Source organism: Uranotaenia lowii, chromosome 1 (genome assembly GCF_029784155.1).
Source record: "Uranotaenia lowii strain MFRU-FL chromosome 1, ASM2978415v1, whole genome shotgun sequence".
Classification (NCBI taxonomy): Eukaryota; Metazoa; Arthropoda; class Insecta; order Diptera; family Culicidae; genus Uranotaenia; species Uranotaenia lowii.
The window spans coordinates 113,482,631-113,626,809 of NC_073691.1; the positions used below are offsets into that span (position 1 = coordinate 113,482,631).

At 38.5% G+C, this 144,179-nt stretch overlaps 6 protein-coding genes and 3 long non-coding RNA genes across 16 annotated transcripts; 7 read left to right on the plus strand and 2 right to left on the minus strand.

The window, feature by feature from the left end:
• Positions 1–8,587: 8,587 nt before the first annotated feature.
• On the minus strand, positions 8,588–9,805 carry LOC129738616 (putative OPA3-like protein CG13603). Of its 2 annotated transcripts, XM_055729851.1 has the most exons (4): positions 9,266–9,805; positions 9,058–9,200; positions 8,895–8,996; positions 8,588–8,836 (listed from the first exon to the last, which is right to left on the minus strand). In XM_055729851.1, the coding sequence occupies exons 1-4, from the start codon at positions 9,574–9,576 to the stop codon at positions 8,763–8,765; spliced, it is 630 nt and encodes a 209-aa protein (XP_055585826.1). In that variant the 5' UTR covers positions 9,577–9,805; the 3' UTR covers positions 8,588–8,762. The 2 variants fall into 2 exon arrangements, with proteins under 2 accessions (XP_055585826.1, XP_055585825.1); XM_055729850.1 differs by having other exon boundaries at positions 8,588–8,996.
• A 131-nt stretch (positions 9,806–9,936) lies between these two features.
• LOC129740658 (uncharacterized) lies at positions 9,937–10,748 on the plus strand. Its single transcript, XR_008736326.1, has 3 exons — positions 9,937–10,107; positions 10,248–10,445; positions 10,526–10,748. It is a non-coding gene; the product is annotated as an uncharacterized LOC129740658 (long non-coding RNA).
• A 6,174-nt stretch (positions 10,749–16,922) lies between these two features.
• Positions 16,923–17,372, plus strand: LOC129740645 (uncharacterized). The gene is made up of 2 exons (XR_008736312.1): positions 16,923–17,035; positions 17,105–17,372. It is a non-coding gene; the product is annotated as an uncharacterized LOC129740645 (long non-coding RNA).
• A 1,167-nt stretch (positions 17,373–18,539) lies between these two features.
• LOC129738945 (uncharacterized) lies at positions 18,540–50,536 on the minus strand. Of its 7 annotated transcripts, none has more exons than XR_008735694.1 (5): positions 48,343–50,536; positions 47,826–48,266; positions 19,411–19,617; positions 18,901–19,349; positions 18,540–18,842 (listed from the first exon to the last, which is right to left on the minus strand). XR_008735694.1 is itself a non-coding variant. In XM_055730276.1 (3 exons), the coding sequence occupies exons 1-3, from the start codon at positions 48,451–48,453 to the stop codon at positions 47,423–47,425; spliced, it is 717 nt and encodes a 238-aa protein (XP_055586251.1). In that variant the 5' UTR covers positions 48,454–50,536; the 3' UTR covers positions 47,072–47,422. The 7 variants fall into 7 exon arrangements, 1 of the variants encoding a protein (XP_055586251.1); XR_008735695.1 differs by having other exon boundaries at positions 47,826–48,294; XR_008735696.1 differs by having other exon boundaries at positions 18,540–18,837; positions 47,826–50,536.
• Positions 20,035–94,287, plus strand: LOC129738944 (WD repeat-containing protein 20). Its single transcript, XM_055730274.1, has 5 exons — positions 20,035–20,579; positions 90,974–91,156; positions 91,220–92,049; positions 92,122–93,061; positions 93,182–94,287. The coding sequence occupies exons 1-5, from the start codon at positions 20,163–20,165 to the stop codon at positions 93,239–93,241; spliced, it is 2,430 nt and encodes an 809-aa protein (XP_055586249.1). The 5' UTR covers positions 20,035–20,162; the 3' UTR covers positions 93,242–94,287.
• A 1,251-nt stretch (positions 94,288–95,538) lies between these two features.
• On the plus strand, positions 95,539–97,330 carry LOC129739403 (uncharacterized). Its single transcript, XR_008735851.1, has 2 exons — positions 95,539–96,819; positions 96,881–97,330. It is a non-coding gene; the product is annotated as an uncharacterized LOC129739403 (long non-coding RNA).
• Positions 97,331–127,515: 30,185 nt separating this feature from the next.
• Positions 127,516–130,041, plus strand: LOC129737831 (uncharacterized). The gene has a single exon (XM_055728988.1). It carries the CDS (start codon positions 127,516–127,518, stop codon positions 130,039–130,041), a length of 2,526 nt encoding a protein of 841 aa, XP_055584963.1.
• A 46-nt stretch (positions 130,042–130,087) lies between these two features.
• LOC129737832 (uncharacterized protein K02A2.6-like) lies at positions 130,088–131,435 on the plus strand. Its single transcript, XM_055728990.1, has 2 exons — positions 130,088–130,559; positions 130,645–131,435. Exons 1-2 carry the CDS (start codon positions 130,088–130,090, stop codon positions 131,433–131,435), a joined length of 1,263 nt encoding a protein of 420 aa, XP_055584965.1.
• Positions 131,436–142,441: 11,006 nt separating this feature from the next.
• On the plus strand, positions 142,442–143,473 carry LOC129737833 (uncharacterized). The gene has a single exon (XM_055728991.1). It carries the CDS (start codon positions 142,442–142,444, stop codon positions 143,471–143,473), a length of 1,032 nt encoding a protein of 343 aa, XP_055584966.1.
• The last annotated feature ends 706 nt before the right edge of the window (positions 143,474–144,179 follow it).

Below are 144,179 nucleotides of genomic sequence, written 5' to 3' on the forward strand. Positions count from 1 at the left end.
AAAAACAACTTGTTGCAGTTCGCTGCTGAGCGAATCGGTCGAGAACATGTTCACTTAAGTGCTTCGCGAACCAATAATCTAAATTATGTTTCGTCTCGATGGTCCAACGAATTGCGGTAGTGTTCGGCTGGGGAAGTATAAAATTGTTTTGGCTTATAAATGAGAAATATTAAAAGTAATTTATCATTGCTTACATTTTTTTTTCAAATCGGCTTTTTACAAAAATACAAGTTCTGCAGAAGTTCGAGAAAAAATCAATTAAATATGAACGTAAGTGTTGCCATTGATGAATGAGAACCGGATCGGATTTAAAAATGCAATCGGAGACATCGATCATATTTAATTGGTGCTTAAATGAGTTAATTATAAAAATAAAAAAAGGTCGAGATCTTATGTTATTTCTAATAGCAATTTTTGTGTAAAGATCGAATTTCTGGGAATATTTTTCGGATATCTGATTTATTTTTATATTGATATGGAGTATTTAAGAGTTGGATGATAAAGTAAATCAAAACTGATTTCAGTTCACATGGTACCTGGCTGTTGAAGCCAAAAAAGGTATTTTTTATTCTTAAATTCTAGTTTGTGTAGGAAAATTGCGACAAACTTTTCAGATTTTTTTACCTTTTTAGTATTAAACATGGTGTTGCTTTAACTTTAAATACATGTGTACTGTGATGCACTGGAAAAACATTAAAAAACTATAGATTTTTAATAAATTTATTTTTTGAGGCCTTGAAGATGGTCATAAATAATCTTAAAAGACTACTATATATTTTAAAAATCCCTTATCAAAATTTGCAAAAATTGAAGACTCAGCCTTAACACAAAAATAAATTTTACAAATGTTTACTCAATAAAAACTAAGAATTTGAAATCAAGATAATGACCAAGACAATTTAACAATGTTTTTTTTATCAAAGTTTTCAAATAATAGTTTTTGGCAATAATAAATCACTATCAATATCTAGAAACAGCAGCTCATATTAGGCTTCAGAATTAAAAATAGAATTAAAATTTCCAAATTAAAATACTTTCAAACACACAATTTAAAATCTGAAAATTTGATAAAAATTATCAAATGAACTTCAGTTCCTTTCAATCGATTAATAAATAATTCAAAAAAAAAAATGAACACAAACACATACAGGATCTCAATGAAACTTTATGTTTCCTCGAAGAGATTCCCTTCACTTAATTCTAAGCGTACATCTTTCGAGGATATGATGGCTAGCATCTTACAAATGCTAAAACCATCAACCCACAGAAAGTGTACTATGTATGCCGTGACCGGGATTTGATCTCATGACCGTTGGCTTAGAAGACTGGAAGGCTATCCTCTACGCCACGGGCTGCGGCGCTCCAACATAAAATAAAATAATAATCAACTCAATTCTGAACTGGTATAATCGTAATCAGATGATACCAAATGTTTAGGTTCTAACATTTGAATTGGCTGTAGAATTTGAGTCTGAAGTTTTTCGTGACATTTTGCCTAACTCTGATCGGTTACACCCACTTTTTTTGTTTAGAAATCATTCTGTACACTATATTACTTCAACAACATAAAAAAAAGAAAATTAAATAAAATCTTTACTTTCAATTTTCAAATGTTCTATTTCTATCCCCTTGTGAATAGAGGCAATTGTCAATCTGGATAAATGATTAATGATGAATGGTTAATGATGAAACGCAAAAAATCTGCTTATCAAAATGTGAAAAAAGCATTTTCAAAATATTGACTGTTTAAAACGTTAAACAGTGCATAAGACTACATTTTATTACGTTATTCCTCGAGCATATTTTTTTTTTTATTTTTACAATCCTCAATTAACACATTTTCCATTACCCACGCTTCAATTTTACATGAAATTTTTCGCTGCCTATTTCCGGTGCAATAGTTACATTATTATCTTGAAGCTTCAAGCAACGCCAGACAAAAGTTGTTGAAAAAACACGCGTTCCCGCAAAAACATGACATACCCGCAAGACTCGACATTTGTGATCTGCATATGAGCGAGTTAAAGAGAGCGTTCGCTCTCGAATGCTTCACTTTCAAATTTGACTTGAAGATATTCGCAAGCGAACGCAACAAGCCAACAATTTCCTCATTTCAGTTCTTTTAGCAACTGATACATCAAACGGAGATTTGGCCTGTGGGCAAACAATCAATTCGTGTGGATGGGATAGGATTTGTTTCGACTGTGAAACACGCAACGCAACGATTCCCTCTGATGATGCTAACATTAAATGTCGCGCAACATCCTCTCTTTTCACACAGCAAAGGAAGAGAATTGTAATACAATTTGAGGGGGCTTTGGAAGTATCGCCTATATTGGATCAATCATGAACAAGTATCGGAACCTTGCGTAGAATCCAATGGCGTATGATTTTTGACACCCTAGTTCACTATTCACTAACAGGTAGCGCTGATCAAATTGGTTCTTTTTGGTAAAACTTTGTATGGAAAAAAATCTACTTGCATTTTTCTTTTTTTTTCGGTGAGGGTGGCACACTTTTTGAAGAGTTCCAAAGATTTCCATTAATGTCCCGCATCATTTGCGCTCGGTGTTGATGCCGAATGAGGTGGTGAAAATGGTTTAAATCGCGAAAAACTTTTCGAATTTTTCCCGGTTTGTTTACTTTTTGGACGGTGGCAAAGTTGCCAGTTGCAGTATGTTTAATTTATTTTCGTAAAATTTTTGCCACAATTAATAATTCCTTAAACTATTATTTCTTTTATTCTAAAAATTATTATAACTGAATAGAAACTAACAAACGCTGGGAGCTGGAAAACCGGATTTTATCTATATTTAGCATCTACATTGAAAAAATGACAAAATTTTACAACCGAACTGTGTTAAACTTATTGAATTTTCATATAGAGATACGTCGATTTCTAATTTACTAGAAATACTTTCGAAAACAAAGTTTTTCTAATATTGTAAACTAAAATATCTCAGAAAGATTAAATATTAATCAATTCAAATTAACCCAAAATTTCAGCTTATAGACGAAATAATTATTATTATTATTATTATTATTATTTCATCTGACATTCTGAGTCTACATGAATTCTTAACAAACTAAGGTAATTTAAAACTATACAATAAGAAACATCAACAATTTACATGAGTATAGCTGCGTAATAGATGAGATTTTCTTATGTTTGATTTGAAAGTCTCTGTGGACGTGTGAAAATCGTTTAACTGGTAGAACCAATTGAACACCTTAAACATAGCGCGTAGTGGCTCTTGTTGTCCGTAGTTGGTCCGCTGAAAGTTGATTTTGGGCGTACATTGATATCGACCTGTCTAAGCAAGGCTGGACAGTCGATTTCTGCATTGATCAGCTTTTTCACAAAAACAGCACGTGCTATCACACGCCTTTCGTAGAGTGTTTCCATGTCTAAAAGGAGGCAGCGGTGTTTGTAGTCTGGAAGCTCGTTTGGGTTGTTCCATGGAAGAAATCGTAGGGCATACTTCAAAAATCTCGATTGAATTGCTTCGATTCTTTGAGACCAGTATGCTGTATGAGGGCACCACACAATTGAAGCTGTTTCAAGGTGGGAACGAACCAGCGAATAGTACAGCGAACGAAGGCAGTATGGGTCCTTGAACTCCTTCGATAGTCTTGTTATAAATCCCAAGTTCCTGTTGGCTTTCGATATAAGACCGTTCAAATGCTCACGAAATGTTATTTTTTCGTCGAGAATGACTCCAAGATCCTTAAACGAGGATACTCGTTCTAGCGCCACGTTAGAGATTCTGTATGTCCAATTAATTACATTAGTTTTGCGTGCGAATGAAATAACAGCACATTTTGACACACTAATTGTCAGCTTATTAATCGTGCACCAATGCTCAAATGTATCAATGATGGATTGTAGTATGGTGCAGTCGCTTTCGGATTTTATTTTGTGGAAAAGCTTCAGGTCATCTGCATAGCAAAGTCGGCATTCATTCGGTAGATTGAGCAGTATATCATTAAAAAAGAGCGAGAAAAGTAACGGGCCTAGATTGCTGCCTTGCGGCACGCCAGATGGATTGCAAAATTCAGTAGATTCATAAGATCCTAGTTTAACCGTCACTTGTCTGTTCTGGAGGTAGGACGCTAGCAAAGTGATGAAAGCTTGTGAAACACCGAGTTTATCAAGCTTTGCTAGTAGCAGTTGGTGGTTCACTCGATCAAATGCTGCCTTTAAATCTGTGTATATCGTATCAATTTGAAGTCCGTTCTCAATATTTTTTAGGCAAAATGATGTAAACTGGGTGAGGTTAGTACAAATTGATCTTCCGGGAAAAAAACCGTGCTCAAAAGAAATGTACGTTTTAATTTGACTCAGGATGCTTTGGGTAATGAATATCTCGAATAGCTTTGAGCCAGCGCACAAAGATGTAATCCCTCGGTAGTTCTGTATGTCCTGTTTATTCCCTTTTTTGAATACAGGAAACATCGTAGATTTTTTCCACAGAAGGGGAAACGTAGATGATGACAGTGAGCGATTGAAAAGAAGCGCTAATAATTGTGATTAATCATTGAAAAGATTTTATTATTTGAAATTTTTTCTTATCAATTTATTGTTTTAAATATAGTTTTTGTTTGGCTTTTAAATGACACTTCAACCCAGCTTACATGAAACCGTAGTAGAAATGGTTATCCAAACTTACTTTTAAGACTTATTTGATCACCATCGCAAACATGATAGTAGTGATATTTAGTTTTTGTTGGAAAATTATAGAAATTTTGTCTCTACTTTTGTAGCTATTTGTTAAGTATAGTTTTGTTGTTCCTACGCTAAACCTTGTGGGTAAATGATTGTGAAATCTTATAGAGTTTTTGGATATATTCAGGACAGTGACAAAATCCAAAATGTCACATGATTAACCTTTCCAGAACGTATCCAGGCCGCACAAACCTGGACATATTGACCAAAAATCTTTGCAAAATCCGCTCATTGGAACTCAAAATTTTCAAATTAAAAACCGGGCTAATCAGTCCAAATCCCAATATTTCAGGAATTGCGAAATTTAAACATGAAAAATTATATTTTCTCGAGACACCTGAGTGGCATTGATCTTATTTATAATTTTATAAAATGGTTATAAGTTCAATTTAATTAAGCAAAAATTGTTATTTGACGCAAAAATCATATATCGTTAGTTTTATAGGAGCTCGCCAAAATTGTGGATATATCCTGGGTAAAAATCGAGCTTTTTTCCTTCAAATACATACCACCCCCAAACCTCGCTTTCCTAATTTTTTTTCTTTGAAAATCCGCGTAAAACCAGCCTATCCGGTATCATTACACTAGATACCATTTCTTTAGAGGAATTATCCCAAAGTAATGTAAATCGAATTGTTGCCCAAGATTTTTAAGGAATAATGAAATTTTCATCAAATTGGCATCCCTGATAATGTTTTGAATTTCCGTCACCACGTGGTCGAAAATTGTTGTTTACATAAACACACGCTCCATTTTTCTCACTCATTTTGATTTATTAACTTGTTTTACATTTTACTCACATAATATGTTATTGTAGGAATTATTCATGTAATTTGTAATTTATTAACGCAGTTTGTCGGTTACAATTAACTATTAGTTCAGGTTAAGGAAATCAAAAAATAGTTGGCTAGATTTTGAATGGTTTGAATCCTGAAACTCAAATGAGTATTTTATCAGTTCAAATAATACAATCATTCAATCAATCATTCAATAGTTGTTTTTGAATACTGTTTATAACTTACACAGCAAACATCATTTTTGTTTCTTACGACTCAAAACAAATTTTCAGGTGTCTGGTATTCTGAATTCTAATATTTTGGCGCTTGAAAATGCTTAAATTCATTAGTTTCTAGTCAATTAATCATTAGTAACCAGTCTTCAAAGAGCAACCCATGTGCGTTGTGTAAAGAAGTTCATATACACACTTGTACAGTACCATCGAAGTAAGTGTTGAACTTTCTTATGGGTAAACATAGTTGAACTCAAGTGTAGTGTGCAAGTTGAAGTCCATGTTCAAAAATGTTCCAACAACTCAAGTAGGAAGACGGGTGGAAATTTGGTGCTGTTTTTTTATTGATAACGAAAAGTGTTTAAATCAATCAAAAGTTCACCCGGGAAGAGTTTAGATAAAGAATGGTGATTATATAAAATAAAATAAATACCTGAAATTTTATCATTAGCGATTGCTTCTATTTCTTCATCAGGGCCACGAAAATTTACAAGGGCACCTCTATAACCAAGGTAACATATCAAAAGCCTGCGTCCTAGGTTGCGGCGGCCTCAGTAATCTCCAGGCAAGAATCTGAAAGATGACGGACAAACGAAATGGCTGTCTTTTCACCGTCTCCGGTGATGAAACAACTATGCATTCGGACTGCTGGATTTGGAAATATTTGAAATTGACGAACGCGGTCAATGCAAACTCAAGCGGAGGAACAAATTGACATCGATATTCTGATTCGCTGCATTTAGAATGTTACCTCAAAGCGATTTTTATGTGTGTCATTTGAGTCTTAGGGATTTCAATGGCATGTAAATGGGAAAGGTTTCAAAAGCTTCGCGTTCGCGAATTTTCGCATTCACTATGTCATCGTCCTGCTGATAGCGCAGGCGAGTGCGCTATTTTAGGCGAGATCTGAGTAATCTATAGCTAGCGAGAAAAGTTATCTACTTTTTACACCGATTATTCCACACATAAATAGCGAATATATAGCTGTCAAACTGGAGTTAGATTTTTAATAACCATACAAATTCTAAATTATCAGAATTAGAGGATTAAGTAAAACGTGAGTGAAATCAAAATCATTGTGTTTGTTTTGTCTCCAACAGTCATCGATCCAAAGTTCGAACCATCCCCATCGTCGTCTCAAGTCATGAGAAAATCATGATAGGTATGCAGCGCACGTAACCATGACTCAAACTAACACTATTAGAATTTGATTAGATGCTATCATATTTTACCAAAGTTTCATTGTATTAAATAAATTTTACCTAAAAAACTAAGTGGAAGAATGTTGGCAAGTTGGAGAAATGGCTGCAACTGCACAACAAATCCAACCATGCAACGGACAATTTCTCAATTATTTGAATTTTTGAATGATTCAATTTATCTATTGACATCCGTGTTCTGATCCTCACACAGAACAATCTATGCCGAATATTCTGATCGAGAAGCTTGAAACTTAATGTTGGGGATGTCGAATACAATTCATTATTAACATTGCTTTTAATAAATGGTTACATTTGTAACTCAAAAATTAATCTGCAACGATCAGTTATTAAAAACTTATATTTCCATTCCATTCTAAATATTCGTTAACTGCATAATGTGTAAAGTTTTATAAATTTAAGTGTGTGTTTTAGATTAAGAAAAAAAGTCAGCGTGTATCGATTTGAGTATACTGAAGTGAGCGTGCACTGAGAGTGGCGACTCCAAGCGGTCGCTAGTTTAGGGCGCTTCCCGACAAGCCTCATTGACCTGATTGTGTTTTTTGTTTACTTTTGTCACCTCACGACTTTGTGGATTGAATAAGTGTGGAGTGAATGACCAAAGCAAAGCATGTATTCACTGTCTTTACACTGAAAATCGAAAATACCCAAACTTGAGAACTGCCACCCGCCAAACCTAAGTTCAAGATTGACAACTTAAGTTTGTGAAAAAATCACAGCTTGCCAATAAGCCAAACTTGTTCGTCAAGCGAAGAACTGTTTTTTGGGGGGTTTTTGTTGTAAGCGCATCTGATTCTGTTACCTCCATCGTGGCAGATTTAGGTTTGGGGGATAAGTTCAAAGCGAAGAACTGTTTTTTTTTGGGGGATAACTTTTATTCCCGCTTCATTCGCAGAAAGTCTCACATATACGATGATGTAGCTGCCTCTCTCAACAACTCTCCGGTGGTCGAGCGGTTAACATCCTGAGATGGTAATCGCAAAGCCATTGCAGGTATGAGTGTGATTCCTGTACCTGGCGATATTTTTTTTATTTTGATTTCCATGTTATTGTGGTATCAGATTTTGGGGGATGAGTTCTCCTTTAAGAGCTTAACTTTGTGCTATGCCACCAATAGCCAAACCTGTAGGGAGGGAGTTTCATTCGGGTTGGCGGGGAAAGTTCTCAAGTTTGGGTATTTTCGAGGTTCAGTGTATGAAGTTTGTCTAGGCCAGGGGACGGGGAACTTTTTGGACCCCAAAACATTTTTATTTGAGTTGATATTACCCCATGACGAAGAGTAAAAAAAAAGTATCCGTAAACACTAAGCGAGCTCTCTGAATGCCTCAGGGGAGGAAATGAAAATATACACTTTTCACTCACAAAATATTCACTGTTACCCCCAAGAATTTCACTTTTACCCCATTTGGGGTAATTTACCCCGGTTCCCCGACCGCTGGTCTAGGCAAACATGATTTAATTTCATCGTCTTTATAATTCGAAGCACGTGGGGGAGGAATTTATTTTCTCTCATTCATGCCCTACTTCGGTCAACGAATATGATTCCTTCGAGTTCTGAGCAGCAGTGTAGCTGGAATGAAGCGAATAGGAAAATCGATTGCGAATCACTCAAAAAGCATCAAAGAAGAAATGCCACTTTTGAACAAATGTTTATTGAAAGTTCACCTAGGAAAGCTGAATAATTAGCTATGTACAAAACATACATTATGTGTCTTTAATGCATAAAACAGCAACGTAGTATGAAAGCGCTACTATTACTTTATTCAATAGTTCTATCGGCCCCTTTCGTTGCCTTTGAGTAAATAGTTTAAAGCTTCCGAGACGATGCCAGCTTGTCTGTCAGATTCGGTCCTGCTGCTTTCCGATGGGTCCTCGTCTGGGCTATAAAACACTTCATTTTCAATAACATTCAACGCCTTTGTTACTAGACCACCATTACTTGTTGGATATGGTGAAACTGGAATATATAGCGGCTGCTCGGAACTGCTTTTTCTCCCGGTTAACTCCGAAATAATTTTTGGGGTCCACGAGTTCTTGGATTCTATTTAGGTCGAAGAAAAGGGTTAATGGATGGCACTTTTAAAGTTGAACATCCCACATACCTAGCTCGGCTACAACGCGCGCCATTTCTCTAATTTGAGTATCCTGCCGTTGAACCTGGAATATCAACTCGTTGATAGTAGATTGAAGTTCTAATTTTTCCTGGAGCACCATTTCTTCTTTCGAAGCTTCCTTACGAACTTGTCTGTAATTTAAAAAAAAGAATCCAATCATTTTCCATTGACTGAAAATATTTTATTAAACTAGTACCGTTGATATTCTAGAAGTAGCAACCCGGCACCAATGGTAAAAATAATAATCTCTCCTAGGAGATTGGCGCCTAGGTCGATAGCCATAGCTTCGTTTAGTACCGGAACCTGAGTCGGTTTGCCGAGATTCATAGCCCACATCTTGGTTTTGACTTCCATCCAGTTGTAGAATTGAGCCGGTGGCATGCAAACGTACTTTCGGAAGAATGGACTATTTTTGGCACGTTCCTTCAACAGATTCGCAATTGGTTTCGAGATTTGCTTCATAGCAAGCACGCCTAACTTGGCGGCTGGAAATGCACCCACAACCATGTTTACCGATAAAGGATTCTATCGTTCTTGGAGATCGAAGATTCTGAAATGCTTTATTGTGCGAAAATTTTCCAAACCGGAACCTATGGGAACCGTAATGATTACGCTATCCCCGCAAAAATATTAACTATATGTACTAAAAACTGATTCCACTCTGATAACTACCATGAATATTAAAAGATGAATAGAGAAGACTCGGCGATTCGTTTGTTTACGCAATATTTTGGTTCGCGAGCACGCTCATATTTTTTTAACCATTAATGACTTTTCTTGAACCATTTTATGAGATTTCCGATAGAACTGCGATTATTGTTGTTTTTTAAACATAGTGTACGGTTGAATTTCAAGCATTTTCGAAGTTCTGACGAAAGATGTTGAAAATGGTTGAATTTCAAACACAAATATGTGATAAAAACAGTTGCCATCTTTGGACGCGCAGAAAACTTGTTTGTTTTTAACTGCTGTGCGTCACATCGACTGATTGTTTTAGATATTTTTTCACTCCGGGGGAATTACTTGATCATAGAGCTGGTAAGTATCTGCTCGATTGAACAAAATCATCTTTGTATCATCCTCCAAATTTAACTATTTTTTTCTCAAACAACAATGAAAAAACTGTCCACCTTTGTACAAATGGAAACCGACTGCTACATATGGATCCGGATGAGGAGCTTCCAGTTGAAACCTGCAGACACAGGCAACAGCAAAACCAACGACAGCGATGCGGAAGGAGACAAATCTTCCGACAAGGGCGTTTCTAATTCCAATAGGAACTTCCATCCGGGATCATCTAAACACCGAAGGGGATATGAAAACGACGGTTGTTTTGCTTGAGACCAGTCTGGATAGGTTGGGGCATTTTCCACAAGGTAAGTTTTCATGTTATAATGGATTTCTCAAATTTTCGATAGAACTAACAGTTGTCAGTATTTTTTTTTTCATTACGCAGCAATGATGAGGTAAACACTTCCCTTCGCTCAGTGGGCCTATCTGGTTCGAAAAGCTGCAAGTTAAGTATCCAGCACGATGGGAGTAGCAGCCCCCCGAATCGGGTGCTCCTTAGTCACCGGAAAGCAGCAAGGCTTCATCCGTTCATGGCGGCAACAGAGGTAGACGAGGCAACCAGACCAAATTCTACAATGATTTTTGGATGGACGGTCATAATTGTATCACATTGGTAAACATGTAAATACTTAAATAAAGCTTCCATTTATTAAATTCATATTTGGCTCGTCGTTCTATATTCATTTAGATCAATTTCCCTGAATTTCTGCTCATTTTCACTTTTTTTATTATGCCTGAAAAATAACCATAATCCAAGTTCTTCTCGAAATCTCATTTTATGAGTTTTCCCTGAAAACTCATAAAACGACTTAACCCACAAAACTTCGATTATGGTTATTTTTCAAGCATTAATGGTTCAATATGGCCGAGCGTGAGTTAAAAGAAAAGTTACAGTGGGTTACAGTAAAACAAAATAAACACGGTAAACAAAGTTACACGCTAACTAAGTTGGAGCAAACGCACCAATACCCGGATCGGAAAGAATAATATTGTTCTTCAAATCTAGAGTTTGTTTTGATTAGGTCGTATAAGCCACTTGATCTGTTTCGAGAAATTCGCTGATGAAGTTTTCAAACACATTTTTAAATCTAGTATTTTAAATATCTTCAAATATTGTTTGAAATTTCGGAGTACGCAGCCGAAAAGCATTAAGAATATGCTAGTGCATTGGATATAGCCATCAGTTTAACTATTTTCACTGAAAATGTTCTTACGACCTTTCGCATCTTTTACTTGGCGCTAACGTCGTTTTGCAATCTCATAAATTTTATCATAAAAAAAGATTGTATTTACCTTAAACTCCAATAATTCCGTTCGAAATTGCATGTTGCACTGAAGTAAAACGCAATTGGAACCAGGGGTGATATGTAGAGGAACCTATTCAATGATGCTTGGAATAAGTGCTGCTGCGGACTTAATATTAGTAATGTTTTGACTAGGCTGGCTACTTGTAGTCACTTCGATGACCGTTCGATAACTGAAGAAACTTGTTTAAAGCCATTAGGTATTTTGGCTGTCTCTGTTGAGGAAAAAATAATGAACATGGTATTTTGCCCGCAGTCTTAGTAAAGGTTTTGAACTTACCTTATGCAAAAATTGAAGCACGCAGAAAAAGAACGGGGGTTGGTTTCGACAAAACGTTTTGTTGTTTAATTTTATACTATCAATGCAGATTTTTCGATAGTTTTCACAAAAAAGCTGAATTCAAATAAAAGAAAAATATAGTTATTCATACACTCAGATTTTTCATTACTTTCATTTGAAATCTGGTTGGTTTCAAAACGAAATAAAGTTTGTTTTATTACCGTGTGAATTTAAAACGTAAAGTTAAAAAAGAAAAAAAAAGTGCGCGGGAAAATTGTTTGTTTTTTTCAAATTCAAAGAGGAATGGTACTGGAGGTTTGGTCCGCATTCCTGAAGGAACCGTATACTTCGGTTACGGTAAGATGTTTGTAATTTTAACGTAAATAAAGATTTCAATTTTATATTACACATTCATTTTCAGAAAGATGAACGGCAGACGGGCCCTCAAATGTGGGATTATTGCATTCCCCATCTTTGCAGGAAGTTCCTACCATAGAGTATTTCCTGAGACAGATCGTGGTAGGGTAGCATTTTGTTTTTGTTTTGAAAAATGTTAACATCTACTGGTCGCCATTTTGAACTTGGGAGATTAGCACTGTTAAATTATTTCTTCAAAACATATAATTTATTCAAATTCAAAACGGCAGTGCAAATATTAAAAGCGAGTAGAGTAGAACGAGGACTTTCAGACGAGCGAAATGAAAACGCGTCCGCACGTGTTGGAGTACAAAATCAAAAGGGGACTTTATTACGTCAGAATATATAGTGGTATAATGTATTAGCTGTCAGAGTGGTATAACAAAACTAGGGGTGATCAGTTGGATGAATACTACACTTTAATACCCCCCTTCAAGCTGATAACCCTAGCAGACTTCTTAACTTCTCGAACTGTGGTTTCGGTATCGCCTTGGTCATGATATCTGCTTTCTGCTCCTCCGATGGTATGTACGACAGACAAACAACTCCTTTCTTGATTTCGTCTCGTACAAAATGCAATCTTACATCGACATGTTTAAGGCGTTTCGTTGGTTTCTCGTCTTCTGCAATACTGATGCACGCCTGATTATCTTCATAAATCACGATCGGTCCACCAAGATCAATGGCAAAGTCCACGAGCAGCATTCGCAACCAAATAGCTTCCTTAACAGCTAGACTCAAGGAAACGTATTCAGCCTCTGCTGAAGATAGGGCCACTGATTGCTGTTTTTGTGTCATCCAGGAAACAGTTGCGCCATACAGCCGAAAAATGTTTCCAGACATCGACTTCCGGTCTTTCTCGTCCGATGCCCAATCCGAATCGGCGTATCCCTCAATCACTTCATTCCCATTGCCTCCTTTGAACACCAACTTTAGATCAAGTGTTGCTTGGATATACCGCAGAATACGTTTGGCTTGATCAAAGTGTTCATCGCTGGCACAGTTCTGGAATGAGCTAAAATAGCTAACAGCTGCGCACAAATCTGGCCTGGATGTGACGGTGATGTATGTCAAACATCCGATTAGTTCTCGGAAAGGTTTGCGAGTTTGTTTATCAAGATCGTCACATTTTGACAACTTGGTACCTGGGGCAAGGGGAGTCGACTTTGGCTTACAATTGGCCATTCCAAAACGATCTAACAGTTTCGTCAAGTACTGCTTTTGACTTATCTTTAGGATACCTTCTTTAATCTGTCTTTCGATAGTCAAACCCAGGAATGTGGTGACGCCATTCATGTCAGTCATGTCAAACTCGTCTTTAAGTTTACCTTTCACATCTGAGATGACATCCAACGAACAACTAGCTAACAGTATGTCATCTACATAAATAATCAAATATATTGATTCTCCAGAAGCTTTCATAGTATAGAGGCAACTATCTACACTACTGCGCGCAAATCCCAAATTCGATACAAAATCATGGAATCTTGAATTCCAAGAGCGGGATGCTTGTTTCAAGCCATAAATGGATTTTTCGAGTTTAGCTACTTTCTGTCCTGATTCAAACTCTTCTGGCAAGCGCATATAAATTTCCTGTTCCAATAATCCATTCAAAAACGCGGTTTTAACATCAAGCTGGTGTAAAAACATTCTTTCTTGGTTCGCAATAGCTAATAAGACTCGAAGGGTGGTAAGTCTAGCAACAGGGGCATAAGTACTGTCATAATCAAAACCTTTTCGTTGTGAGAATCCCCTGGCTACAAGACGAGCCTTATAGCGCTTCGTACCATCGCCACTAGCTTTAATTTTAAATAACCATCTACTGTCAATCGCGTTTTTACCTGGAGGCAATGAAGTGAGAGTCCATGTCCTGTTCTTGATGAGCGAGTCCATCTCATCGGCGATAGCAGCTTCCCAGCAAGGCCAGTCGCCACGCTTGCGTAGCTCGTTTACGCTGCTCGGTATTCCGTCCACGAAACTCTCTGCACACAAGGCTATCTCGCAAGTCTCGTAGCAATCGAACCATACCGGCAGCCGACGTTGCCTTTCACTTCGCCGCAAATGCCGATCATCGATCGGGTCAGCATCCGAATCCGCATTCTCAGGAACATCTTCATCACTATTCACAGGAACCACTTTATTTTTATCACTTTCACTTATGTCCAGTTCAACTTGCTTCGGAACACTTATTTGCACCTCTGGTGCCACTTCACTCGAAGCTTTCTCATCGAAAACTATGTCTCTTCCAGTCACTATTTTATTGTTCACTTCGTCCCAAAGTCGGTAGCCATTCACTGTGTATCCCACATGGCGTAATTTCCGACATTTCGAGTCCAACTTCGACCGCAACTCTTTCGGAACGTGCAAGTAAGCAGCACTTCCGAACACACGTAGCTTTTCAACATTCGGTCGACGACCCATCCACAACTCGTAGGGAGTTTTACGCACATCCACAGCCGACGTAGGGCACCGATTGGTAAGATATGTGGCGGAATAAACGGCCTCTCCCCACATTTCTTTACCGAACGAACTATCCGCTAACAAAGCTCGCGCGCGTTCCATCAGCGTACGATTTAACCGTTCAGCCACACCATTGAGTTGAGGAGTGTAGGGCACTGTCAACTCCATACGTATACCTCTTTCGCGACACAACACACGCATCTCGGTATTCACGTATTCTTTTCCGTTGTCTGTACGAAGCCGAGCTATCTTCGTACCAAAGTGGGCAGTAACGAGTGCCTCATACTCACGGAAACGGGCAACAACTTCGTCTTTCGAAGCTAACAGGAAAACGAACGTAAAATGGGAGTAATCGTCAACGAACGAAACATAGTACTTGTTTCCATCCCATGTCTTCGGCGTTATTGGCCCACACACATCACTATGCACCAATTCTAGCGGTCGCGACGAACGTCTTTGTTCAACACACGGATATGGGAGTTTCGTTATTTTACCCGAGAGGCACGGTTCGCAAATCACCGTCTCTTTTTCTAATTCCGACAGCGATAATCCATCGACCATTTCGTGTCTCATCAGCTCACGAAGACCATCACAACTAACGTGCCCGAATCGTCGGTGCCATAAAATAGCATTGCGAGATACTTTACCGGTAAACATAGCTGTTCCCATCTCGCTCTTCTTGCAGAAAATGTCCAACTCGAACAATTTTCCTGTCAAACGGCCTTCAGCGACAACACTACCGTTCGCACTTATTTCGGCTTTCTCTCCCGAAAAGCACACACTGAAACCGGACTTCGTCACGCGTTTCACCGAGAACAAATTACAGTGCAGTTCTGGGATGAAGAGCACATTTTTCGCTTCACACTTTCTCACTTTTTCGCCGACAATCGTATACAGCATTACGTCACCAATGTATTTCGCACACACACGTTGCCCATTTGCAACGACGATTTCAACGGGTGGCTCAAGTGCACGCATACACGAAAAATAGCTCGAATCACACAGCATGTGATCTGTGGCGCCCGAGTCGATAAACCATCCGACTCGCACCAACTCTCCCTCAACCGACACGAAAGCAACTTCAGGCTTTTCTTCCTGCACGCCAACATTTGCTTTCTGGTTCTTCACAAAATTCTTCATGTTCGGGTTGTTGCGGAAATTCGATTTCTCCTTCGCACTTCGGGGACAATCGTTCTTCTTGTGGCCCACACAACCACACCCAAAGCACTTCAACTTTTTCTTCGTGTGTTTGCCCGCCATCGCAACCCCTTCACCCGAACTTCCTTCCGTCGCATCAGCGTTACGCTTCTTCAGATCGACATCCAAAAGGCGCTTTCGAACAAAATCCATAGTGACACCTCCTGGCAGGGTTTCAATGGCCGTCACAACCGAATCAAACGATGACGGTAATGTCAGTAGCAAATGACATACTGCATCCGACTCTTCCACGGTTGCACCACTACCCTTTAACTCGCGCACTAATTTGTCAAAACGCATCAGATGGTCCGACATCGATTCACCTGAGCCCTCCACATAACGCAATTTCAATAATTGCTTCCGCAGAAACAATTGTCCAGCGACGCCAGAACGTTCAAAAACGTTCTTCAGAGTGTCCCAAATCTCTTTAGGTGTTTGGCACTCTTTTACCAACTCCAACTGGCTGTCGTCAATCGCTTGCACGATCAAAGATTTACACTTCTTTTCGCGCACTTTCCGTTCACCGATCCGACGCTCTTTCGAAGCCCGCGCGGCGGCACTATCGTCTTCCGTCAATCGCAAATCAGGAATATCGACCACTTCTTGCTGGATACAATCTAACAAGTCGTGCATGTCCAAAAACGTTTCCACTCGAAATTTCCAATTGTGGAAACCACTTCCGTTAAACGCGGTAATCTTCGCTTTTTCCTCCATGCCTGGGCCCATAACCTCAAAACGGCAGTGCAAATATTAAAAGCGAGTAGAGTAGAACGAGGACTTTCAGACGAGCGAAATGAAAACGCGTCCGCACGTGTTGGAGTACAAAATCAAAAGGGGACTTTATTACGTCAGAATATATAGTGGTATAATGTATTAGCTGTCAGAGTGGTATAACAAAACTAGGGGTGATCAGTTGGATGAATACTACACTTTAATACAAATTAACATCACATAACATCAACATTACCTTCAAAGTATGTCATGCCTACAATTTTTTAATTTAGGCTAGTTTAAAAAATCAAGAATTTTGCATAACCATTAATATTGCACTGCCAATTTGGTTTCGTTACTATCGCACCATTGAACATGCGTAGTGTTGTTGTTATTTTTACCCTACCACCAGATGCCGAAAATTATAAACATGAGAAATCAGCTGTTCTGTTGACAAGTCGGGAAATACCTTATTACCACAAAGGGGTTTGTGGAATCTTTTTTCCAGAAGGCAGCAGAATTCCAGGTAAATTAAATCTAGTAGTTTTTGCTGTTCGTGAATTAAGTTAAAAAACAATTTACTTTTCGCCCCCAGGTTTGCCATCGCCGTTAATTCTCACCGGTAGAGAAGAACAAGGCGGCTGGAAGCGTACCATTGCTGGCCGGAGTCTGGCTTAAAAAGATGCGTTGGACAGCATTGGACTAGCCAGCTCGGAGATCGCACACTAGCCATTCCACTGCGCAGAACGGTTCTCTCCTGAAGCAGGCAATATGAGTGAGCTCATCTTTTTCATGCATGTACCTAGCAGTTCCAAGAAGAATAAATGCAAAACGACGAAATAAATAAAATTACAAAGTGTTAATTTCGATGTTTTTCATAAATTCCAAAAATCCCTTAAACTATTAAAATCAACTTGAAACCAAAATTTTCTGCTTTCATTTTAATTGCTTTTAAATCATCTATTTCGAACCTTGAAACTGTTGTTATTTTGAACTGGGTATTTATTCTCTTGATCCCAAAATGCATTATTCGTTTTATTCGTTACCCAAAAAAATATTTATTTCGATAGAAATTTTGATTCATTTTTAAAAAGGGTGTATTTCATTTCCAATCAAACGATAAGTTTAAATTAAATCGATATTTTCAGTCAAAGTTATCGAAAATATATTTGTGCATTTTCCCAACCAAAATTTTTATTATTTTCGACCGAAATCTTATTGTTTTTAAAATATATTTTTCTGCGTGTAGGGGAGAAGTTCGAATATGGTTATTTTTCAACCGAATGGAATTTCTGCGGAGAATATGGAAAATGGTTATTTTTCAACCTTATTTGGAAGAGCAGTTTGTTTTGATGGACGAATTTAATGGAAATGGCAGGCAATGTTAATAAATGTTTATAAGTATCAATAGTTTATTTTCTATTTTGTGGTGCACAATTTATCCGATACATATTCGGAGAACATGACAATATAATTTTTTTTAGGTTTTCAATATCTGTTCGCTAAACTATTTTTTCTTGCTGTGAACATGATATTATAATTATGATTATTACAATTATTGTAATGATTGATGCTACAAGTCAATTTTGATTCAGCATCAGATCTTCCGCCGGAGATTACCACCCCGAATAGACTTGAACCGTGAAAAAACCATGAAGTTCATGTTCACATTACCATCAAATGTATGGTTGGCACAATCATTTCTATGGTCCACGATACCGTGAATGCACATTGAAATTCATAGTTTACGACCATACATTTCATCGTTTTGACGAAAATAACCATGAAAAAGGGGTATTGTTATGCAGCGTGACCATGAAAAAAATGACGATTTTCCATACATTCAGATGCCCAAAAATATTAAGTTCATGGTAATTACAGCTTCCATTTTTTCATAGTAGAACCATGAAAATCTTTTTATTTTCATTGTTAACCCACTGAAATAAAAAAAAAAGCACGTGGTGGAATTTCATTTTATATTTTTTGGCTGTCATCATTTTTACAGAACGGTTTAATTAAAAATAGATTAATTTATTTACATTTATAATTTATTTTTAACACTGTTTCACATATCCCGGTTGATAATCCGGGTTTTTAGAAGAAGAAAAAATTAATACACTGGGATACACAAAATTGGCACTTATTTGATTGATTTTCATGATCTGCACTGCGCACCGGCTCACTACCTTTCGCGGAATTATTCTCGGGAAACGGCTCTGGAACCCATTCTAACCCCAGGCTCCGGATGTGCGAATAATAAGCACGGGTTGTGCCATGCATGCGCCCACGTCTTAAGCACTTAGCTCTGTGATACTCTGCTCTCTCCATCTGCCCTGGAAGAAAATAATTCACAAATAACTTTTAAGTCTTATGTAAAATACAAGTACTCACCGCGCTACCACCAGAATCCGTGCCGTCTCCTTCCGATTCCAATCTTTCAGCTATTTCCAGCTGAAATTGTCCGGAATAACCCGGTTCCGACCATAGAAAATATTAAATATGGCGCCCATTGGAATGGAAATTTTCCTCTATGCAACAAACCGTACACGCTCATCTTGAAGTCCCAGCTGTCTAGGTAATACATACAGTGAAATATTATGTATTAACCATATTTTTCATGGTTATCGCCATATTTATGGTAATTTCACAATAAAACCCAAATTTTACTTTTTAAAGGGATTGAGATTTTACATTGTTTTTCATTGTTAACACGAAAACCATTGTTATTACAATGTAGAACCATGGTCTTGGTCTATTCGGGACACGATGCATTCATTGATTGCAGGAAAAGCCTTTGAGGTGAAACTGAACGAAGTTTTGGATCCGCCCAATCAGTGGAGCTGAAAAGGATGCCAAAGGTCATAATTCATAATTCTATTCTAAAATACTAGAAAGACTTACTGGTAGATTGTGTAAATATCTCCGGATCTGGAAAATGCCGCTCGGCTCTAATCTTGTCCACTGGGATCCACTCGGGTGCAGTTCCATAAAGGTTGATTTCCCGGGTCGTCAAATATCTGTTGCTGGCTGGGTGGTTTCACCGGATGATTGATTAACTCCGAGCTACTTTCCGTGTTCTTCGCGTGATTGGCCACGATTTTCGTTAGGCTGTTAGAACAAACACTTTTTAGAAATTTTATTCTTGAATTCCGGAGTAATAACAAAATAATAAACGAGCTACCTGCTCCACACAAAAAACAAAATGTCGACTTTCAGAATTCAATAAAATTTTGGTTCGAGAGTTGAGGTTAAGTTTTCTACCATTTTATGGTTAACGCTTTTAAACTTCGAATATGGTTAAAAATTCAATCATAATCTTTCTTTAAAAATAACCATATTGGCAGTTTTACAGGGAAACCCAGAAAATAGTTATTTTGTAAATATAAATGGTTATATAAAATCGAGCGTGTGACAAAGTATGTAATTTCTGAAACTCACTTCTACGTAAAAGTTGTCGATCTTCACAGTATGTACTTTTTACATAAACAATATGTACAATTTTCTTAGCGTGTATAAAATTACCAAACTGTCAATTTTCTGCAAAAAATGGAATAAGTGATTTGAAGTGTGTGGTGATTTTAAAATACAATTTATATAATTGTAAAATTTTCTCATGTTTGAGCTTGAAGCCAGTTTTAAACTACTTGAAAGAAATGTCGATTCAGCTCGTCGATTCGAGTGGTAAAGATGATCTTAAAACACAGTTTGTGACTCGCGAGGGCGAGTATAGATTGATGACGCTGTCGGAATACTCTCGACCGAACCGAGTTGGATATCAAAATAATCAAAGCAACCCACAAGTGAGGGTATCGCTGGTGACCCTCCCTACGCAGTCTGGTGCGAGCAACACTAATCAAGAAATCAACAGTTCACAGCCTCCCGCGGCAGGTCTAGTCTGTTCCGTCTCTGGTGCTCTCCCTGCATCATCGGGAGCCACTAACATCAATTGTTTGGAACAAACCCATCAGAGTTGCAGTGGCTCATCAAATTCTACGCCTATAGGAGGAGATCGGATATGCTTCAACTATGGAAAGGAACTTTATGTTTACGCGTACAGAGGTGTTAAAAAGGTAAAAAAAATCTATTTGAAAAAGTGAAAGCAGCATTTAATACCTACAAAGGTCATTTTTATTTTATTGAGTTTACTTGATTTTCCTATATTTTTTTTAAGTTTTAAGTTTATTATTCGAAATTACGGTAGCCTCAAAGTTACATATAACTGTTGTACGAGGTCAAAGAGTAAACTTCAAGTGAGATTACATACGGTTTCTTGAGATTTCGCTCTTAAAATAGAATCACTGACGTAGCAACTTGTTGAAAACGGCCATAGATTCCGCCGATCTGGATTGAAGTGGAAGACTGTTCCAATGTGAAGTGCCGTAGACCAGGATAGTTTTCCTTGAAGTGGTGGTATGCCTAGGCACAATAAACGATCTGGAACTATATAAAACTTTCCTCATATTTTCCTTAACCTTATGTCTGTTCAATGAAGTCTGGTCGAAATAAGTAGAAATTGATTATTTTCAGGTACAAAGATGTAAATACCAAGAATTCATAACATTAGTATTGATTTCAGTAGAAATGGATTGACAGTTGATCACCTGCCTCATTCAAGTTGACTTCGATCTATCTTCGGAACGAATCCTGTCGAGTTGGATCGATTTTTACCAGGGATGGAAACGAAATGAATTTGAGCCGATCAACGTTCAGTCACAAAGTGCAAACTCAATCGTTGTCGACCCATAAATTGGGTTAGAACGATCATGGTTGAATACCGACAAAAAAATTGCTAGGTTTTTGTAGGTCGGAGATACCAGTTACTCGGTTTGCTATAGACTTGGATAAGTCGCAAGTACGCTTGGCTTAGATTGAGTATAACTCTTGCAGACGATCCAAAGAGATCGGAATTAGATCGAAGGCCTAAATCTTCCCATTCCAACTGTCAGCATGTCTTGTTGGTTGGGTAGGATTGATAGGACTTTTGTTTTGCTCTCGAAGGCCCCTGTTGGGACCAGGCTTGGCACATCGATCAATCGATTTGAAGAAATGCTATCTCAGTTAGGAAATGCCCAACTTAAAAAAAACAGGCAATTTCTACGATAAAATCGGGCTAAACAGGTACATTTTTCCTATAGGGCATTTTTTGTAAAATTTTTCAGGTTCGCCACCTGCCTGCGAACCTAAATACAAAATCTGACAAAAAAATTAGAAAGAAAATCAAGGAATATTTAAAGAAGGTAATGCCAAGGCAGCACTGCTCTAGTATTGGTACAGGCTGAGACGTCACACACAATCACGATAAATCTGTTAATTTACTAGGAAACTTATCTTTTTCGTTGATAATTCGAAGAATCTGCTGGAAATTTTCCACTTTGAAAACATGTAATTATAGAAGGATTCATGCCCTTCAAGATCGGTACAAAAAAAGTTGCACTTTCGAATAATTTTTCTATAAAATAGACCATCGAAAATGGTTTTAACGTTTTGCAAATTTCAGTGGGGGAAAATTTGCAAAACGTTAAAATTAATTCAAAGTCTTCCATGAAAATGTTTCTTCTTCATTTTTGCACGTTTTAGCTTTAAGGCGACATTGCATTCATTAATAAAATAAGCAGAAAAAACATAAAGCAATCTTCAAAGGACCAAAAAACTTCATAACATAGTGAAATAGTGGGCTTATAACATAAAGGAAATGAAATTGGAATTCATGTTCGTTGTAAAGGTTCCTCTTGCGTACGTGAAAATGGAAATACTTATATTTTTCAAAAACTCAACTATTCTGCATTTCATAGTTGCGAAATTAAGCCCGGTTTAAGGTGCATTTACAGTTCTTTCGAACGTGAAAATGAAAATACTTATATTCTTCAAAAATTCGACTATGCTGTATTTCATGGCTGCCAAACTAGTACACAGCAAGAAAAATTCGTGTAAATTAAGATCGAAAACGATGCACGAAAACGGAACATCGATTTTGGTGTAAAATTCTATCACGGTGTATTTTTTTCGAGGATGTAATTTTTGTGGCGTGTAAATTTAGATCGAAATCAATGCACGAGATTGGATCACAAAAGCCGTCGCGTAAAAATACACAGGGATGTAAATTTTAAAATTTATTATCGTAAATATTGATATTTTTTCTAAATATTAAGGTTTTTGCTTTTGTCTTGAATAAATACGCCGCATGTTTATTTTATTTTTTATTTATTTTATTTACATAGTATTCCGTCTCACGACATAACTTGACGAACATAATTCCTAAAATTCACTCGGTTCATAGCAACCGTTCTCCAATTTCTCGGGCACCCCACGTTCGCCAGATCACGCTCCACTTGGTCTAACCACCTCGCTCGTTGCGCCCCCGCTCGTCTTGTTCCTACCGGATTCGTAGCGAACACCTGTTTTGCAGGACAGTCGTCCGGCATTCTCGCAACATGTCCCGCCCAGCGTATCCGGCCAGCCTTCACCACCTTCTGGATACTGGGTTCGCCGTAGAGGCGCGCGAGCTCGTGGTTCATCCTTCGCCTCCACACTCCGTTCTCCTGTACGCCGCCAAAGATGGTTCTTAACACTCGTCGCTCGAATACTCCGCAAATACGCCGCATGTATCATTTTTAATTCACATTTATTTCCAAAACTGAACATAAAAAACCATTCGGAAAACGTCAGGCAGATATTGTTGTTGCATCCGATGATTCCCAGCACGGGGATGTTTTTCGAATCAGCATGATCAGCATCCTCGAATGGTTCCGGAAATCATAATTTTTCGGTCAGCATCCTGCACACTTAAATTTTTTTTTTGTAATTCGTTTATTTGAAACGGCTCATACCTTGAGGCTTTAAGGAGCCAAACTCGTTTTGTTTTTTACAATTGTTTGCTTAAGTCTAGATCACTTTTTTAACACTTTTTGAAGAGAATAGGAAATAGAAAGGGAAATATGAAAATAAAAGCAATCTAGACGGAGATCAATAGCTTTTAGGAAAAGGTATATTTCGAACATGTAGTCCAAGTCCATCACAGCTAACACATCCCTCACTGGAACGTCAGGTGGTTTTCCTCGGGCCCGAAGGGAGTCTATTAAATTCGTTCTAGCGACAAGATGGTCCTCACACGACCAAACAATATGCTCTATGTCATGGTAACCTAGGCCACAACCGCATAAATTGCTGCCAGCAATATTTATACGATAGAGTACCGCATTCAAGGAAGAATGATTGAACATGAGACGGGAAAATATACGAATAAAATCCCGACTCAGGTTCAATCTATTAAACCAGGGTTCAAGGCTTACCTTTGGGATAATCGAGTGAAGCCACCGACCCTTGTCATCCTCGTCCCATCTGCGCTGCCAGTTGATAAGAGAGTTTCTCCGTGCCAAGAAGTAGAATTCGTTGAATACAAAACACACACTTGAATTGTTATGACAAAAGTTTCCCCGGATAATCATTGGCCGGATATCAGCCGCTGCGAAAAATCTAACCTTGCTGTAATGGAGAGAAAACTAATCAGTTTCAACCATATTCTTCATTTCACCTCTCAAAAACTTACTCCTTTAAAGACTCTTAAAGTGCTCCTGTAGCTACGCCTTTGAATGACTCGTTTCCGAATAATTTTCCGACTTGTTTACTTTGTGCCCGACGCACAAACTAACTTGAAATATAAAAGGCACAATTTAAATATTTGCATTCAATTTTAAATCAAACAGATATAATTTTACACTGTTTCTGATATGAATTTCATTGACCGGTTGATTTTTGCATGATGCAGGGTAAGTTTTTTTTCTATTCAATTTTGGAAAATAGACTAATATTACATCGAAAGAAGTTTAAAATTACATCTATTTGTAATTACACTCAAGAAAAAATAGATCACTCGTGTTTTAGATTCCGTGTACTTTTAGAAATTTTTTGCTGTGTAGATGGAATAGATGCGGAATGGTTGAATGATTATTTTTGAACTCATTTCCTTGTTCAAAACCCTTTAACATAGGTCGATTCACGCACTGCCTGGCCTCACTGTTTATGACATTTCGCGATTCCTGTTTTGATTCCTTATTTTCCAATTCTACATGCTGAGGAAGCAAAGCAAACATTTGGGTCCTCATTTAATTCTCATTCACACGTTTTTAGCAAAAGTTCTTGGCTCAATTTCGGGATAAAGGAAGTTGAAAAGAAAATTAGATGTTTGAGGTATTAAATAATGAAAAATCATTCATTTTGTTTGTAAATCCAGCTGGATTAAATGGACTTAAACTTTAAAATTAAACCAGTTAAACCACTAACTGGACACTCGATTGCGATTTTTGGCGCTACTCGAAACTTAACGAGAATGTCGATACCAGTAAATTAAATTTGCATGCTCGAATTGCTGCCGCGCAATGTCGACGATAGGAGGCTTCTAGCCAAAAACAGAGAGGAATTTGATTTTAAGTCTCATGTCAATGTGATTAGTGGTTTAACTATCTGACGTTATTTTTATTCCTCGAAAATATCATATCGTATAAAAATGTATAATAGTTCGGCCTTTTCTTTCGGAATGTTCACCGGAGAATTTTCCTATATTGGATTCTTTTGTCCCTCTAGTGTCGTCGTACAAGTATATGCATTTGTTTACAGCTTCCGGTAAAAAAACACAAGAAATTTCCGGACAATCGATTCGGCACATTCGAATTCTATAGAAGTTTCCACATTTGGACATTCAATGGGATTTTTTGTTTCAAGAAGAGGCGCTTTCCCAGAATATTCAATGCAAATTGGGTTGGTCCAGAATAAATGTGTTGAAGAAGGATTTTAAAAACATGTTGAAACATTTTAATAAACAAACCTCCTTTTCGAAATTTTAAAGAATTTTCAAGTTTCTGTTCAATCCCGGAGAGATAACCATTAAAAACCAAAAAATGCGCTAAATTTAGTTCACAAAATGGGACTTGGTTTTTTGCTATCCTCAAACTGAGTTTTGAGTTAAATTTCTTGACCGTGCAGCTACACGAAAAATTTCGCCGCACCCCATTTCTCGTTCGTAAAATTTTGTAAACAGGACGTAGAGATGGGCAAAGCGGCTCATTTCAATAGTCCTATTTGCCGCTGGTAGTGTTCGTGATATTATGCGGGATGTTTCACAAACACTTCCCAGTTTTGGGACAATTAACCTCAAAAACGACCATGTGTGTCGACCGGCTGCCCGTTTTTTGTACGGAGAGTTTTTGAGGTTAATTGTCCCGTCTCATCTGTACACGCTCAGCAAGTGTGCGTAAGAAACGTCAAAAACAACTCTATGAGCGGCTCAGAGCCGTTCGCTCAATTCAATGAGCCGGTTCATTTGAGCGGCTCAAAATTGAACCGTGTCACGCAGCTCAACACTGGGGTCGTTAACATACCACGTGGTCAACCTAACAAGCAAGCGATAAATATGATTATTTATAAATTTCAACATTTTTCTCATTCTTTAATATAAAAAATGTTTATTCATCTTTCAAATATAAGATTTTCTTACTGTAAAAGGATTAGATTAAGGCAAAATAAAGATTTAGAATCTGTTCACGTGGACATCAGGACAGACAGGAGTTTGCCAAATGTTCACTCTTGTCCACGGAGGAGCTGGTCAAAAATCGCATTTTTCTGTCCACGTTGTATCAGAACGGCCTCATTAAATCAAAATTTAACTGCGGCTCGCAACTTCTAATTATAAAAAAATGACTGGCAGCTGAACACAAGCATTTTAAGCTGCAGTTCAATATTCGAATCAGTGTTGATCTGCGAGTCGCGGATCTTTTTAATAGAGCTACGGTTTTTTGGTTCAAAAAAGCAGCTTTTGGTTCTTAGCCTATCAAATTACAGGCAACATAGACTGAGGAGCGAAGAACGGCAGAAAGCCGTTCGATCGTTTTCTCGAACAAAAGGAACCGTGATGGGTGGTGGTTCAAAAAAGAGTCGAAAAACGGCTCGGAAAAGAACGGCTCGAAAAAGAACCGCTCAAAAAAGAACCGCGACTCGCTCAACTCTGGTTCACAATCTGAACAACAAGAGCGGAGTATGGAGAGCCGTTCAATTTGATCAAATGAACGGCTCGGCCCCCATGCTCTGTTCGGGTTTTTTTTTCGAGTCGTCCTGTGCCTGTAGCTCTTTTTTAACCACCCACCACCCACCTCGGTTCTTTTGGTTCGGGAGAGCGAACGAACGGATTTCTGCTGTTCTCCGCTCTTCAGTTTGTGTTGCTTGTTTAGTGATGGGAGAGCAACCAAGAGCTGTTTATTTGAACCGGCTCTTTTGGAAAGAACGGACGGCTCTCCACTCTTCGCTCTTGTAGATTGCAGCGGTTAAATATTTCAACGGGTGTTGAGCGGCGGGTCACGGTTCATTTTTGAGCCGCGGCTCTTTTTTCAAGAGCCACGGGTCGTTCGTTCTTTTTGACGAACCGGTTCAAATGAGCGGCTCTTGAGCGCTCGCGCATCACTAACAGGACGTGCGAATTGTCACCACAAAAGGGAACATACGTCATCGTGAATCGACCCATTGGTTTTATTTCATTTCTCCCGATTTTCACTGCGGAATATTTTTTCCGCATTCACTGACATTCCGCTCGAAGTGTAAACGCACTGAGCGAACGTGAAAACGGAAAACGAACAAGAGTGGTGAATATAAATTCCGCGTTCATTTTCACGTCCGAATGGCAATGTGCATTCTGAAAATAATTTCACCGATGGCGGAAAGATTTTTTGCTCCATAAACATTAGTTTTTAAATTGCAGGTACATTAGAAGGCAATGAAAGGCTTAAAAATACTACGGGTTTTAAATGAGTCGCATTAGATAATTTATTTTCATGTTGTACGTCTCGGTGGTCGAGTGGTTAGCGTGGTAAGACGTTAATCGCTAGACCACTGATGGCATGGGTTCGATTCCCATCTCGGTACTGGGTGTTAAATGTTAATTAAGTTGTCCATGTCATTTGTTTTGGCTAGTGATATAGCTCAGTTGGCAAGTCTGTTGTCTCCTGAGCCGATGTCCGCGAGTTCGAGCCCAAGAGTAAACATCGAACACAGTTGTACCGGATAAGTTTTTCAATAACGATCCGCCAACTGTAACGTTGATAAAGTCGCGAATGCCATAAAGATGGTAAAACGACTATAATCGAAAAAAAGTCATTTGTTCAGTCTGTAAAGCCTAAATCGGCTAAGAAGGTGTATGTCTTTTAAAAAACTCGCTTGGGCACCATTTAATTGTACCTGTTGGGAGAGTTTCTCAACAAATAAATGTAAACAAGAACCATGCGAATGGCCAGAGTCTATTGAAAAAAAAAAGTAGAATCAGCTCTGTTCAAATGTGTGCTTCAGAAAAGGTATGGAAATAATTGGAAAACTCTTGAAATTTTTCAAAAATAATGTTTTTAAAAAGAACTGAATAGCAGCGAAATCATGAGCAAAGGTAAATAGATGCATTTGAGTTTCATAAAAACTTTTCGATTGTTTCATTTTATTAAAAAGTAATTTTGATAACCTTTTATCAACATTACTTTTATTTATTTTTTATCAAGAACAAAAAAATTGGCTATTTTGCATAAGTTATTCATAACGTTTTCAAAAGAAACAAATCACTTAAGCTAGTTACTCTTTGATCGATAAATACTTTTTGAGAGCACTCAAAATTCATAATTCAAATTTTAATTCATTGTATTCACGGATAAAGACTTTTGGATTATTATTTTTAATCAATCGTTTTCAAAGATGAATATGGCTTGAAGAAGAATAGGTTTTATTTTTGGTTCTTTATATATTTCTTAAGAAATTTGAATTTAAATTTGAACACCGGTTCGACTAGTATCGATCAAAACATTGGTTGAATGATCTATCTGTTGCGATAACTGGCATCCCTGATTGCGCTAATCAATAAACGCAGACCACTACAATGTATTTTCGTACACACCTTCTGTGTGACGTATATTAATTGACTCGATACCAGTTGCGAGAAATCAGCAAATAAAATTCCACGCGTTTTTATTCGACCTCCCGGTTTTTTACAATTTCCACGCGAAAGATAATTCCCTGCGTTGGGTTCTCGGGTCGTGGGCACCAGTCTTCCGAAAATCACTCGGAAGAAACGCTCATGATAGGTTTCTAGTTGGAAACATTCAAAGCCGATTGCTGCTGCCTGTTGTTCCCTAGGGAATCGGCAGAGCGACAATGCGAAGTCAATGTAAACAAGATTCAAAAGCGAGAGCAGACTCGCATCTAAGTCGATCTCTCAAGCTCACTACCTGGTGTATCAGAAGTGATTGAGACACTGACTGATACAAGATCCAATTCGAAAATCCACTCACTCACTCACTCAAACTCAATCAATGCGGCCTTGCATCGGTTCATACTGCCTGCGTACTTTCTGGCAAAGCGGCAGAAACATATATTCATACGTACAGCCTGCGTGTTTGAATGACTATTTTAATCCTCCCCAACAACAGCAACAACAAAGCAAGATGTATCAGGCAGACAGCATTCGATCATCGATCAGTAAACGAGTGAGTGAGTGAGTGATTGAGCAAGAAAAGTTATTGACTGAAAAAAGAAACTGAAAATCAGGTAGCTCCTCACTCAGTTGAGAATTCCAACTGGAGAAGAAACGTCTCTCCTTCAAATTTTATTTCTTTGATTCTCGGAGCAGCGCTGTCGAACACAATCTTTGCCCCGCTGGGAGATAAACCAACCGACAATTTAGGTTTTGCTTTCGCTGTTGAAAACGTTTCAGTGTCTCTCATGAGAATTGAGTGATATTCGGAACACTGGTGGGCAGAGGTGTCAGGTGTCCTGATTTATCAGGATTTGTCCTGATTTTCGAGAGACCGTCCTGATTTTTCAAAAACTCTTGAGTTGTCCTGATTTTTGGAAATTGGTCCCTAAAATGTCCTGATTTGTCCTGATTTGCATAAAAACTTCTCAAATATAATAGAATGTCTAGTTTAACTATGAGAAAATCGAATAGACAGGAAATAAAATAGCTTACCCCATTCAACAGATGGTAATCTTCGGTTCAGATGATATTTAAATGGTGTTTTTCGATATGAACTACGCAGGCCACCAAAGAAGCTACAAACTGTTGTTGCATAAATCAAGGCGTTTACAGCCCCTGTATTGCGCCTTTATTTATGGAATCTAAGCAGAAATCCTTATTATTTTCATGAATCAAGAAGTGTCCTGAAAAATCCTGATTTTTAGCTTCACGTTGTCCTGATTTTTGATGAAACCACCTGGCACCCCTGCTGGTGGGCACCGACACTATCATTTACCGATCAAAATCAATTTCGGTCTGTCATTGAACAAACTTGTTGCCAATTTGGGAGATTTAACCGATTTGACATTTCACTGCGGAATATTTTTTCACTGTGGTGAGTTCACGTTCACGTTCGCGTCCGAGTTCACAAGCAAGCAATTCAGCTTAATCGCAGACACCATATACCCAGACTGATCAGTGGCGGTTGAGCCCATACAACTACAAATCGCCCAGAACCATACGCCATCTATCGGGGCATCGTGAAACCATTGTGCTTCATCAAGAAAAAAAAATGCACTTGATAATTAACAAGCCAAATGAAAACTTGTTTGATTGAATCACCTATGAGTATTTGAAATTCTTTTTAGAATATTTTCAATTTGGTTTTTGTCTTCAATGTTGAACTGTTTACTCTAATTTACTGTAGCATGATAAGAAATGAATGTTGTACACACCATGCCCGTTGATCGATTTAGATGAAAAAATACAAAACTTACGTTGTATCGGTCCTTAGTTTAGAGCCAATTATTTTGGTATTCAGCTTTGATTTCGAAATTTATCCGGCTGAGTGACAGTTTGAAATTTATAATGTCCGCATTAAATAATTCATTGAGTTCTGAATTGTTCATCTTATTCTTTTTATTTATAGTTTACTACGACAAAAAAAACAAACTTCATAATATGATTTATTATATCCTTGAAAAACTTGAATTCCAATCAATCTTAGCTGTTTTGGCTAATATCTAGATTGGTTTGAGGAGTGAAATACATTATCGTTGGAATGATTAGAACTTGTTTAGACAATTTGCAAAAAAAAATTAAGTAGAATAATAAATATGACGAATGTATTGGCCAGCGCTTTAATCATATTTACTTTTTGTTTTTGTTTCAATTATAGTCGTTTTACAATCTTTATAGCATTCGCGACTTTATCAACGTTGCAGTTGGCGGATTGTTATTGAAAAACTATCCGGTACAACTGTGTTCGATGTTTACTCTTGGGCTCGAACTCGCGGACATCGGCTCAGGAGGCAACAGACTTGCCAACTGAGCTATATCACAAGCCTCAACCATATTTACTGCTGGTAGTGTTCGTGATATAATGCTGGTTGTTTCAATAAAATTTATATTTCGATTTAGAAATATAACCTCAGAAACTTTTTTAGCCTTATTCTGGACTAGGGGAAAATTAGCCTAAAAAGCCTAATTTTTTAGACAATTTTTCCATCTTTTTCCGTTCAACTTTTTCTCTAAGAAATTTTTGGAAAACAAGGTCAAATATCCACTGAATTTGAGACATTTAAAAATGTCTGTTTCAAATCCATTTCTCCTTGTTTCTAAAAAACTTTCTAACTGAAATTTAACCAAATGTTTTAATTCAAAGTTATGTTTAAATCATAGTCTTTTAGTAATTAGTATACAAAATGAATCCATTCTTCAAAAAATTATAATTTTGAATGAAGTTTATTTCATGTGAATAAGCAATAATTTCACTGTATTATTTATCGAATTCAATACTTTTCCACACAGCCGAAACGAATTTTGAATGGTAAAAGAACATTACTCTCTTGATGCAAACGAAGATGATTTTTATTTTCTTGTCGTTGCATGAAATGTCAAATAGCGTATGCCTGTGTGAGTGAATTCGTTTTATGTTTTGATTTTGATGTGACGAGCTCACGTTTGTTTTTTTATACCCATTGATAGCATCGATTACACGTGCGATATTCAATAAATGGTTCGAAATTTGACCAACAAAAATAATGAAAACGGGTAAAACACTTTGTCAGTGTTGTTTATCTTCGAGAAGTATACCGGCCGGAAAACTCGATCGCTAAGATCCAACGATTGAAGGATAAGGCTGAGGCCAAGGCCGCTGGCAAGGAGGAACCTCCGGCAAAGAAAACCAACCGCCTGCGGCAGGGCGCCAACACCGTCGTCAAACTAGTCGAGCAGAAGAAGGCTCAGCTGGTGATGATCGTTCACGATGCTGACTCCATTGAGCTGGTCATCTACCTACCGGCTCTGTGCCGAAAGATGGGTATTCAGTTCTGCATCATCAAGGACAAGTTCAGACTGGGAACGTTGGTGTTCCATCAAGATCTGCACCTGTGTTGCTCTGACCCAAGTGGACAACTCCGACCGTGCCAATCTGTCCAATTAAACCATCTATACCAATTCAACGATCTCTACGAGGAGATCCGCAAGCACTGGGTAGGTGGTCTGCTCGGGCCGAAGAGTATGGCCTGCATCGCCAAGCGGATCAGATTATAAACACATGAAGATTATTGCACCTGTCGGTTGGTTGTCTGTACCTTTATCTAACAGCTTAGAATTTCGAAGCTTCCAATTCGATACCTTCCTTAGAATCAATTGTCGTTGAATAGTTAACCTCAAACAAATTTAAAACTTTAATAATTCATTAAGGATAAATTTAAAGAAAACTAACTAAAAAACCTTCACGATATTTAGAATTTCCCGCTTTAATTTTCTCCCTCGTTTTTGTTGTTTTTAATTAAATCAAAATTAAAGAATTGATTCATTAATTTTTGCACGAATCTGTTGTCTTTTGATTTCAAAAACAGTAAATGAATTCAATATTTTTAAACATCAACTTGAAATAATTTTCTTTCATTTTGATAGAAATAAATTTAAACCAGAAAATAAGGTTTAGATAAAAAAAAATACTAGAACATTGATTTAAAAAGGTATTTCTTTTGTTTCAATGACAATCGATTTCTCTGCGTGAAACAATAAAGTGTAAGCTTAATTAGTTTTATTGGTATCTTCAACTTATCAACAGAACATGAAAAGCTAAGCTATTATCACTAAACTCGGATGGGTGAGACTGTTTGTCAAGACTCATCATTTTGTCAACCAACTCACTTGATTAGAAATTGTTCTAAATTTGCGAGAAAAGGTTTACAAATGCATCATCTCGAGGTCCAAAATATTGTTTCGAAAACCGCTGGGCTGTAAAAGGGCTTGTTTCGTATCCAAGTTTAAATAGATATTTGGAAAAGCAGACATTTTTCGAGTGTAACACAATTTTTTCAGAGAAAGGAAAATTTTAGAATTTATTGGAGAAAAAAAGTGAATAAAAACCTGACATCGGTTTTTTGTTGTAGATGAAGACTTGATGGTATATTTCGTTGTTGCGATTTTCATTCATTTCATGTGAACAAAACATTGTTTTTCAAATTTTGTAAATATATCCCCTACTTTTGTTTTATTCAGTTTTTGCAAACATTTGCATATGCGACGTTTCGGCTAGGAGAAGGTTTTAAGAAACTTTAGATTAAACAGTTTATTCATCAAAACTTTGTAGTTTAAGTTTATTATTCGAAACTACGGTAGCCTCAAAGTTACATATAATCTCGTCCATTCTTCTGATTTAAGAGTTCTAAACCAGTAACATAATTTAAAGCCATATTCAATGTACTGAATTCACAGTGTGTGGTTTTCAACCTGGACCACAATGGAGTTGTCAGAAAATGGTTGTTTTTCAACCACAACGCAATAAGGCTTAATTCATTTTTTGATCTCATGGATTCTTCTTGTGAATTCACAGTGTGTGGTTTTCAACCAGGACCACAATGGAGTTGTCAGAAAATGGTTGTTTTTCAACCACAACGCAATAAGGCTTAATTCATTTTTTGATCTCATGGATTCTTCTTGTGAATTCACAGTGTGTGGTTTTCAACCAGGACCACACTGGAGTTGTCAGAAAATGTTTGTTTTTCAACCACAACTCAATAAGGAAGTGGAGCGAAAAATCTCAAGTTTTCATTCGCTCAAAAATAAAATTGGTTTGATTTAATCATCGACTAGTAAGTCAACCAGGGACTGAAAACAGCATGAACACAGTGTTGCAGGATATGTACTGTGGTGTGTTTGAGATATGAGTTTCTTCACACATCGTTCTAAGTGAGTTTCCTAATGTCAAACATACCACCAATGTAACATAAATTATGAAAGTAATTGTAACGTTGTAACGCTAAAGTAAATAAATGTCAAATTACAAATGCTGTTGAAGTCGATATATTTTTTATAAGCTTTATGGTTGAATTTTAACCACATTCGGTTAATGCGCTCTAATTCGAAAATGGTTTTTAGTGGTTTTTTAACCATACCGTGTTTTTTTTTTTAATCAAAAGTAGGTAATCAAAAACAACCGTGTTCATCTCTAGATTAAAAAAACAAATAGCACAATGCAAATGTGTGCGTGATATATTAATAGCGTTTCAATATATACACAATAATAGCACAGAGAACAGACATACAAGCTAGCCCACGAAACTTGTGAAAAATTTCCAACGATAGTTTTGAACAATTTTTCTGTTTCTTTTGGCTGGGCCTTTTCGAAAACTGGCCACCTGAAAATTTGATTTGTAACTTTCGAACGGCACAATAGATTGCACTATTTCAAGTCTATTTCTAACGTATTTTTTGAATGTCAGCATTTGGAATTTTACACACTTTTTGGAAGATTTTTTGTTCGAGCTTGTACGTCTGTTCTCTGTGATAATAGTTATGTTTGTGTAAAAAAAAAATCCTTTTGTGTAAGTGGCCGTTAGTTTCACGATAACCCGTAGATAGCGCTGCGGAAAACGCGCCAAAATCAGCCTTCAGTGGTCAGTCTGGGTATATGGTGTCTGCGGCTTAATCGTGCGTGGGAGGAACCTACACAGCAAAAAATATTTTCTGTAAAATTACAGAAAATATCGTGTAACAAAAAGGAGGACATTTACCGTAACATTACGGGTCACAAAAAAATCACAATTCATTTATTTTTACGTGAACAAATTATTTTACAGGCTGGTTTAAAATTACAGTACTGTAAAATTTTGGTTCATTGAATTGATTTGGCTCGATTTTTAGTTTTTTGTTTTTCGAAACAAAATCAATTTTTTCGGTGAAAATAAGGCTGGAACAAATATCAATTTCTTCTTTTGTCACCCCCCTTCGAAATTTCCAAAATCTCGAAGGGAGGAATAAATAAGGTTTGAAGTATTTCAAGTAAACTTCAAATAAAAATTCAAATATTCGAAAGATTACAAGACCAAAAACCAAATTTTGGAAGATGGAAGTTAATTCACATTTTGTTTTCTTGATTTTATTGAATTTTTCGATAAAAAAAATACTTGATTTATAGGTTTTATGCAATGATTTGGTTGCATACAATCTTTCGTGCAATTTATTCGAATTTATTTTTTTTCGCATTTTTTTTATTGTCCCCCCCTCGCGATGTTCCAACTCCGAGTGACAAAAGAAGAATTTGAAATTTGTTCCGGCCTAAATGCAACACATGTATAACGTTCAATTAGTTTATTTAATAAAAAAAATGGAAACGTTCAAATTTTCTAACGACCCTAATTTGATCACACAATCTCCAATCGCTTTTGTTGTTGGCGCTCCTGGGAACGGAAACGAAGAGGAGCCGTCTTTACCACCGGGCGACAGCTGGCAGAACTCGTGTATGCATCGGAAAGCAAACCATCTTCCTTCAAGTTTAATCAATACACCTGATGTCGTGACAAATTCGTTGTCCCCTGAATGCGCGCCACGGTTAAACACCTCTCTAGCCGCCACGACGTCGATCACCGGATATTTTTTCGATCACAAATCGGAGAACCATTCACGCGCTTCTTTCTGACGTTTCTTTTTTGATACCTAAATTGAATCCATGTTATTTTCAGCTGATTGGTTTAAAATAAAATAGAAAATCATTTTTAATTACAGTAAATATCCTGTAACAAAAAGGAGCAGGACATTTATCGTAGTTTTACATGTCGAAAAAACTTACGTGTCCCGAATTACGTGACTTTTTTTTCGACCTGTAAAACTACGGCAGATGTCAAGCTCCTTTTTGTTACAGGACGTTTGCTGTAATATTGAATGATTCTCTAGTTAATTTTAAAACAATCAATTGAGAATTGCGTGTTTTGCACATTACGGGTTGAATTTAGTTAAAGGCAACCATTTCAAGTACACGTAATAATCATTATTTTTTTCTGTGTAGTACTAGGCAAAATCGATCGAATATCCCGAATACACAAAATTTGATTCAACAAAACGAAGCAACTACTTTCGATTTCAGTCCGCAGATGGAAGGTAATAAGAACGAGATGAGCCAATTCATTCAGCAAACTTTAGCATCTCAAATGACCGAAATGATGGCTAAAATGCTACCATTATTTAAACATCAACGCGTAGAAACTCCGTCGCCGGTAGAAACGTTTTACAAAGTGTCCGTTAAGACCGCCACCGCAGTTGGCCAGATCACCCTCAACGATAACAACAATAAATAGACCCCCTCCGATTCCACCAAGACCTTTCCAGCCTCAGACTCCATTAAGAGAGAATGATTATTCAAGAAACTATCGCGTATCAATGGGTGAAACGAATCAATGGCAGGTTCCCATTTCAAAATGAAGAGTTCAGTTTAGTGGTGATTCTAAAAGTCCCACTGTAACTCAATTTATTAACAGAGTCGAAAAGGCGTTATTTTTCTTTAGAGAAGGATCACAGGCTGAAGAATGGTTCTATACTGTTGGGAGGACAACTCACCAACCGTCAAATTACGGCACAATTTACCAGTGGACCTCTACAGCTGATGGCTATCAGCCTGACAGATGCCGCCTGATCGTGTGTCGTCATCACCGTGATTCAGCAGATCTTCAGTTCCTTTTCAAAGTTTATGGCGATCAGCAGCTCGTGCTTAAAGTTTTATATTATATGTAGTCTATCGTTAGTTGCTCATTCAGCCAAACCACATATCGCAACAGTGGCGACGAGAGAGTGGCGGAGTTGTCCAAGTAAGCCCGTTTTTCCCGTACAAATCGCGTTTTTTGTGAATCGGCGCACGTGGAAAATTTCGCGATGGCGACCAACCAAAGTGGTGCACGCGGTGCTGGAGCGCAGCAGTCAACGCTTTCGGATACGATCGTGCAGATCCTGGCCAATCAACAAAACCTGATGGTCCAGCTTTCACAGCAGCTGTCCGCCACACAGGTCGCTATCAACAAGCTGTCCCGCGACGAAACCGTACTCGATTCCCTGACCAGCAACATGGCGGAATTCGTGTACGACAAAGCAACCGGGTACACATTCGACGCGTGGTTTTTCCGCTACAGCGATCTCTTCGAGAAAGACGCCAATAAGCTGGATGACGCGGCTAAGGTACGGCTCCTGCTACGGAAAATGAGCCCGCCGGATCACGAGCGATACAACAGCTTTATTTTGCCAAAGCTGGCTCGTGAATTTTCCTTCAGCGAAACGGTGGCAAAATTAAAATCGCTGTTCGGTGCGTCTGTTTCCATTTTCCGTCGACGGTATAATTGCCTCCAGACAACCAAGGAGGACAGTGAGGACTATCTCGCCTACTCGTGCCGGGTGAACAAGTCCTGCGTCGACTTCAAACTATCAGAACTCACCGAAGACCAGTTCAAAGTTCTGACGTTTGTTTGTGGCCTCAAATCCAAACAAGACGCCGAAATCAGGACGCGGCTCATCAATAAGCTGAATGAATCAGTGGACCTCACACTCCAGCAAGGAGTTGAGCAGTGCAACAACCTCGTCAACCTCAAGATGGACACTGTCATGGTGGAAATTCCGTCAGCTGTCAACTACGTTGCTCACAACCAGAGGCCCCGGCATCTTTCAACCAGCGGCAGCACCTCCCACGATCAGCCTAAAACACCCTACTGGTCCTGCGGAGGAATGCACTTCAGCAAAGATTGCCGATTCCGCGATCACAAGTGCCGTGACTGCGGCAAGCAGGGTAATCGAGAGGGGCACTGCGCCTGTTTTGCAACAAAATCATCATCAAGTGCCCCGAGCAAGCAACAGCCGAAGACAAACTTCAAGAAAAAGCGACAACACTCAGCGAAAACAGTGACAGCCGGAAACATCCGCCAGGGGCGGAAATTCATCGACGTCCGCATCAACGGTGTTCCCCTCCGACTCCAGTTGGACACTGGGTCGGACATCTCCATAATCTCGCACCAATCATGGGTCAAACTGGGCCGTCCGAAGGTTCAACCAGTTTCATGTCGGGCAAAAACAGCGTCCGGAGAACCTCTGGAACTCGTTTCGGAGCTACACTGCAGCATCACCCTCTAGAGCACCACCAGAGAGGGTAAGTGTTTTGTATCAGCTCCTAACGTGCGTCTCAACATTCTAGGTATCGACTTGATGGACCAATTCGGCTTGTGGAACCAACCGATCACATCGTTCTGCAACCAAATTTCCAGTCAGCCCACTCAAGACGTTACCGACATCCGGGCCCGTTTTCCCGACGTGTTCACCACCAAGCCAGGCCTGTGCAACAAGACCCCGATTCAGCTCGTGCTGAAGGCAAACCAAAAGCTGGTGTTCCGACCAAAACGACCGGTGGCTTACAGCATGGAGAGCGTCGTGGAGGAAGAGCTGAACCGGTTGGAAAGTCTCGACATCATCCAGAAAATCGACTTTTCGACTTGGCGGCCCCAATAGTCGTCGTGCGGAAGCTAAACGGGACGGTTCGCATATGCGCGGATACCTCCACCGGACTGAACGCTGCGCTAGAGCCAAATTGCTACCCGCTGCCCCTGCCCGAGGACATTTTTACGAAAATGGCCAACTGTCGATCCTTCAGCCACATCGACCTGTCCGACGCCTACCTCCAGGTGCCGGTCGACGCAGCAAGCCAACCACTCCTTACCATCAACACACACAAGGGTCTTTACCAGTTCACCAGATTGTCGCCCGGCGTCAAATCCGCTCCGGGGGCCTTCCAGCAGTTGATGGACGCCATGCTCGCCGGTCTCGACTGCACCGCTGGTTATCTGGATGACATCCTGGTAGAGGGACGAACTCAAGAAGAGCACTGCCGCAACCTGCAACTTGTGCTCACTCGTCTGCAGGAATTCGGGTTCACTGTCCAGATTGAAAAATGCAGCTTCAACATGCGCCAGGTAAAATACTTGGGCCAAATCCTCGATGGTGACGGAATCCGACCAGACCCGGAGAAGGTGGCCACCATTGCCAACATGCCACCTCCACACGACGTTCCGACGCTTCGGTCTTATCTGGGTGCCATAAATTATTATGGCAAGTACGTGATGGAGATGCGCACTCTTCGTCAGCTGATGGATCAGCTGCTCAAAGCGGGCACCAAATTCGAGTGGTCAACAGCTTGCCAGAAATCATTCGATCGCTTTCGGGAATTGCTACAATCGCCGTTGCTTCTGACGTACTACAACCCCAAAATTGACATCGTGGTGTCGGCGGATGCGTCATCGGTCGGGCTGGGAGCCCGTATTACCCACAGGTTTCCCGACGGGTCAGTCAAAGCGATCTGTCATGTGTCCCGTAGCCTCACTCAAGCCGAAAGCAACTACAGTCAAGTAGAGAAGGAAGGCTTGGCGCTGGTGTTTGGTGTTACGCGGTTTCATCGGATGCTGTTCGGCCGTCATTTCATCCTCGAGACCGACCACAAACCACTCCTGCAAATATTCGGCTCGAAAAAAGGCATTCCCATCTACACCGCTAACAGGCTCCATCGGTGGGCCCTTACTCTTCTTATTTACGGTTTCGAGATTCGGTGCATCTCCACCGATAGCTTCGGTCACGCTGACGTACTTTCCAGGCTCATCAACAGTCACGTGCGACCAGAAGAAGAGCACGTAATCGCCAGTCTAGAGTTAGAAAATAGCGTTCGCATCGTAGTCGACGAGTCACTTCAAGCTTTCCCGCTCTCCTTCAAGGCAGTTCAGAGCGAAACCAAAAGCGACACCAGTTTGCAGCAAGTGATTCGCTTTGTCAACGAAGGCTGGCCGACCAAGAAAACCAGTATCACCGATGCCGGAATTCAACAATTTTTCCAACGTCGAAAGTTCTTTGATGGTCATAGATTTGACAGTTGACCAAAATGTGTTTTACGGTAACGGGACAATTGCAGGCTGGGCAGATAGGAGGGTTGTCTCTGTCGAGGAGGTAGGACTGGGTAATTCGGGTATGTCCGATACGAAGTCGGGTGAGTGCTACTCTTTCTTTGGGATTGGATCTATCGACCCATTTTTGGGTGGTGTTTTTGACTTCCCTGAGTTTGTCTGTTCGGTTCTTTGCCCAGTTTTCTTCCCAGGCGAGGGACAGTCGAGTAGAGATATCGCGGTATGCATCCTGTTGAGGGATGGGTGTTGGTAGTGGGTCAAGACTTGTGGCAATGGAAGCGAGTTGGTCAGCAGCCTCATTGCCTGGTATGCCCGCATGACCAGGTATCCAGACAAGAGTTGCGTTTTTGTTTAAGGCTTCGTCGGATATTGAAGATATCCAGGGATGCTTAATGTTACCTGCTTGGACCGCTTTCAGTACACTGGCAGAATCTGTAAAGATAGTGGTAGGAGGTGAATTATTAGAAATATTCAGCAAGGCGTTCAGTAGAGCATAGGCTTCGGCACTGAAGACGGAACATTGCCGTGGCAGAGCGATACTGCGCTGGTTGAGGGAGTCGGTAATACCGCATCCAACCCTACCATCAGCGGTTTTGGAGCCATCTGTGAAGATGTGCGATGTGGATAAATACCTGTTGTGTACAAGGCTCTGGTAATGAGGCAGGACAGTCAGTGGATGTTGACCAGCTTTAATTTTGAGGGATAGGGACTGGCAGAAAATTTGCGCCAAATTTTATCTTGTTGCCCTGACGAAGAGGAAAAACTGTTAACTTTCCTCAAAAATACCAAACTTCTATCCCAAATCTAGTCGCTGTCCGATCCGGACCTGCGTACCGTCACCCGAATTTGTTTCTCAACAAGCCGGACATGCGTGCCGTTCGGACAAAATGTTTCCTTTAAATCCGGCCTTTTATGCCACTAGGACTTTTTGTTTCCCTATAGAGACGGACCTGATTACCGTTAGAACAATCTGTTTCCTGACACATCTGGTCTTTATTACCGTTGAAACAATTTGTCCCACCATATCCGGACCTGCGTGCCGTCCCCGGAAACAATTTCGAAATAAAAACAAGAAACGACAGGACTAGGGAAGAATGCCACCTAGTGGTAAATTCCTGGCAAAAAAAAAAAAAAAAAAACGTCGAGAGTGCCTCTCCGTTGTCACCGGTTGCCTACTTTATGGTGAAAGATTAGTCATCCCACCAAAGTTCCGGAAGCGCGTTCTCCAACAACTCCACAAAGAGCACCCCGGAGTTGGACGAATGCGCTCTTTGGCTCGTCGGTATGTATACTGGCCCAATGTCGACGACGAAGTAGCGAACCTTGTTCGCTCATGCAACGAATGTGCCAGCGTAGCCAAGACCGACCGGAAGACTACCATGGAATCCTAGCCAACACCGGAGAAACCGTGGCAGCGGTTAAATCTGGATTACGCCGGTCCGCTGGATGGGAACTACTTTCTCATTTTGGTGGATTCATACACAAAATGGCCGGAAGTAGTACGAACCAAGGACATCACCACCGCAGCCACCTTGCGAATCCTTCGTTGAATCTTCGCGAGATACGGTCAGCCGGAAACGCTCGTTACAGACAACGGGACGCGGCTCACCAGCGACCGGTTCGAATCGTACTGCGACCCACACGGCATCGTTCACCTCAAGACAGCACCATTCCACCCGCAATCCAATGGATTAGCAGAGAGATTTGTCGACACTTTTAAACGGTCGCTAACCACCGCAGGGGGGGGAAACCCTCGACGAAGCCATCGACACCTTTCTGCTGTGCTACAGGACCACACCGTGTCGCAGCGCTCCTGGTGGGAAATCTCCTGCCGAGATGATGTACAACCGGAACATCCGTACGTCCCTGGAACTACTTCGCCCGCCTACGCCGTGTCACAAATTGCCAAGTACCGACCAGGAAGAACAATTCAATCGCAAACACGGCGCGAAAGCTCGTATCTACCTATGTGGTTTATCTATAGGTGGGGACAACCAAAAACTTTAGTGTTAGTTCGTTGTATCCATACAGTTGTTTATGAACGATTGTGAAGTAACGCGACGCTATCACGGAGTCAAGTATAAGGCGTCCAAATGTAGCCATAGAAACTCTGTTGGAAGCAATTTTTCACCACTGTGCGGAACAGACGGAAAATAGAATGCATATAAGGAAAGGAAAATAAAAACAAAACATTGAAATCTGTTGATGTTCATGTTCATGGGCGCTGACATGTTGTAAAAAAGTTATTCTTGATAGAATGGCGAATTTCCCATTTTGAAGACAGAGAGTTTGTGATAGAAATGATAGCGTAATGAGTTGGTGCAGGAATTCTTTTGTGACCGTGAAATTTGTTTAGTACGACTTGTAAGAAATTTGTAATTCATTTAAATTGGAAAATCGTATGTGTTATAGATAAGAGTTTTTCTAAGATAGGTCAGATTATCGTTCCAATTGTTTTTGTTCGACTTCTTGGGTCTTGATGATCGACTGATGAAAGACGTACCGTGAGTAGATGTAAAATACGAACAAACATCAATAATTTCAGATAAAATCATTAATTCGAATAGGTTGATGACTGGAGAAAACTGTTTGTTGACAACATAAGTACATCCCATCCGGAACTTACCGTAAGTCGTTTTTACTTTGTACAATAGAGCAGAATTTGATTTGTATATTATCAGGACTGGAAACACATCCAAGAATTGTGGTGTTGGATCGAAGATTGATAGAATCGGAAAAAAAACTTGTAATGTAAGTTAGTATAATAGACATCTTAATTTTATCATCAGTGGCTGGCTAGTGAACGGTAGACAATGTGCAACTCGAGACCCCATACACCCAACATTCGGGTAGTGGTCATATCACCTCCTGTCTGCAACTCCGATTCTCTACCTCCCCGTGGTGCTAGCTGGGGTGCGAGCAACCTTAGCGGAGATCGGGTACCCAACCCCGGTGGATGCTTTGGTCGCATGCAGACTGAGTCAGGGGGCTTCGTACGCGTCTGTTCTCCATGTCAGGGGCGGCGTGCGGAGTGCAACAACGTCCTGGTGGTGTTCGGGACCCAAAACAGCAACATCACGACGGTCCTCCTGCGAGATAGTGGGGTTAGCTGCGGGCCTTGCGAGCCTGTGACTACAAAAAACATAAGCAACGAACAACGAACAACAAATTTCGGATGGAAATCGGCAAAGACCCACGCGACGAAAAGGGACTAGCGATTGGAAACTTGGAACATGGAACTGCCGATCTCTAAATTTTGTGGGCAGTACCCACGTGCTCTCCAACGAATTGAAGAGCCGCAAATTCGACATCGTAGCGCTGCAGGAGGTAGCCTGGAGGGGCTCCACGGTACGAACGTATCCAGATGGTCGTGCCATCTACCAGAGCTGCGGCAACACACACGAGCTTGGAACAGCTTTTATAGTGATGGGAAAGATGCAAAAGCGCGTGATCGGGTGGTGGCCGATCAACTCACGAATGTGCCGGTTGAGAATCAAGGGCCGGTTCTTCAACATCAGCATCATCAACGTGCACAGCCCTCACCTCGGAAGTACCGGTGACGACAAAGACGAATTTTACGCGCAGCTGGAACGTGAATACGACCGTTGCCCAAAACATGATATCAAGATCGTCATCGGGGATTTCAATGCTCAGATCGGCCAGGAGGAGGAATTCAAACCGACAATTGGAAGGTTCAGTGCGCACCAGCTGACCAACGAAAACGGCCTCAGACTTATCGACTTCGCCGCCTCCAAACGAATGGCCGTACGTAGTACCTTTTTCCAGCACCGCCTCCCACACAAGTACACCTGGAGATAACCGTACCAAACTCAATCACAGATCGACCACGTTTTGATCGACAGCCGGCACTTCTCGGACATCATCGACGTCAGATCCTGTCGGGGCGCCAACATCAAGTCGGACCATTATCTGGTGATGGTGAAGATGCGCCCAAAACTTTCCGTAGTGAACAACACGCGAAACCGGCGCCCGCCTCGGTTAAATATCGCGCGACTGAAGCAACCTGAGGTCGCGGCAGACTACGCGCAATCGGTCGAAGCAGCGCTGCCGGCAGAGGGCGAGCTTGACGAAGCCCCTCTCGAGGACTGTTGGGATACCATCAAAACAGCCATCAACAGTGCTGCGGAGAACGTCATGTAGGAGTGTAGGAGGGTGATGGACGAAGAGAATGCCGCGCGGGCGGCAGTGGTGCAAAGAGGCACCCGTCGAAATGTGGAAAATCACCGACAGCGGAAGAGGCAGCGAGTCCGAATTTTCCAGGAGAAAAAGCGCCGCCTGGAGGAGGAGGAGCTCGAGGAGCTGGAGCAGCTGCATCGTTCCCAAGAAACACGAAAGTTCTATCAGAAAATCAACGCATCCCGCAAAGGCTTCGTGCCGCAAGCCGAAATGTGCCGGGATAAGGACGGGGGTATCCTGACGGACAATCGTGAGGTGATCAAAAGGTGGAAGCAGCACTTCGATGAACACCTGAACGGCGCACATGCAGGAGATCAAGACGGTAGGGGAAGGTTTATCGCCGGCGTAGCCAACGACGAAGAGGAGCCACTCCCAACGATGAGTGAAGTTAAGGAAGCCATTCGCCAGCTGAATAGAAACAAGTCTGCTGGGAAGGATGGCATCGCAGCTGAACACATCAAAATGGGCTCGGACAAGTTGGCCGATTGTCTACACCGGTTGATAGTGCGGATCTGGGACATAGAACAGCTACCGGAGGAGTGGAAGGAGGGGGTAATATGCCCCATCTACAAGGGCGACAAATTGGACTGTGAGAACTACCGAGCGATCATTGTCCTCAATGCCGCCTACAAAGTGTTGTCCCGAATCCTACTCCGCCGCCTAACGCCGCAAGCAAACAGATTCGTGGGAAGTCATCAGGCCGGCTTCATGGAGGGACGGTCTACGACGGACCAGATATTCACATTACGGCAAATCCTCCAGAAATGCCGTGAACACCAAGTCCCTACGCACCATCTATTCATCGACTTCAAAGCCGCATACGACACGATCGACCGTAACGAGCTATGGAAAATCATGGACGAGAACGGCTTTTCCGGGAAGCTGATTAGACTGATCAAGGCGACGATGGATGGAACGCAGTGCTGTGTGCGGATTTCGGGTGAATTGTCGAGTTCATTCGAATCGCGCAGGGGGCTTCGACAAGGTGATGGTCTATCCTGCATGATGTTCAACGTGGCGCTAGAAGGTGTTATTCGACGAGCGGTGGGCGAAATGCGGGGCACGATTTTCAACAGATCCAGTCAACTTATCTGCTTTGCCGATGACATTGATATAGTCGGCAGATCATCTGCGGCGGTGGAAGACATCTACCGCAAACTGAAACGCGAAGCAGGAAGGATTGGGTTGATGATTAATACGCCCAAGACGAAGTACATGCTGGCCTGCAGAACCGAGACCGACCGAACCCGCTTGTCCAGTAGTAACAAGGTCACGATCGACGGCGACGAGCTGGAGATAGTCGAAGACTTTGTCTATCTCGGCTCACTGGTGACCGCAGACAATGACACCAGCCGTGAGATCCGGAGGCGAATTATCAGCGGAAGTCGTGCCTACTATGGACTCCACAAGCAACTGCGGTCGAGAAGACTTAGCCCTCGTACGAAGTGTAACCTGTATATGACGCTCATTAGACCGGTTGTTCTCTACGGGCACGAGACATGGATATTGCTCGAGGAGGACCTGCGTACACTCGGAGTATTTGAGCGACGAGTGTTAAGAACCATCTTTGGCGGCGTACAGGAGAACGGAGTGTGGAGGCGAAGGATGAACCACGAGCTCGCGCGACTCTACGGCGAACCCGGTATCCAGAAGGTGGTGAAAGCTGGCCGGATACGCTGGGCGGGACATGTTGCGAGAATGCCGGACGACTGTCCTGCAAAACAGGTATTCGCTACGAATCCGGTAGGAACAAGACGAGCGGGGGCGCAACGAGCAAGGTGGTTAGACCAAGTGGAGCGTGATCTGGCGAACGTGGAGTGCCCGAGAAATTGGAGAACGGTTGCCATGGACCGAGTGAATTTTAGGAATTATGTTCGTCAAGTTATGTCGTGAGACGGAACACTATGTAAATTTTATCATCAAAACCACTCAATAAATTGTAGCTTTAAATTGTCCCAACGATAAATTTTGAGGATTTGTTTACTGAGCTCATCTTCCGGAATCCAACCCACAACAAACTCATTAGGAGGAATGTTTGGAACGCAAATAAAGTTGTTTATTATTTTGAACTAATAGCATCGCGTACTAGGCGTCAGGAAGAAAAAGCGTAAATAAAAGGGTGCTTTGATTGAGATTTTCGAAATTACATGAACCATTGTATGCCGTCGGTGAATGGCGTCTTCAACGTCGAGACGCTCATGAACGTTTGTGACGTAGTAATCAAAACATTGAAAAAACTGATTCTCACACTCGTGCAAGGGTGCCCGATCAGAAGAGAAAAACTAAATTATATCAAGATGAGATATTTTGATATTCAATTTTTTCCTATCTGGATGAGTTATAATTTAGTACTCGTAGGATGTTAAAATATCTCAAATTATATCAAAAAGTCTATGCAACCATAACTTAATCATATCAACCGTTGTTATAATTTAAACAAAATTATAACTCATCCAGATAGGATATATAAACTAAAAATCTTATTGGATTTGTATGCAAAAAAAGATGGCGATAATAGATGAGAATCGAGCTCATCACTTTTCCAATCCCATCCCATCCTACCAGTTGTGCGTCCTTGCTTACTACTCTACCTGAGCTTCATAGAAGTTAGTTGTTTATTTTCGTACTGATTCTGCATAGCTCGATCCCGGCTGCTTGTTTATAGGACGGCGCGCAAAGACAGGCAGCCGTTTGCGTTCCATAGAATTGGCCAATGGGAATTCACATAAGTGTATCTGATGAATTGGAATTTTGATGAATCGGCCCGATCGGGATCGGACAGTTGGAATTCTCAAAGGGAACCGTGAGCACGGGAATCAGGCAGTCGTTTGTGTGGATTGAAACTAGACGATGGGAATTTCTATACGTTTACTTGAAGAATTTGAATCGGACTATTGGAATTTTAAAAGAGATGCGTGCGGACGGGCAGGCAGTCGACTTCGAGTGTCGTTCAGGTGAATGGAATACATTGAAAGTTTACCTGATGCATTGAAATTAGAATGAATTGGAATAGGATTATCAGGATTTGAGAAGAAATACTAGATGTACCTACTGAAATGAACGTTTCGAAAATCCAATAGCCGCTTTTATAGCAGGCAGACCAAAACAGAGAAAAACAACAGCCCCCAGTCTTTTTCTTTCGACTCATACTTCTAAATAAAAGAAAACAGGTTGATTATAGTACTAGATTGAATATAAATACTTAAGCTTTGAAAATATAAATGAAACGATGCCTCAAAAATTATTATTTTCATTCATATAGGTAATCGATTAATTTCAACTTAAAGCTTCCAAAAATGTGTTTGAAAAAATTATTTTATCAAAAGTAGATATAATTCTGTTTTAGAAAAAAACATAAACAATAAATCTCATTTCAAAACTATAACTGAGTTAGATATAAATATCTCGCTAAGATAGGTTTGAGTAACGATTTTGATATGCTCTTCTGATCGGGTGTTCTTGTCCTCACCTATAGATAAACCACATAGCGTATCTACGATCCTCAAGATCTCGTCTGGGCTAAGGTCTACGCCTTCAACAAATGGACCTGACAGCCTGGAATGGTCATCGAGCGCATCGGTCGGGTGATGTATAACATCTGGCTACCATCCAAACAAAACCTTATCCGATCCCACTGCAACCAACTGCGGACTCGGTACGAAGCTGAAAAGGAAGCAATACCGGAAACAACTCAAGTACCGTTGTCTATTCTCCTGGACAGTTAAGGTCTACGTCCTACGCCTGAGCCGGAAGTCGAACTGCCGGCCCAACTCCAAGAAATGTATAACGGTAGCATTACCGTGGACGAGGCCACAAAAAATAAAGTTAAGAATGGCAGTTAAATTTCCATATTGGGCAACATTTATCTCCAATTTTCCCAGTCACAACAACATAATATTTATTTTCCGTGTACATGTTTGCTCACTTACGGCTTGCATTTGAATGCATTCTCCTGCTGTCTGCCGCTCGTTGAATTCCACCGTGGCTGCTAGCCCTTTGGCGTGGCGGATTGACTTGAGGCGCTGACCAGCGCCTCCAGACATCTGAGAATCCAGTCACTGGAACAAACGGAAGTATATGGCAATTGATTCTTCCCGCCGATGCGATTGCTGCCTCTAATACTGTTGCGGCTGTAGTGATGCAGCTCAGGCTGCCGAACCAGTAGCAAGACTCTGTCGTACCGACCGATGCTTTCCTGATTGAAACGATTGTTGTCGAGCGCGGCACACGCGCCTTTTGCTTCCTGCAGTCGTTCTGGCCACCTGCTTCTGGACGCAGTCCACGCAGCTTTCGCCTCCTGCAGTTGTCGCCGACACTGAAATCAGCACGCAGTACACACGGCTCTCGCCTCCTGCGGTGGTTGCTGATACCTATAACAGTACAATTAATAATTGCACGCTAGGTTTGAATAAAAAAATATATTTTATTCTTAATAACCCAACATACAATTATGAGAACCACTCCTAAGTCTGAACTAACTCTGACTGTACCTGAACTGATTCTAAAGTTACTACCAATTGCTAATCCCTTTTTATACAATTCTAATACAAAGAACATATGGTCTTTCTAGACATAAAGAACATATGGTTCTTTCCTATCAATTCAATTAGCCGAAACACTTGTGTTTAAAATAATTTAATTCTAATGAAGCTCGCCACGCCGCATTCCAATCAATCAGTCGAGGCCACATCTGTTTTTGTTTTACTATCGTTGACCGTCTGGATGGTGTTGACGTAACTCCTCCCTTCTTAAGTGACTTCTTCCAGAAGCTCAAATGTTTCGATAAGGTGTTGATACATTCAGGAATTTTTCAATCTCGTTTTGTTTTTCCTCCGACAACTGTTTTGTTGAAGACTCAGGCTCTGTTGATATTTCTGTCAATGCTGTTTCGTCTATCTTCTCAGGCTTGATGTTTATTTGAAGCGAATTCCTTCTAGAAAGAACTAAACGAATGGCAAAATAAATTATAGTTATCGTTACCAATGTTCCGGTGAATGATCCAAATAGGTTGAATTTCCATTCCAATGACTGGTTCTGTAGTTCGATGAAATCCATTTTTGCACGGTGGGATAATGTTAAATTCGTCAAGTACTCCGGGGTTGGTGAGTCAATTATTCCTATCTCGTTCACTAATAATCCTGTTGTTGGATGATAAGGATTATTTGGTAATGTCATCTCATAGTTCGAATATAATTCTCCATTTATTCTTAAATTGCACTGTTCAAATTGGATTAAAAATGATCCATTAAGAATATGATTGTTATTGCTACAATTTGATGTTATTTCGATAACTGCATCATTAATCAAAATTGTTGCATCCGTTATTCTTTTTATTAATCCTTTTGAATAGACTCGTTCAAAGGTGCAATTTGTATGTTGTCCAAATATCAATTCCTTTATGCAATGTGGTGGAATATCAATGTCTTGATTCTCACATAAGAAATATTCTGCTTCATTTGAACAAGAATGTTTCAATTCATAAATATGAGATAAATTTCGTAAGTAATAATTTTGCTTTATGGAAATTCTTTTGTCATTCTTAATTATCGAATCAACATAGATGTGTTCATAAGTATTGATTGATAATTGCGGAATTTTTAAGATATAATGAATATGTGTTGTGTTCATCATAACTTGTGCTTTGGCTTTTGATAATAATTCTTCAAATGATGATATAAACATATCATATTTGGCTAGATAAGTAGCAATGTTATTAAAATTGTGTATCGTTAATAACTTACTACAGGGAATTCCATGTTTTGCCATTAAAACCGCTTCTTCCAATGTCTCGACTTGATCTTGTAGTGAATCAAGGTTTGATAACATTATGAGTTGATTAAATTCCAAAGATCGGTTCTTCGTTCTCTCTTTTTCAGCTTTCAGAACTTGGTTGGTGATTGCTGTTATATCCTGAATTCGTTTTCCAATTTCTTCGTTGATTAATACTTGTTGATTATTCTGGAGTACCAAGGAGTTGATGCTGGTGTTGATCATCTTCAAGTCATCTGCGTCTGGGGTACCTGCTATCCATTTCCAAGTTTTGCCGATGCTATCCCATCGTTTTGGTCTGCTTGAACTAAACGGCTTCAATTTCATGAATGTTTCGTATAATTTATAATTTTTTATCAGAATCAAATCATTTAAAGGATTTTTAATCATCTTGTTTTGAATTTCTCGATTTACATTGTTTATTGTGTTTTCTATTTGTATCAAATCAATTGGGTGTAATATTCTGAAATAACCTGTTTTAATCTTTGCCTGTCCTAAAGGGATTATTGCTAGTGGATTATTTGAAAGATCGTGTATTTGAAGGATAGAATATATTTGTAATATAATTGTGCTTAATACACCTAATATTCTGTAAATAAAAAGAAAAGAAGATATGAATCATTATTTTTTCCGTAAATTTACTTTATGAATTTTTCTATCTCTATTATCAATTATGTATGAATCATGATTTTCTTTTACAATAATTGGTTTGTATCTACTTTCTCTTTTTATTCTATCGAATGTTTTTTCAAATACTGTTGAATTTGGTTCAAAAGTTGGGTAACTTCTAGGTATGATTTTCTCATTTTTTCTATTGTATAAGTTTATAATTTTTTCATTCAGTTTATCTCGAATTACTTGTCTTTCTTGAATATTAATATTATCTGTAGGACCTAAATAAATGTTTCTTGGTGTATCTTTTATAAAAGAATGAAAAGTGTAATTATAATAATGAACTCCCATTAATACCAAATCTAATAAAGGTAAAGTATTATGTTTGTGTCTAATACATCTGATTATTTCTCTAAGTGTTGAATGAAATCTTTCTACCTGTCCGTTTGTTTCTGATCTATGAACTGGAGTTCTGAAAATTTCAATACCTAAATTTTTAATTCTTTGTTCTAATACATTTGAAACAAAAGTTGGTTCATTATCCATAACTATTAATCTTGGTAAATCCCAATCTATTAATAACTCAATAAGTTCATTCTCTATATCATTTAAAGATTTTCCTTTTACTGGTTTGACTTTGGCATACTTTGAAAATTTATCCAATGATGTTATAAAATAATTTTGTGTGCTGAACTCGAATATATCTATATGAACTATCTCTCCTGGATAAGTAGGATTAGGGGTTTTAATATCGATATACTTTTGGGGATTTCTTTCATATTTCTCTGTTTTACAAATTTGACAATTACGAATAAAGTTTCGTGTTTTAATTCCAATTTGGGGAAAGTAACATTTTTTTAACAATTGGAACACATTTTCCTTTGAATTTCTATGAGCAATTTCATGTATTTCTTTAATCTTTTCTAATTGTAAATTTTCATCCGAAATATCTCTTACTTTGATTTGTGAAAATCTTGCTTTAATTAATTTTGGATTAAAATGTTGTTTATATAATTCTTGAATTTTACCCATGATTGGTTCATTGGTAAATATTCCATTAATGACTCTTGGATTGAAATATCTTTTTAATTTATTCAATAAGAATTCATTATCGAAAGTTTGCTCACAAAATATATGTCTTTTAAATTCTGGAAACGGTGTTTCTAATTGATAATTTGAATTTTGGTTAGGAATAAATATTAGTTGGTTTTTGAAAACGTTAATAGGTGCTTCAGTAGAGGGGATAAAAGTATTGTCATCATCATCTGACGAGTGTCGCGTAGGTGTTAAAGAATTAACTTGGATGCGAGATAAAGCATCTGCAACCACATTAGCTCTACCTGGTTTATATTCAATATGATAATCATGTTCTTCAAGGTAAGCTTTCCATCTTTTTAATTTTGCATTGTTATTCCTTGGAGAAATCGTAAAAGATAATGGTTGATGATCTGTATAAATCAAAATCTTCATACCATAAATATAATTTCTTAAATTGTTTAATGACCATATTATTGCTAACATTTCTTTTTCAATTGTTGAATAGTTTTCTTCGGGTTGAGATAAAGTTCTTGAAATAAATGTAATTGGTCTTTCTCCATCATCAAATTTTTGTGAAAGTACTGCACCAATAGCTTTATCAGAGGCGTCAGTAGTTAAAATAAATGGACGAGTAAAATCTGGGAACGCTAATACGTCTTTAGAACTCAAAATATTTTTAAGACAATTAAATGATTTAATTGCGTCATCATCTAAATTAATTTTAAAATTTTTAGATTCATTTTTAAGAATTTGGCGATGGCCATCCTCACCTCTTAAGAGTTTTGTCAGGGGTTTTGCAATTTTTGCATAATTTTTGACGAAACGTCTATAATAACCTGAAAGTCCTAGAAATGCTCTTAATTCTTTCAAACATTTTGGTTGAGGGTAATTCTTAATACATTGAACCTTTTTGTCATTAGGTTTTAAACCATTTTGGGATACAATAAATCCTAAAAACTCTACTTCTTGTTTAAGAAATTCAGATTTATCTGGTTGAATTCGAAAATTAGCTTTTCTTAAAGTTTCAAATACAGTATGTAAATTTTTCAAATGTTCCTCTAAAGTTTTTCCAAAAATTATTATATCATCAATATAAACAGCAAATTTTTCCAAGATGTTCTCTTAAAACATCATCCATAACTCTTTGAAATATTGCAGGTGCATTTTTAAGTCCAAATGGCATTCTTAAAAATTCATATTTACCATTGTTTACTGCAAAAGCTGTTTTTTCAATATCATATTCTGACATTGCAATCTGATGAAAACCAGATGCTAAATCCAAAGTTGTGAAATATTTATTATTTCCTAAATTTGATAATACTGCGGCTGTATCAGGTATCGGATATTTATCATTAATTGTTTTGATATTTAATTTTCTATAGTCAATTACAACTCTAAATTTCTTTTGTCCTGAGGCATCCATTTTTTTAGGAACAATCCATACAGGTGAATTGTAAGGTGAATGAGATTTTCTAATAATTCCGTCATTCAATAATTTCTGAATTTGTTTCTCAACTTCATCTTTAAAAGTTTGAGGATAAGGATATGATTTACTATATATCGGATCATTATCAGTTGTTCTAATAGTAGCTTTAATTTTAGTTGTAAATGGCAATTTTTCATCAGGGGGTTGAAATAAATCTTGATATTTATCTAAAATTTTCATTAAACCATTTTTTTCATAAGTTCTTAAATGATCATCTCTAATTTGTATTTTATTAATTTGTTGAAATTCTTTCTGTAATAATGGAATTTCATAATTATTGGGCAAAATAATCTTTTCATTATTTACATCAATAATTGCTTTCAATTCTTTTAAGGTATCATGACCTAAAACTGCATCAAATGTCTTTAATTCTTCCATGTGATAAAATTTTACTATAAGATTGGAACATGGTTTAAAAAATCTTCCTTGTGAATATTTTTCAATTTTAAGATCTCCTCCAACAGAAGATACTTTAAAAGGTTTTTTAACTTTATGAAATCTTCTCGTAAACTTGGGATGAATGTAATTCTTATTAGACCCAGTGTCTACTAAAACTTTTAATGGTTCTCTCAATTTACCATAGAATAAAAAATATGGTAAAGTAGATTTTATTCTAAAAAATTAAAATCCGCACAATCTTCATATTCCTGCACAAATTCTTCAGTTTCTTCAGTTTTATTACATTGCTTTTCGTATGTCTGCATATACTTTTCAAATGTCAGAGAATCTAACTCTACATCTTCTGAAAAATCGTCTTCAGTTTGAATATTTTCTTCTTCTTCCAATATTGTGGAATATTGAGGATCAGGATCTAGAGTATTCACATTAAATACTCTTTGTCTTTTGAAGGGTGGTTGAGGTCTTGAAGTAGAAGGCCGATTTACATAATTTACCTGTCGAGATCTTATGGATTGATCTACATCCATAGGTTCTGGTTTATTTAATTTTGCTGGAACTGGTGGTCGTGGTTGAAATGTTTGATGTTGCGGTTTTGGCTGGAAAGATTGATTATTGGTATATCTATAATTTTGCATGGGTACCGGAACAAATATTGGTTGATTCCGTTGAGGTTGTTGTTGAGGTTGAATCCTGGGTTGTGGTCTCGGTGGGACATCTGGAACTCTGCGTATAATATTCTTTCTGAATTCTACATTTTGATACGTAATGCAATAGTTATAAGCTGTAGCTAAAGAATCCGGGTTAAAATTTCTTAAAAATTTTCCAATATCGCCATCCAATCCTCTCATAAAAGCATCAATTGCTTTTCTATTATAGCAATTTATGATAGCTTTTATTGCTTCTGGATGAGAATATTCGTTGCTAATTCTTACGTGATTAGAAATGTGAGACAACAGTTTAGATATTTCCGTGTAGAATATCGACAAAGGTCTTCCTCTTTGCTGCGTATTCATTAACTGATAATCCAATGTTGTTAAGTCTCGTTTCTCTCCATAGTAAGTCAATAAAACTTTTTTGATACTATAAAAGTTTATGTTAACGTTAGATGCAACTAAAGCATCATTAGCTTCTTCCTGTACTTTTCTTCTAATGGCTCTGCAAACCATGTGAAATTTATTAATTGAATCAATATTACAATTTTCTTTTGGAGTGTATAATTTTACAAGAGTTTCCGCATCTTGGATCCAATGACTAAGTTCAGTTGGATTTCCAGTAAAAACGGGTAAACCTTTTACTAAATCTGAAAAATTTTCTAAAATTGATAAATTAACTGGTGATCCATCAGGTTTTGTATAATGAATTGGTGGATCGCTATCATCAGTTTCCGTAGGAAATGCCAATCTCTCAAGGGCACTTATCCTATTTAGAAGAGCAGAAATTTGTTCAGAATTCATTTTAGGAATTCTTGGGAATTTAATTTGAAGGTTACTAAAAGTATTGACTAATTCGTCAATGTTTGATGGTATTTTGAAAAATGCTGAAAACAAAAAATATTATTATGCTGAAAATAAAAATTAATTAATGAGCTGAAAAGAATGTTTTTGATTAATGAGCTGAAAAGAATGTTATGATTATTTTATTTTTTTTGTATTTTTTTATCTTGTTATATTTTATAAAGGAACAATTTGGGTTGATGCTTAAGAAATTCGTAAGCTGTTTCAATTTAAAAATTGTCCTTTTAGTTTTTTAAATGAACTTTATTTTTTTCTCAATAATTTTATAATTGTGATAACTTATTAATCTTAAATTTAATTTTCACTTGATTTTTCACTTTTTCTTTCAAATCAAATATAATTATGGTGAAAATTCAATTCACTTTTGCTTTAATTTATTATTTCACTTATTTTCTATTTTATCAACTTTTTCACTTTATTTTTCTTTTATTTCTTTTGATTTCTTTCAAATTACGGATTGCCGATGCACTTAGGGGTATGCACCCTGTTCACGCTTATTTGAGTAATTATTTTTCTTTGTACTTACATGTAAATCCTCATCATTCGTTGGGAACGCCAACAAACTCGTGGAGAAGTGGGGGCACACGATGAGTTGTTTATACTTCTCTAAAAAGTAACTCCTCCGTTCCGGGTCAACGGGAAATATAGGAGCGATGAACTAGCACAAGTTGAATCTCCTCTCAATGAAAACAGAAAAATCCTTTTTCGAGTACTCTCGGACTCAGGTTCCACTTTCACGGCTGCTTTTAACGCGATTAGAGACACTTTGAAAGGTTTTTTCGAATTTAAGAAAACCTCTAACAGTTCTTAATATTCGAAGTGCTGTTGTTTAACTGAATTAGGTAAAATCCTCTTACAGTTTACCGATTCTTCAGGATATTTCTTCACTTAAAACACTTTCACTTTGCACTAGTCCCTATTCGGGCGCCAATTAATAATTGCACGCTAGGTTTGAATAAAAAAATATATTTTATTCTTAATAACCCAACATACAATTATGAGAACCACTCCTAAGTCTGAACTAACTCTGACTGTACCTGAACTGATTCTAAAGTTACTACCAATTGCTAATCCCTTTTTATACAATTCTAATACAAAGAACATATGGTCTTTCTAGACATAAAGAACATATGGTTCTTTCCTATCAATTCAATTAGCCGAAACACTTGTGTTTAAAATAATTTAATTCTAATGAAGCTCGCCACGCCGCATTCCAATCAATCAGTCGAGGCCACATCTGTTTTTGTTTTACTATCGTTGACCGTCTGGATGGTGTTGACGTAACTGTACGCAGTACATGCGGTTCTCTCCTCCTGCGGTGATTGCTGAACCGAAACCGACACGCAGTACCCGCGGCTTTTGCCTCCTGCGGTGGTTGCCGACACTCAAAACCAGCTCGCAGTTCCCGCGGTTCTTTCCTACTGCGGTGATTGCTGAATCCGAACCCGACACACAGTACACGCGGCTTTCGCCTCCTGCGGTGGTGGCTTCCCTGACACTTGTTCGCACTTCCCGCGGTTCTCTCCTCCTGCGGTGATTGCTGTACCCGTGTCCCGTGAGCGGCGGCTGCCACCGATTACGGTGCCCGATCCTACCGGATGTCGCCTGGGGACCACCTTGAGCACAGATGTGCTGCCAGAAGATGCACACCCCCTCGGCAACCTGACCCGGCTGCTGCTTCCCGGGATTTTGTCGCCACTGGAGTAGCAATTCGTACACGACCGAAGCAGGTGATTGCTCCACCGGAATCACGCCACTGGAGTAGCGAAATGGAAGCGACCGGAATTGAAATCTGATCCAGCGAAATCTCGACACCTCTGATGAACGACCACCTGGCCAGGTTAACCTCAAACGTAGGAGGCGGCCCTCGTAGCTGTGCAGCTTGTTCCGGTGGGGATGTTTTGCAACTGGGCTCACCAGATGGATGGTGATTGATGGGTGGAAGGTTTGGTGGTGACGTGGTGAATGCCGAAGATTTTGCGAAAATCAGATTTGCAAGGTTAATGTCAAAAGGGTTTTGCTCGAGAAAAACAAGTTTTCCCAAGATTGTGGTGGTAAAAAGGGGTCGTGGTGATGAAAGCGTGTGATTAATGTTCTCTTTTGTTTCTGCTTTTCAAATCGACTACTCGCGAAATTCGACCCCTTTTCTGATGATCTTCTCGTGGTTTTTGGCTTTGGCCCGGATGAGCACGTGGCTTTCCTGATTGGGAGGAGAAAAGAGGAATTACTTTCCTTCTTCTATTTCGCTTTCAGCTGACTTACTTGGCCCTTTTGTGATTGATGTCGGTGAGGCGATTCTCCGTTCGTCGTCCCTGAGTTGCTGGCCGTGTTACGAGGCCAGGTGTAGAAGCCGAATCGCGTATGATGAAGCGAATCATTAAAAAAATCGTCTTGCGGCTTCGGTTGATGCTCAACCTACCTTCTTTGTTTACTCCTAGCGGAGCACACGCGTTTCCCTCTTGGGACTACAAATCGGCACACGGCCTCTGTGGCCACTTTAATTTTTTCCACGCACTTGATTACGACGGCACGTCCACCACTTTTACCACCGGAACTAGTAATGGCGTTCTGTCATTTTTTCATCCTTCAAGCTTCAAGCTGCCGCCAACTTTTCCGGTTTAAAATAGCAAAACAATGCCCAGTCGGAAATTCTTTCCGAATATGGTCCGATCTCGTACGCTTTCGACTCGTCGAGCAGATACTTTCGATGATTGTTTTTCCAGTCAGGGATTTTCCCTGCTTGTCCGATGCACGCTAATAAAATGTTGAGGAAGGATGGGTTCCTAATGAAAAAAATGTTGCCAGATCGCTAGTATCGTATCTAATTCACATAATTGTGGTTACCGAAAAGTTCAAATGCAACAAATGCTACAACCATCGAATGATCGGCGACGTCAACGAACCTCCATAGCAACCAACGTCAAGAATCGATTCTTACTCGCCAGTCTTCGAGGATGCGAAGACAGCCAGCGAGGTACGATCTGTACCATCTTTATTAAAACGGGGGAGGTGTTGGGAGGGCAACTCACCAACCGTCAAATGACGGCACAATTTACCAGTGGGCCTCTACAGCTGATGGCTGTCAGCTTGACAGATGCCGCCTGATCGTGTGTCGTCATCACCGTGATTCAGCAGATCTTCAGTACCTTTCCAAAGTTTATTGCGATCAGCAGCTCGTGCTTAAAGTTTTATATTATGTATAGTCTATCGTAAAATACTAGTTTTATATACACTACTCGCGAGTTTCTCATTTAGCCAAACCACATATCGCAACATATACTTTTCGTAATAAGGGGCTGTTCACTAATTACGTAAGCACATAGGGGTGGGGGGGGTGGGGGGGGTTTCACATTTCCTTACGATCTCTTACTAGGGGCAGTCTTCACGAAAACATGTACCGAGTTCAACTTGAGTGCAGAAATCCAGGCGCAAGTTTTCTCTGAACTTGCACACAAGCTTGTACTTGGGTTTAGTTCGAACCTGAACTCGAGCACATTTATTGTACCCGAGTGCGCGCCCCGATGTTCGTACCCTGGTTCGCTTCGGGTTCGTACCGAGTTTTGTACTCTCAGTGGCTGGTTGAACTGAGATTCAGTCTTCACGAAAACATGTACCGAGTTCAACTTGAGTGCGGAAATCCAGGCGCAAGTTTTCTCTGAACTTGCACACAAGCTTGTACTTGGGTTTAGTTCGAACCTGAACTCGAGCACATTTATTGTACCCGAGTGCGCGCCCCGATGTTCGTACCCTGGTTCGCTTCGGGTTCATACCGAGTTTTGTACTCACAGTGGCTGGTTGAACTGAGATTCAGTCTTCACGAAAACATGTACCGAGTTCAACTTGAGTGCGGAAATCCAGGCGCAAGTTTTCTCTGAACTTGCACACAAGCTTGTACTTGGGTTTAGTTCGAACCTGAACTCGAGCACATTTATTGTACCCGAGTGCGCGCCGATGTTCGTACCCTGGTTCGCTTCGGGTTCGTACCGAGTTTTGTACTTACAGTGGCTGGTTGAACTGAAATTGAATGTGTCTGCCTGTGTATGCCTGGGTGTTGAATGTGGTATGAATTATTTTCTTCAGTTAGTTTTTCTATCGTTTGTGCGTATGTAAATCAATTTCAATGCTGTTTTTTGAACATTTTTGGAGTTATGTATGGGGTGGTAAAACCGTTTCAAATATATATGGTTGATTCTTAAAAATTGTTATGAAATTTTTTTGTCTGTCGGCCAAAAAAAAGAAGAAAAAAATTTTACCGAAAATTTGTTTTTCTGGAACTAGGTTGTTTTTCAGAAAACCGGTGATTTGTTAAAATGTTTGGAAATTACTATTGCAACTATCGCTCCGCAAATATCATCAACAATGTTTATATTTCTGAGGCATTAAAAAATGCAATCATAAAATGGATAAATCATCGCATGGCGAGTAGAAAAGATGTAAAATTTTGAAAATATTGAAGGAAAAAAAATGAAAAAATTATCAAAATGACACAAATGGAAAAACGACATTCAATATCAAAAATAGCTAAATTGACAAAAAAAAGATCAAAAATTAAAAAATGTCAAAAATATAACAAATGGCATAAATGAGCAAAATATTAACCTTCCAAAGCTGTTCGCAAAACATCCGTTTCTGGGAAATTTGAGTTGCAGTTTGATGACGTTCCCCCGGCCGTAAATGTTATCCGATTTTTATGATATCATATTCATTGTGTAGGTTATAATTTATTCAAGCTACTCAACATTCCAAAATTAAGGCGATATGTATTACAAGCTTTTAAGAAACTGGTTCAGAAAAAAAATTAAAAAAATATATATTTTTAAAATACTTATAACTTGTGACAGCTTTTCTGTATTTGAATGTTTAATGTTTAGATATGTTTAGATATGTTGGGATGCTATGAATGTTTTGACCGCCATTTAGAATCTTCCGCTTGAAAAAAGTCTTACTTTAAAAAACGACATCCAATTTTGGCTTTGCTTAGCTGTATTTCTTTTTTGAATGAACCGATTTTTTTGTTGTTAATTTGATTATCATTTTGATAGAACATAGTTGGTCTTTCAATAATCCCAGTTTTTCAGTATATTGGCATGATGTTCATATTGACCCGAACAACTTTGGAGGGTTGAAAATGACAACAAATATTTTCACTATGAAACTGACAAACTAGGAAAATAAATAAAACTCATAATTATTTAGAAGATTCGTTGGATGGATTTCATTGTGCTAACTTACCACTGGTAAGATGTTAGAAAATTGAAATATGTACCTCATTTTATTGAATACCTACCAAATTGAGAATTACATATGTTTTTTTTTTATGTGTTCTATAATAAATTTGTTATATGAACTTTATAGGCCCTTTTAATACAATTTTTATAAATTGGTTTTACAGTTGTATTTCGCATCATTTATTTATTATATTGATTTTTTACACAATTCCTTATAGAAAAAATATGTTCATCATACTCAAAAGCTCATAACAGGCCGTACTAGATAATTCGAGAGTTTGTAGACTGGATTAGTCGTACGTGAAAAAATGTTTTTATCGTTCGTCTTTAAAACTTCGTTTAAGTTTTTAATCGTTTTATTTATAATTGATCATGATTCCATTTATTTTTAACTAATTCACATAAAAATGAAATCAATCATTTCAATGTGTTGATCAGTTATATGAAAGTTCAAAGAAAATTATTGAAATAAACATTGAAACTATGCAAATTTTATAATCATTTTTTAAATGAACGATTGAAACTATTTTCATTTTGTTAAATTTTGAGATACAACAAACAGCGAATTGAAAAGCGAATTTTGAAAATAAAAAAACGATTTATTTGTAATTAAATTTTTAAAAATTTCGGACTGCAAAACATTATATTTGAACCTCTGTTTTATACGTTGAAGGTGAACAAACTTGTACTGATCATCTGAACATCATTTTAGCGTATGATTAATAGTAGGTGTTGATTTTTTTTTGTAAATTATTTATTGGAAACGGTAGGTGTTGATGATAATGATAAATTTATGAACGAATAACCGATAAAAATCGGATTTTATTTCATCGACAGAAATTTTATTGATGTTTTTAGATTTGGATGGTAACATTATAAAATTGTTTGTTTTATACGGAACTCGAATGTTGATATAAAACAAAGATTTCAAGTGATTATTTATCATAATCGATTGAAAATTGTAGAAGTTATGGCCACGGTTGCCGAAATCACAGAATAATTTATAATTTCAGAGCTTTTCGAGCATATTTTCGTCACAGATCCTGTGTTATAAAATGCAGTATTCACAGATTTTTGAAATTTGATATGTCTTTCAAAAAAAAAAAATTAAATCCATATTTACTTTGGGATTCTGACTCAAATTCATGAAAATGTTGTAAAGTTAACATTTTCGATATTTATTGTAAAAATAAGCATATAGGACTTTTTTCAGGGAAAATCGTATTAAAACATTACAAAATCGTATTCAAACATTACTTTACGATAATAATAATATTAGCATTTTCAAATGATTTAACAAACCACAGCGAAAAATAGAGTTACTAATCTTAGTATAGGAAGAATAAAACATGGTAAATCTAACCCGCTTCGAACTTAAATTAATCATTGGCTTACCAGAAGGTCACTATTTTAACTAAGCAAAATCTGACCATCGGAAGGGGTTGAGATTGATTTTTCATTAATAAATTTTTTCCCCACTAGCCGATTGATTATTTTAAATAATTTTCTCAAAGCCTAAATCAAGACAAATATTTTATCCGAAGACAACATCATGATTGGAATTGAAACAAAAAAGTTACCTAAGATGGTCAAGCGCTTACACCTTCTGCATTAGATCCCTTTTCCTTAATTCTGAACATGGATGCACGCATACGGGTTCGCACCCGGGTTCGAACACGAGCTCGAACTTGTACCCTGCACATTGAGTGCGGTGAGTTTAAATGGGTGCGTGTTGAACTTGCGCCTCGAAAGTTGTGTGCAAGTAAGTGCAAAAACTTGCGTGCACTTCGAACTCAAGTTGTACCGTGAAGACTGACTAGGGGGGTTTCCAAAAATCTTACGTAAGAAATGTTACATTAAAAATTAATCACAGCCACAGCCATACGAAACTATATTTCCCAGGTTTTTTTACTCTTTATAAAATCTAGGCTTTTCGGAATAAGGAAAACACGCGTTACTTTCGGTTGGACATATAACTATAGCCGCAGTACTTTATTCGAGCACGTCCGATCTAGAACTGGTCTTCTCATCACTTACACTTTCATTTCGTTACACCCGACCTTGTGTAGGTTTAACTCAGTCTGCACGCTCAGGATACCACATCCCTCCTTTTCTTAAGAGTTAGATACTTGAGCAACGTAGTCCTGTAGGTAACCTGGTTTCTGCGCTGTTCGAGTAGGCCGTTGTTCTCTCGGCGGTTGCTGTTCTGGTGCTTGGTTTCCTTGATTGGTCGTCTTCTCAGTTTCTTCTGAATCTTGAGACACAGGTTTTAAATGAGCAACATTTCGATGATAAACTCTCCCCGTTTCTTCAGATTGCAGCTCCACATCTGTATTGGTACGTCTTAAGATCTTCAATTTTTCAGCATAAAAATTACTGGATAACTTATGATCCCTCTGCATACGTTTTGCTACAACTACATCTCCCTCTTTCAACGCAGACGGTTTAGCTCCCCTTCGATTATCAACGTTTTCGGCAACCAGTAATTTCCTTTCCCAGTCGCGGTCTCTAACATTTTCATCCGTTATTTTTGGATCTGTGCTTATGGTGGGAAGTTTGTCTCGCATGACCCTCCCAAACATTAAAGCAGATGGAGCGGTTCCAGTGACTGAGTGCGGCGTTGAGTTGTACATAAGTAAGAAGTTTCTTAGTTCCCATTTCCAATCAGATTTAAGCACTTCCTGGCAAATTTTTAAACGTTTTAATATGCTTCTGTTAAACCTCTCAACTTCCCCATTTGCTTGAGGCCAATACGGAGTCGTTTTCTGATGTAATATACCATACTCTTTACAAAATGTCTGCAATGCTTCGCTTACGAACTGCGGTCCTTGATCAGTTCGTAATGTCTCAGGGATCCCAAATCGACTAAATGTTTCAAATAAAGCCTTTATCGTAAGGTCAGCTGTGATCTGTTTCATGACCACCACTTCAGCAAACCGACTATAGTAGTCGATCATGACGAGCAAGTTATGGCCACTTGGAAGGGGACCTAAAAAATCAACAGCTATCGCTGCCCACGGTCTAGATGGCATTTTTGTTCTTTTCATAGGTTCTGGAGGTCCCGATGCAGATACTAACGTACAAGGATGGCACTTTTTGACAAAAATTTCTACTTGATCATCCATTTTAGGCCACCATACCTTTTGTCGCAATCTCCTCTTCATCAAACATATTCCTGGGTGACCGTCATGTGCACATGCTAAAATCTGTTGCTGAAGTTTTGATGGTATAACCAATCGATCGCCTCTCATTATTGCCCCTTGAGAGGTATGAATTTCTGATTTGAACGGTTTAAAATGCTTTACCTTGTCAGTCCACATTTCCGAGTTCAAATTACTCAAAAGCTCTTGGAGTAAGTCATCTTCTTCAGTGGCTTGTATAACTTCTTCTAAAGTTATGGCATTAGGGACCGCATATGTTGCTAATAGGTGTACGTATAGTTCTGCTTTGGTGTCAAAAGGTTCCGCTACTGATACCGATAGACGCGATAGAGCATCTGCTAGGTTTGTCACACCGGTTTCATAAATTACCTCATAGTCGAAAGATTGAATGCGCAGGACCCATCGTTCTATACGAGGACAAGGACGTGAGCCCGGGCTAAATAGAAACTTCAGTGCTTTGCAGTCTGAAATAAGCTGAAATCGTTTTCCTAGCAAATAAAGTTTGAACTTTTCAACAGCCCAAACTAGAGCCAGAGCTTCTTTCTCTGTTTGGAAGTACTTTTTCTCGAGATCTGTCAGCGATTTACTAGCAAAAGCAATAATTTTTGTCTCTCCCTGTGCATTTTCTTGAAACAATATAGCTCCTAACCCAGTTGGGCTTGCATCCGCTACTAATTTGGTTTTGTCATTTCGGTCAAAGAATCCCAGATACCCTACGTTTCCAGCCACGCGTTTGATATTCTCGAAAGCTTCGTTTTGTTCTCGATCCCATGTAAAAGTATAACCTTTTGTCAATAATTTTCTAAGTGGTTCAGTTTTAGTAGCCAGGTGAGGAACAAATCGACTTATATACGTCACAAGCCCAAGAAAGCTGCGAAGCTCCGAAACATTTTTCGGTTGTCTGAAGCATTGGATGGATTTCATCCTATGTTCTGTTGGACGGATTCCTTCAGTGTTAAGTATGTGTCCTAAAAATTCTAACTCGTTAACGCCATACAAACACTTTTGATTGTTTAACAGTACTCCATACTCGTTCAGACGAACCAGTAACGCATTCAATCTGCTGTCGTGTTCTTGTTTAGTAGCCCCAAATACAACAATGTCGTCGAGATATATGAGAAGCCCTTTTAGTCCAGCCAACACTGTTTCCATGGTTTTTTGAAAAACCTCTGGTGCACAACTCACCTCAAACATGAGTCTTCGATATCTGATGGTATAAATTAAAACAATGAGTAGTGATCATTGTATTTGTATTTCTTTTTTTTTGACAGAGAATTAAGTCAATTTGATTTTGTTAATAAAATTTTAATCGAATAAATTAAGAAAGAATTTACCTGTATAAGTCATTTTTAGTTATGAACGTGGTTATTGGACGAGACTTCTCCGATATTTCCAATTGGTGGTAAGTAGGATTGGTCGATCTTGGATCGATCCTTGGAAGATCGATCTTTTCCATTACGATTTTCGATTTTTTGGATCGATTCTTCGGCCAGGAAAAAATCGATTAGATCGGTTTATTTTCGATTCGATCTTTCGATCTTTTTTTCTTATTCAGGGAAAATAAGGGCATAATGGCCACCTTAAGGGGAACACTTATTTAGCTTATTTTAACTGTAATATGTAAGTCACATCATTTTTTCATGTTCATACACTAAAAAATCAATTTCCCAACTGGATGGAACCTGAAAAAAGTAGATATGAACGTTTAAAAATGCATTTTAAATTTGTGTGCCAATATCTGAAAATCAGTCTCTGTAGTGGCAGTATAAACACCATCAATCGAAGACAGATGAGCGTTTTCTGCCTTAGAATCAAGCAGCGAATTTCATTTGATGAAGTCAACTGAATTATAGAGCTACAGCTTGACTAATTAACATCTGACGATTTACCTATTGGTAAGGTGGCGGAGAGATAATAAAAAAAAACTCGAGTTTGATTCCTGGTCGAGGTGAACTTTTTTTCATTTAGCATTCATAATCAGTAGAAAAATAATTTTATAATTTTTCATTACAATACAATTTCGCACATTATTTCCAAACCTCGTGAATTGGGTGCTGGAAGGTGTTTGTGATTGATTTATATTTAAAAAAAACTGTTAGAATTTGCTAGCCTTAAGGTAAGAAATAACAGCGATTTTACAAAAATTACTTTAAATTTGATTTTTGATTATTTTCGCATACTTTGTTCGATATCTCTCATATACTTACATTGAAAACCTTAATAAAAATACCATGAAATATTTCTTGTTAGTACATGACACGAAAATATCAAAGCGTTTCCGAAATATTTGGATTTTGATTTGTGTTGTTTCAAAACACTAACTCCGGTTTACCTTACATAAAAGCGCTTGATTTTTTCCCCTTTTCATAATAGAAGGATTAAACAAATTTGAATTTTTGTGCTTTTTTGCATATTTTCAATAAAAAGCTCTTGTTACAAATGGAAAAGATCGATTAATCGGGAATCGATCTTCAAGCTCCGATTTTTTAGATGGATCGATCTCAGAACCATTCATCTGAATCGATCTTGGAGATCGATCTTTTCCCGGAGATCGAACAATCCTAGTGGTAAGCTTCCTTGATGTCTTCCTTTGAGAACAGTTTTGCTCCACTTACCGATCCCAGAAGTTCATCCACCGTCGGCAATGGATGAGTCTCTCGCATAACAGCTTGATTTGCACGTCGCATATCGATGCATAAACGAACATCTCCGGAATCTTTGAGAATCGGAACCATTGGTGATACCCAAGGAGACGGACCTTTCACGCGTTCAATAATACCCTGAGCCAATAAGATTCGTAACTTTTCCTCTACTTTATCCTCCAAGGCATATGGGGCTCAACGATATGCTTGCTGCACCGGTTGTACCGTATCGTTAATGGATCGATGGAAAAAGCTAATTTTCCGAGTGGAGTCGCCACTAGCGCTCAGAGCTGTCAAACCTCATGATCAAAGTAGCAGAGAAAACATAGAAAAATCAACAAAATATGGCACTGTGTGTACTATGAAAATTCGCGCGGACAAAAATCGGAAAAAAAATTCAATTAAATTATTATTAGGAAGAAGACACTTTGTTTAAAAAAAGCTCGTATTTCAGAACTCTTCCATTCTTGATATAAGGAAATAAGGAAACATTGCAAAGATTTAGGTATATGTTTGATAAGAAAGTAACAAGGCAAATTTATGATCACTGATTACAAAACATTACAAAACTATACTTTTGATGTAAACGTTAATCTCTATGAAAATACTGTGTTGAGTAGCTTCAGAATCACGTACAAGAATATAAAGTATGAGAAAATGAAGGAAATTAGAAAAAAAATGAAATAATTAAAGATTTCGAACGGGATCATTTAGGTCCTGCTGGTTTACGTGGCTTGTTTTACGTGGATATTTAACAAGTTCTGAAAAGTTCAGTTCCGATCTCAAGATTTAAAGCTTTTTTAGAAATGCACCAGCGTTAGTCTTTTGGACCTATCCTCTATGAAAAGTAATTATAAAACGATCAGATCATTTTTCCAGATTTCCAGGTCACCCGTCTTTGACTTTGAAACTAGTTGTTCTGACGGGCTACCTATGTTGTCCTAACTTTTTAAACGTGTTTTTTTACAAATAAGAGCTGGCTAGAAGTGTTTAAAATATAAAAGAGCAGCCACTGAAATGATAGGAGCCTGAGTTCCGCTCAAATACATAACTAATTTTTTCCATTTTTTTATAAAAAAAATAATTATTTAATTCTTTTAATTTCATTTCCAAAATGTGATCGGGAAATATAACCCTTTGATCTTACGATCGTAACCAAAAGAAATAACAGTCAAATTGTTGAAAACATTTCAATTCATGTTTGTGTTTCGAAATTATCGAAATTTTTCGGTGAGTTTCAATATTAATCAAACAAAAGCTACTCATCGAGTAGATCGAAGCATATAGACAGCTAGTAAATTTTGTTTGATTGTTATTAAAACCCACCGGACATCGTCGATCATTTCGAAGTACAAACAAAAGCTTTGAAAAAACCAAAACTCCAATTATTATAAGTTTGTCCGCTTGCTTGTATGACAATCTCTCATAGTGCGTTACCATAGTTGGCATAGTTACCACAGGAATTGTTTTATTTTCATAATAAACAAGAATGAGCGCCAAGGATAGGCATGAAGTAAACATGAAAAGTTAGGCTGGCAAATTTTATGAGGTTTTAATTCATATTGAAATGAATTTTTTTTTTCAACAAAGTAAAAATAATTATCTGATCGAGCGATTCAATGTGCGTGCTTGTCTTAATGAATTGAGTGCGAGTGGTGCGAAAAACAATGGAGTTTTATGTTATGCTTTCTAGAACTTTTCAGCACATTTTCGAGCCTGACCATTTTTCAAAAACGGGTGAAAAAACTTGCATTCAATTTGAAATTTTCAAACACAAAAACCGGGTACTATTCGGACAAATCAGAGCAAAATTTATCCATTATTTGAACAAAATCAGGAAAAGATAGGAGAAACCTGTGCCTTTATTTTTTCGTCGAAGCACTTCAATGTGTTCCATTGCCTCAAAAAAAATCTTATTAATTCAAAAAAATATGTGAATACACCCGGACAAAAACCGAACCATTGTAATATAATCCAGGAATCCGGGCTGATACGCACAATATTTTCCTTGAATATTTGGGCACGTCAGGATAACCTGGAATGCTATACGTTCTAAAAACCGTCTGTATTAGAAATTTTTTAAATCGATTAAGAAATATATTAAATTGATTGATAAACATAAGGAAAAAATAGCTAAATTAAAAATCAATATCATTGTTTTGAAGGTAAAGGCAAAAAAGGACACTTGTGTTAAGAAACATTTGAATTAATTTCAATATAGCTGATTGTCAGTTGGAACATCTGAGAAGTTTGTTATATTATTAAAAATAATCTGTTTCATTCCATTGAAGTAATTCAAAGGTTTTTTTATTCAACAGTTGAAGAATCAAAATGTTATGGCCAGTCATTTGATCAATTTACTAGCATTCAATTTGCAGTTGAATTTATCCAAAAATTTAAATTATTTTATGTCACCCTAACCTGATTTACTTCAGTACCGCCATCTGATAAAAATAAAAAGGTTTTTAATAAATACGACAGATGACAGGTTTGTATCTCTCTAGCGGAAAACTACGCAGGAGGTGCTTAAAGAAATCCATTGGAATCTCTACGATGACGCCTTTGAATTTTGGGAATTCTTTTTGTGGTTCTTGCGAAACACTCGCAATGTCAAAACCAACTTTTAATACCTTCAACATTTTAGCTGTTTCATCGCCGAGCAGACACTTTTGGCCATGTTTTACCACGTAGAATTTGGCTTCCACTTGATTGTCACCCCCCTTGATGATTGCCTCGAAGCTTCCAATAATCTGTAGAGGGCAGTCAGATCCATAGCCTTTGAAAATTCGATCTTGTTTTGCGGTCATTGCCCAGACCTCCACTTTACGTTTTTTCATTTGATCCCAAACTGTTTCTGTGATAATATTGGCCGCAGCTCCGGAGTCTATGATCATAGGAATTTCAACCCTTCCAACTACAAATGGAAAGATGTTTTCTCCCATGGCGTAAAAAAGATAGTCATTACTTTGTTCGTTGACTTCCTCGTCAATAGTTCGAATTCGTTTGGGTTGTTGATGTGTCGGACGTTCTTCATTATTAGGGCGTTTATTACACTGCCGAGGAAAATGGCCTCGCCCATTGCATTTTCCACAATTAGCATTTAGTGCTGGACAGATATCAGAGCCCTTCACATGACCACGCCAGCCACATCCAAAACAGACTGGTATCGAACCCGATGCCCTAGGAGCAGTTATATTTCGTCGATATTCATTCGGACGACTAAAACCAACGCGAGATGAAAAATCGGTTCGGAATCTTTGATTTTGGAATCGAGGCTTCCTGTCTATTGCCTTCATATGCCATTTGTCAACTTTATTCACCTCACCAGACATCGGAGCTCGGAACTCTTTGCTTCTACGCTCACCTTCTTCCATGCTTATTCCGAGAGATTCAACTTCTTGCAATGACATGTCCTTTTTAAGTAATTTTTCCTTTAGTTTCTGAGACGAACAAGTTTCAGCAATTTGATCCAATATCATCTCTTCTGGCTCCATGTACTCACAGCGCTTGACTTGTGTTCTTAAGCGTAATACAAAATCGGCAAATCTTTCAGATGGTTTCTGGGAAATTTTTCGAAACAAATGACGTTCACAGTAAACGAAAATTACCGAGTTCGGTAATTTCTTTACCGAAATCCTAACATGTGTAAATCGTTAAACTGTTCGGTAATTTTTTCGGTAAAAAATAAACGAACATCGGTAAATGAAGAATCGATTTACCGATGTTCGTTTATTATTTACCGAAAAAATTACCGAACAGTTTAACGATTTACACATGTTAGGATTTCGGTAAAAAAATTACCGAACTCGGTAATTTTCGTTTACTGTGTTCATATCTTCGACGACGGAACGGTTCGAAGTGTGCATCCAATTTAGAAATTGCCAAATCATAATATGGAGGATCCTTAAGAACATGCGGCACGTTTTCGATTCCGGGTAAGTTATCAAAAATATCTCGGAGATCCGATCCGCCCAGATATAAGAGTTTTGATCGTCTGTCGTGCTGAGAATTGATTTTTTCAGACTCAAAATAAGCTTCCAGATATCTTTTCCATTTGCTCCATGCCAACGGCAATTGAGCGGATTTAATAGTCGTGATGAAAGGCCTAATGCGACAATCGTTTCCCGACCTATGTATAAAAAACAATTATACCTATTGTATTGTGTATGTAGGACACTTTTTTTCCAACTATATAAAAAAGGGGCATCATTCGTCAGGCACTCGTTTTATTGATAAAGACATAAAAAATGTTTATTTGGAATTGAATATTATTTCCAGAGCTTAATAAAAACAACATTTTCATTTGAACCATAAGGCATCGATAAGAACTTCGGTGGATCCCCACCGAACCGACACATAAACGTCTCTATTAGCGATCCCGCTAGTTATTTTACTTGTGTTTCAATATAACTGTATTGGCGAATCCGCCACGAATTATCATATGATTCTTCTTTGCACTCATTTTGTTCCATATTCACCATCCAGCGAACCCGCTTTCGACGCATGCAGCGATGATTATTTTTTTTTTTTTTGAAATATTGAACTATACCCAAGCAACCAAAAGTCGCGTTTTTACTTAACTCCGAACTCCGAAGTTCACATTTGGCTGAAAAAATGTATTACGGGAACTTTAGGTGACTCTTGTCGCGTAAAAGTTACTCAGGAACTTCCATCGCCCTTTGAAAGGTTAAACTATCGATAACGGAACTTCTAAGCGCTTTTAATGGAACTTCTTTCAAGAAGGTCGATAACGTTCGCGTAACATTCCAAAACGCACCATTAAGATACTTGAAGGTGTTTTAAAGAACCTATATGGGAAATCTAAGCGACATGTCAAAAATATTTTTCAAGAAGGTCGATAACGTTCGCGTAACATTCTAAAGCGCACCATTAAGATACTTGAAGGTGTTTTAAAGAACCTATATGGGAATTCTAAGCGACATGTCAAAAATGTCTGTCAATTTCTTGTCATGGTATTTGTTTTGTTTATATCTGTACTAATATTTACAAATGGAATTCAATATTTTTTCGATTTTTTCTTATAAATGTTAAATAAGATATTCGAATAAATTTTTGATGATGCGAATTTTTGTTATGATTCATATTGTGTACTGAAATTCCTTTGAACGAAATAAGGTACCTTCTATTGACCAACCCACTCAATCATCTCAAATGACATTAATACCGTATTTGTTTTCTCCCCTCGATCAGTGCTCCACCGTACCCGACAAAAACAAACACAAATCGTCGCCAGTGTATTGCTACCTCACTCACTCACACGCTCTCTCGCAACACTGGCAAAATTATCGGTGGGCCACCGTCCGTAAGCAGAACTCCGACAGGTCAAAACCAGTGCAACACCGTCCGAATAAACAAACAGTTCGACAGCACCTAGTGGTGCACCAGTGCAACACTAGTGCAACACTCGGCATAAAAAAATACGGTATAAGTTTAAATACTAATCATTACAGTGGCAATTAGCTATTGCTGGATTGGTCGAGAGGCTGGTGAGTTTCATTGCAACCTAGAGAGCAGCGGTTCAATTCTCTAGGCGTGTAAGCAGCTTTTGTAATCAAAACAATATAATTAAAATCAATGAGATAGATTATGATAGACCGGCAACCTAGCAATCTGACATGTGGTTGTCAGAGCAATCTGTCAATTGGATTTTTTTTTCGGCGCGTAGAAGTTTCTTGACATTCTCTTAGAAGCTGAATAGCGTTCTCTACAGCCACCTAAACGAACTTGAAAGTAGCTTTAAGAACTTAAATTTTGGGCTGATTAGCATTCTCTTCAGACACAAACGAGAGCTGATTAAGCTTCTATGGAACCTTTTTAAGGGAATTCTGGTTGCTTGGGTAGTGATCCCACTTTCATCAATCACTTAGCGATCCCGCCTTCATAAATATATTTTCCAAATATGAATCAATGCTTGGAGCAACTACGAACACGTAGTGTTTACGCGTTCAATGAAATTTGCGAACCCGCACTTAGTCATTTTTTTTATCTATCGTCAAAAGTGCGTTCTTGTCAAATCTAAAGAATAAAATTAGTTTTAATGTCCTTTAAACCAAAATGATAGATTTTCAATTCAATTGCTTTGATTGGTTTACTGTTGACAAATAAAATTATCGTATCGAGACACCGAAAACCGTTAGTAATGAAAATTCCAATTGGATAACGGTACTTATTTCATATGGACATGAGCAGAAATTCCTAACACTAATACTTATACCGTATTTGTTTATGCCGAGTGTTGCACTAGTGTTGCACTGGTGCACCACTAGGTGCTGTCAAACTGTTTGTTTATTCGGACGGTGTTGCACTGGTTTTGACCTGGTGTTGCACTGCCATCGGGCGGTGTTGCCCCGAAAATTTTGTCAGTGTTGCGAGAGAGCGTGTGAGTGAGCGAGGTAGCAATACACTGGCGAGGATTTGTGTTTGTTTTTATCGGGTACGGTGGAACACTCCACGAGTGGAGAAAACAAATACAGTATTAGACGATCCCGTCGTGGTGATCCCACCATATCGATACATCAGTCCTCAGTTGAAATATTTCAATCAGACGATACCGCCTTGGTGATCCCACCACACGTACACTATCATATTTCTTCACTCAATCTATTTAAGATTTCTTGTCGACGATACCTTTATGGTGATCCCACCTTATACTTTATCACTCTCGGATAGAGCAAGATAGGTAAAAGAATCTAGAAAACCAGCGGATGGAGTGCGAAAGAGATGAAAGTTCCCCTCGGCGGTGTGTGTACTGTACCGCATATGGAACAGAGAAACATCAAGTTTCACGTGGATCGCAACAAAAAACTGTAGCTGGTAGGTATACTGTCGTCCGTAAATAAAGAAAAGATAATTACTCACCATTTCTGTTGGTACGTACAACTCAGTTATGAACACAAACACTCTAGTATAATTTGTTTTTCACTTCCCCTCCGGATCACTCCCATTAGTACACCATATAAGAATTGCAAACTTTCACTTGTTTGATCATTCAAACGCAACAATTTCCATCATCCCACATCTCAATATTTATTTGTATTCTTACACTTACACCTACACATCCAGATGAGAAAGGCTCATTATTTCTCTCTATTTTCCTTTTCACACTCGTATGAGGAAATATTTCATGCCACGTTTTTTTTCTTTGGTGGCGTAGCGCCGACGAATAATGCCCGATTGAATTTGAATTTCTATTTTCCACTTCTTTTAGAATTGATTTATTTATTGCAATTATATAGCACTTACATTTTCCTGCGTCGCCACTATAAAATCTAGGCTTTTCGGAATAAGGAAAACACGCGTTACTTTCGGTTGGACATATAACTATAGCCGCAGTACTTTATTCGAGCACGTCCGATCTAGAACTGGTCTTCTCATCACTTACACTTCCATTTCGTTACACCCGACCTTGTGTAGGTTTAACTCAGTCTGCACGCTCAGGATACCACACTCTTTACCTATTTGTTGGTAAATTTTGATGTTATGCTATTTATCTTTGAGTGAATTTGATTAATAAAACAATTGCAAGTTCTATAAAATTCATAGAGAACCAATTCAAACGAACATGCCATCAAAAATACTAAATCACATTTTTAAAAAAAGATCGTCGCTTTTCGCTTTCCATCATAAAAATCTTTTTAATTGAGAAATTTATAGAAACAAAAAGGAAAATGGCGCGTTGTGACACCACGATTTGAATCCATCATATTTCGAAAATGTCTTCATCCAGAAAAAATCTTTAAAAATTCATATGGCGCGCTTTAAATAATGCATTTCTAGACAGTTTTTTCAGTGTTAAGGCGGGCGCACAATAGCCCGTCGTGCGTCGCGTCGCGTCAGCGTCGTGTTGACATTTCATTTTGAGGATGCCATTTTCCGTTTGTGCCACCACAATGATGCGTCGCGTCAGTAAAGGCCTTGTACTAAAAAGCAAAACTTGTTCTAAACAGCTGCGTTCTCCAACGTCGACGCTCTGTTTTTGAAAAAAATCAAAATTCCCTCGCGTCAGCAGCGTGTTCAGTATACCGTTTTCAATGTTTTTATCGAAGTTTGGAACAAATAGAACAAAATTTTTTAAGAAATCCATTTTTTTAATTCAAATTTTTAATAAACCTTTTACACCTTTGAGGAAATCAACGCTTTGTCATACTGGTTCGAGTTTACAGTAATCGTTTTTTAATTAAATTAATTTGATTTTATATCCGTTTATTAAGATTTGGTGCTGTATTGTTAAAAAATATTTAAGCTTTTTCATATCTATACTTGGTAATACTTTTGTTTCTTTCGATCATCTTTCATGCTATCCTCAGAGCTGCGCTTGATTTACAAAATATACACAAGTGAAATAAATTATTTTTGAAAATATGAAAAACTTGAATTATATGGGTAAAAAAACAATCATTTTTATTGCTGCCTTTGTTGAGATAACATAATCACCAATTACACACTAATAACACAATAAGATTTTCACTCTTGATTCTGGCGGGAGCTGTCGATCCACTATCGGCAGCAGAATTGAGTGAAGGTAGACCGTCGGAATATTCATTATTTCTCCCCTTGAAGACTTCGGCTCTGGAAGGTGTCTACTCTGCAGGCGTTGCTAGTACCGCCAATGGTACTGGTTGTAGTTTAGTTCCACTTTCCTGGGAGGCGACCAACCGCTTTCCTGCTCTACCTTATAAATTTTTAATTTAATCACAACGAAAAATTTTTAATTTCACTGGCATAAACTTGACACCGTGAACGAAGAAACGAATCAAAACAAACTTTTGGTTGCTATGTCACCTGACGCTGTATTGTGATGCAAAAATCGTCGGGTGCGTCGCGTCAGCGTTTTAGTACTTAACGACGGCGTTGACAGCTGACGCGACGCGACGATCGACGCTGTATTGTGTGGCAGCCTTTAGACACGACCAACTCTAAATTTTACAAAAGAATAACCAAAAAATCCTAAAACTATATCGCTTACTGCTGAATAAGTCTGAGTTTTTAGGTAAGTTGACAACTTGATTGCCGTTGAACATTTTTGCCCCATCTCTAGTAGTACAGAATGATTTTTTTTAAAGATTTTTAAGATTTTCAGGTAAAAAACACCTTTAGTGGTATGAATAAGGTTTAGCAATTGCTTCGGTAGCTTTTACTTTGCTCGAAATCAAGCAAAGCAAAAGCCCAAAGCATTTGCTTAGTTTGGTATGAATAAACATTTGCTTAGCGGATGTGTACTAAAGTCTTAGAACATAGCTTTTGCTTCGAAAAATAGAGCTATCCAACCAGCAGAATCTGAAGTTTTCTAAAGTTAAATGAAAGAAGACGATCAGAAAATTTAAAAGTACGGCTAAAATAGCCATGAAGTCGACGGTGCGGATGGTGGGTGTAAAGGCGCCCGCACAATAGCACGTCGGTCGTCGCGTCAGCTGTCAACGCCGTCGTTAAGTACTAAAACGTTGACGCGACGTACTCTACAATTTTCGCACCACAATATAGCGTCCACTGACAGGTCTAACAGGGAAATATTGAGACAAAACTCGGCAAACTCTAACACAAAATGTTTCATTCATTATTATTTTTATTTTTGAAAAACGGGAACTAACAAATCAAGCTAATATTTATAATAAATGCTATATGATTTCATCAATATGTCAAATATATTATATTTTTTTAAATAAATTTCAATGACATTCCTAACAAATTTGTATCATAGATGAGATAAAATAACAATGATATAATTTTTGAATCTGTTTGTGTCAATCTTTGACGAAAAATATCAAAAAAAAAATAGTTCGAACCTTGCTGACGCGCTTGAATTTTGATTTTTTTCAAAACCAAAACGTCGACGCTGGAAAACGCTGCCGTTTAGAACTTGTTTTGCGTTTTAGTACAATGCCTTCACTGACGCGACGCACCATTGTGGTGACTCAAACGGAAAATGGCATCCTCAAAATTAAATGTCAACGCGACGCGACGACGGACGGGCTATTGTGCGGCAGCCTTAAGAACGACCGGAAAGTTTTTGGTTAATGCGTGCTCGTATGTTGATGTTTAAAGAAAAATGAATACATATTCGAATATAGTCAAACAACAAATGGCCTAACTTTAACATTTATCATAGCTCTTCCACACGTTTTCGGATCGGGATAATCCGATGTATAAAAAATAGGTAATAGGCGCGCATCTTAATTTAAATATTTTTTTAAATCTTAGAAAGAAAAAAATTACAAAAATATGTTTGAATTATGTTTTAAATTATAACAATTCTCTTCCAACTTCGAGCCGATTGGGATTCTTCCACTATAGCCGGAATTTTTTTTTAACAATTCTTTATTTGAAACGGCTCATACCTTTAGGCTTTAAGGAGCCAAAATCGATTTTGTTGTTTACAATTGTTTTCTTAACTTAACACTTTGTGAGAGGAGAAAGGAAGATAGAAAGGGAAATATGAAAATAAAAAAGAAATTATTGACGAAGATCGATAGCTTTTAGAAAAAGGTAGATTTCGAACATGTAGTCCAAATCTAGCACAGCTAGTACATCTCTAACTGGAACATTAGGTGGTTTTCCTCGGGCCCTAAGGGAATCTATTAAATTCGTTCTGGCGACAAGATGGACCTCACACGACCAAACAATATGCTCGATGTCATGGTAACCTTGGCCGCAACTACACAAATTGCTGCCAGCAATGTTAAAACGATAGAGTACCGCGTCTAAGGAACAATGATTGGACATGAGACGGGAAAATATACGAATAAAATCCCGACTCAAGTTCAATCTATTGAACCATGGTTTAAGGCTTACCTTTGGGATAATCGAGTGGAGCCACCGACCCTTGTCATCCTCGTCCCATTTGCGCTGCCAGTTGACAAGAGAGTTCCCTCGTACCAAGAAGTAGAATTCGTTGAAGACGATTTCACGTGGATACGTGTCGCCTTCCGTCGCCCCCACCTTTGCCAGAGAGTCTGCCTTCTCATTGCCCACTATCGAGCAATGCGAGGGAACCCAAACAAAGGTGATGGAAAAGCGACGTCTTGTTAAAGCACTCAAAATATCCCGTATCTTCTCTAGGAAGAACGGCGAGTGCTTTCCCGGTCGTATTGAGCGTATTGCGTCAACTGAGCTTAGGCTATCCGTTACAATGTAGTAGTGCCCAACAGGCCGTGAGGCGATGCTGTCCAAGGCCCAGTGTATAGCAGCTAACTCTGCTATATATACAGAGCATGGTGACTGGAGGTTATAAGAGGCGCTAGTTGTTTCGTTGAAAACTCCAAATCCCGTTGATTCCTCAATTAGAGACCCATCGGTAAAGTACATTTTGTCAGCATTGACGTGTCTATATTTAGCTTCGAAAATTCTTGGAATCTGAAGTGGGCGATGCGAATCCGGGATTCCACGAATTTCCTGCTGCATAGACAAATCAAACTGGACAGAAGAATTATCGTAGTCTGAGATGAAAACACGAGTTGAAGAGTACGAAGAAGGGTTTACCTGCATTGACATGAGGACATGGTATATAGACATAAATCTGGTATGAAGATTTTGCTCTAGTAACCTTTCAAAATTTACGATCACCAATGGGTTCATGACCTCACACCTGATGAGGAACCGAAGTGATAGTAGATTGTATCGATCTTTCAAAGGAAGTATTCCTGCCAAAACTTCAAGACTCATGTTGTGCGTTGTGGACATACAGCCCAAAGCGATGCGAAGACAACGGTATTGGATACGCTCGAGTTTGATGAGGTGAGTTTTGGCAGCCGACTGGAAACAAAAGCTACCATATTCCATCACTGAAAGAATAGTTGTTCGATACAATTTTAAAAGATCTTCTGGATGGGCTCCCCACCAGGTGCCAGTGATTGATCGGAGAAAATTGATTCTCTGTTGGCATTTTCCTTTCAGATACTCAATGTGTGCTCTCCGAGTACATTTGGAATCAAACCAAACCCCAAGATACTTAAAACACCTCGATTGAGTGATCGTTCTGCCAAGAAGTTGGAGCTGTGGTTGAGCTGGTCTATGTTTTTTAGAGAAAACTACCAACTCCGTTTTTTCTGGAGAGAACTCGATCCCAAGCCCCAAAGCCCAGGAAGACAATCTGTTTAAAGTATCTTGTAAAGGTCTGTGCAGATGTGACTCAGTATCACCTGCTACAGATACTACGCCATCATCTGCAAGTTGTCTTAAAGTGCAGCCTTCAGAGAGACAGCTGTCGATGTCACTTACGTAAAAGTTGTACAAAAGTGGACTCAAACATGAACCCTGGGGGAGGCCCATGTAAGAGGTTCTTCTAACTGCAATATCTCCGTGAGCAAAGTTCAGATGTTTCTCACAAAGCAAGCTGTATAAGATGTTGTTCAATAAAGGAGGCAGACCCCGGGAGTGCAACTTGTCTGACAACACCTCTATTGAGACTGCATCAAAAGCTCCCTTTATGTCTAGAAACACTGAAGCCATTTGCTCACGTTTTGCGTACGACATTTGTATCTCTGAAGACAGCAAAGCAAGACAATCGTTTGTTCCTTTGCCCCTTCTAAACCCAAATTGAGTATCTGAAAGGAGACCATTTGCTTCTACACATTTATCCAAACGAAACAAAATCATTTTCTCCATCAATTTGCGTATACAAGACAACATCGCTATTGGACGATACGAATTCGCATCGGACGCTGGTTTTCCGGGCTTTTGGATAGCGATAACTCTCACTTGTCTCCACTCTTGAGGAACAATGTTGTTCTCCAAAAATTGATTAAATAAATTTAACAAGCGAAATTTTGCGGCGTCCGGAAGGTTTTTCAACAAGTTAAATTTGATTTTATCAATTCCCGGAGCTGAATTGTTACAAGAGAGGAGGGCAAGTGAAAATTCGACCATCGAAAAGCTGGAATCCAGACTACACCTATCAGGAGGCACGTTCCGGATTATTTTTTGCACAGGTGTAGAATCTGGCCAGACTTTCCGTGCGAAGTTGAATATCCATCTATGTGTATATTCTTCACTTTCATTTGTAGATGATCGATTACGCATGCTTCGTGCATTTTTCCATAAAGTACTCAAGGATGTTTCCCGTGATAAACCACCCACGAAATTTCTCCAATATGCCTTTTTCTTCCCTTTGATCAATTTTTTGAACTGATTTTCAAGGGAAACATGATTCAAAAAGGGCGAGGGTTCCATGTTTTCGAAAATCTTTGAATGCTTTTGATTTGTCCTTATAGAGCTTGGAACACTGCTGGTCCCACCATGGATTTGGGGTCCTTCGAGGAACAGATGAATCTGGGATGGGTTTTTTTTGAGCGCAAAGTGCACTTTCATGGATCAAACGTGAAAGAAAGTGATACTCCTCCAAAGGAGGTAAAACATTCATAGAATTAATGGCATCTGTTATTTCGTCCGAATACTTTTTCCAATCGATGTGTCTTGTAAGGTCATATGCCATATATGTTGAATTTGAAGTGCTGGCCCCATTGGTGATTGTTATTTTGATTGGTAAGTGATCACTACCATTGGGATCAGAGATTACCTTCCACTGGCAATCCAATGATAGTGAGTTTGAGCAGAGTGAGAGGTCAATTGCACTTTGTCTTGCAGGAGTAGAACGACTATCGTCAAATTGTTCTCCCCAGACAGTTCCATGTGAATTGAAGTCACCCAGGATCAACCTTGGCTCAGGAAGTACTGAGCACAGATCCTCTTGGTGATTTCGATCCACTGCAACTCTATGAGGCCAGTACAAACTGACAACGCATAAGTCCTTACCTCTTATAGTTGTATGACATGCAACAGCTTCAATTCCTCCTGATAAAGGGAGGTGGATTCTATAGAAAGAGTGGCGCTTATTGATCCCCAAAAGCACCCCTCCATAAGAATCGTTGCGATCCAGACGGATGATGTTAAAATCGTGGAATGAGATGTTAGATTGAGAAGAAAGCCATGTTTCGGAAAGGGCAAAAATATCGCAACTAGTTTCATGAAGAAGAAATTTGAACGGATCCACTTTAGGGAGTAGACTACGGCAATTCCACTGTAGAACAGTGATATCTCCGACCTCTCGGCGTAAATTAGCCATCGAGAGAGATAAAAACTGAAAGAAGGGGCCAAGTTTGCATCAATTGCTTCAAAAGTGACTTTACTACGGGGAGCATTGTAGTAACAATGCCTCTTATGGATTTAGATACGTTGAAAAACGTGAAAACTCCATTAAGAATGTCAGACAACTTAAAGAGTCCTGGTTGTGAAGTTGTTTCTGACAGAACCACGTTATTTATTGGAGTCTCCTTTGGAGTTGGAGTGACCGTGGGTGAGGAATTATTTTGTGGCGCAAAAGTCGCGTGGAATCCGGGGGGGATCAGGTTTTCTTTTTTTGCTGCAACCGTTTTTTTAGTAGCGCTTATCGGAGGGCTGAGTGTTGCTATTTTATTAGGAACTTTTGAGGGCTTAGTAGCTGTTTTCGCACGTTTCCGGGAGTTAGCTACGAAAACAAATGGTGTCTCCTCATCAGTGGTGTCCTCATTGTCAACTGGCAGAGCTGCAAAAATATTACCTGACTGAGGATGAGTCGGGGGAGAAACGCTCTTCAAAATGGCGGCGTATGAACGATTGGACCGTTCTTTCAAAGAACGCCTCTCCTTATCCCATCGACTCTGAAATGCCTCGCACCCAGAGATATCATGAGGTGAGCCCCCGCAATAGACACATTTCTGTTCTACTGCTGAGCACGCTCCATCCTCATGAATATCTCCGCAACGAGGGCAGCGTGCCTTGTTGCAGCAATGCACCTTTTGAGGCTGAAGGCGAGTACACTTTAACTCCATTCACGACGCTGGCAGTTTTGAGTTGACGGCAGTCCAGGATTTCAACCGAGGTTGAATCGAGGCTCTTAAACTTACCAACGCCGTTGGATTTAACGTAATCTGCCTCCAGACTCATTTCCGTAATCACGCCCTCGATCTCCACGTTTCGAGACGGAATAAAAACGTGGTACTCTAGATTAACGAAATTGCTGGCAACAATTTCATTAGCAGCCTTTCGGTCAGCCACTACTACGCGCAACTTGTCTGGTCGCACCTTAGTAATGCTGGTCACGGAGGTCCACCTCGCCAGATCTTTGGTGATCTGTACCACATTGAGGCGTTTTCCATCTTTTTTGGGCCGGATGAAGACCACCCAAGGTCCAGAAAAAGTTATACCATCCATGTAGGTTCGGAGCCGGGTTGTTTTATCTTCAATTGTAGAGGAAGGAGAACGCTCAATCATTCGAGAATGGTCTGCATTTGAGGGACCAGCTTCATCTGAATCCTCCAAAATGCACCTCATTCTCGTAGATGTCATCTTCATCATCTACAGTTACCGATTGAAACCCCCCGCCCTCGCTCATATTTCTCAACAGGGACACGAATGCCTTCCGTTTTTAAAATATGAGCAAGGCTCACGATGCCCAAAATAAACAAAGAGAAAAAATAGAAATAGAAAAAAGTGAAAAAAAAAGAAGAAAAACTCACAAGCCTTTTTTATAATTGTGTCTGTAGTTTTTTAGCTCCAACCACGTGGTCCTGTTCCGAAGCAAGATGGCGACGTCTGGGAGTACAACCAATCGAATTCTGGGCCGTCTTGTGTTACTCAGTGGCAGCAATTAGCACCAGATCCCCCGAGTGAGTGCCCTGGCGGTGTCCAAACCCGGATATGTGGGGCAAACAGGAAGACTTCCTCGGATGGGGATGATGGCCTTTGAAGATGGCGGTGATGAGAATGATGGTCCTTGATGAGATGCCGACCAATATCTCGTTCCGATCAACCTCGTTTCGGCAATTGACGACCGAATCAGCGAAATTAACAATCCGTGTGAGATGCTCGCACTTTTAACTGCACACTTTTACCACTGACCACACTGACTTGACTCTTAGAACAAAAATTCAACCATTTTCTGTCTAATTTTTTGTTGTCAGCTTTTGCAGGTTCGCAATACCGACGGCAGGTGGCGAACCTGAAAAATTTGACAAAAATGCCCTGTAGGAAAAATGGTCCTGTTTAGCCCGATTTTATCGTAGAAATTGCGTGTTTTATTTTAAAAGTTGGGTGGCATTTCCTAACTGGGATAGCATTTCTTCAAATCGATCGATGCGCACTCTGGAATCGACATTGCGTACTGTTGGAAAAATGATTTTTTTTTGTTTTTTTTTCTGGAAAAATTATCCAGAAAACGAAATCGAGTGTCCAGTCAGTATGGTCAGTGCTTTTACTTTGCGAAAAAAAAACACAAATCGATACAGCGGTTAGAAAGATGCGTCCGCACTGGACGAATGACTGATGTAGAATGAGCCGGAATTTTTTTAATTTGGAATATTTACTAATTGATTTGTTTAGTTTCATCTTAGACGAATCATTTCATACAACGACAGGAATATGCAAAAAGCTGGGTTATCACTTCGACTTTTCACTATCCATGTTGAAAATGCTGTTTGAATTGTATTGAAGTGTAATATTGCTCATTTAATAAATTCATGACATTGCTAAAGAATTTTTTATTGGAAAAGTCTGCTACCGAGCATGCTTAGAAAATAAAGCAATTGCTAGGAGATTTGTCGAGCGATTACTTTAGATTTGGGCTTTATTCATACCAAATTAGCTTGTTCTAAAAGTAAAAGCTCCTGACAGAGAAAACAGCTGTCAAAAAAAACTTTATTCATATCAACCGAAGCAATTGCTTTTAAGCGACTGCTCGACTGCTCGATTTAGTTTAGCAAAAGCAATTGCTAGGTTTTTTTCATATCACCTCTTGTGCTAACCTGATCTCTCTTTTTGAAATTGGAGTTCAGATTTTATATTGTTTATTCGATTGTGGAAATTTATTGAAAATTATTGCTACTCCAAACATGCTACGTCTCGAATGATGTTTTCTTTAATCGTTTATGATATTTCACCTGTTGTTTTGTATAGATTGTGCTTTTCAAATACATTTTTTTTACTTTACTTAAGAAGAGTGCTTAGCTTTGAAGCATGTATGTAACATTTTTAATATTTTCAAGCTATTTTTGAAAATAAGGTGTAAATTTCTCAAAGAATAAAAAACGTAGGATCTTACCAGGGGGGGAGGGGGGGTTTTAAAAAATCTTACTTTGTCTTACCAGGGGGGAGGGAGGGTTGAAAATTTCCAAAATCGTGCTTACGTAATTAGTGAACGGCCCCAAGTTTAATGATTGGACTTCATTCAAACACCAGCTTCGGTTACGATTTCAACAGCCTAACGAAGACGTTGTAATTGAAAGACAAATTCTTGTAGAAGGCATCACCCGAACGAAACATTTAGCGCGTTTGTATTGCGTATTCAGAGAAAAATTGGATTTACGCTACAGTATTTAGACTCGAAATTTGACAACCGTAATTTGTCAGCTCTGCTGATGGATTGCATTTTCGTCAGTGTAGCCGAGAAACACTAAAGCAAATCATCATATGATATGTAAATTGTTTTTTAACATGCACTAAATTATTATTTGAATGAATAAATCGACTTCTCGGCGAGTTTAGTAAATTACTAGATATCGATAAGAGTCGGTTATTTTAAAACAGCTATGACTTATTTAGAAACATTCCTTGTACTGTATATTATGTGATAATGTTGAGTGTTTGTGTTGACTCAATTCATTCCAATTTAGGATTTCAAGTTTAGTTTCTATTCAATATTTCTATCGCGCCAGCACTCAATTTAACTTCAGAAGTTGGACTTCCAACTTCCGACGAAGAAAAAAACGATGCACAATAATTGTTTGATTTAGTCGATTGGCGATTTGCAACAAAGCTGTTTGAAGTTATTGGTTTTTACTTATCATTTAAATATTTAAATAATTAATCACGGTTTAAGGATCTTTTTTCATAGAACAGTTTTTAAATAAACATGATTAAAATACTACGTAATCTTTAAGGTTGCATGCCAGCATCATTTTTCAGTTGTTTTTTTGGAGATTTTCATCCGCAAGGATGATTCATCGCTCAAGATTTTTCAGTCGATATTTAAATCGTTATTTAAATACGATTGAAAAATCTTGAGAAATGAATCATCCTTGCGAATAAAAATCACAAAAAAAATCAGCAACTTAGAAAAAGCCTTCAAAAGTAACTAAACTACTTTTTGGCATTTTTAATGAAACTCAACTCTGGAATAAGTTTTTGACAATTTGTTCCGAACACAAAAATTTGCAAAAGATTCAAAGTTTGAAAGAAAAATTCCTTATATTGTATGTTAATCCTTCGATTTTATGTATATTAGAAATACGAAGAACGAAGAAGACGGAGAAGAAAGCTATGCATTCTTTCTTCTCCCTCCTTCTGATTAAAGTTTTAAATCAAGTTTGCCAAAGTTCTTTAAAAAGGTAAACAATGTTACAATCAGAACGTTACCATGTGCAGTAATCATTTTAAATGATTTGAAATGTTGCTGAAATATCATGATTGATTCTGAAAGATGATGTTTATCTTAGGAAAAAGCGCATGAAAGTGTTCTGAAAATTTATTTCAGTTTCAAAGTTCGGTTTCCATGTTTGACGTTTGCGGTAGTGCTTCTTCTTCTTCAAGAAGAGTTGAGAAAATCCATCACTCTAGGCCATCACAACCCAAAACCAAGTTGAAATGCCGCAAAATCGGATGAAACTGGCTCCCGACAAAAATGAGTTTGAGGGGGTTTTCCCAAACTTGAGAATAAACGTCATTCTCGCAACTTAATTTTGGGGCATGCCATTTGGCTGGGATTTTTTTTTGATATTTTTATTTCATGACCCACCTATCAAAAGGGATTAGAAATATTTGAAAAAGACCATTTGGTATCCATAAAATAAAATTTATTTCATTAAAAAAAACTTTAAACAATTGTTTGTAATGATCTCGGCAGTAGTACCGATATTATAACTTAAAGAACATTATCTGTTTCGTTCTCGGAGCACATCAACAAAGGTTAGAACCCACCGACTCTTAGCTACTGCCATCGTATAAACGATAGAACTGATAATAGAATTACAATTCTTTTCAAAATCAAATATGTAGTCAGATCTGCCCTTTACGATGCACTTATTGTGATGATCACTACATCAGGAAGGAAACATGTCTTGAACATTTCTATTTTGCTATCTTTCGGAGATTGACACAGATTGAACAGCACACCCACCTTGGAACCATCCAGCGTAGTGTCTACCGCAGTTTCCGTCTTTAGCGAAATAAAATGCAAATCCAGCTTTTGCCCCAGATCACCATTCGCTTCTTCCGGTTTCCGATGATGTCCGAGAAGTGCCGGCTGTCTATCAGAACATGGTCGATCTGTGATTGCGTTTGGTACGGTTATCTCCAGGTGTACTTGTGTGGGAGGCGGTGCTGGAAAAAGTTACTACGTACGGCCATTCGTTTGGAGGCGGTGAAATCTATAAGTCTGAGGCCGTTTTCGTTGGTCAGCTGGTGCGCACTGAACCTTCCAATTGTCGGTTTGAATTCCTTCTCCTGGCCGACCTGAGCATTAAAATCCCCGATGACGATCTTGATATCATGTTTTGGGCAACGGTCGTAGCTGCAACGCTCCAGCTGCGCATAAAATTCGTCTTGTCGTCACCGGTACTTCCGAGGTGAGGGCTGTGCACGTTGATGATGCTGATGTTGAAGAACCCTTGATTCTCAACCGGCACAATCGTGAGTTGATCGGCCTCCACCCGATCACGCGCTTTTGCATCTTTCCCATCGCTATAAAAGCTGTTCCAAGCTCGTGTGTGTTGCCGCAGCTCTGGTAGATTGCACGATCATCTGGGTACGTTCGTACCGTGGAGCCCTTCCAGCATACCTCCTGCAGCGCTACGATGTCGAATTTGCAGCTCTTCAATTCGTTGGAGAGCACGTGGGTACTGCCCACAAAATTTAGAGATCGGCAGTTCCATGTTCCAAGTTTCCAATCGCTATTCCCTTTTCGTCGCGTGAGTCTTTGCCGATTTCCATCCGAAATTTGTTGTTCGTTGCTTATGTTTTTTGTAGTCCCTGGCTCGCAAGGCCCGCAGCTAACCCCAGTATCTCGCGGAGGACCGTCGTGATGTTGCCGTTTTGGGTCCCGAACACCACCAGGACGTTGTTGCACTCCGCACGCCGCCTCTGACATGGAGAACAGACGCGTACGAAGCCCTCTAACTCAGTCCGCATGCGACCAAAGCATCCACTGGGGTTGGGTATCCGATCTCCGCTAAGGTTGCTCGCACCCCAGCTAGCCCCACGGGGAGGTAGAGAATCGGAGTTGCAGACAAGAGGTGATATGACCACTATAACCCGAATGTTGGGTGTATGGGGTCTCGAGTTGCACATTGTCTACCGTTCGCTAGCCGTCTTGTTCCTATCCTTTCCTATTTTCCGTGAACTTTAACTGGGCAAATGACAGTTGGGTTGGCAAGATTGACTAAGTGATTTAGCCATTATTTGAAACCCACCGTGGGAGGGAGTCTTTAGGAAGTGTCAGCAGCCTTCCATTTCGGGAGTGGCGCCTTTAAGTTGTTGACATTGCTGGAGCAACTACTTCCGTTACACAGTCGTGTGAAGCTTGAAGAATTTCATAGTCAAAGCATTCACCAATCGCATTCAAACGATCGAAGACGAACTAGAAACGCATTTATTATTATATACACCCAAAATAATCTGCACGTAGCGGCTACGTGAAAAACTACATAATTTTTATCCAATTGATTTTCACGTACTTTCTACGAACAAAACATGTGGATGCATGCTTATAGAAATTGATGATAAATGAATCTCACGTACACTTTACATGAATTTTGAGTGATTTCAAGACGGTTTGATGATGGAAGTTACATGAAATTTGAATAGCATACAATTGATTATAGAGTTAGCTTCATTATTCCTTTTTGTTTTTTATATTTTTTTTTATTATTCGAAACCCAATTCTAATTAAAAATCACTCGTAAATTTATTTTAAATTATTTATTATACACAAATTTTCCACTAGCATCACTAACTCACTTAAGAGTCGGGGTTTGGTTTTGTTGGTTTTTGTAAATCGGAAAATATTACTTATTTCCTGGCCGGCCGTCAAATTTAACTCCTGAGTTGTTGATGTAGGGCACGAGTTCGATACTTCCACCAGTCATCGAAAATTGCACCAAGCTTGATCCTCCATCTGTAAGACCCAACAAAAATTTTAGCTCATATATTTACACTTTCCTCTTCTGAAGTTTTTTCCTTACCAGTTGTTGCATTCAGAGATTTCCTACGTCAGGTTTGGTAACTTCGGCCATTTCCTGACCGCCTTGCGTTGATTTTGGTTCCATTGGTTTTCAACTAGCCTTGTCCGGGGCAATTCAGTCATCTCTTCACGCCAACTCCTTCAACTCCCCCAGCGAGCTGTTGCATTCCATTGTGTGTTTGCTGCTGCTGGTCGAAAGAGGCAGTTCTCCTGCTTACCCATCTCGATATGCTGGTTCCGAGTCCTAAAATAAATGACCACCGAGAATTCGAATTCGGTTGACGGCTAGGAAAAAAAGTTATATTCACTGTTGGAATTCGGAAAATAATTAAGCATCTGAAAACTAACCTGGCTATCAAAACAATCACAGAGATTATTCCATTTGCTCAACACTTGGGTAATCACTTTTTTCAACTATTTCGCGAAACTCATCCGTGGCCACGACCGTGAAATAAAAGTTAGCTGGTGAATGACTGCCATTTTTCCTATAAGAATTGCATCATACACACCGTACACACTTAATCTTTTCTCCTGTGGTCAGGACGATTTTGTCCTGTATTTTCAACAGCTGAAATTACAGGACGATTTCAGGACAGAAAAACAGCTCAGGAAAATAACTGTCAAATGCACCTGTAGGTTTTAAACAGTTTCCTCCTGTAATTTGCAGGGAGTTCCGAAGTATTCCTGTAGGTTCGGAATGGCTTCTACCAGATAAATATTGAAATGGAATTCAGATATTTCTACACTTAACATAACAAAATCTTTTTTTTAATATTATTAAAATTTATTCACAATTAATAAAACCTAAATATTTCTATTTTAATTTTTAATGTATACACAAAATTCTTTTGCTGCGTTTCCTAGAGGTTGGTTATTTTTTGTTAGGTCGACCTGAAAACAAACAACATGCAAATCTCAGCTTTGAATCACTTTAAATTGATTTAACATACTAACCTGCTCCAGCGCCATAATTTACTGCAGATCTCAGCGGATTTAATATAATCGTCAGGTCCTCCGGTGGCCTAATTTTGTAAAGATCTTCAGCAGCCAGCGGCGGCTTCACCGGTATCATCGGCACTCAACATTTCAAGCAGTCAGTATTTTCTTCATCGGTGTCGGTATAGATCGATGCGAAAACCAATTCCTCAATAAGTTGGTTCTTACACTCAGAACTGAAAAAAATGTAAATATATTATTTTTCATGTATTTTCACGTTTTACCGTGCCCACTCCCAGAGTTATTTCTCGGCGTGTAGTAACTGAAATATTTCTCGCCGAGAAATATCTCGGTTATTAAAATTTATGCATTGAGAAATATCTACGACAGTGACATCTGGTGGTGATTATTAGAACGAAATTCAATATGACGGTTGACCTTAGGAACTATTGTGGATATTATGCATTATCATTGGAAAGAAATAATTTTTTGAGAATTTTCAACTTGAATGATTTATTCAATCAATAAATTTTACATTACCATCTCACCTCCCGCCCCCTTTATCATACTCTTCTGCAAAAAATATGTTGGCCGAAAACTTTACCCTGAGAAAATCGTTCCCGGATCATTGAGAATAAATCATTTTCATACCTCGGAGTTTTGATTCAAAAACCCGGAGGACATGAGCTGACGCATGTGGCGGTGATAGATTTTCTTTAAACATGCATGTTTCTATAGGATGATCACTTCTGGTTTTTTTATCAGCATTTCGGGAACCACCTGTAAATTGAAAAAAAAAATCTAATTTACGATAGCTTTGAAGTTACATGTATCTGTTGTACATGGTCAAAGATATCAAAAAAATTTGAACAGGTTACTTTCTGTTCTTTTTCAGAGATGTCTAAAGGAGGAGGAGTGCTTAAATTTCCATTTCAAACAATTGTTAAATACTCCTACAAGACATAATTATAATAGGTTACCTACCATCACGGACGATGTTTACTGGGAAAGCTTGCACTACCGATATCTCGCTTGATGGGACCTTCGGGGGAAACCAGAAATATTCAAGCCCCCTTCGCACCGGATAGAGACGAAGTGCACTTAGCATCTTTTCGTGCTGCTGTCGAGACTTTTGAATCAATATGACTGTGGGATCCTTCCTGCTTTCGGCTGATTAACATCAGAAATACAATCCGGAAAAAGTGAGGTTGCGTGAATTTCGAATGAAAACAAACCACAAAGCGATGACAGATGATGGATTGAAATGTTTCGCGATTCTAATTTTTATGCACCGGATGATTTCTCATGGAGAAATGTTTCAAGTGCATTAAAAAATAATATCGCAATACCTTTTTTTTAATGACTGAAAAAATTTATCGCCTTAAATTAACTGGATAATTAAAAATAAATATTTTTTATATTTTATTAATTTCTGAGTGTACCCGTCAGGCTTTCTGCAACTACCGCTATTTCAACACCACGACTATAAGTTTAGTTTAAAAGGGAAAATCATTTGGTAGATTACGCATAATATAGAAAAGGATGGACAATAAAACACGAGACAGAAAACTTTTGACAGTAGAAATTTTGCCGCAATACAGAACGATTGTTAGAGTGCCTGTGCATTCGTTGAAATTATGTCCCGAATTTCAGGAGAAACTAAGCGTCCCAAGATTCGGAAGGGTTCTCACACGAACTTCGAATAAATTCAGCTATTTCCCTGTTGTTCGGAGAGTCATTATCCCGAGGGTAAAATTTGCAATCTTAGGCTGATGTCATGCTGAAACAACTAGCAACGCAACGCAACGCAACGTTCCAATAAGATTGCGTTGCATTGCATTGGTATGTCATGCTGGCGCGACCTGTCACTTTGAAATTCCCTACAAATCATCACTTCTCTACATCTGATAATGCTTTGAATCGTCTCCTTTCTTTCGGGAGCCATCAAAAACTCATCAAATCACGACCCGGATTGCAAGAATGCCGAAATTTGAACCGACAAAATTCCTTGTTTTTTTGCCGGAACTAAGAATTCATGAAAATTTTCTCGCCGATTAAGATAGTATTTAGTTTATTATCACAAGTTCGGACAGATCTTCGTACTATTGTGCTTAAAACCCGGAATCACTGCTTCAAATCGAGAAAAAACAATGTTCCTATTGGATTTCCTACTAGTCGCGCTACTAAACACATTGGCATCAGATTGGTCGCGCTACACAAAGCGACCAGTATGACAGGTCTGCGCGATTTCCATGGAGATCAAATGAGAGCTGGTTAGTCGTGTGAACGTTGCGTTGTAGGTCGCGTTGCTAGTTGCTTCAGCATGACATCAGCCTTAGTGTGTAGATTTTGATCATTATACACATCGAATTGAATGTTATTTTGTGAGCGTGTAAAAGGCTTAGGAAAGAGAGAGATGATAAAGTCAGTCGATTAACGTATTTTGGCGTGAACGGACGCGAGTGTATCAAACCAAATGCTGTTGTCCGGAAGATTCAATCGATGAATCCGACAGTAAGTAAATAATTTGAAATTACTGATTTTTTACCTGACTCCCGAATGTTGTGTCTTTGCCTCAAATTGCACGAAGGAAACAATCCACGCATATGTTTGCTGCTGGCTTGTGCGTTATGGCTGTATCGAAAGGGATAGAGAACTACTTCGCTTGCCGGATGTTGCGTCGAATGGTGTTTTGCCCTTTTGCTTTATTCTGGCCGTGTTTCCCAACAGTCTCCGAGCGAATACCTTCGGGATTAATTCTGTGATGCTCTTTTTCGCCGAATTGCCGAACAAACCACGCGGTTGAAAATTTCCGACTAAATAACGGGACCCAATTTGCAACTATCGAGAATCGGAAATGCATAGTGGTTCAAGCTTTAGATGATTTTTTTTTATCTTCTGAAGAGTTTTCAATTTTTATGAGTTATTAAAAAAGTTTTATAGTAATCGGAAATAAGACGACTTATTGGAAATTTCCTTTATGTAGGTATTAATTGCCGAGTTATATGTTGTATGAAATATTATGAAATTAGATAAATATTTATAAATTCATTTGATTGTTCTTTACAGGCGTCCGATTTAAGCAAACCAATTGATAAAAAGTTGTATAAAGGTACTAATCCGAGCTGCCACGATTTCAATGCAACATCGGCCACATACGAAGGAGCTCCATTGCTTGTGGGGTTCAGCACAGGTCAAATACAGTTGGTATACCCTGGCAGGCGAGAGCAGGGAAAACTATACAACGAAGAGGTATTATATCTATCAAGCCAAAATGTACAGATTTCATTTGTTTAAAAAATCGCTTACTTGCAGAGAATAATCGACAAATCTAAAGTTACTTGCCTAAAATGGATTCCGGGTTCCGAAAATCAATTTCTGGCATCCCATGCCAGCGGATGTCTTTATATGTATAATGAAGAACTGCCATGTACACAAACTACTCCTAGCTATCAACCTTATAAGTATGGCGACGGCTACATTATATTGACGTGTAAATCGAAATCAACCCGTAATCCATTGTTTAAATGGTGTTTCGGTCAACAAGAGAACTCTAGCATCAATGAGTTTTGCTTTTCACCCTGCGGTCAAAACCTGGCAATAGTTTCACAAGATGGATTCTTGAGGGTCTTCCACTATAGCACCATGGCGTTAATTGGAATAGCAAGATCATATTTCGGCGGATTTCTTTGCGTCTGTTGGAGTCCGGATGGCAAGTACGTTGTGGTCGGTGGCGAAGACGATCTAGTTACTGTATTCTCATTACAAGAGCAACGGGTGGTCGCAAGGGGCCAGGGACACCGTTCATGGGTTTCGGTGGTTGCATTCGATCCATTTACAACATCGTATTCAAACTGGGAGAACGCGGACTTTTCCGATGATGATAACCCTATCAATGACGGTTATAATCATAACTACGGTCATGGAAGTGATGTCACGGCTACGTCGATAAGGCGATCACAACCCACCTTTAGGAATAGCATTTCTAATTCTGATAAACTTGCTACTTGTTATCGTCTTGGTTCGGTCAGCCAAGACACACAATTATGTCTATGGGATATAACAGAGGATGTCTTACGACAGTCGATAGGCCGTGTCAGTAGGAATTTAAGCTCAACTGATCCTGTATCATGTAATGTCAAAAAGTGAGTTGACATTTTACCTGTTTATTGTTTTATCGAAAATTGCATGAAATTCATTTTTCACTTATTTTACAGCGAGTTTCCTAAAAGCTCAAACAATAGTCAAGCCGGGCAGCATTCTGAAGCAAATAAGGATTCAACTAGATCAACAGATTTTTCAGTCACTGATGATAACGATACTGTAGATAACGCTAATTTTAATATGAAGTCTATAACACTAAATAGTAATAATTTATGTAATACTTTAAATTGTGATGATGGTAGCAGCAATGGAAAAGGTTCCACAAATAGCATCAGCGATGGAAAACATTCAAAAAACCACACATTTAAAGCAAGCACTTTGAGTTCTTCAAACAATGCTGGTATCAAAAAAGAGAAAAACAACACAAGCGAGAAATTTGTCAAGAATGATATCGTTCATCACCACTCGACGATTAACTCAATAACACAACGTTTTTCAAATTTCGGTTTTGGAAACAGTAGCATTAATAGCAGTAGTAATAGTGAAAAAAATGAAAAAAGTGAAAGGTCAGGAAAAAACAATAGTAGACGAAATATCATATCGCTTACGGTCAAATCAAATAATAGCAATAATGTTCATAGTAGTTCGAACAATAACAATTTGCAAAATGCTAATGCCACTACCAACAACAGCAGTCATCTCAACAACAACATCGATCATACGATTTCCACTTCTTCGAGCAGCGGTAGCGGTGGAGGTGGCCTGTCCAATACAATTACATCAATCATGACTTCATCTCTGACTAAAAACAAACGCGGGGCAGATTGTACCGGTACCAGTGGAAGTGGAAGTAGCATTATTTCCTCATATGATCCGGTTAAACTAATCGGTACCCCGGCATGTCCAAGATTCGACGACTGTCCAGTATTAGAGCCATTGGTGTGCAAGAAAATAGCCCACGAGAGGTTAACGGCATTAATCTTCCGGGAAGATTGTTTCCTCACTGCATGTCAGGATGGCTTTGTTTATACGTGGGCTAGACCTGGTTATATTGTAAGTACCTAGTTGTAATTGTTTTTTATTGTGTAACGAACGCCTTCTTTGGTAATACATAAGGTTAAGTTCTTTTGGAAGGTTCATTTACCTGTCTAACGTTTATCTATGGTATTTCAGAATCCTCCTCAGCATTTACCTCCAAGCCCTACAGCGCCCCCAGGCGGAACAGTCGTGTAAAAGGTAACAGTGGTAATTGCAATTTCTACAACATTCACACATCTTATGCCTTCAATGTTTGTTAGAAATATTTTAATTGTGTTATTAAAGTAGGATATGTTTTAATAAGTTTGTAAAAATTATGGACGAAGCGTCCATATTTAAATAATTTCATGTTTAAATCAGCTGTAATTTATCAAAAATTAACAAACAAAATGTCGAATCAAAACTTTGTTACTCGTGGAAAAAATACAATACAGCTAATAGTTGTGTAATATAATATAGAAGCGTGCGGCCATTATTTTTACTCTACATATCTACCCTGTTACTCTGCTGTCCACAACAAATACAAAGTCCTCATTTTGCGATTATGCAAATTACGCGTGGAACCATAACCTGCTTCGTGATGCTCAATCTTTCACGGAAAATAATAAAAAGGTAAAATTCACCGAGTTAACAAAGGTGAAAGCTCGTGAAAGCCAAAAAGGTAACTTCTACCTCTTCGAGGTGAAACTCACCTCACAGTGAGGTAAAATTTACCTGAATCGAGGTTTATAACACGGAGAAGCTCAGTGGGTGGGAAATTTTGAAGGTAAACATAGGTGGGAACTCAGGGTCGGTGTGTTGCAACGTGACACTTTCCTTCGGCGGAACTCGCACTAGAGGAATCCAACTGGAATCAGACAACCAGGGGCGTACACGGGTGATTACCTCTCATGCTAGCACCCAGGTCCAGTAATTATGCTACTCAAAACGCGGACATAAACAGAACATGTAATTTCGAATGGAAATTCGCTCGAGTGAAATATGGAAACGGAAATGGAACAACGAAATCAAATTAATCAAAAAGGTGCAGATTAACTAAATATTCCCAATAAAGTACTGCCTTTAGCTTAGATTTTACATAATGGGGTAAGGTTTATTTTAACATAATTTCCCTGTTGTGACGTCACATTTAGGCATACTTGCGGTTAGTTTTGGTTTTTCACGGAACTTAGCTGGAACGGCGACAGGTGGCTGGCTCGGTGAACAGCAACGGTTAACCACATGCATGTGATGGTTTTCAACGGCAATTCAGGGTTCACAACAGGCGCCTTTCCGGCGTCCCGGAAGAGCCCGATGCTGGCTGTATGTGTCCCCCGACTGGTGCTGCCGAAAAGTCCTCGCCGATAACCTCTAAATTGACGGGCAAGGTTATGGTGCGGGCTTAGTACCACCGGATGGTCCTCGAAACGTACCTTGTTATTGTCGAACAAAGTTATGTTTCGGATTTCTTTCTGCCTGGTTTAAGATTTGCCGTGTGTCCGTAGTCACAATTAACCTGGAGGATTAGTCGACAAAATAAGAAAAGGCCCTCTTGGACCTGCCAAGAAGGGTTATAATACCAGTGACATAACAGTTTTCATAGTCCACGTGGTTTACAAATTTACTGTTTTTGTTGTTCAGTTATTTACCTTTTCTTTGTTGCTTTTTTTGTGTAGTTCTATTAACACTTTTTATGTTCTTTTAACAATTCCTTAATCTATAACAATGATTACATTTAAGTTTTAACATGTGCTTTACACGTTTTATGTTCTTGTTTACTAACCGTACTAATTTTTAATAACCGCACCGTACTACTTTCAGTGTTCGTAATACGTGTAATTTTATGTACTTTTTAACTCTAGAATAAGTTTTAGAAATAAATTAATTAATATACACCACAAATTTAAACAAAACTCTAAATTTACTTCGACTACACGCGACGCGCACTCTAACGAGGTCACAGACAGAAAGAACATGTTCCGCTCTGAAAATATTTGCGAGACTTTACTTTCAGTGGACCGACACACATACATATCTATTCGGAGGCAAATTTACACGGTGCGTCGCTCTCTGGGTGCCCACACTTCCCCGTGACGTCCCTGGTTGAGCACGACGCCTATGCACGGAAAAATTGAGTTATTCATAAAATGTGTTGCGATTACACCTTCAAAATAACTTATCGGTAGTTGCTCAAAATTTGTATAACCTCAATTCAGTTTTGAGTAGTTTTGGGTTGCCAATATACATTTTTGAACTAAAACTCGATTATGCAGCTCTGTATAAAAAGTTTGCTGTTGTTGGAATCTGTTGAACAGGGATGTTCAAAGCTAATTGTGAGCTTTTTCTGCATTTTAATGAAAAAAAGAGCAAGAAGAAAAACAATTCATAAGAAGAAAAACATTCATGGAGGTCCGTGAATTAACTTTTTAGAGTTTAGCTATCAGAATTCGGCGGAAATAGCGGTACAAAAAAGTTTGTTTTTGTTGGATATCTTCAAAGATGTCAAAAGTGAAACGAAAAGCTTTTGGTGGCGGTTGTAGTTCACCGCAAATAATTTTAATTTTCAAATCATTGGCTGAAATCGTCGAAAGTAATTGAATCTGGTTTCACATTGCTTGTTAAACAATTTTTTGCTCAAAGATTTATTTTGAGCTTCTTCATCTGTGCATCGAAAATGTTGGGGCCATCCGCTCGGAACGTAAAAAAAAATTAGCTACGAAATCCAGGTAAGTAAAACTGAAAAAATGAATCCTTCCATTATCTGACAAAGAGGAAACTTTATAGAGGCATCATTTTAGAAGTTGGCCGAGATACCTGTTCGGAATTGGAAGAAGCTGCCAACAGTACTGGAGAATCGGAAAAATTAAAATAAAGAGAACGGATCTGCGCTATGGCACCGGTGGATTGCAGGCAAACTTACCATCAGCGTTTTGAATATCAAGACGTATTCTGTTCTTTATCGGGAGGTAGAAGCAGATTTATAAAAAAAATAGGATCGGAAGACAGCTAAATGAGCGTCAACCGACACCGTCGTGATGATCATCTACTCCGGGAGCTGAAAACGAAAAGATTTTGCGACGAAATTTATGCTTGTGAAACAATGAAGGATTAATACAGGCAGGTTTAGAAGATCAAGAATATTTGACATACTTTATTGTTGCTTTCAAAATTACATACTATTTTAAGGTAAAAACACATCTGATTCCCATCTGTGATATGATAGCCATCCAGGACACAATTCACTGGAGGCGGGTGGTGGCTTAAAACATGCATTAATACTAGTATGTAAGGTAATTACTATAATCATCACCGTTAATGTTAATTTTTTTTGCATTATTATTATCTTTATCTTTATTGGCTTTTTATTAGGTTATAATGTCATTTATTTATTTTTATAAGTGCTTCTAATTCGGTGTTCAAAATTTCATTCTATCGCCAGGTTAAATTAACTTCACTATACGTGACTATACGGAAATATGACCCCGGAAAGAAAATTTGTAGAAATCAAAAAGACTTCTTACACCCAGCAGAGACGGAAGCCGTTATTTCAGAATAACCAAGAAACGCAGCTACAGTTTGCACGTCTATCAGGGTGCACTATGCGCCCTGGATTACGTTTCACATGAAGATTTTCTCCTGTACAGTCGTTTAATTCCTCGGTAGAAGAAACATTACCGCTGGTAGCTATACGAGATGCATGAGGGATAACAACCAAGGAAATTCTAATGACTGTTATCCCGTTCAACATGAGTTGCCGCGAGACGCCGGATTCTTGCGTCTTGGTTAACTAATTGGTACGTATTTGGAATTCAATTCTGATGAACAACTTATTAGTATTATTTTTTAACTTTTCAGCGGCATTAGTGCACCCTTATAAAAAAACCCTGGGTTAGCTGCGTGTTATTTAATTGGACGGCAATGGAGAATTTTCTCGACCATGAACTCCGGACACGGTCCTAGGTGGCGGTGTCTTAGGCGGGGAAAGCCTTCCCGTTCTAAATAACAGCTCGCACATTAGCTTGCAGATGCCGCCAAATGGGGAGCACCTTCCGGAGGAAGCGCGAGGATGGCCATAAGTCCGATTGGCCCTTCCGGCTTCTTCCATGGAAGCAAATCCTATGATTTTGACAATCCTCAAGGAGGCAGGTCGATAAGTTGGAACTTGGATGTCGGCTTTTGGTCTGCTAGATGGATGCAATTTGAATTTAAGAACTAGGAAATTAACTTATAAACGCGTTTAAATCGTGTGTATTACTTGCCTTTAATGTTGTTATTGTGCGGAATAAAAACATTTATTTTCGAGAAGAGACTTTTTTTTAAGAACTTTTTTTGACTTTTCTTTTGCAGAGAAATTTCCAAAATGCATGGACATCCCCATGTCAAAATATACAGAATTGACTAACTGGCTGAAAGCTTTCGAATGTGTAAAAGCTTTTTGCTCACGCTCTGTGTAAAGCGCCCAAACATAAAACTAAGTGGAGACACTTTTCTCGAATCTGTTTGGATTTTTATACAGAACAGAGTAACTTTGTTTACCGTGTGGATAACTCAGAGAAGGAGAGTGACCGTGCGGGATGACAGATGATTTGGGTGAAGTTAGCCGTTCTGAGCGACTTTTGTAAGGTTCTCCACTAAGGGCAGGGATGTCAGGATTAGGTGGCGGAGCCACGCAAAAAAAAGTAACGACGGTTACATTACCCCATCGTCCCTCCTCAAAATGAATGAAATTTCATTCATTTTGTGGTGAGGGTGATGAATATAACAGTCCCATTGAGAAAGTTCCTATTTTGTGCTAAACAAGATAAGATTTTTATACTATTGTGTCAATTTTTACGAGTTTTCTATTCCACAATCATCACATGATTGGGATAGTATCGTTTATTTCAGTGTATTACTGTTGTAGTGATTTTTGCTGACGGTCACTCACGACAAACGTCAGTTTTATTGTTTTTTTTTTTTTTTGGTTATTTTTGACGGTCACTCACGACACAAGTCAACCAAACAGAAGATGAAAAAAAGAAGGGTAAAAGTTTCAAAGGTAAACATTGGAAAAGCTGCTGATGGATCTTTTTGAAAAGTTTCGAGGTAATTTTCACGGTTCCAGTCCTCGAAAGCGCTAATTATTGGCAGATTTAGGTAATTCTAACTGTTTATCTATCTCTTATCTGTTTTCAGCTAAAACTGCAGGAGGAAAAGACTGGAAAATCCCGGGTTACTATTCTACTAGCATCTGGATCAGCTATGGTTGTGTTTTGTTTTTCGATCGGCTGGGCCCTACAACACATCCGAAATGGTTGCGTATACCGATGGAATTCGAATGGATTTGGAGTCTGTGTTTATGCTTCACATCTTTAGGATCTCTGATGGAAGGAATGGAACAAAATTAGTATCGTTTAGAATGTCAGGTAAGTTTTATGTATCGTTTTCATTTATGAGCAGCTGCTTTGTTGTTGTTTTTTTTCTCTCTATTTCAGGTACTGGGTTTTAAATCGGAGGCGGAAAAAACACCAATGGATTTTCCTGTTGAGTCAGCCAACTCGTAAGAGTTTGTGCCAACACGAGCTATGACCGTGCAGGGGAGGTAAAGTGGACCGAATTTGGCGTTGTATTTCGCGATTGCGGAGGACTGACGAAAGTTCCTCTTGTACACCGGTTGACCGACCTCATACACCGGAGCTGCGTTTTTGAATCGTAAATTGTAAGTTTTTGCATTTTTATCGTAATTCTTTTTTATATTTTTAGCTACCAAGTCGTGAATAAACTTTTGTGTGGAACGTAAATCGTCTTGTCTATCAGAATCCGAAATTCTTGCAATATCCCGATCTATTCGATGTTCTTCACCAGAATTCACGATCTCGTGACCAAATATCACTTTATATGGTGAGAAACCCGTGGCACTATGCGGAGTGCTATTCAACGCGTGTTCGATTTGCGATACTCGAGAATCCCATTGTGATTGATCAGACCTCACGTAGGTCCTGATGCAAGCGTTAATGGTGCGGTTGAGTCTTTCCACCGGGTTGGATTGACTGTGATAACGCGGATTCGTCCAATGACGAATATCATATTTGTCGAGGAAGCATTTGAAATCCTTCGATAAGAAGGTCGAAGCATTGTCGGATATCAAGCACTCGGGAGTAGAATAACGACGAAACCAGTTCTCTTCGAGAAGCTTGCACACCTGGGAAGTGGAAATCTTTTTTACTGGAAACAGGAGGCAGAACTTAGAGAAGGTATCCATCACTACGAAAAGGTGAATACAACCTTGTTTACTCCTAGGGAGTGATTGGATAAAGTCGATAGCTATTATTTGAAAAGGCTTTAAAGCGATTCTTTGGGTTCCCATTGGTGGGTTGTTGGGAACGATTTGTCGGTTTTGATTCTTTGCATATCGAGCATTTTGCGATGTAAGATTTCACAAACTGTGCCATTTTTGGCCAGTAGTACAGTTTTCTTATTCTTGCCAGTGTCTTTTCACATCCAAGATGTAAAGCATCGTCATGATGTTCAACTAAAATCTGCTCTTGCATATCAGGGGGTACACATACTTTCCACGAGAACTGATAATCAGTGTGGGGCTCAGGAGAAGCTATGAATCTTTTTAAGATACCGTGACCGGCCCTAATTCTGCGCAGTCCCAAACTCTGCGCATTTTCATATTCAGACAGAAATATTTCAAGATGTGATGAACAAAATATCCATGAAACAAGCTGAAATTCTTCAGTTACTGTTTATCTTCAAAATGCTTCCAATTATTTTGAAATCTGATGAATTGTTCGCGAGAAATGGAAAAAATCCAAATAAATGTAGGAAGCAAACGTTGAAAATGGCCGCCGTTAGCAGTACAGATTAAGTGTTCGGAAAACAAAAAGATCAAATGAAACAGTGTTAAACAAAATTTTCTCACTAGAAATGCCTCTACGGGGAAGATAAAATCATTCTGAACATGACTGCTAAAAAATATGTGAAAAAAAATTGTTTTTCAAATCAAAACAATGATTTTACCAATGCGCAGAATTTGACACCATTTGTTTACTTATGTTCCTAATGCGCAGAATGAAAAGCACCGGAGTGAATTGATGTTAAAGCTGCAAGGAATTGAATGCAGGAAGATACGAAACTTTCAATTACAGTTTTCTAATAAGTTTTATGAAGATAGTGTATCCGTAAAGTTGTTGGGAGTTTCTTAGGAATCTCTTCGAAACTATAATAATAATATTATCTTTTGTTGACAAAAAAAAAAGAAAATTTTGATTTGCGTTTTCTATCGTGTTCGCGTGTTAATCGTTCAGTCCCAACTGTACAGACTGTTCCGACGTATAGAAGCAGTTCCGGCAAGCCACAAAATCGCCCCAGCTGGGGGAACTACGCGAAGATTCTCTCGGTTCACCCGCTCACTCGCACTCGTTGACCAACTGTTACTGTATGATATTGAACCAAATGAAGCAGCGCGTAGTTCCCCCAGCTGGGGCGATTTTGTGGCCCGCCGGCACTTCTTCCGTACGTCGGAATAGTGTGCCACCAACGAAACAAGTTAATTTGACCAGATCCGGCGAAGAACGTGATCAGTCAACAAACATTGGGTAAGCGAGCTGCAGGAAAAAGCATCTGCAAGTAACATATAGCAAGTGTAAGAAATAGTGAAAGTGTCACATAAGGTTCAAAGATCCAAGGCTTGAATTGGCCCTTTTTCATAATTTGCAATGCTTTACTAAGCGTAAAACATGTTTTTAAGACTTTTTAATTAAATTCAATGTTTGTCTTAAAAATACGGAATGGTATATTGGCTTTATTTGGGTGCGCAGAATATGGGACATATGCGCAGAATTAGGAACAAATAGAAAATAGTGCGCAGAATAAGGGCCACTTGCATTTTTTCCAAATGTTGTAAATAATCCACATTTTTGCTCCGAAATTGAGCTCTCATTATTTTTGCCGTAAAATTTGTTAGTTAACCCAACTGTTCACGAAATTTTGAGGAAATTCATTGAAAGATAAATTTTTTATAACTTAAAACATTTGAAAAATCCTTAACTGCGCAGAATTAGGGCCGTTCACGGTACCATTTTCCAATCTATAATCTTTGTTTTTTTCAGGATTGTTTTCAACTTTTGCAGCCATCGAAAGGTACCAACTAGACTGGCCAGGTGAAACATGGAGTTCTTCAACGGCACGAGATAGGGCATCAGGCACCACGTTGTCTGAACCACGCCGATGCTTTATCTCCATATCATACCGTTGAAGCTCGATGCTCCACCTGCACAGCCTCGAGGAGGTCCTCCAACTGCTTCTCAAAATGTACGTTAGGGCTGAGGCATCTGTGTAAACTACGAACTTGGATCCTTCGACGTAACATCTGAATTTTTCCACAGATTTCAGTACTGCCAATGCTTCTTTTTCTGTAGCGCAGTAACGCTGTTGTGTTGGTCCTAATTTTTGCGAAAAGAAAGCGATCGGTTTTTCGTCGTCCTCGTAATACTGCGTAAGTACCCCAGCTATCGAAAGATCGCTGGCATCACAATGGATACAAAAAGGTCTGCGAAAGTCAGGGTTCGTTAGAATAGGGGTACTAATTAATAGCTCCTTTATTGTAACGAACGCTTTCTCAGCCTGTTCATTCCATTGGATGAGTTTTGGTTTCCCCTTGAGAAGATCGGTTAGGGGCTGTACAACTGCACTGAAGTTCGCAATGAATCTTCGGTAGTAGTTGCACATCCCTAAAAATCTTCTCAAGGCTCGAAGTGAATTAGGCTTTTCATAGTTAACGATGGATTCGACCCTATCAGGGTTGGGTCGTAATCCACGGTTACTAAGAATATAGCCTAAGTAACTGACCTCGGAAACGCAAAACTTGGACTTAGCAATATTAATGGATAAGTTGGCTACGTTTAATCGAGAGGCCACTTCGCGGAGTCGAGTCAGGTGTTCGTCGAATGTGTCGCTTACCACGATGATGTCATCGAGGTAACGAAAACATACGGCTCCAACTCACTACCACCAAGTATCCTGTCCATTAAACGAGCCAACGTCGCCGGACTATTAACCAAACCGTAGGGCATTCGTCTAAATTGAAAAAACCCGCGACCTAAAACTGAAAAAGCAGTAAACTTTTTGGATTTTGGGTGTAATGGGACTTGTAGAAAAGCCTTCGACAAGTCAATAGTCGAAATGAATTCACACGGGCCTAGACGACTTAAAATTCTATCTGCATGGGGGAGGGGGTATGAATCTAATCGTGACTTCATTGAGTTTGCGAGCATCAATGCAGAGTCTTACAGTGCCGTCAGCTTTGTCAACTGGAACCAGTCTCAATGCCCAGTCACTGTAAGATCTCTCAATGATCCCGCACTCCAACATTCTATTCAACTCTGCGTCGATTTGGGTCTGTCGTTTTGGCGATACTGGAAACGGATTGATTCTTACAGGCGGTTTCTTCTTGGCTTCTTCGTTCATCTCGATTCGATGGCAAATTAGGGTAGTTGCATCGAGTTTGTCATCAACAGCGATTTTAAATAGTTGCTTGACTTCTTCGAGTTCGATTAGCTGTTCTTGTGATAACTGTGGTGCACCCTGTGAGCAGTCAACTTCTTCAACTAAGGTAGTGAGGAGTGAGGGTACAATCCCAAAAATATTCCAAAAATCGGAACCAAGTACCAATTTTTGTTTCAGGGTGGGAATGACCAACAGACTCACTATCTTAGTTGATCCGTTGAAAGTCACAGGTGCATTGACATAACCTGAAACCTCCAGGCTTTGTCCGTTGGCAGTAGCAACGTCTAAAGTTGTTTTATGGATTTGTAAACGACAGTTTCTAATTACATTTTCGGCTCCTGACCCTAGAACACTTCTGTTAGCGCCACTATCGAGCAAACCAATGATAGGTAAGTCGAAAATGGATATCTTGGCGAAAGGACGTCCGTCATTTTGGAGATTAAGAAGTAATTCGTTTACTTCCGGTTGGCTTGGGGTAACATAATCGTTAGAATCGACCATTTGGTAACCTAATTGAACCAAATCGATCGTGTAGTCGTGGTTTTCTAAGGGATTTTTAGAATTTTGAGAAGCTGCTTGCCCTTTCAAGCAGTCTTTTGAAAGTTTTTTGAGCAGAAAGGACAGTTGTTGGTCTCAAAGTTCATGAAACCACATCTATGGCAAAAAACATGGGCAGGTCTGTTGCATTCTTTATGGTGATGACCACGGAGTCTGCAATTGTAACAGATACCTTCAGGCAACGGTGAGTATTGTGCAAGTAAAAGTTCTAGACCGTCAGTAGGGGCAACTTTCTTCGAGGGGATTTCTTGAATGGACTTGTTTGAATCTCTAAACCCTTTCTTGTACTATTTGTCATCGTTTCCTGATTCATATTTCGAGTTTCCATAAAAATAACGCGGTTTTTGATGGTATTTCTCAGAATCGTTTCGAGTTTTAGGTTTCGTACCGGTATAAACTTCATTCACCTGACTTCTCATTCGCTGAGGATTATCGTCGACCGATTGGAATTTGTACCAAAAAGTAGCGTCTAATTTTCGACCGAACGATTTGAGGTCCACGAGATTATCAATCTGTGACGCGATCGCGAAACCCCGGTAATCTGCTCGCATGTTCCGAAAGATGATCTGAAATTTCCTTTTCTCGGTAAGGCGTTTCGTGAACCCGTTAAAAATCTTTTGCATTTCCGTGAGATAGTTTTGAAATTTCTCCTTCGGGCCTTGCTTTCTAGCAATTGCGCGCATTTCACTCGCGTGATCATGATCGGGAGAAAGAAATTCGTTTTTAATTTCGCGGACCAATTGCTTCCATGACGAAAATTCTTCATTTTCTACCCCGGACATGAACCACGTTTTCGCGGGACCTCGAAAAAGATTAATAGCGAATCGGAAGAGCTCTTGTCTAGACACGTTTTCGGAATCTGCCGTAAATTCGACTTCGCGCAAGAATCCCATCAAACCTTGGCCGTTATCCTTGCCGTCGTACCAGAGATTCCAATCGGAAACTGGCCGGCCTCTACGCGAACGATAAGGTTGTTGCGGCGATCTTTCTTCGCGTCGTCGAGGGTGAACACGCCGATCATCTGTATCAGAATCTGAATTTGATCCACGGAAATCGGAACTGTCGAGAAGAGATGGTAAGTATTTCGTTTTTGTTCTAAGCGACACGCGGTTAACAAATCGTTCGTTCTCTTCCGAATCTGATACGCGATTTCGCGCCGAATTACTAAAGGTTTTTAAAACTCGCGGTTGATCGCTAATCGATTTCAAAATTCGCGGTTGAATCGATGATTTTCTGCCACTGAGGCTAAAACCGATCGCTCCTTCTTCTTCGGTACTATCATTTTCGCTCTCTGATTCGTTACAACTTTCTTTTTCGATATTTTCAGGTTCATTTTCCATATTATTATTTTTCTTGTAGGATTGTTTCTTTTTAGGTTTCGATTTTTTCCTTTGAGCTAAATTTAATTCAGCTAGCGAGCTCATGATGTTCGCCATCAGAGTAGATTGGGCCTTCTGTAAGGAAGCTAGGGGCGAAAAGAAAGTATGTAGATGTCCCCGAATCGCAGCCTGAAGTTTGTCTAAGTCCTTCAAGTCAGTATCAACTTCTGCTACTTCTAGTACCCTAGTGCATCGCACATAGAAGTGGGCTAGTCTAGTTCGGAGGGTATCACGAATTCCATCGAACGGTATTCTGTTTTCTAAGACGTCAACGATGTACTTTACTTCCCTATCAATCAGCCTAATCTCCTGGTCGATAGATGTCTGACAACGCGAAAAGTCAATATCTGGATTGAGTTCATTTTTCTCAGTCTTGAGACGGTCTTTGAGTCGTCTCATTAAAGCCGCTTTAGAATCTCTATCAGCAACTTCAACAGCTCGGATGGTTAACTCATAAACGATTTCTTCCCTATCCAAATGGTGTACCATCATGTTTTGGTATAGATTTTGAATTTCCAATTCCATTTTTATAATTTTAAATGTTCCTAAAAAGTAAAGCAAATGTCAATAAGTCGGGTTGATACTGCGGTTGAGGAGAAGCACTGAGAAAGCTGCTGTGCTTTCCAACTCCTAAAACCGACACAAAATACAAGTTGTGGTTGGTAATGGGGAAAACTTCTTAGTTTTCACTACGTAAACGATGTCGAAGATCGAGCAAATTTCTTGAATCAAATATGCACTTATGTAAGTCTCGTTCAGCAAAATTTCAGCATTCTAACATCCAGCGATCGTTTAGAGAACGATCTAATAGTTCAGCAGGAACTGCTTCTATCCATCCCTCCGGAATTTTGGGAAAAGCAACGTAGTTAATTTTTATGCGGGCGCCAATTATAACACGGAGAAGCTCAGTGGGTGGGAAATTTTGAAGGTAAACCACAGAGAACAGAGTTCGAGCTGGAGTTCAACACGTGTGAGTGAATACCAACCTAAGTTTCAAACCAAATGCGTAAGTGGACTAACATACATAAGATGTCGCTACCGGTACACCTATTTTTGTTTTCATTTTTTCGACACGCTTAGAAATTAATACTCATCGCTTATCTCAAAGGAGGCCAGTGCAATGTATGACAGTAACACAAATTTTGGTGTAATAAATTTTAAAACATCATGACTTAAAAAAAAATGTAAATCATATTTCAATCACAATTGAACGCTGCCATATGCCCCATATTGTTCAAACAATTTTGGCGCTGAATTGAAAGTTGAATTCCAAGTGTTAAAGTATGTGTTGGGATTTTACTATCAGTTAACAGTTTTCTAGAACAGAAAATGTGAACATAAATGTTAGAATTGTAAACTATGGCTCGATATTCTGGTTGATGTTACCTGAGATCGATAGATGAGGACTTGTAACTCAGGGTTAGTAATCAGTAGAAATGAATAAAGTTATTAATAAACATGAGTTACAAGATAACATCCACCGGAATACCGACCCATAATTAACAATTATAACATTTATGTTCACATTCTCTGCTCTAGAAAACTATTTACTGACAGACATACTTTAAAACTTGGAATTCAACTTTCAATTCAGCGCCAATATTTATTGAACAATATAGAACATATGCTGGGACATATGCCAGCGATTAAAGTATGATTGAAATATGATTTCCATTTTTGAAAATCAAGATGTTCTTAAAATTTATTACACAAAAAGTTGTATTACTCTCATACATTGCAATGGCCTCATTTGAGATAAGCTATGAGTATTAATTTCTAAGCGTGTCGAAAAAATGGAAAAATATGTGTACTGGTAGCGACATCTTATGGATGTTAGTCCACTTACGAATTTGGTTTGAAACTTAGGTGGGTATTCTCACACACGTTTTCAACAAATTCTTGTTCGGGGCCCGATGTCTGTTCTCTGTGGGTAAACATAGGTGAGAACTCAGGGTCGGTGTGTTGCAACGTGACACTTTCCTTCGGCGAAACTCGCACTAGAGGAATCCAACTGGAATCAGACAACCAGGGGCGTACACGGGTGATTACCTCTCATGCTAGCACCCAGGTCCAGTAATTATGCTACTCAAAACGCGGACATAAACAGAACATGTAATTTCGAATGGAAATTCGCTCGAGTGAAATATGGAAACGGAAATGGAACAACGAAATCAAATTAATCAAAAAGGTGCAGATTAACTAAATATTCCCAATAAAGTACTGCCTTTAGCTTAGATTTTACATAATGGGGTAAGGTTTATTTTAACATAATTTCCCTGTTGTGACGTCACATTTAGGCATACTTGCGGTTAGTTTTGGTTTTTCACGGAACTTAGCTGGAACGGCGACAGGTGGCTGGCTCGGTGAACAGCAACGGTTAACCACATGCATGTGATGGTTTTCAACGGCAATTCAGGGTTCACAACAGGCGTCTTTCCGGCGTCCCGGAAGAGCCCGATGCTGGCTGTATGTGTCCCCCGACTGGTGCTGCCGAAAAGTCCTCGCCGATAACCTCTAAATTGACGGGCAAGGTTATGGTGCGGGCTTAGTACCACCGGATGGTCCTCGAAACGTACCTTGTTATTGTCGAACAAAGTTATGTTTCGGATTTCTTTCTGCCTGGTTTAAGATTTGCCGTGTGTCCGTAGTCACAATTAACCTGGAGGGTTAGTCGACAAAATAAGAAAAGGCCCTCTTGGACCTGCCAAGAAGGGTTATAATACCAGTGACATAACAGTTTTCATAGTCCACGTGGTTTACAAATTTACTGTTTTTGTTGTTCAGTTATTTACCTTTTCTTTGTTGCTTTTTTTGTGTAGTTCTGTTAACACTTTTTATGTTCTTTTAACAATTCCTTAATCTATAACAATGATTACATTTAAGTTTTAACATGTGCTTTACACGTTTTATGTTCTTGTTTACTAACCGTACTAATTTTTAATAACCGCACCGTACTACTTTCAGTGTTCGTAATACGTGTAATTTTATGTACTTTTTAACTCTAGAATAAGTTTTAGAAATAAATTAATTAATATACACCACAAATTTAAACAAAACTCTAAATTTACTTCGACTACACACGACGCGCACTCTAACGAGGTCACAGACAGAAAGAACATGTTCCGCTCTGAAAATATTTGCGAGACTTTACTTTCAGTGGACCGACACACATCCATATCTATTCGGAGGCAAATTTACACGGTGCGTCGCTCTCTGGGTGCCCACACTTCCCCGTGACGTCCCTGCACGCTAACTTTTGGCTACCCCTTAACGAATACTTTTGACCCGTTATTCAATAAGACTGGGAGAACTCCTTTTTAAGGATATAGTCGCTGTACCCCTTAAGGGGTACTCAGCTTCATAACGCTTGTAGCGGGTCAAAATTACCCCTTATTCCAAACGCTCATACCGGATGAAAATTACCCCTTATTTGAGACGCTTTCATATGGTGGAAATTTCAGGAGCTGCTTATGGGAAATATGTTTGCTGGGAAATTAACGACAACAAAATATCATTTTTGATTTGGTTTATTGAAATATGACAATAGCAAAATTTATTCACATTTTTTTACCATTATGTTAATCCACTGCGGTTCCGGTTTCGTCCATCGGCTTAAAATTTTTCACCGCCCTCATCCGGAACTGTGCAGTTCTGAAAAAATAACATGAATAATTAAAATCGAACAAAAGGAACAAAATAAATACATCATAAAATACTTACAATCTTTCGCATCAATCACAATTCACCGAATAAATAATAACGCTTTCAATGTTACATCTAGAACTACCCCTTTGAAGCGGACTCGAGGTTTTCGAAATAAGGGGTAATATTGATCCGTTAAAATGACCCTTCATTTGACAGATAGTGGAGGTTCTCAATAACGGGTAAATTTTACGCCTTTAAGGGGTAGCCAAAAGTTAGCGTGTGGTTGAGCACGACGCCTATGGATAACTCAGAGAAGGAGAGTGACCGTGCGGGATGACAGATGATTTGGGTGAAGTTAGCCGTTCTGAGCGACTTTTGTAAGGTTCTCCACTAAGGGCAGGGATGTCAGGATTAGGTGGCGGAGCCACGCAAAAAAAGTAACGACGGTTACAATTCACATACAAAAAAGGTACAATTCACCGAGAAAAAAGGTGAATCCAAAAAAGATAAATCTTACCTCGTAGCGAGGTGAAGTTCACCTGAATTGAGCTCGATAAAAAAGTTTAATTCACCTAGAAAAAAAGGTAAATCCAAATAAGGTAAAACTTACCTCGTAGCGAGGTGTAATTGACCTGGATTGAGCTAAACAAAACGGTACAATTCTTCTAAAAAAAAAGTAACTATAGAGTTGTTTTTGACATTTCTTACGCACACTTGCTGAGCGTGTGCAGATGAGACGGGACAATTAACCTCAAAAACTCTCGGTACAAAAAATGGGCAGCCGGTCGACACACATGGTCGTTTTTGAGGTTAATTGTCCCAAAACTGAAAAGTGTTGGTGAAACAACCAGCAAAAAATCGCGAACACTACCAGCGGCAAATAGGACTATTCGCCGAACCCGTTCATTGAGGTTAAGCTGTTTTGTCATTCTAGGAAAAAGTTTTGCTTTGTGCCTAATATGTGAAAATCGGAATAGAATGGTAAGTGTTCTTAAATATCATTTAGTTGTGCTGGTGCTCGTCATAATACTATTGATTTTGTTTCAGATCGGTCCATAGAGCTTTGAAGTGTAATTCCACGTCATCCTCCAGCCGGAAAAGTCGAACCTGACCGGATTAGTCGAACGGAGGAGTACGCAACTTAGGTGGATTCAGCGGCCATAGCGGCTCAGAAGAACGCGAAGCCGAATTACCAGTCCCTATTTATCTCCAATAAATATCATTTTTGAAAGAATTTTGTATTTTTTTTATTTCTTATTGAAGAAAACAATCAAACCAACCAGCACCACCAACGGTATTATTTACTATTTTTTTTTTCTTAGCGGCCCACCACACTCCCCCACACCAAGAAGCTCATTAGAGCCCCCTGGTAATGGACGCTAACTGTTCTCAGCACGTCTGGCAGCAAAAGGGAAATAAAACAACTCGCGATCAAGATTTAATCATGCTGAGAACCTACAAAAATTATTTAAACGAGGGAATGTAACGATACAACAACTAAACTACAACATGAATCTCAGTGGAAAGATATTTTCCTTTGAAGAGATACATGCGTTTCTATTATTAAAGGTACAAGCAACAAAAAACAAATTAAAAATTGAGCTTAAGATTAGATTAATTAAAACTATTAAATTAATAAATTAAATTAAATGAATTATTTATCCAGCTAAGAAAATTTCAAAAAAAATCTAATTAACTCTAAAAAAGTGGTTGGCTGAACATCAAATTAAATTTTCTTTGAAATATTGCATTAGTTTGTTCTTGAAATGGTTCCTGTATGTTATGTTTTTTATATCAGAGGGAAGACTATTAAATTTTGTTGGTCCAATGAATGAAATTCGTCGCTGTCCACGAGAAGTGGAGGACGTGCTGCGTATCAAATGATTAGAATGTCGGGTATTATGGATGCGTATTCCTGGAGTGAACCTTAAACTTTGATTTCTATTTAATGAATGCAAGTTATCAAATACATAGATAATAGTTTGAAGGTCACAAAGTTTAGTGAGTGGTAAAATATTGTGTGAACTGTTGGAATAAATTAAATTGGTTGAATAAAGCAAAGGGAGATTGAAAATAGTTTTTAAACAACGGTTCTGTAAGGTTTGTAATCGTGATAAAAGGGACAATGATGCCCTTCCCCATATAGATATTAGGTAATAAAGATGAGAGTGTATGAAGGCAAAATAAAACTTGAGCAAGACATGACGTGGAACAAATGCTTTGACCCTCCATAGAATTCCGCTATAAGATGATATCCTCTTTTGCAAATGATGTATGTGATTGCTCCATGATAAAGTTTCATCAAGAATTATTCCCAAATATTTAAAGTTCGTTACTCTTTCGATTGCAATACCCGAGAGTTTTGGATCATCATGTTGCTCGATTTTTTTACGAAAAGAGCGGAAAATCATGTACTTTGTTTTAGTAAGGTTAAGTGTCAAAAGATTTGAGGAAAAGTATTTATGCAAAACTTTCAAATCTTCTTCCATATGCATAACCACGTTGTTTGGACATACGCCGGGATAAAAAAGGGCTGTGTCATCAGCAAAAAGGCGTGGTATGCCGTGCAGGGGAAGTCGACTAACATCATTTATGTACAGTAAGAAAAGGAGAGGCCCTATATTGCTGCCCTGAGGAACACCGACTTCCAATTTTTCGAGAGAGCTCGTTGCATCTCCTAAACAAACAAATTGTTTTCTATTTGTTAAATAGCTTCGTATCAATGTATTAGCAATACCTCTTACTCCATAACACTCTAGTTTCATCAATAAAATTTCGTGATCGAGTGTGTCGAAGGCTTTTTTTAAGTCAAGGAAAAGACCACCTACAATATTCCTTGAATCTATTTTTTCCATCACGAAGTCCGATAACTCACAGATAGCTGTCAGTGTACTGGAACCAGATTTGAAACCGTATTGCAGATTGTAAAGTACGTTATTGCGATCCAGAAAAGTATTGATTCTATTTATCAGAAGTTTTTCAAAAATCTTACTGAAGACACTGAGTGTTGAGATTGGGCGGTAATTACTAACTTCAAGAGGGTCACCGGATTTTAAAATTGGTATAACTTTTGCGGTTTTCAAACATTCTGGGTATACACCTGATACTAAAATCTTATTAAAACATTCCGATAGGATGTGTGAAAAAGATAAATAATGATTTTTCATCATAAGTGTAGGGAATTTATCGGGCCCACCGCTTCTTTTATTTTCAAGTGATTTGATGACATTGATGACCTCATTAGCTGATGATGGAAGCAGGAAAAGAGAATTTGAAACACGGTCAACATTTGATAGACTACTGCTAGTCGAATCAACAGTAATATTATTTGCAAGCGATTTCCCAATGCTGGTGAAATAACGATTGAATATATCACATACTTCGGTTTGATTTTCTACAACTTTATTGTTGTCAGTTAAGTTTATAATAGGATTATCACGTGACCTACCAAGTATTGAGTTGATGTTTTTCCAGATTTTAGAATGCGGTGTATTGTTCAAAATATTTCCATAATAAGTTTTTTTGCATTTCCTTTTAGTAAATTCAACTTTTTTCGTTATATGGCTGAGCATTTCTCTTAAGTGAGTATCTTCAGGATTTCTTTTAACTCTTTTGATGTAGTTGTTTTTTATTCTCATTAAAGTCCACAAATCAAGGGTCATCCATGGGCAGTAATCGCCCTTCACTTTTACTGATTTTGTTACTTTCTTCGAACAAGCAGTAAGCAATGAGTTGTAGGTTGAAATAATATTTTGTATGCATAGACCAGCATCATCAACTTCATTAATTCCCCTAAGAAAACTCCCAAATCTTTCATTTAATTCAGAGTGTCGTATAATAGTTTTGCTTAATTTGAGGTGTTGTTTGTTTGAGTTAAGATTGAAGGTAGTAACAACTTGGAGATGATCACTAATATTAGTAAAAATAGTATCGTTTTTCAATTTTGATGCATCGATATGCTTGCATAATGCATGATCTAAAATATTGCCACTACTGGGCCTTGTAGGTAAAGTGTTTGTGCAAAGAAAGCCAAAAGATTCAAGAAGGGTTTTATATTTTATCACAGAATTGTTATTTATTGCATTAATGGGAACGTTCAAGTCTCCTACTATAAGACAAGAATGTTTTTCCGGAACAGCGGCAAACAGAGACTCTAGTTTATCACAGAAAGTATTGAATGGAAAAGAAGGGGGTCTGTAGATGCCGTGCACGTCAATGATTTGTCCATTGATGGACAATTCTACAGAGATTTTATGGTATCCATCGATATGAAAATTATCAATGGTTTTAAATTTCAGATTATTTTTTACATACATGGCCAACCCACCATTTGGTTGATTGCGGCACGAGAATATTGATGTGTACCCAGGAATTTTATATAAGGAACAGATATCATCCACAAGCCATGTTTCACAAATGACAATTACATCAAACACAACTTTGGACTGTTCAATGGTTTCTAATAAATTATCAAATTTTTCAAGATCGTTCATGCTTCGTATATTCCATTGAAAAATTCTAAACGTTTTGAAATTATCATAAGTTATTGAAGTATTAAATTCTAAAATATTATAATAAAACTTATTGATTAAACTATCCATTATATTAAATTAATATCAAGACATCACAAACTAAAATAATAAATTAAAAACTTAAAAAAAATTAAAAACATTAAGCCTTTTTACGCTTAGGCGATGGTGTTTCAGTGCAATTTGAAGGTACATTTTTGTCGGCCAATAATAGATACTTGCTCATTACGCGACTTAAGTCGTTTCTATTTTTAACAATATCAGGTTTTGAATTTTCTTCTTTTTTAATCAAAATTGCACCTCCTCTTCCCGGCCAGATATATTTTACTCCTAGTAAGTTTTGAGATTCGCGTAATTCATTCAGTAGCTCAAGTGAAAGGGGAGTCAATTCATCCCTCAAAACTACGTTCCCACACTTTCCATTGATAACCAGAGAAGGGTCAACTGCAGTAGAACTCAATTTACCATGCGTGCGTTTTTTTTTGAAATATTTCCTCCTTAACCGAGATATCTTTAAAGGTTAGTTTTATTGGCGCAAAAACGTCAGCTCTTGTTCCAGATGAAAGCAATCTACCCGCAGAATCCAGTTGATCAGGTTGCAAGTTGTAACCTATTCGCTGACACGTTTTACATACAAGGTCCATTGTATTTTCACTACCTAACATTGGAAGTCCAAAAATCATGGCATTTTTTGAGATTGCTTCTCGGTTAATTTTATCTAAGTTACCTTCGAGTTTGTCTACTTTATTTGCAAGTGATGATTGCGAAAGTTTAAGGTCAGAAACTTCAACTTTGAGATTCTCATTTTCGATTTTCAGTTCTTTGAAGTCCGATTGAATGTCGTCAAACTTCGAAGACAGAAAATCTTGAGATGCCTCAATAGCTGTAGTCACCGCCTTAAACTCCGCTTTCATCACCTGCATTTCGTTCACAACAGCGCCCTGAACAGCCAACTTTAGATCCTCTGTTATAGCATTCATCATATTGGATTGATTATTTTGCATCCCCACTATTTTTGAGTAGATACCCGCGCAGTTGGGGTTGCAGAAAAATGGTTGAGATTTCATTCTTCGGGCGGTACTTCCTAACATATTTTTACAACGAGGGTGAACATTAGTAAAACAGTATGAACATGTTAAAAAAGCTTTGGGATTCGTCTCAATACCTTTGCATTCCACGCATATCAACTGTTCCTCCTCAAGATCCATATTCAAGAACAAAACCAATGCAAGACTTCAAGTGCAGGTAGGTGAATGCGAAAAAGGTAAAATTTACCTTTTTGCTAGGTAAATTGAAAAAAGGTAAAATTTACCTTTTTGCTAGGTGAATGAAAAAAAGGTAAAATTTACCTCAAAAGAGGGGTGGAAAAAATTCACCTCGCAAAAAGGTAAATTTTACCTTTTTTTTATTTTCCGTGTTATCTACAAATTACAAACAGAAAAGATTCACGCTGGGCCATGTTGAACCATTAATGCTTGAAAAATAACCATGGCTGTTTTGTGGATTAAGTCGTTTTATGAGTTTTCAGTGAAAACTCATAAAATGAGGTTTCGTGGAGAACTCGGATTATGGTTATTTTTCAAGCATGGTAAAAATAGTAAAAATAAGCAGAAGTTGCAAGGAATATTGAAAGAAGGTAGTGCCGAGAGCCATATTGGATTTTTTTTTCGTGACGTCACTGTTGCCAAGCTGTCGAAGGTTTATACTGGTAGAACTCAAACTTCAAAGTTAAACACATTAAAGAACTAAATTAAAATCCAATTTGATTCGGATTATGTTGTAAGGCTAGTTGACTGTGCTATGAGGTTTCTTTGTGTTTAATAGACTGCAGTGTGTATTATTCTTGAATTTGTTATTGAATGCACAGTCATGCTCTATGTGAAACGAGCAAAACTAATAATTTCCCCCTTTCAAAAGGTCTGATTGGGAGTTTATGGCAGTGCACCTCATCGTCATGATTTGAATCTAACATGGTGTACCATATGAATTTCTAATTAAGAACATTTAACCCCAATAAAACCATTGCAACTTTGGTTTACTAAAATCCAATAAAAGATTGTGATTGGATTCGAAAAATACTATTTTTGGTTACATTTTCATATGTGATGAAAGAAATTAGAGAAACATGAACTATCAAAGAACGAAAGAACATAAGCCGTAAATATCATGAAAATTTCGAAAAAGATACAACGGCTCACCGACAGGACTTGAACCTGCAATCTCCGCTTCGGTACAACGGCGCGTTAGCCAATTCCACCACGGTGAACGTGATGGAACCGGCGAACACGAGCAATTGATTCGGCAGTTGATCGGCAGAGCTCGATTGCTCGTGTTCGCCGGTTCCATCACGTTCACCGTGGTGGAATTGGCTAACGCGCCGTTGTACCGAAGCGGAGATTGCAGGTTCAAGTCCTGTCGGTGAGCCGTTGTATCTTTTTCGAAATTTTCATGATATTTACGGCTTATGTTCTTTCGTTCTTTGATAGTTCATGTTTCTCTAATTTCTTTCATCACATATGAAAATGTGATCTTTTTCAGGTACAAAGATGTACCAAGCGATTTCATAACATCAGTATTGATTTCAACAGAGCAACACCTCCCTGTGTAACTGGTCTGCTCGGAACCTTGAGCGGCACTGATTGCTTCTTCATCTGACCGTAAGTTGCGGCAAACCCGAAGCAATCGACCATGTGCTCGCTCGGCTAAAATCCCGAGTCGATGGGTGGGGTTAGAGAAACAAGAGAGATCAATAGAGGGAAAGATCACATGCGGGATATACATGGTGTTTCGATAGAAGGTCCAGCAGTTGATCGGCAGAGCTCGATTGCTCGTGTTCGCCGGTTCCATCACGTTCACCGTGGTGGAATTGGCTAACGCGCCGTTGTACCGAAGCGGAGATTGCAGGTTCAAGTCCTGTCGGTGAGCCGTTGTATCTTTTTCGAAATTTTCATGATATTTACGGCTTCTTTGATAGTTCATGTTTCTCTAATTTCTTTCATCACATATGAAAATGTGATCATTTTCAGGTACAAAGATGTACCAAGCGATTTCATAACATCAGTATTGACTATTTTTGGTTATTTTATTTTATCAACGATTCAAACCTAACTGATTTAAACATTTATAAACAAAATTTTGAATTAATTATCAAGTTTTGTCAATTTGAGTTAGGATACCTCAGCAACTTCAATCGTCTGAATTAAAGCAAAACAACTACTACATTCAACTTTTTTAGTATCAGGTTTGAAGAACAATAATATTTCTAGAATTGTGGCTTGCTATCAACTACGGTCCACCTGCGGCCCCTCCTGGCCAATGGCATAATGGTTGCACTCCGTGATTGGCTCGAGATAATCAATATTGCACAATGAACCAAATGAAAGGTGCTGGGAGCAAGCAACACAATCTCACTGTACAATTTTGAGGATCTCCTACTTTCAAATGAACCAATAACGAAGCCGGCCAAGTCCATGTAGTCGATAGGAGGAAGGGAAGTGCAGAACATGTGGAGATATGTTTGGCGGAGGCCGGCTGTACGCCATCCCTCCACAAATCTTCACGTTGAATGATTGGGGGGAAGGTTATGTGGCATGGAAAATCTCCTTGGTAGGCGATGAAACCACTTGAGACCTATGCTCCTAGTCTCCTGACATTAATAATTTTCCTAATGAAACTCCTATATTCTCCTAATGAGGCCAAAGGAAAATTAAAAAAAAAAATAGTATCAACCTGTTTTAAAATTGTCTGAAATTTGAAAAACATTGATAAATTTCACAATGCAGGTATGTATTTAAGTTTATTTGTAGCTGTATTTTTATTTGTTCATTTGTAAAAAATTCAATAAGTAAACAAAGTAGTTGAATACAAGATACGAAAATGGAATTAAAACTTTTTTGCGATACATTACAAACGACTAATATGAAATTATTTTGAATGGCATGAGAGATGAAGCCAAAAATTGTAACTCTCTATAACAATATTTTCTTCTTCTTGAAGTTTGTTTTTAATCTTAGCCTTCTGTCCCTCAATAAATAAGACCTCATATAAATATTTACATAAATGCAAGAATTGCAAAATTACTAATGATTTTTAAACATCTTTTCTTTTCCGAAATTTTTTCTAACATATAATCATTCCTCGCAAAAAAAAACGTAAGTAATGGGACCAAAATCAACTTTTTTTTATTTCTTGTATCAATCAAAAAATGGAAACACAAAACAAAAAAAAAACTATTATTTTTACCAATGATTTCCTTAAACGACTTCACTCTTGAACAACAAAAGAACTGAAAAATGTTATGCCTTAACAAGTATTAAATTAAATACAATTTTATTTTTTTTCGTACACGTTTTGGCATTCGTGTCAAAATACACTTGTTATTTTTTTAAACTAATAGTTAAACCATATTACTTATTCTACAAGACAATATTGTATAACTCAAGATAATAACATTTGTTCTTAAGTTAAGAACAATGAAGAACAATGAAGTTTATAATATGACCTTCGATTAGAATTTTGTCTTAAAGCGAAAATTTTCTTGAGTTTTATCTTCAATTAGTCAAAGCTGTGTCAAAAAACAATTGGTACAACACAATACAGCTAAAGAAAATACAAAGATTAAAGTATAAGGAATCGTTCGATAAACCAACAACAATTTGCTTATTTAAACTTTCAAGTTCAGTCTTTTGACAAATTTATAGAAGATCCTATTTATTGAACTGAAATCCAACCTCTTTTTACATTTGGGTCATTCCATGTCAAGTGTGCACAGCGAGAAAAAAAATCTTATCAAAAATTCGCCAAACTTGGCCGATAGACTTTCTGAGGCCTACAAAACAAATCCTCAATTTTTGAGAATGATCCGCCCACCTCTCGTTCCAGGACCCTCCCTTCTTTTTCACAAGATTTTGAAAAATTCATCATTTTTAAAATACAACATCTCTTGACTGAAACATCGTACCAAAATGACAAAATATGCGTTTTGTAGATTTTATTAAAATCTACCGATTGATGTTATTCATTACTCGAAAAAGTGACGTTTTAAACGTCAAAACACAGCTCTAAAAACAAAACGTTAATTTTCTCAAGGAAAGTATATTTTTTTCTTGAATTTTATGATTTCATTGTTTTCTTGAGAAAATTTTACGTAAGAACCAACCAAAATCCCAATATAATATTTCTCGTTTTCGAGATATGAAAGATTTAAGTTGGATTGTCTAACAAATATTTATTCGCAACACTCAGTGATTTCACTAAACTGCATAATTCATCCAAATTTTTAGCCACATCTTCCTTGCTCGCACATATTTTTTATTTTCATGATTTGTTTTAAATTAAAAAAAAAATTTCAATTATCATTTTGAACGAAAGAAAAAAAAATCGTTTCATTTAATACTATAATTCCAAAAATAACTATATTTTTCTTTATATGTTTTCGTTCCAACAGTGCAATTTAAATCATCTTAAAATTGTCTTTTAATTTTGCATACATTTTATATTTGAAATTTCGTTAAGCTTGAACATACTTTCATTTCAATTTTCCAATATCTAAAGAGATTGCGGCATTAAACGAACGAAATCTTCTTCATGGTGTAACAGGTTTATCATGTTGAAACGGTAGTTGTATTGAGAAACTGCTCTATCAGAAAAAATGAGCATTTTCTCCAATCCATTGAACTTGGTTTTGAGAAATTCTACACTGTAGAAGTAATAAAGCTTAGTTCTTTTAGAAATGGGACACTTTCTTTTGCTAATAGCTCGTTTACTAGTAATCGGACATTCAAAATTTCAATAGCATTTTGTTGCCAGTAAAAAGTACTATCCGACCTATTTTTTTCAAAATTTAAAATTCATGCGTTTTTGAGATATTTACGATGCAAGAGAAAAAGGAAAAAAAATAATTTTGCACAGTTTCATTCAAAACCCATCATTAAAAGGCCGACAAAACCGTTGATTATTCAAAGAACTACTGTGTGTGAGTGGTGGAAAAGTATGGAAATACTGTCAAAAATGTCAACAAAGTTGAAATCAACCCTTGGAGTGAAGCATATGATCGGCAACTTCGGCTAAGGGTCATCAGGGAAGTCAAGTCTCATACCAGAATTTTTAATTTTCAATAAGCGAAAAACTAAGGGTAGATCGATGAAATTTCCAAAAAAAATTTCCTCCGATAAGCTAAAAGTGTTGCCTCTTAATGAGTCATTCAAACCTAACCTCAAACAAAAAAAAAAATGCTAGATCCACAGCTCGTAAGCTGTTTATCTGGTTCCGAGGCTATGGGACAAATGATTTCTGATGAACGACAAAACTTATGAAATACCCTATTTTAAACAAATTCCAGCGTTTGAATCCTATACCACGTCTGCTCGTGACAAGGTCCCAAGTATATTAAAGTATGCATTTGCTTATTATTTTGTATAAAATATAATGATTTGCCAAAAATCTGCTCCTGTGGAAAAAACAACAATTTTTAAAACGAAAATTATGGGTTTAACTCTTTTCAAAAGCCTAAAGCGGGCCATAGACTACACAAATTGGCCTGTACAAATTCGATGATTCCACGACGATTGTTTGATCTATGCTCGCCCACACACTATACAAACATTTCACGCGAACACAAACGATTGCTGGCGAAAACAACAACAGCATCAAAAAAAAACCATCTCCACCCCGGCTGGGAGGATGTTTTGCACAAAATATTTCGATCCCGACCAATTTTACTCCAACCGTTTGGGCGCTCATTCAAGCAGTGCCATACACTATGCAAATCGTGCTCACAGCGACAAAATTTCATCGAATTTCATCGCATTTGTACAAATGTTGTGTAGTCTGTGGCCCGCTTAAAAAGAGTAATCTTTTATGTACCCTTCGCAACCTACGATCTATACTAACCGATTATACTTTAAGCTCAATCTCCTCATGGTTTAACTTCGTTATTGCCAGATTTTGCCAGCAGAAATTCCATTAAAAACGCTCAAAAAGTGGCTCAAAAATAATCAAATTTGTTAATTTCGAAACAGCTGTATCCACTAAAGTGGCCTCAGTTTCTTTTAAAAGAGAAGTTTTGGTCCGAAAAGTATCAGAAATTGAAGGAGGGGGATGTAGCAACCTAAAATACAGATTAGACGAAGTATTAGTTTGAAAAACTGATCATTATCATGACTGAAAAAGTGTGCGCTGGCCGAAGGGAGGTAAGTGTGCGCTGGCCGAAGGGAGGTACCAAGAATAAAGTAGAATTCATTCTAACAAAAAAACGATAAATATTTTTTTTCAAATTTTTTCGTGAATTATCATAAGATTACCTTCATTTTTTTTAGATCAAACGAAAGGTTTTTGAGATACACGCATTCGTAACTGTCCAATTTCTAAAAGAACTAAGCTTTATGCTCCAAGCAATTTGAGATGATCACGAAGTTTATTGCAAATACTTTTGAATCATCGGAGTACTACATCTCAAATGAGTGTAGCGTTGCCTGGTTGTTGTTGTAGTTATTTATCCACTGAATATCGCTCATGAAGTTCTTTTCCAATTGAACACGTTGCTTTTGCTCAGAAAACTCAAGACTGTTCCCGACTATTTAGAAGCTTAGCAATGTAAGTCACTTAAACAACTCCGTACTAATTTAGCTACACGAAGCAACTGGATATTTCAACCGCTATCTTCGATTTGAGAAGTTGTATTCAAAACTACTAGCAAGTTGCAGCAAGCAAGTGCGTAGCAAGCAAATGCGGCCAAAATTCGTTCACAATGGTCAGTGAATCACTTTAAAAAAAATCGCTATTGTTTAGTGCTCCACTCGGTATCAACAAAAAAAATCTGCTGTGCTTAAGTTGTATAAATGAAGGCGATATTCAATGAAGAAATGCTGTTGTTATAAATATCAGTATCGCCATAATTAATTTAGGGATGAATAACACGAGAGTCTTAAAATCCCAGAAAAACAAAAACAAATAAAGTCATAATTTATGAAAGTTTAGTAATCAACATATGTACGAGCAGATTCTCGAGATTTAAACATTATCTGTGAATAATGGATTTAAGATTTTAATCGCCGATATAATTGATAACATTATTTTAATGACATCCTCACATTGATTCATCCGCTGAGTAAGCACTAACTTAATGATTAAATACAGAGTTATAATGTATAAAATTGTTACCCATTCGATCCAAGTAGCTCGGCTAGTGTGGATGTCATTTTTTCACTACCGTTTTCAAGTGAAATTTTTTCCAAAAAAATCGAAAATTGGTTGTTTTTATAACGTATAAAGTGCAGTTTTGTCACATATCGTGGATTTTCCTGCTGGTTCGGTTAACAATTGCCGTCCCTCACAAGCCAAAAACTGGTGCGAGGTAGTCACCGGCTCGCCAACAGCAGCAGATTGGCTGCCGTTGTCATCAACACCACCAAGGCCATCGTTATCAAAAGGGTGCTCTTTGTTCGCTCTGAACATACGGGTTTGCGTACCGAGGAGGGCGTTCCGAGGATTCTGGTTCTGATTGCCGTAATCGGGATACAAGGAGGACCCAGCATTTTGCTAGACGTCGCCATCTTCAATCAACGAAGGACGACTACGTGGTGGAGACGGTGCCGGACACTAAACTGAATAACTCGCTAAGAAGTGCTTGCAAGTAATCTTTATTTTATTCTTTTTTCACTGTTTCTTGTTTCTATTGTTTCTCTTTATTTATTTTTTGAACATTGACTGCTTCGCTCATATTTTTGACACGGAAGGCATTCGTGCCCCCGCTCAAAAATATGAGGGAAGGCGGGGGGTTAAACCCACCAACTGTGGATGATGACAATGTCATCAAAGAGAATGAAGAGCATCTGGAGGATTCGCCTGATGCTGGTCCTTCAGGTATTAATCTTTCTCGGATGGATGATAATTCTGCATCATCCACAGTTGAGAGTAGAGCAACCCGTCTCCGAACCTACACAGATGGTTCAACTTTTACTGGGCCTTGGGTGGTTTTTATCCGGCCCAAAAAAAACGGTAAACAGCTTAACGTGGTACAGATCACCAAAGATCTGGCGAGGTGGACTTCCGTGGCCAGTATAACAAAGGTGCGACCAAATAAATTGCGCGTTGTAGTGGCCAACCGGAAAGCTGCTAATGAAATTGCTACCAGCAATTTCATAAATTTAGAATACCATGTTTACATTCCGTCTCGAGACGTAGAGATCGAGGGTGTAATCACGGAAATGAGTCTGAAAGCTGATTACGTGAAATCCAACGGCGTTGGTAAGTTTAAGAGCCTTGATTCGGCTTCGGTCGAAATCTTGGAATGCCGTCAACTCAGTACTGCCACCGTCGTGAATGGAAACAAAGTGTACTCACCTTCAGACTCATTTCGTGTTACCTTTGCGGGTACCGCCCTCCCTAATTACGTCTTGATTGACGGAATTTTAAGGCTGCCTGTGCGGCTCTTTGTGCCTCGACCGATGCAATGTAAAAATTGCATAAAATTGGGACACACTGCGTCACACTGCTGCAACAAGACGCGTTGTTCCAACTGTGGGGAGACTCATGGGGAAGGATCGTGCTCAGCAATAGAACAGAAATGTGTCTATTGCGGGGGCTCACCCCATGATATCTCCTTGTGTGAGGCATTTAAGAGTCGCTGGGACAGTCAAAAGCGCTCTTTAAAAGAACGATCAAAACGTTCTTTTGCCGCCATGTTAAAGGGCGCGGCGCCTCCGATCCAATCTCAGTCCACCAACATTTTTTCAGTGCTGCCAGTTGACACTGACGACACTGACTCAACTGATCAAGATCACCCAATTCTATTTGTTGCTAACTCCAGAAAACGAACAAAACCTGCTCCCAAGACCCCTAAAATTCCAAAGAAAGTTCCTACATTTAGCTCCCAAATTGACGTAAGACAAAAACCGATAACTTCTGCAAAAGAAAATGTTGTCCCTCCTGGATTTTCCATGAAGTTTGCATCCCAAAACAAACCTGAAGTACCGGAAACTTCTAAAGCTCCAAAATCAAATGTAGTTTTATCAGACCCAACTGCTCAATCGGGACTGTTCAAGTTGTCTGATATCTTAAATGGATTTTTTTCTTCTTTCAATGTATCGGAATCGATCAGGGGCATTGTGACTTCAATGCTGCCTGTGGTGAAGACATTTTTGAAGCAATTGATGCAAACTTGGCCCCTTCTTTCAGCGTTTATCTCTCTTGATGGCTAATTTACGCCGAGAGGTCGGAGATATCACTGTATTACAGTGGAATTGCCGTAGTCTAATCCCTAAACTGGATCCGTTCAAATTTCTTCTGCATGAAACTAATTGTGATATTTTTGCTTTGTCCGAAACTTGGCTTTCTTCTCAAAACGATATCTCTTTCCACGATTTTAATATTATCCGCCTGGACCGTGACGATTCTTATGGAGGGGTGCTTTTAGGGATCAATAAGCGCCACTCATTTTATAGAATCCACCTTCCTTCGACAGGTGGAATTGAAGCTGTTGCATGTCATACAACTATAAGAGGTAAGGACTTATGCGTTGTCAGTTTGTACTGGCCTCATAGAGTTGCAGTGGATCGAAATCACCTAGAGGACCTGTGCTCAGTGCTTCCTGAGCCAAGGTTGATCCTGGGTGACTTCAATTCGCATGGAACTGTCTGGGGAGAACAAATTGACGATAGACGTTCTAATCTTATTTATGGCATTTGTGACAGTTTCAATTTAACAGTTTTGAACACGGGTGAAAAAACACGAGTACCTAAACCTCCTGCAAGACAAAGTGCAATTGACCTCTCACTCTGCTCAAGTTCACTATCATTGGATTGCCAGTGGAAGGTAATCCCTGATCCCAATGGTAGTGACCACTTGCCTATCAAAATTACAATCACCAATGGGGTCAATACTTCAAATTCAACAAATATGGCATATGACCTCACAAGACACATCGACTGGAAAAAGTACTCGGACGCAGTCGTTTCAGCCATTCGTTCTGTGGATGTTTTACCTCCTTTAGAGGAATACAGCTTTCTTGCTCGAATGATTTATGATAGTGCTGTAAAATCTCAAACGAAACCCATCCCAGATTCATCTGTTCGTCGAAGGCCTCCCAATCCATGGTGGGACAGTCAGTGTTCCAAACTTTACAAAGACAAATCGAACGCTTTTAAAGTTTTTCGGAAACACGGAACCCTGGATAACTTCAACACGTATTTTTCTCTTGAGAAACAATTCAAAAACCTGATCAAGGGGAAAAAACGCGCGCATTGGCGTAATTTTGTGGGAGGTTTATCGCGGGAAACATCCTTAAGCACTTTGTGGAATGTGGCACGTAGCATGCGTAATCGTTCTTCCACGAACGAAAGTGAAGAACATTCGCATAAATGGATTTTTAACTTCGCGCGGAAAATCTGTCCAGATTCCACACCTGTGCAAAAAATCATCCGAAGTGTGCCTCCGAATAGATGCGATCTGGATTCCGGCTTTTCGATGGTAGAATTCTCACTTGCTCTCCTTTCTTGTAACAATTCATCTCCAGGAGTTGATAAAATAAAATTTAACTTGTTGAAAAACCTTCCTGATGCCGCAAAATTTCGCTTGTTAAATTTATTCAATCAATTCTTGGAGTTTAACATTGTTCCCGAAGATTGGAGACAAGTGAGAGTTATTGCTATCCAAAAGCCTGGAAAACCTGCGTCTGATTTCAATTCGTACCGTCCAATAGCGATGTTGTCTTGCATTCGGAAATTGATGGAGAAAATGATTTTGTTCCGATTGGATAAATGGATGGAAACAAATGGTCTCCTTTCGGATACTCAATTTGGGTTTCGCAGGGGCAAAGGGACGAACGATTGTCTTGCTTTGCTGTCTTCAGAGATACAAATGGCGTATGCAAAACGTGAGCAAATGGCATCAGTGTTTCTTGACATAAAAGGAGCTTTTGATGCAGTCTCAATAGAGGTTTTGTCAGACAAGTTGCACTCCCGGGGTCTACCTCCTCTTTTGAACAACATCTTATACAGCTTGCTTTGTGAGAAACATTTGAACTTTGCTCACGGAGATCTTACAATTAGAAGGATCTCTTATATGGGTCTCCCGCAAGGTTCATGTTTGAGTCCACTATTGTATAACTTCTACGTAAGCGATATCGACAGTTGTCTCTCTGAAGGCTGCACTCTAAGACAACTTGCAGATGATGGTGTAGTATCTGTTACAGGAGCTACAGAGTCTCATCTGCTCGGGCCTTTACAAGATACTTTAGACAGATTGTCAACCTGGTCTTTGGGGCTTGGGATTGAGTTTTCCCCACAGAAAACGGAGATGGTTGTTTTCTCTAGAAAGCGTAGACCTGCTCAGCCTCAGCTTCAGCTCCTAGGCAGAACGATCACTCAATCGAGGTGTTTTAAGTATCTTGGGGTTTGGTTTGATTCCAAGTGCACTTGGAAAGCTCACATTGAGTATCTGAAAGGAAAATGCCAGCAAAGAGTTAATTTTCTCCGCTCAATTACCGGCACCTGGTGGGGAGCTCACCCTGAAGATTTAATTAAGCTATATCGAACAACTATTCTTTCAGTGATGGAGTATGGCAGCTTCTGTTTCCAATCGGCCGCCAAAACTCATCTCATTAAACTCGAGCGTATTCAATACCGTTGTCTCCGTATCGCTTTGGGTTGCATGCCTTCAACTCATAACATGAGCCTTGAAGTTTTAGCAGGCATACTACCACTGAAAGATCGATTCAATTTATTATCACTCCGGTTCCTCATCAGGTGTGAGGTCATGAACCCATTGGTAATTGATAATTTTGAAAGGCTACTTGAGCAAAATATTCAAACTAGATTTATGTCTATTTACCATATCTTCATGTCAATGCAGGTTAACCCTTCTTCGTACTGCCCAACTCGTGTTTGTAGCCCAGACTACGACAATTCTTCTGTCCAGTTTGATTTGTCTATGCAGCAGGAAATTCATGGAATCCCGGTCTCGCATCGTCCTCTTCTGATTCCAAGAATTTTCGAAGCTAAATATAGACACGTCGATGCTGATAAAATGTACTTTACCGATGGATCACTTATAGACGAAACAACAGGTTTTGGGGTGTTCAACGAAATATTTAGCACCTCTCACAGTCTCCAGTCACCATGCTCTGTATATGTAGCGGAGTTGGCAGCTATTCACTGCGCTTTGGACAGTGTCGCTTCCCGGACAGTTGGACACTACTATATTGTAACGGATAGTCTGAGCTCTGTTGAAGCAATCCATTCGATAAAACCGGGAAAGCACTCGCCATACTTCCTTGAGAAGATACGGAATAATTTGAGTGCTTTATCAAAACGTCGCTTTACCATCACCTTTGTTTGGGTTCCCTCTCATTGCTCGATACAGGGTAATGAAAAGGCTGACTCTCTGGCAAAGGTGGGGGCGATGGAAGGCGACACGTATCTACGTGAAATCGTCTTCAACGAATTTTACTTTTTGGTTCGAAGAAACTCTCTTGTCAACTGGCAGCGCAAATGGGACGAGGATGATTTGGGTCGGTGGCTCCACTCGATTATCCCAAGGGTAAGCCTTAAACCCTGGTTTAATAGATTGGACCTGAGTCGGGATTTTATTCGTATATTTTCCCGTCTCATGTCCAATCATTATTCCTTAGACGCGGTACTCTATCGTTTTGACATTGCTGGCAGCAATTTGTGTGGTTGCGGCAAAGGTTACCATGACATTGAGCATATTGTTTGGTCGTGCGAGGTCCACCTTGTCGCCAGAACGAATTTAATAGACTCCCTTCGGGCCCGAGGAAAACCACCTAACGTTCCAGTGAGAGATGTACTAGCTGTGCTAGATTTGGACTACATGTTTGAAATCTACTCTTTTCTAAAAGCTATCGATCTTCGTCTATAATTCTATTTTATTTTCATTTTTCCCTTTCTATCTTCTTTTTTCTTCTAAAAAAAGTGCAAAGCCAAGAAAAAGATTGTAAAAACAAAAAAGCGAGTTTGGCTCCTTGAAACTTAATTGTATGAGCCGTTTCAAATAAAGAATTATAAAAAAAAAAAAAAAAAAAAAAATTGTTACCCAACAGCAAAACGAATTCAAACACAAAAGCACAGACAAACAGACGAGACACTCAGAAGAATTTTCGTAAGAATTTTCGCAAGAGATTACATTGCCATCTACCGTCGGTATTGCCTACTAATCAGCTATTCATAATAGAAACTGATCCAGGTAGCCTATGATATTGTGATGTTACCAAAAACAGTAAACAAATATTTTTTGCACTTGTGCCGAGATTTGCTTCTCAATTTACTTGACCCAGACCCAGACCCCGTGACCCAGACAGCTTTATCAAGAAATCTAACCCAACTGTTTTGAAGAAAATGTTTATATTTGGCCTTATTGCCATTCGCGAGTGTTGTGGAGTTTGGAAGTGTCCTGGTTGAGATCGAAATAATACAGAGATTCCTGAAACTGTGATTAACGATAGTGGCATAACAGAGGATGAAAAAAAATCCAATAGGTGGACCTTAAAGCTAAGTTTCTGAAATCGATTTTTTAATAACTGCGTCAATGCTTCGTAAGTACATTTAAAATTATTTATCTTATAATTTTATATTTCTGTAATGTATGACGTTTCTATGTATCATGGTTTCCTCTGTACCTATTATTACATGTACCTTGAACTCTCAATAAACACACCAGATATTCACCTACGTTACATGGTGTCAGAAGCTGTGGCTTTTAGTCAGCAAAAAAAACTGTTTTTCAAACGAATAAAGTCATCGGATTGTAAAAAAATTTTCGTGATCGCGTGAAACACAGTGCGAGGATCGTAAAGATTGTCGATTTTACGGGAAGTGGCTGTGAAAATATCGAGAAATTCGATCACAAAGTTTTCGGGCAAGCAGGAGACAAAATGGCGGCCGCACAGGCAGCAGGATTAAAGCCACCAAAACCTTTGGTTTTGGGTGACAACATGGCTGAAGTGTGGAAATCTTGGACCCGCCAGTTTGTTTGGTTTGCAACAGCGACACAGCTGAATGACAAACCACCACAAGTGCAAGTAGCCACTTTCATGACAGCGATTGGGGCGGATTGCATTCGTATCTTTGATACATTCAATCTTACGCCGGAAGAAGAAAATAATCTAGTAGTGATAAAGGCCAAGTTTGATGAATATTTCATCCCCAAATCATGTGTGACATACGAACGTTACGTGTTCAACCAAATTTCTCAAAACGAAGATGAGTTGACAGAAACTTTCATAACGCGAGTGAAAGAACAAGCAAAAAAGTGTGACTTCGTGCAATTGCACGATTCCCTGGTGAAAGATAGGATCATAATTGGGTTGAAATTCACCAAACTTGTGCCGCAACTCCTGAATGACTCATTGACCCTGGACAAAACAATCGAAATGTGTCGGAACCATGAGTTGACTGCCAGGCAGTCCCAAGCGATGGCATCCGTCGCAGTTGCTGAGAAAGTGGAAGTCTTGAAAATGGACAGAAGAGAAAGAAAAAGTGAAAGAAAAGTGGACATGAAATTAAACAAACAAAGATACGAGAGTGATGAAAATATACAGTGTGAAAAGTGTGGAAGAAATCATAAAAAGTTTAAGTGTCCTGCTTACGGAAAGGAATGCCATACTTGTGGCCGCAGAGGACATTTTGCCACTCATTGTCCCGCCAGGAAAGCAAAAACGGTCCACGCAGTGTTGGCCGAAAATGGGAGTGGTGAAAGTTCAGAAGAAGAGCTGTTTATCGGTGCACTGGAAGCCTTGGATGAAGGAGAGGATTGGTTCGAAACAGTGAAAGTTAATATCAGCAAAGTTTCGGTGAAATTAGATACTGGTGCCCACTGCAATGTTCTCCCACTTTGGATGGTAGAGAAATTAGACCTGTTGCCGCTAAAACCCTCGCCAACAAAGTGGTTGCTGACGTTCTCCAATCACAAGATGCGAGTTCTAGGGGAAGTTGACCCAGTTTGCACCGTAAAGCAAAAGCAGTCCCGGATTACGTTCAAAGTGGTCGAGGAACGAGTAATACCATTACTCGGTAGGAAAACATGCATTGCACAGAATCTGATAACTCGAATCGACTCTCTCGAGATAGATGACGTCGAGGTGTACGATGGTCTTGGTTGTTTGAAGGGCTACATTTATGACATCGACCTAGTAGAAAACGCACAGTGGGAAAGTCGACCAGCCAGGCACGTTCCCCACAGTATTCGGGACCAAGTGAAGAAAGAACTTGATGCAATGGAAAAACTGGGAGTCATCGAAAGGATTCATGAGCATACACCAGTAGTAAGTGCCATGGTTTTAGTTCGCCGTAACAACAAATTAAGAATCTGTATTGATCCATCACAGGTCAATCAAAATTTGCTGAGACGTCATCACCCGCTGACGACAATGGAGGAAATTTCTGCCAGACTGAAAAATTCAAAGTGTTTCTCCATATTAGACTGCAAAAAAGGGTTTTGGCAGATTCGTGTCACAGAAAGAACATCCAAATACCTCACATTCGGTACCCCTTGGGGAAGGTACTGTTGCAAGTGGCTCCCTTTTGGTTTGGCATCAGCACCAGAAGTATTCCAAAAGGTTATGCAAGATATTTTGGAAGGAATAGATGGAGTTGAGTGTTCAATGGACGATGTACTGATACATGCCGAGAACGAGTCTCACCTGGAATCAATCACCAAGGAAGTTATAAGCCGCATCATTGCCTCCGGTTTAAAGCTAAATAAAGAAAAATGCATATTTAACAAACCGAAGGTAAAATTCCTTGGACATCTTGTGACATCAGGAGGTCTAATGGCTGATCCTGATAAGCTGACAGCTGTTCTGAACCTCAAAACACCATCCAACAAATTGCAGCTGCAGCGGGCGTTGGGGATGATTACATATCTGGCCAAATTTGTTCCGAATTTGTCGGCTATAACAGCCCCACTACGAGCGCTACTCTCCAAAGACACGGCTTGGTCCTGGGAAAGCGAACAGGAGATTGCGTTCCAGAAAATAAAAAAGCTCATGATCTCCCCACCCGTACTGACATTTTATGACGTCAATCTTCCCATTGTCCTTTCAGTGGACGCCAGTTCGAATGCATTGGGAGCTATGCTCATGCAGGAAGGAAGACCAGTTGCCTATGCTTCTAAAGCTTTGTCCAAGGCTGAAATGAACTACCCTCAAATAGGAAAAGAAGCAGCAGCTATTAGATTTGCTTGCCGAAGATTTCATCAATATATCTACGGGAAAGCACTCAAAGTCGAAACAGACCACAAGCCTCTCGAATCTATCTTTCGGAAACCTTTGGATAGAGCTCCGCCACGATTACGCAGAATAAGACTAGAAGTTGCACAGTATAACCCACAAGTCGTTTATGTTAAGGGAAAGAGCATACCGATTCCGGACATACTCAGCCGTGACTGCACACAGCATTGAACCGGAAGGAGAAGAAGAACAACTAGAGGTTCATCTAGTTCTGCAAATGTCGAAAGATTCGTGCAAAGAGCTACGGCATCATACTGAGTCTGATTCGGAAACTCGCCTGCTGAAGGAGGTCATTTTACGAGGCTGGCCGGATCTAAAAGAAGATGTTTCTCTGGAGCTAAAAAAGTATTGGTGCTTTAGAGACGAGTTAGCTGTGTATGATGGGCTGGTATTCAAATCTAATCAGGTGGTAGTGCCACTGGGATTGAGGAAGAAAATGTTGAATGCAATTCACAGCGGTCACTCTGGTATTCAGTCCTGTATCCGGCGAGCAAAACAGGTCGTGTTTTGGGTGAATATGAATACCGATATCCAGAATCTGGTTGAAGGATGCAGCATCTGCCAACGTCATCAGCGCTGCAATACGAAAAGCACAATTGCTTCAAAGGATGTTCCTGAGTTGCCTTTCGAAAGAGTTGCTTCGGATTTGTTCCATTTTCGAGGCGCAGACTACGTGGTCATCGTAGATAGTTACTCCAACTTCTTTGATTTCAAAAAAACTCTCGGATCCTACGTCTAAAGCTGTCATCTTGGAATTGAAAACATGGTTTTCAGTGCACGGAATACCAAAAATCGTTGAATCGGACAACGGTCCACAATATAGCTCCGAAAAGTTTCGCAAGTTTGCTAATGATTGGGGTTTCGAGCATCTAACATCCAGTCCGCATTTTCCCCGTGCAAATGGGTTAGCTGAACGGTACGTACAAGTTAGTAAGAACATTTTGAGAAAATGCGCAGAAGATCAAAGCGACATTTATTTGGCACTCATCCAAGCAAGAAATACTCCACGCAGCGAGTCAATCCCTTCGCCCAATGAACGCTTGATGGGAAGACTGGTTCGTTCAAACCTGCCGATTACGAAAGAAGCCCTTCGGCCAAAAGTTTTTGACAATGTGAGAGAAGCTATTATCAGTGAGAGAGATCAGCAGAAACAATACGCAAATAGAAGTGCTCGTATTCCGCCACAATTTTGTACAGGTGAAAAAGTTCAACTCCAAGACCCTAAATCTAAATTGTGGTCCTATGGTGAAGTTTTGCAGCGATTGGAGGATGGTCGGTCTTACATTGTTTCGGACGGAGAAAAGACATTGCGTCGAAACACACATCACCTGCGCCGGTCCAACGTACACGAACCGAGTACTCATCACAAGTCTCCGGAGTCAAACATTGAGGGCAGCGAAATATTGGCAGAATCTCAAGTGGAAGAAAGGTTACCCGCAAGCGAGCCGACTCAAGATTGTAGAAGTCCCGGCCTCAAGAAAGTTCAACCAGATCGGGAAGGATGGTTAAATCTAATCAACAATCAGACTTTGAATACTACTGAAGAAGAAAGATGTAATGTATGACGTTTCTATGTATCATGGTTTCCTCTGTACCTATTATTACATGTACCTTGAACTCTCAATAAACACACCAGATATTCACCTACGTTACAATTTCAGGAGCAAATTTGGAAAAAATAACACAAACTAAGTGCTAAATCGTTGACTAGCAGCATTTTTCGTGATCCTGTAGGAATATTTCCAAGCCGGGATCGAAGCTCGTGTACACAACAGAAAATAACGAGTTAGATTAGAAATATTTATTTTGGTGAGAGTTTTCTAATCAATTATAAAGTTTTTCGGCATTTCGGCCTCTGGCTGCACCAATAACCTAACCTACTGCCAAAAAATCACAGTAAGAGCAACGTAAGTCTCAAACGTTATGTTAGGTTCGGATGTGAAAATGGTCAAATTAGATTAATTTTAGAAATTTAATGGTTACTCCTTTGGAAAAAAGTTTGTTTTATGTTTATCTGTTCTCATTTAAACCTAATACAGCTGTTCATGATGATCGATGCCTTGTTCCTGTAAAGGATATTCCCTCTCTTAATTCAGTGGGGTCTTCTTAGAAACTATTCATACAAACAGCACAGGGGGAATACACACAACACAGGAAAAAAAATCCTAAGAAATCGATTCTTATCCATTCCGGCTTGGCATTCCATGGATGCTTACTAGTCTTTTTGGGAAACTACTGCAGTTCAATAACTCCAGGATAAAATCGTCACAATATAAGCTATTGATCATCAGCTCTTTATGGAGGTTTATCCTGAAACATAAACTGTAAAACTGTTAAAAATTATTTCAAATAATTTAAAAGTTAGTCGACGTACATTACCAGTTGTATTATTTTTTGAAGAGTTTCTGGTTGTCACGAAAAGGTAAACAAAGAAAACGGCTACCATGATGAAAATAATGATTTCAAAAACAGATAAAGTAGTGCTACCTGGTGGCGACATTGCCTACCACTCTGGCTATCGTTTTACGTTTTGCGAAGAATGAAAATGGAGTGTCCCGTCTGTTTGTCTGTGACAAAAGTGTTATTTTAATTTTCTAAGCATCTTTTTTTACAAATGTTTGTTGCTTATTAAAATTAACCGTTTCAACATGATAAAGCTGGAATTTTAAGATGATTTAAATTGCAGTGTTGGAACGAAAAAAATATAGAGAAAAATATAGTTATTTTTGGAATTATAATATTTCATAAAACGAATTTTTTTCTTTCGTTCAAAATCATTCAAACAAATCATGAAAACAAAAAATCTGTTCAAGCAAGGAAGATGTGGCTAAAAATTTGGATGAATTATGCAGTTTAGTGAAATCACTGAGTGCTGCGGGCTTGTGATATAGCTCAGTTGGCAAGTCTGTTGTCTCCTGAGCCGATGTCCGCGAGTTCGAGCCCAAGAGCAAACATCGAACACAGTTGTACCGGATGAGTTTTTCAATAACGATCCGCCAACTGCACCGTTGATAAAGTCGCGAATGCCATAAAGATGGTAAAACGACTATAATCGAAACAAAAAAAGAAGAAAAAAACTGAGTGCTGCGAATAAATAATTGTGAGACAATCCAACTTAAATCTTTCATATCTCGAAAACGAGAAATACTATATTGGGATTTTGGTTGCACAGCAAAAAAAGTATTGCTATATTACATCAAATACCTGCACATAACTTGAGTCGCAAATGGTACCTAATTTTACATTGTCTTGATGTACCCGGCTGTTTGGAGACAAATAATTTGTTTCGTGCCGCTGATCCATATGGGCCAAATTTCCTAAAAAAGGATAAATAATGAAATTTGTTTTGAAGCAATGGGTTTGCTTATATTTTTAATTAATTTTGGAAGTACTTACAAGCCAAACAAATACAGCTGAGGTCCATAATCCGTTTCTTTATTTTTGAAATGAAATCAAATTCCAACGTCAACAAAGGAAAACATTGACTACTTGATGCGATATCACATAGAAAATTTTGATATTACACTTCACGACGTATTCACGTTGTGTACATCATTTAGATGTATTATTGCAACAGAAATACGTAATCCCCAGAAATTACATCGTCCATCGTTACATTATTTTTTGCTGTGTGGTTCTTACGTAAAATTTTCTCAAGAAAACAATGAAATCATAAAATTCAAGAAAAAAATATACTTTCCTTGAGAAAAATTAACGTTTTGTTTTTAGAGCTGTGTTTTGACGTTTAAAACGTCACTTTTTCGAGTAATGAATAACATCAATCGGTAGATTTTAATAAAATCTACAAAACGCATATTTTGTCATTTTGGTACGATGTTTCAGTTTCAGAGCAACGTAAGTCTCCAACGTTATGTTAGGTTCGGATGTGAAAATGGTCAAATTAGATTAATTTTAGAAATTAAATGGTTACTCCTTTGGAAAAAAGTTTGTTTTATTGTTATCTGTTCTCATTTAAACCTAATTCAGCTGTTCATGATGATCGATGCCTTGTTCCTGTAAAGGATATTCCCTCTCTTAATTCAGTGGGGTCTTCTTAGAAACTATTCATACAAACAGCACAGGGGGAATACACACAACACAGGAAAAAAAATCCTAAGAAATCGATTCTTATCCATTCCGGCTTGGCATTCCATGGATGCTTACTAGTCTTTTTGGGAAACTACTGCAGTTCAATAACTCCAGGATAAAATCGTCACAATATAAGCTATTGATCATCAGCTCTTTATGGAGGTTTATCCTGAAACATAAACTGTAAAACTGTTAAAAATTATTTCAAATAATTTAAAAGTTAGTCGACGTACATTACCAGTTGTATTATTTTTTGAAGAGTTTCTGGTTGTCACGAAAAGGTAAACAAAGAAAACGGCTACCATGATGAAAATAATGATTTCAAAAACAGATAAAGTAGTGCTACCTGGTGGCGACATTGCCTACCACTCTGGCTATCGTTTTACGTTTTGCGAAGAATGAAAATGGAGTGTCCCGTCTGTTTGTCTGTGACAAAAGTGTTATTTTAATTTTCTAAGCATCTTTTTTTACAAATGTTTGTTGCTTATTAAAATTAACCGTTTCAACATGATAAAGCTGGAATTTTAAGATGATTTAAATTGCAGTGTTGGAACGAAAAAAATATAGAGAAAAATATAGTTATTTTTGGAATTATAATATTTCATAAAACGAATTTTTTTCTTTCGTTCAAAATCATTCAAACAAATCATGAAAACAAAAAATCTGTTCAAGCAAGGAAGATGTGGCTAAAAATTTGGATGAATTATGCAGTTTAGTGAAATCACTGAGTGCTGCGGGCTTGTGATATAGCTCAGTTGGCAAGTCTGTTGTCTCCTGAGCCGATGTCCGCGAGTTCGAGCCCAAGAGCAAACATCGAACACAGTTGTACCGGATGAGTTTTTCAATAACGATCCGCCAACTGCACCGTTGATAAAGTCGCGAATGCCATAAAGATGGTAAAACGACTATAATCGAAACAAAAAAAAGAAAAAAAAAACTGAGTGCTGCGAATAAATAATTGTGAGACAATCCAACTTAAATCTTTCATATCTCGAAAACGAGAAATATTATATTGGGATTTTGGTTGGTTCTTACGTAAAATTTTCTCAAGAAAACAATGAAATCATAAAATTCAAGAAAAAAATATACTTTCCTTGAGAGAAATTAACGTTTTGTTTTTAGAGCTGTGTTTTGACGTTTAAAACGTCACTTTTTCGAGTAATGAATAACATCAATCGGTAGATTTTAATAAAATCTACAAAACGCATATTTTGTCATTTTGGTACGATGTTTCAGTCAAGAGATGTTGTATTTTAAAAATGATGAATTTTTCAAAATCTTGGGAACGAGAGGTGGGCGGATCATTCTCAAAAATTGAGGATTTGTTTTGTAGGCCTCAGAAAGTCTATCGGCCAAGTTTGGCGAATTTTCGATAAGATTTTTTTTTCGCTGTGCACACTTGACATGGAATGACCCATTTATATTACAGGTAAACATTAGTATAGGATTTTGACTACATCCCTGTAGTATCGTCGTCTCATCAATTTCTCATATACAGTCCCCCCACAATCATTAGTCACTTAACGTATCATTTCACCACAAAATGTTCGTTCATTCGGGTGTTAGTGGTCCAAACATCAAGCTTTGCATGAATTTCAGTCATTAAATATTCCCTCTTTGATTTCAAACATGATTTTGATTCCAATTTTGTTGAAAAATAAAATAATTTACCGAAACAATCAACGTTTTTCAAAACCACAATTATGGGTCAAAATTGAAACTTGTAACAATTATTAGTCATATTGCCCACAATTATTAGTCACATAGAAGTCCATGGCAACACCCGAATATCAACATGAAAATCAACAAATTTCTGGCAAACATTCAGGGGCATCCTTCGCTAGTATACGTTCAAGGGGCAATTGGGTTGAGCTAGCAAACAAGAAATGTTTTGTTTTGCTCGCGAAAAAGTGACCCATGATTGTGTGGAACTTAGAGGATTCTGTAACAATTATGGGTCACTTTTATTTTGCTAAATATTATTAAATTTTCGCATTTCATTCGCTCAGTTATTTTAATGCATTTTGATGATATTGTCGATTAACTAAAAATAATAATTTGATATAATTTCTTTTGGTTTAGTAGATATCAGCAGTTCTAATGATCGGTGACTAATAATTGTGTTTGACTCATGATTGTGGGGGGACTGTACATAGTTGGTATTTAAAAAAGTATGACATGAAAGAGTGCGAAGGAGTTTAAAGAAATCGAGGCAGTCGGGGAGTTAGTTGAGTGGTATTTGGTGGAACACTTTATAAGATTTAGAGCTTGGTTGAAATTATTTACTCAACAGATGGCAGTATGTACATATTAGGGTTTGAAGCTAGAATAAGTCATTATTGGCGCTCTCTGTACTTTAATTAAATTTCCTTTTTGATGTGCGATGGAAAAGGGACCAAAGCAAAAATAACCAAACGGGAAATATTCTCCTATCACTGTATATCACCTACATATACACGAACAATTACTTCACTTGTTATTTTTAAAAGGATTTGTTATTTAGTACCGATTTATAAGGCAATATTAAACTGCAGAAAAATTAAAATGAGCATTCGAAAATGAAAATTCCAAGCCGTTTTTATAAATAATAAATTTTGATACAAGACAAAATCTAAATGTGTTGAGTATCAATTAATGAAAAGTTTTTCGAACAGTACGCTGGTACACTTGATCAAAAAAAACCTAATACAAATTGGGGGAATATAACCAAGGTACAAAGATAGAAAGTTTAATGAAATGTGATACTTAGCTTTTCGGCGATGAGAATTATCCCATCTCACAGCTGAGAACTGATGAGACTGGGAACACTAAGTAACGCAAACGGTTAGCTGGAATCAGAACCTTCTTTAAGCGCCATCTCTATTCGTTTTGAGCTAGATTTTCCGAAGGGGTTTGACAACAAAGCGTCATCCAAAGACCAAATTTCGAATTTCTAAAACACTTGTTTCTCAAAACTCGCAAACTACCTCACCGAAACTTCACTTCAAACGTAATTACGAACACTTGATTAATTGATTCAGTGAAAAATCTTAAATTTTGAATCGCTAAAACTCGTATAATATCACTTAACATTTTCGCGTAAAAAAAATGTGTTCGCCGACAAACAGTGCTACCAGACTTCCATAATCGTCGAATGTTCGTTTGATCATATTAAGTTTTCGTGGGTCTGATATAATTATCGAAACATCATCGGCGTAGGCTACTACTAAGTCCAAGGGATTATTGCAGATAGTTTTAAGTTTTTCTAGGAGAGGATCACGCAGAAAAATTTATTTTAGAAACAATAAGATTTCGAACGAAAATAATAAAATTTTTGGTTGGGAAAAAGCACAAATATATTTCTGGTCACACTGATTAAAAATATCGATTTGATTTAAACTTATCGTTTGATTCAAAATAAAATACACCCTTTTTGAAAATGATGCATGATTCTTATCGAAATAAAAAAATTTTTGGGTAAAACGCATAAAAATTAATTGACTCGAAAATAAAATGTGGTTCAAAATTCTAACAATAACTAGGTTTGAAGCAATTTAGTTCTTCCAATTAAAATTAAATCCAGTTATATATTCCATTTAAATTTATTTTTATCATGGAATTCGGAATTTATAAATTGATTCGCACTATTATTTTTAAAATTCATTTTATTTCGGAATCGGTTCCGATTTGTTAATTGCCTATTTCAAAGCAGCATGATCTATCTGCGCAGTTGGATAGCCAGATTGCGGTCCTCAAATATGTACGGCACCTCCATAAACCACGTCGATACGGACCAAGCGATGTTTTCGTTGAAATCGTCCACGATCTGCGGAAGTTTGTTTTGCGTTAAAACAAGTATACGGCGTTTTCAATTAACCTACCTTCAATGAAAACTGACGTCCAAATCTTAGAACGACTAGAGCCAGGTTGTCATGGAGGTACAACGATAATTTCTCTAGCTGGCCGTGGCATCTGAAAAATGAAAAAACAGCTGTTGGAAAAATTAATTTTACTTGTCGGTAGAATAATTTTGTTCTCCCGGGCGGGTTGAGGTATAGTTTTCTAGCTATTTGAAAACTTCGAAACCTACCTTGATAGCTGCTGGCCGATGGACATGCCATTCTAGTTTATATCGGTTTCGGATCATTATTCTAATCAATAATGCCTCGCCTGGACCAAGGCCACACTGATAAATCATTTCACACATTTTGCAAAATCGATTCACACATTATCTGCAAATATATGGAGCTGTCAAACTCCAGAGTGATTTTCGCACACCATGCTGGTTCCAAATTTACACATTATCCGAAGTAGCGAACTAACGAAAAAAGTGGGTGAAATCACAATCGCTGTGTTTGTTTGTCTCCAACAGTTTTGTGCGAGCCAAGAAATAAATCTAGAGTTTGTTTTGATTAGGTCGTAAGAACCACTTGGTATGTTTTGAGAAAATCGATGTTTAAGTTCTGAAACATTATTTTAATTCTTATTTTATGATTGTTGGTCATAAATGCGTCATTGTTGGCCTGCAAATGCGAAATTTAGTGTCAAACTGATCGCAGAACATGATGATGTACATGATATTTGCATTAATTCAGTTCTTATCAATGAAGATGTACTTACGACATTTTGCATTTCTCCTTAGGCGCAAACGTCCTTTTGATAAATCGATAATTTTGGCAGCAAAACTGAATGGATTGGCTAAAATCTTCACTTATTCATTCGAAGTTGATTGAAGAAAGGTTTCCATTGTTAATCCTATGTAGAGTAAGCGGAAATCATTGATTGATGGCATTTGCAAATATTGCACTGTGGGACTATGGCCCTTGGAAGTCCACCCGGACATATCTGACCACTACCATTAGCGCAACTGGCCGTTCGAGGAGTGTGAAAAAGCATTCATCGCTTTTGATTATTTTCTTTGCCTCTGTAATGAAAAAAATAATACTGACTATTCACACGGTGAAAAGTTAGGCTTATGGTACTCACCCAATACAAATCCGGAGCCATTTATTCGATTAGAACAGTAATGATCACTCCTGGACACAGTTTTCTTTCATATTTATTCGAATTTTCATAACTTTGATCACTCGGCACAGAACTTGTCGCGACGATGCATTACGTCGTAAAAACCAACCTGCCGAATTATGTTTAACGACCTTTTGCATCAAGGCAAAAACACGGCAACACAAAATGACGTAAAATCCAAATTACACTGAAAAATGAGAAAGTCATTATTCGTCCTAAATTCAAATCATTGTGTAAAAGTTATTTAAGAATTAAATGAAACCAATTTTCTACCAAAGATAAAAGACATGTTTGTCAATCGTTTGCAGCAAATAACTCAATTTTGTTTATATTGGTTTATACGACCTAATCAAAACAAACTCTAGAAATCATCCCCATCGCCGTCTCAAGTCATGAGGGAATAATGGCAAGTAAGCCCACATTATTTCAATTTAAAATCTGTATCGAATAACGCTTAAATTTATCTTTCAGATCCTGTCTGATATCACCTGCCTATTCTTGCTGTGAGAAACCGCTAATGGAATTGCTCCCCCCACAACACTCGAATTGAATCAATGTTTTCCAATCATGCAAGCAATAATTAAAAAAAAACATTTAAATTGCAAATATAATTGTTTTTATTTCCAAATGATTTAAAATAAGTTTAACTATCATCTCCCGCTTACCTAAATTGAACTGTTGTGCTCTTTTCACACATTTTCCCGATTTGAACGCTTTTTGCATAATGTGTGAAACGCACACATTTCGTTTCCTTAAGCGGTATTTCCCATTAGTGTGCAGCTGTAGCTTCACACATTTAATGTGTTGGTCTACTTATTTCCATAATGTGTGAAATTTTACACACTAATGTGTGAAGTAATTTGTCAGTGCAGGTGCACTCCGACGATTTGGTTTCCATTGTATGGTTCGATAAAACTCCTTTTTTTTTTCTTTTTTTTCCATTTTTTTCACTTATCGTTTTTGAAGTTACACGTTCATTGGAATAAACCTATTTTAATTTCAAATTAAACCAAATTTTATTTTTAACTAATAAAAAATAAGAGTGTACGAATAACAAAATTGTTTTACTAATTTCATTCGATTTTTTCATGAAAAGCATTGAAAATACATGCATTGGAAAAGTAAGATAAAACAACTAAACGTTTTGTTGAAACCATACCCCGTTCTTTTTCTGCGTGATGAAGGTAGATAACAAAGAGGTGCATGCTTATAGGATCCCCTTGCCGGACAGAGCATTGAATGGGAAAGGGTTGACTGATGTTTCCATTAACAATTACACGAGATGAAGAAAGACACATAATCTTATTAATAAGAGAAACAAAACCTGAATTAAAGTTCATTTCCTGCATAACTGTGAGGAGGAAGTTTTTGTTAACACGGTCAAACGCATGATCCAAGTCAAAAGAGATAACTTTTGCAGATTTCCTTAGGCAGTTGATTTCGACAATTCTGTCTTTGATGGCAGTCACAGCTTCGAAAATATTATTTTTTCCATTTGGACATTTTTGAATGTCATTAAGTATATTGTTTTCAGACAAAATTCTTCCAAGTCGTGTTTTAAGAATCCTAGAAAATAGCTTGAAGTCAAAATTCAAAAGAGATATTGGTCGAAACGATTTTATTGTTTCATCTGAAGTCTTCTTTTTGGTTAACACTATGATACCATCTGCAAAATTTGGGTGAATATTTCCTCTGATGGCTTCATTCAATATAAGATTTAGCTGACCATGGATTATGTCAAAAATTTGAAGGTATAGTTCTTTTGGGAGTCCATCGGATCCAGGGGATTTTCTATTAGCACTGCTTTTGATGGCGAAAAAAATTTCCTCAGTAGTAATTTCATCCATTACATCATTATTTGAAAGCGATTCCGGAGAAATCACCCTATTACAGGGAAATGTATTACGTGTTGCTGTACTGTGAGCAGAATAAAGGTCTTTAAAATAATTGAATACAAAAGTTTCTATTTCAGAGGGATTGCTTAGCGTTCTATCGGTGTGTTTTAAAGAAGTTATCGTACTTTTATTTTTCTTTTGAACACGATCTCCAAGTTGAAATGATGAAAAACTTTCACCTGCTAAAATATTGTCATTTAATCTTTCATAAACTTTTGAAAATTTAGATTGCAGTTGCAACATCATTGCCTTTATTTTATTGACCTCTTGCAGTGTGCCAGTATTTTGAAGAAGATTATCATATGCTGAATTTAACCTGCCATACAAAAGTTCATTGTTCAAATGGAAATCTCTAAAAGTCTCGTTAGTTTTCCATTTAAAAAAACTACGGATTCTAGGTTTCGCTAATTCAATCCACCATGTCATCCACGAATTGTAATTTTGCCGTTCCCTGAGCCATCTACTGTATTTAAGTTTGAATTCATTAATATTATCCGTCGTCAAAACATGGGAACGCAAGGCCCAATAACCCCGACCGTTAGCTTTTCCTAGATCAGGTAAACAACATCTTAGCTTGAATGCTCTGTGATCAGAAAAACACGTTGGATGATAGTTTGAAGAGCGTAGATGTGTAGAGAGAGAAGAAGAAACATATATTCTATCTATACGGGATGCTGAATTTGACCTTATGAAGCTGTATATTACTTGGTTCCTATTAAGAGTATCCCACGTATCCAACAGTTTTAAATTCTCAACAAGACGTTTTAAAGAAGGACAGTGATTGCTAGTTCCGGTTGCGTCTTTAGAAGAAATCACACAATTAAAGTCTCCCCCCCACCATAAAATATTCACTACAGTTTTGGAGATAGAAAGGTAACGAATGACTGAAAAAATATACTCTGTTGGATTAAAAAACCCCCTGAAGTGTTGCATTCCTATGTTGCGAATCGGGTTCGTGATATTCAAGCGGTCTTCGATGTTCAGTGGAATTACATTCCCACAAAGTCCAATCCTGCGGACTCCGTATCAAGAGGATTAAATGCCGATATGCTTAGATCCCACAAGATGTGGTGGACTGGGCCCGAATTATTGCTGCGAGCCAATTTCGTAATTGATCCACCAGATATGATTTCTACTGATGATTTGCCCGAACTGCGAACTGTTCTTGTTAGTACCGCAGTTGTCCCAAGATTGAAAATTTTCGATGACATTAGTCGTTTTCTGATAATCCAACGATCCATGGCCTATGTGATTCGTTTTACCGATTACATTCGAAGTCGCAATAAAACTTGTACAAAGGGGTTCCTCTCCGCAGATGAAATTACTGTTGAGCATTACTGTTGATCGTCCGCCTTGTTCAACAAGAGAGTTTTAAAACCGAGATCAGAATTCTGAAGGAAGAAAAAGATGTCAAGCTTCCTCTCAACAGCCTGAAACCCTTTATTGACGAAAATGATGGCACCCTCAGAGTAGGAGGACGAATAAAAAATTCCGCTCTATCTTATGATAATAAGCATCAGTTTTTGTTGCCACACAACCATCCATTAACTACTACCCTGATTCGACATCTACACAAAACCAACATGCACATTGGACAGCGGTCAATGTTAGCAGTAGTCCGCCAACAATTTTGGCCACTGCGCGCCAAAAGCATCATACGAAACGTGATTCATCATTGCATACCGTGTTACCGCCAACGACCGCAACGAGCCTCCCAACTAATGGGAGATCTACCGCACTATCGAGTCCAGAAGACCCATCCGTTCGAAACCGTCGGCATCGATTTTGCTGGCCCTTTCTATATCAAAAGTTTAGCCTCCATAAGAAAGCCTGTCTTGACCAAAGGATATGTCTGCGTTTTTGTCTGTATGGCAACACGGGCCTTGCACTTAGAACCAGTATCCAACTTGACCACCGAAGCGTTCCTGGGATGCCTCCAGCGATTCGTAAGCAGACGAGGTCTGCCGATGAAGATTCTTTCCGACAACGCCACCAACTTTATCGGAGCAACCAACGAATTAGACCGACTGGCTCAATTGTTCAAAACCGAAGCTCACCAAAAACAGTTGAACGAATTTTGCACCCAACGAAATATCGAATGGTCATTCATACCACCGAGGAGCCCCCATTTTGGAGGAATCTGGGAGGCCGCTGTTAAGTCGGTTAAGTTCCATCTTCGACCCATTTTAAACGATCATAAGCTCACATACGAGGAGTTAGCTACAGTTTTGTGCCAAATTGAAGCCATATTGAATTCCCGACCGTTAACTCCTTCCTCTGACGACCCGACCGACGTATCAGCCTTAACACCAGCCCACTTCCTAATTGGAAGAGAATTTCAAGCCATATTGGAGCCATCGTACCACGACTTGAGGATGAATCAGCTTTCCCGTTGGCAAATTGTTCAAGATATGAAGCAGAAATTCTGGAAAGCCTGGTCAGCAGATTACCTCCAAGAACTTCAACGTCGACAACGTAACTTCAAGGTCACCAAGTTCAGAAAGGGTTCGCTGGTCCTTATTGTCGATGACAACTTACCACCGCTCCAGTGGAATTTGGCGCGGATCGACGAACTGATACCTGGCAAGGGTGGTCATGTCTGGGTAGTCAGTTAGTCAGTCTCAAAACCAAGGATTCTACAACCAAACGAGCGATTAAAAATATATGTTTGCTGCCTTTGAACGAAGAAGGAGAGGATTAAGGTTGAAAGCAAGCATTCAAGGCCGGGAGGATGTACAACCCAGTTAGGTCTAAATTTTATTAACTATGTAGTTTCTATCATACTGCCAACACTGTTCTGAGAAAATAAAAGACACTTGTGAAAGAGGAGCTCTAGCGAAAGCACGCGTTTTTATTTCGGTCGCTTTAGTCCCCTTTTTAATCGATACAGTCCACTCGTATTGAAAATTGACCAACTACTAGATCTTCCGCGAAACAGATGTCGAGTCCTATTAAAACAAAAAAAAAAGGAAAACAATCTGTTATAGAAACTATTGCAAATCGGAAGCGAGAGGCAGCCGAGGAGGCGAAACAATTGAAGCTTCTATCCGACGCTCTTAGAGAGGAAGCATGATGGACGAAAAAATTTGTACTCGGCCAACGGCTAAACACCGAATATTGACCTTTTAAACTATTCGGCCAAACGAATATTCGGTCGAATACTCCAGAGAATTTTTAATTATAAAACCAAGAGCGATTATTTCATTTTCCTTATATTTGTTCCATTGTAATACCCCTCATGTTTTGAGCAGGGAATCAAAAAATCGTTATCTTTCGTTAGAACTTGCCGATGAAAACACCCGTGAAGGAGATTTTCATCCA

Coding starts and splice junctions, on each gene's coding strand:
- LOC129738616 (XM_055729850.1), bottom strand. CDS start 9,576: ATGGTTGTGGGTGCATTTCCAGCCGCCAAGTTAGGCGTGCTTGCTATG. Junction 9,201..9,265: donor CTACTTCTAGAATATCAACG/GTACTAGTTTAA, acceptor TTTAAATTACAG/ACAAGTTCGTAAGGAAGCTT. Junction 8,997..9,057: donor GCGCGTTGTAGCCGAGCTAG/GTATGTGGGATG, acceptor CGACCTAAATAG/AATCCAAGAACTCGTGGACC.
- LOC129738944 (XM_055730274.1), top strand. CDS start 20,163: ATGTCGATTCAGCTCGTCGATTCGAGTGGTAAAGATGATCTTAAAACA. Junction 20,580..90,973: donor CGTACAGAGGTGTTAAAAAG/GTAAAAAAAATC, acceptor TGTTCTTTACAG/GCGTCCGATTTAAGCAAACC. Junction 92,050..92,121: donor GTATCATGTAATGTCAAAAA/GTGAGTTGACAT, acceptor CTTATTTTACAG/CGAGTTTCCTAAAAGCTCAA.
- LOC129738945 (XM_055730276.1), bottom strand. CDS start 48,453: ATGTTCTTTGTATTAGAATTGTATAAAAAGGGATTAGCAATTGGTAGT. Junction 48,295..48,342: donor TAGGAGTGGTTCTCATAATT/GTATGTTGGGTT, acceptor ATTCAAACCTAG/CGTGCAATTATTAATTGTAC. Junction 47,560..47,825: donor AATGCATTCAAATGCAAGCC/GTAAGTGAGCAA, acceptor CTTCCTTTTCAG/CTTCGTACCGAGTCCGCAGT.
- LOC129737831 (XM_055728988.1), top strand. CDS start 127,516: ATGGCGGCCGCACAGGCAGCAGGATTAAAGCCACCAAAACCTTTGGTT.
- LOC129737832 (XM_055728990.1), top strand. CDS start 130,088: ATGTCGAAAGATTCGTGCAAAGAGCTACGGCATCATACTGAGTCTGAT. Junction 130,560..130,644: donor CTACGTGGTCATCGTAGATA/GTTACTCCAACT, acceptor CATGGTTTTCAG/TGCACGGAATACCAAAAATC.
- LOC129737833 (XM_055728991.1), top strand. CDS start 142,442: ATGCACATTGGACAGCGGTCAATGTTAGCAGTAGTCCGCCAACAATTT.